Genomic DNA, 144179 nt, shown 5'->3' with positions numbered 1-144179 from the left:
ATTATTTACACTCCCTTGCAAATGCTCTCAGCTTCCTCTGTTAGAGTCACCTGGGAAAACTCCAATGCTGAGAGAACCATACCATTAACCTTTTCTGTACACGAATACCTCATTTCTCCCACTTCATAGATAATGCATTTTTTATAATGTGAAGTTTTGTGGCAACGCTGCATTGAGCCAATTTATTGGCACTGTTGTTCCAACATCATTGATCACTTCATGTCTCTGCATCACATTTTAGTAACAGTATTTCAAACTATTCAAATTATATTTGTTATGATGATAAGTGATGTTACTACTATAATTATTTTGGGGCACCGTGAACTATGCCCATAGAAGTTAGTGAACTTGATTGATATATGGTGTATGTGTTGTGACTGCTCCACTGTCTGGCCACTTCCCCATTTCTCCCCTTCTCCTTGAGTCCCCCAAGTCCCTATTCCCTATTCCCTGAGGCAAAAATAAATAAATAAATCATGAAATTAAACCAATTAAAAACCCTACAGTGGCCTCTAAGATTTCCGGAAAAGAGTCACAATTCTCTCATTTTAAATTAGAAGCTAGAAAATATTAGGCTTTGTGAGGAAGCCATGTTGAAAGCAGAGACAGGCCAACAGCAACACCTCTTGCACCAAAGAGCCAAGTGGTGAAGGCACAGGAAAGTTCTTGAAAGAAATTAAAAGTGCTACTCTGGAGAATATATGAAAGATTAAAAAAAGCAAAACAGCCTTACTGCTGTCACAGAGGAAGGTTTAGTGGTCTAGATGAAAGATCAAACCAGCTACAACATTCCCTTATGGCAAAGCCTAATTCAGGGCAAGGCCCTGATTCTCTTCCAATCTATGAAGGCTAAGAGAGGTGGCGAAGCTACAGAAGAAAAGTTGGAAGCCAGCAGAGGTTGGTTCATGAGGTTTAAGGAAAGAAGCCGTAGAAGTACAAGGGCGAGCTGCGAGCACTGGTGTAGAAGCCGTAGCAAGTGGTCCAGAAGATCTAGCTCAGACCATTCATGAAGGTGGCTACACTAATTAACAGATTTTCACTCTAGATGATACGGCCTTCTGTTGGAAGATGCCATTTAGGATTTTCATAGCTAGAGAGGAAAAGTCAAGGCCTGGCTTCAAAGCTTCAAAGGACAGGATGACCCTCTCATTAGAGGCTAATGTGGCTGGTGACTTGAAGTTCAAGCCAGTGTTCATTTATCATTTTGAAAATCCTACAGCCCTTAAGAAGTATGCTAGGGGAGGGGCACCTGGGTGGCTCAGTGGGTTAAAGCCTCTGCCTTCGGCTCAGGTCATCATCCCAGGGTCCTGGGATCAAGCCCCACATCGGGCACTCTGCTCATCGGGGAACCTGCTTCCTCTATCTCTCTGCCTGCCTCTCTGCCTACTTGTGACCTCTGTCTGTCAAATAAATAAATAAAATCTTTGGAGGGGGAAAAAAAAGAATTATGCCAGGGGAGCCTAGGTAGCTCAACAGATTAAGTGTCCAACTCTTGATTTCAGCTCAGGTCATAACCTCAGAGTCCTGAGATCGATCCCTGCATTTCACCCACAGTGGGTGTGGAACCTACTTAAGATTCTCTCTCTTCCTCTCCCTTGAACCCTCCCTAAAATAAATACATTAATTAAATTCAAAAAGAGAAATATGCTAAATCCACCCTGCTTAAGCTCTGTAAGTGAGCCAAGAAAGCTTGGATGACAGCACATCTGATCACAAGATGGTTTGCTGACAGCTACTCCTCAGAAAGAAAAAAAAAAAAGATTCATTCCAAAATATCACTCCTCATTGACAATATATCTGGTGACGTAAGAGCCCTAGTGGAGATGGACAACTTAATATTGTTTTTGTGCCTACTAACACAACAACCATTCTGTAGCCCATGGATCAAAGAGTCATTTTGACTTTCAAGTCTTTATTATTAAAGAAATACATTTCATAAGACCATAGCTGCCAGGAATAGTGATTCCTCTGATGGATCTGGGCAAAGTTTGGAAACTCTGAAAACCTTTGGAAAGAGAGATGTGGGCAAAGTTTTGAAACACTGAAACCTATGGAAAAGATTCACTGTTCTAGACCCATAAAGAACAGTCATAATTCATGGGAAGAGGTCAAAACAGGGACATTAACAGGAGTGTAGGAGAAGGTGATTCCGACTCTCATGGATGACTTTGGGGGTTCAAAACTTCAGGGGACGAAGTGTAGATGTGGTGGAAATAGCAAGAGAACTAGAATTATAAGTGGAGCCTGAAGATAGGATTGAATTTCTGCAATCTCATGATAAAACTTTTATTCTTTTGGATAAACAAAGAAAGTGGTTCTTTGAGATGGAATCTACTCTTGGTGCAAAGCTGTGAAGGTTATTGACATGACAATAAAGATTTGGAATATGACATAAACTTAACTGATAAAACAATAGCCGCATTTTAAAGGATTGAGTCTGATTTTGTTTGTTTGTTTATTTGTTCTTTTAAAGATTTTATTTATTTGACAGAGATCACAAGTAGGCAGAGAGGCAGGCGGAGTCGGTGTTGGGGCAGGGTGGTGGGGAGAAGGATCCCTGCTGAGCAGAGAGCCTGATGCGGGGCTTGATCCCAGGACCCTGAGATCATGACCTGAGCCACTCAGGAGCCCCAAGTCTGATTTTGAAAACACCTCTACTGCAGGTAAAATGCTATCAAACAGCATCAGATGGTTCAAAGAAATCATTCATGAAAGGAAGAGTCAATTGTTGTGGCAATCTTCATTTTTCACTCTGATTTCAGAATCTGATTCTTAGAAATTCCTATAGCCGGGGGTGACTGGGTGGTACGGTCAATTAAGCATCCAACTTGGTTTCAGCTCAGGTTTTGATCCCAGGATCATGAGATCAAGCCTGCATTGGGCTCCATGCTCAGCATTGAGCTACCTGAGATTCTCTCTCTCTCCTTCTGTCCCTCCCACTTGTGCCCATGTATACTCTCTCTAAATTAAGTACATCTTACAGAAAAAAAGAAGAAAGGAATTGCCACAGCTATTCCAACCTTCAGCAACCACCACCCTGATCAGTCAGCAGCCATCAACATTGACGTGAGACCATCCCCCAGTCAGATTATGACTCACTAAAAGCCCAGATGATGGTTAGCCTTTTCTAGCAACAAAGTTTTTTTTAATTAAGATACGTATGTTGTTTTAATTATGCTATTGCACATTTAACAGAGCACAACATAGTACAAATAAATATAACTTATATACACTGGGAAATCAAAGAAGTCACTTAACTCATTTTATTGCGATATTCACTTTATTGGAGTGGTCTGAAACCAAACCTTCAATGTCTTTGAGGTATGCTATACTTGTACCTAAACAACTAAATATTCCTGCAAAAGACGCACCACAAAGCCAACTTGTTTATTTCAGGTGCATCATCATGAACTTTAAATAGGAACTCAATATTGTCTGGCAATCCCACCATAGGGTACTAGAAAATTCACTCTTTTATTTCCCCAAGAAAACTTTCATATATTCTAATCTTGCCTCAACACCCCTATGTCCCCTTCTTCATTTTCAATGAATGGAAGATTTTCCCTTGGACTTCATTAAAAAACACAAGTCATTAGACTTGACTTTCTTCCTTTTCAGGTGACTTTCTCTGTTTATAAACCCACCTGCTTCTAAACCTGCTTCTTCCCCTGTTACACAAACAATGACCTTCAATCCAGCAAGCCCAGGTCCTAGTTTCTGTAGGTCCTATTCATTCTCATTCTCCTATTCATTCTTCTTTAGCTGTTCCCTCTACTACTAACAGATTTCCCAGCTTCGGTCACAGAAGAACTTCTTAAAAGGTCCCTGTACACCCTTCCTCCAGTTTCTTCCTTCATCTCTCAATATACTCCAAACAAAGCAGGTTATAAATCAAAGCACATATTATGATATCTTATTTTAAAGTGTACTTATGTATACCTAGATTGGAAAGCTAGACATCATAAAAGCTGTAGTTCTCTCCAACTGATAGGGTTATATCTTTCTTCTTCTTCTTCTTCTTCATCTTCTTCTTTTTTGGCTTAAGACATTCCCTGTATTTGTGTACACATACTCATTTGCAAATTCCTAATCATAGAAATATTGTTTTAACTGGAATTCTGCTTTGCAAAGCAATTTCCTGCTGATTTCAAGAATGCATGTCAAGCTACTGATAATCAAGTTTCCAGGTGTGTCTACTGGTTAAATGACCTTGGGACAGAGGCAACCACCAAAGGTTCCATACATCAGTGCTGCTCACTCCAACAACCCTAGCAGGACTTATTCTCATATTTTACCTAGTTATCCCATATTCTATTTCAGCAATCCACAACCCCATATGCTTGCTGCCATCATTGCCATACTTCTTAGGCAGGCATCTCTCAGAAAGCCCCTGCCCTGAGGCTAGATTTGTCATGCCCTGATAGGCAGCTTTAAAGAATGTGTAGATGAGCAATACTCTTTGAGGGTAGTTAAAAGCAAACAAGAAAGAAACCAAGTACACCATTAAAATATTAAAGAGAGTAGACTTTTGTGATGATAGGAATAAATTATGAGTAAGTAAGAGAGAATAGATGAGGAAGTAGCTAGATGAACAAAAGAAATACGCAGGCTCTTTGTTTTGTTTTGTCTTTTTTTTTGTTTTTTTGAATTTCTTGGGTCATTGGTGGGGAGTGGGAAGAAGAGGGACACTCCCTTGCACTAAATTTACGGAAGCTGTGTGTAGCTCACAGATGATAATTCCTTCCAATGTTCCTTTGGCTATTTCTCATCCTATAATACTTTTATTTCTCCACACAGGGATGGCAAGCTGCTGTCATTCTTTAATCGGGTGTCTCTTTGGGATGCCTCAGCTTCCTTCCCCACTCTGATTTTAATGCTTCCATGATTGGCCATTTCAGGCAGACAGCGTGTTGCAAGATTTTTCACATCATAGCTCTATTAAATCAATCCTATTTGAACTCTTCCTTCTCACCACTTCACTGAAAATAACCTCCTGAGGATTGGAGGGTTTGAAAAGGGCAAAAAGCTTTAGTTATTGCTTTGAAGAAAACTTTGTGTACAGAGGGAATATCAGACAGAGCTACTTCTATTCACATAGCATGTTTACATGTCCATTTAGGGCTATTTTTGGAGGTCATCTGGTATAATGACTGAACAGTGAACTGACTACACTGGAGGATAAATGGAAACGCACTTTATACAGAGAAGAAGAAGAAGAAAATAAATGGTTAAATGACAGCAGCAGTAAATATATAGAAATACATGCAAAAACCACTAAACTGTTAGGATCTGAAAAAGCAGAAATAGTGCTCGCTTGGGCAGGGGAAAAAAAAAAATATATATATATATATGCAGATAAAAAAATCCTTACAAATATTAATACAGGATATCTACTCTTCCACTACAGGAATCATTTCTTCCTATTTCTCCACCCCTTACCTTAATATTAGATTTAAAATAATGGACTTTAAAGGAACACCAAGATAAATAAAAAACAGGAAGAGGAGCTTCCCAGAATCAGCTGTCAGAGGTAGCCTTCCATTTTATCTACAAGACACCACTTCTCAAAGAATGCAAACCATGCTCTACAAAAGAAACTTCCATACACATCATTTGACAATACTAATGACAACCTATTGTAATGCATGTTTACAAATTTTTATTTTATTTATTTATTTATTTAAGAGTGAGCCAGATTGAGAGAGAAAGCAAGAGTTGGGGGTGGGGGCAGAGGAAGAGGGAGAAGCAGACTCCCTGCAGAGCAAGGAGCCCCATATAGACTTGATCCCAGGACTCTGGGATCATGACCTGAGCAAAAAGCAGAAGCTTAACCACTTGCCAACTGAGTCACCCAGGCACTCCTGTTTACAAAGCACTATCCATGCATACATAATCTTTTTAAAATAATGCAGATAGTAAAATTAATGTCATTGTCCAATCTCTCAAAAATCGCCTAACATAATATGTAAAAACGTTCTGTACATTTTTCACAGCCACACACAGTGAGCTGAAACTCCAAGTTTTTCAGGAAAAAATAAGACCCCTCCCATCAATACTGAGCCTACAGCCTAACTCAGCCTAAGCCCCCGGAGTTCTCCATCACATATTGTGCTCTCCCTCCATCCTACCTCTTTTTTCTTCCCTTTCCTTTCAGTACCATATTAGAATAGAGTCTTTAATGCAATTCTGTGTTATTTTGTATTTCATAGTTTACTTTACAATGTGCATGAATATACTAACCCATATTATCCTCACAACTCCATGGGTTGGATAGCCCCAGAATGATTCTAGTCTTCCAGACTAGGAATATAAAGCTCATTAAGGAGAAGAGTCCAGGGACGTAGATGCAACAGTTTGCTCATCAGTGTTTAGAGCCCTGACATTTCCCTCTGGCTGTGTGCACTTCTGACTGCGTCATCAGGATGACATACACCGGACCCATTCCGGTCACTAAATCAGCTGTAGGAGGATCTCTGAATGTGGACCAACAATCTGGTCATTAGAAGAGACAAGACATCAAATGTAATCTAGGAGGACATAAAATACGAAACTAGAAGGGCAATATATATGTTGGAGGTTTATGAGCTTGAACACTGAAAAGCAAACCTAGACATTAAACACATAGCACTTTATAAGTGCTTAAAGCTGTGTCAATATGAACTAAGGTATTAATTTTTCTTCATATTGTTATTATGTCAAAATGCATAAAATCAAATAAATAGTATTTAGCTTTGAGGTTGGAATGCTATATTAAATAAATTTAATTAAAAAAAACATGGAACACACATATTAATCTCCTTTTCCAGAACACTTGGCATATAAGACTAAGAAGTTAGTTTCCTCTTAAAAACTTTCCATGAGACTTCATAAATACCAGTGGTCATAGTTACTACAATTGTAGGAACATCTATATCTAGGGCATTTCCCCCTCCTTTAGTGACAAACACCCTGGGTGAAGCATGAGGGGGTGGGTGAACAGAGAGCACATCACAAACTCAGCCGATGTCCATAGCTGTACTGGTGTCAGAGCAAACATCTACCAACTTCCAATTTTCCAAAGGTCTGGCCTTTCATTTTTGATCAGATTCTTTTGGAAATTAGGAGATCATGTAAGAGTACATAACATTCAGGCTATTTTCAGGTCATTTGTAGTGGAAAGTATGATTTAGCAGAAAGATAATTAGATTTGATATCAGAAGACCCTTTGTTCTAGCCCTGGCTGACTCTGAACTATTCTTCATCTGTGAAATGAGGGGACCATTACGTCCTTCCTAAGTCCTGTAGTTTCTGGGATGAAAATGATACACTTGTTAGTTCTCTTTTCAGATGTCCTCTAAAGCCAGCAGGTTTGGGGGTTATGGGTGGCAATAGTGTAGGATGCACCCATGGGAAGACATGTATTAATTAAGGAGTCAAGGAGCGAGAGAAGCAGAACACCACTGAACTGCTCAAATACCAAGTCCAAGAGCTTTTCTACTCTCAAGTGTTGTTTATTGCTTAGAGTTTTAAACTTCACAATCAGTCCACTATAGATTGGTAGATAAAAATCTTTCTAATTACAACTCTGGTTTTACTGACTTATTTTTCATGATGGTAACTGCTTAAACCAGTAATTCCTTAAAATACAGACTATATCCAATGTAATGGTAGAGAAATTAGAAATGTTATTGTACTTCTCAAGCGAAATGACATTTTAAATCAATTAAATATATACTTATTTACATAACAACTAACAATGTTTGTTTTTAATTATTTGAAAGAGATCCACAAGGCTAATAAAGGAAAGCAAGAATAAAAATATCACCATTTCACATAGAACTATCAAGAGCTATAGGAAATGGGACTGGAATATCTTTGCCAAAGCTTAGGGAACTTAAGTACTTTAAGACAGAATGTCTACTTCTCAAACCCTGAAAAACATCCTCAAATTACAACCATCAAGAACACCATCTTGTATTCCTGAAATATTTTTTTTTCATTTGTTATATAAGGAGTGAAGGCAGTGCTAAATGTTTATTTTAAAATTATAACTCCAAATATGATAGTTTTCATTTTTAAAAAGGTAAATGAATTGACCAGCCACAAGAATGAAGATGTTGTCACAGCACTTCCCAAGATAATGGCAAGCTGGGTGAATATTTTGGTCCATAAGGTACAAGAAAGCAGATTTATTGCTAGGTCTAGTAAAAGAATTATAATTTTATTAATACACTTCATTTAGCACATGCAAAATGTTATTTTTTCAACATGTAGTCAATATAAAACATATTGATAAAATATATTGCCTTTTTAAGTCTTTGAAATGGCATATATATTTTACACCCAGAGCGCATCTCAATTTATATACTAAACTTTCACTGGAATATTTGATGTATATTTATATTTCATAAAATTTATAGTTGAAAAGTAAATTCACGTACCTAAATTGTTCTAAGTGTTCTGAAAAGCTTTCCAATAACTGAATCAACTGCAAGTTTTAAAAATTTAAGTTATTTAAAATTGAATAAAATTAAAAATTCAATTCCTTAGTCCCAGTTGCTACATCTCAGTTATTCAACAGCCACATGAGGTGAGTGGCTCCAGGACTGAACAATGTAAAACAATCCTAAAAAATTCTGATAATGAAGTAAGTCAAGGAAGCATAATATTTACGAAATATTACATCCTGTGTTATTTTCCGTCACCTACACAGTAATTTACTGAGAATGTTGCAACAAATTACCACACAGCCAATGGTTCAACGCAACAGACAGTTGCACTCTCACCTTCTGGATGTGACAGATCCAAATCCAGCACGGCCACCCTCTCTGGGACTCAGGGAAGCCTCCCTACCTCGCTTGCCTCTTCCAACTTCCTGCACCTGCCGTGGTTCTCTTGGGCTTGTGGTAGCCCCACTTCGATCCCTCCTTCTGACTCAACGTTGCCTTCTCCTCTAGTTTCTGTTACACATAGCTCTTTGCCTCTCTCTTATAAGGGCACTTGGGAGTAGCTACTGAAGCTTGTGATGGAATTTAGGGTCCACCTGAATAATCCAGAGCAATCCCCTCATTTCAAAATCCTGAATTCCCCCTGCGAAGTCTTCTTTTCCAAATAAGATTTCCAAATTCCAGGGAGTAGGACTCAATATCTTTGGGTGGTCACTGTTCAACATATTAAAATTTATAAAACCCTAGAAGGGTCTCATTCTACCTAAACAACAAATGCATCCAAATGCAAATATACCCAGACCCAGCAGCTGTCTGTTCCTACTGTAAAGGGCAGTGACACGGTTGGCAGAAGATCTTGAGCCAGTGACGAGCTGAGAAGCTAGAAGAGACCTTACGGTAACAATCAGAGAAATATAGGTTGATATCCTGATGAACACATAAACATCTCTATACACGCTCCTTCTCTCACACGCATGCATTCTTACTCTATAGCACATGGAACCCTAATACCTCCCTTCCAAGGTAGCTGTTGGCAGAACAGAGAATTTTTCAATATAATCCTGAGGAGATGCAGCTGCCACTGCCCAGTGGAGAATGGTCTAGGGTACAGAATACTCCAAAATGAAAATTATAAACTACAGAAATGAGCTGTCATGCAGAAACACAGATGCTCTTAAAAGGAAGAGATGAGCAAATGTTTTATGCACATAAATTGCACAATTTCCAGTACTCCAGAAATATAGATATGATGGTCTGCATGTATGTTCATATTGTAATTTAAAAGATACTGACCATAAGTCAAGAGAAATATTTAGAAATTGTTTTAAAAGATGAAGTTTGAATGTAAACAGGGGTCTGGCAGAAGAAAAAAAATGGAAAGATGGTCCCATATGGTTCCTTATTCAGTGTAGAAACAGTCAGAAGAATCCTGAGTGATGTAAAGTAGTCATCTCCTGTCTCTATGAATGATAGCTCCTGATTTATTATCAGACAGCTAGAAGTAAGTAAGATCATAGACTCCAAATAACAGCATATTAATAGCTCTACTCAAAAAAAGAAGAAAAGGCAAAGCATCACTTATTACTTTATTATGGAAATTAAGCATTTAGTAGATATCTATATAATCCTTTTTCGAATTGACAAGGGAAAACTTGCTCACAGAGAAAATAAGTTTTGGTTTCTTTGCTTTCCCTGAGGGATGGAACTTTTAACAATAGCAGGAAACAGTTTAATAAGGACTGCCTCACTTTCTAGTTTATTCTGAATTGGGTCATCATTCCTCTAAATACGAAGCAAGGGAAGCCTACTCAAAGTGTTAAAATAGGTGACAGACAAGCGCATTGGTTTTTAGTTTTTGTTTAGAGTTTCCTAGAAGTCTTGGGATTATCTAACTCATGAGGCAAAAACACAGGACCTGAAAGACAAAAAGCACAACAAAACCCCACCAACTTCCCTTCAAGTCAATATAGCAAACGTATAATGAACACAGACTTGATGAGAGAGTCCGTGGTCTATGGAAGGGTCATCTCCCCACAATGGTAAAGGTTACTAAAACCCATCAGAACCTCCGGTGGTCACCTAATCTATTAGAGTCTTGAGTCACTGATGAAAACAATTTTATTCTCAGAACTGTTTTCTCTATTCCCCCTCTCTGTACCCCTCCCAACATACACACACACACACACACACACATCAGCTCCAACCCTACTGCAGCCTACCCTTCCCAGACTTCAGAGCAAGTTCACAAAAAGACAGCAAACAAGTGTTGGTAATTGGACTATTACAGGCTTCCATGGATAATCTGGGTAATTCTCAGCACTGTCACCGAAAGTCTCTGCAGTCTGTAAGGAAGCTGAAAGTAAGGCACGCTCTTAGACGGATTTTGAGATGGTTTCTATTTTAAAAGGCAGCCAACCACCACCACAATTGGCCCTAATTGCTTCTCTTGTTGGCAGTCTCAGGAGAGAGGACAAGGGCTGAATGAGCAAGGGAGACTTACACTCCTTCTCATTAATAGCTCAGCCTCACTAGGTCAGGCTGAAGCCCCTGGGGGAATAAGTGCCTACAACAGGGACCCTTACAGCTCTACCCGTCTCACGGATAAATGAGATGGCAGCCTAGCATTTTCCGTTTGGCATCCTCGCTGGAATAACCCGAATTGAGTAGAGGAGAAGAAAAACAGAGGACGGGAATGACGGGACGGTGAAAATGAGGGGAAGCTGTCTTTGTTTCGGAGAGCTGAGAGAAGTAACTAGCTACTGTTAACTCAGGGGCTCAGAAAGTGTTCCTCTGACTTGAATTGTGACATCTGAAGTCTCATCACCTCTGAGCTATTGTGAGGTTGCACTGGATATTCCCTTGCTTTCCCACTTTCTTTCCATTTCGAAAATGATATTCACCAGTGAGGAGGAGAGCATCGAAACTGGGTTTCAGAAGGGTCCACCCGGGGCCAGTCTCCTAGATCCTTTCATGTTGGCAGCTCTCTTGCTCATGTGGATTCCAAAAGTCTCCAACTTCCGTGATTTCTAAATTTGCTTGTATGATTTGATGAAATGAAACAAAGTAAAAAGGAAACTACATAGCATATTTTGGATCATTGAAGGACCAGTTTGTACCTCAAATTTGCTAACTCAATTCCACATGCATATTTATATCTTTCTAAAATCCTAAAGGTCAAATAACATTGAAGGGCATTGATGCAAACGGATTTTCAAGTCGTATAGGAAGAGAAAGGAATACATTCTTGGAATGCCCCAAAGTGGCATTCTTAGGGGTATGTAAAAATATTTTCCCATCATTTAAAAGGACTTTGCACATGCTACGTGAGCAACTCCCTTCAAAGAAAGAAGGAATGCTTGACTTGTTGGGAGGGTGAATTGAAAGACACAAGTGTTCAGTTACAGAGACAAAAATCACAACTACTTCTAGCTTTTTTCTCTCTCAAATTAGGCTCATACACATTTATATTCTTTATGTACCTAAAATAGTTACCTAGGATTTTTGCCTAGTAAGATATATAACTCTTGAGACCAGAGAGTTTCCAAAAACAAGAGTCCCTGTCTCCTTGACAGCCTCCTGCCAATCCTCCCTCCCCTCCCCCCACTCTCTGTATGCACGTATGTGCATGCAAGTTTACATGTATGCACCCGTTATATCCCTGCTGTACAAGCTATAGATACTATTCGCAAAAGTCCTACATGTGTTAGAAAGAATACCGAGTGATCTCCATATACTAACCCATTTCACCTTTTCACCAACCTTAGAAGGTATTATCCCATCATTTTACAGATAAAGAAATGGACTCTGGAAGAAGTTAAATGGCTTGCCAAACAACACACAGAATTATTAGGAAAGCAGGAAGTCAGAACTCGGTTCTTCCAGACACCAGTGTCCCAGGCCTTCCTATATCTAGCTCAATATAGTGTGAAAAATGTCCTCTATTAAGTTCACCAAAAAGAATATTTTAGAGTATTACGGCTCATCTAACACTGCAACTCCTTTTGCACTGCCTTTCCACGGAGTACATTAACAGATCTAGACAACAATATCTGTACAAGAATAGAAAACACCATGATGCCTCCCAAAGAGGGATCCAAGTACCACCCACATCAAAATTACTGGAGGTGATGCTCAAAATGGTGATTTTGATGCCTATCCTGCAACACCTGTCCTGCAAGTATTTTAACACACCATTTTTAAATTTGCCAGTGGTGCCCTCACAGCTTACCTTTTCAGTTCTCAATAAACCAGCGCCCTTTCCATTTTAATTTGGATCAAAGTTGGTGTAGACAACTTCATTAACATGGAAAATGAATTCTAATTTGTCTTTTTGTCAGGAGCTTCATAAATAAAGGCAGAAATAATATAAAAAGCAAATGTTCTTGGGTGTCAGAGATGGCAGAATGTTATTTAAAAATTCATTAAAGTTGTGTTAAAAAAAACAACTACTGGAAACTACAAAAGAACGCACATGTGGGAGAGAGTTGGAAGATGAGTCTGTCTTGAAGGTGAAGGAGGATGGAGGAGAAGGGGAGCATTAAAACACACCGAAGACAGCAAAAAGGCAGAAGGGTCTTCTGAACAAAATCATGATGGGCAGAAAAGACTCCAAGCACTAGAAAACCTGGTGAAAAAATCCCTTCCTCTCTCAAGAAATTGTAGGACTAGACCTCCAGGAACATTAAATAAGTATAGTAAGTGTCATCTTTAAGTATAACCTTGTTCCGGACTTTTTCCCTAGGAATCCCAATGACTAAGTCAGCTTTATGGGATCACATCAGTCAGAAAAGAGACAGACAAATCAATAAAACCCCATGGAATTGCCCCCTCTTTTCCCTGATTCCAAACCTTCACAGATAAAGGGCAGAACGGTCTCCTCTCACAAATAGTAAAAGTAGAAAAAGCAAACATAAATAAAAGGGAGGTCTTGACAGATTGAAATCTTTCTGCCGTGAAACAATCAAAAATAATGAAAAAGAGTTTTCTCCTTTCCATAAGGACTAAGATCTAATTCCAGGAGCCTTTGTCTTAACTATGTAGTGTTGCTAGCTCTTTGGAGATCAAGGTGTAAACCTTAGTTTTGAAAAGATTAACTCCGGGGAGCTGGGGTGACTCAGTCATTAAGCTTCTGCCTTTGGCTCAGGTTATGATTCCAGGGTCCTGGGATCAAGCCCTGCATCGGGCTCCCTGCTCTGCGGGAAACCTGCTTCTCCCTCCCCAACTCTCCCTGCTTGAGTTCCCTGTCTCACTGTGTCTCTGTCAAATAAATAAATAAAATCTTAAAAAGAAAAAAAAAAAAAGAAGAAGGAAAGAAAAGTTTAACTCTGACAAGGATAAGCAAGAGTAGGAGGGCCCCCAGGGGCCTGCCTAGATTGGGGAAGGGACAGTGACAGGACAGTTGGATTACTTTATTCAAAGAAGGATAGGTCAGCATTCCAGTAAAGTTAGAAAGTTAGAAGCTCCCAAGTGGGAAGGCTGGGAAGTGATGGCAGGAGTCAGGAGTACCCTCTGAGAGATAGCCAGGCTTCCAGTGTCCAGTTTTAAGAAAGGGCCAGAGCTGGTAAGAAACACAGGATTGCAGAAGGGGCTCCACGAACCCTAGCAGTGACCAGGAAACTCAAAAGATGTTTATGTACTTAAGACCAAAAAAACTGACGGAATTGAGTGAAAGGGAACGCCCCCTCCCCATCCCATTAAAACAAAAATTATTTGTCATTGCAACTTGCCATGATAAAACCCGTCTGCCTGCTCTTTACACCTACGCCCGGCCTTACAGATTCCAAAGTCTAGAAGACTTGGTCCCTTCTTGCTTGATCCTGGTTCTGTGGACTGTGTTCCATTCCAACCCAAACTTGGAGGCTTCTAAATTTCAATTTCAACAAACGTACCCTACAGGCTATTCCTCAGTCTCCTTTGACCCTCAGCTCTATGCACACTCAGAGTCTGATTCTTTGGAAATAAAATAGAACCCTGCAGTTATTCCAACGTCTCTGGCCAATGATTGTTCTGCTTTCTCCATTCAAGTGAAGTGTCCTTCATCCTATGTCAAGATCATGCTCTGGGCCCTGCGTCTCCCCCCCCACTCGCCTTTCTTGCTAAATATTGTTCTTGCCTGGAAATTCTTACACTGTCTCATTAATCTGATATTTCCAGTAGTGGAGAGAACAGAGGCATTTGGGTGGAAAGGATTATTGAAAACAGAACATCTGTAGCCCAAAGCAGCCAAGAGGTTTTTGGATATTGAACAGAAAGCCAGGATGCTGGAAATCCAACTTCCCAGCCTTCATCACTTTGCCCAGGGTCGTTTCTGTGAGCTGGCAGCTGTGCTAAGCCCCAAGAATACTTGGGATACTTCTTCATGTGCACCTGACAAAGACACGTTTCCGTTTTGTTTCATTCAGAGAGACACTGGAAAGCGTTCATAAAAATTTGTCTTACCATTTTTATTAATCAAGATATCACCATTGTGAAGTCGAAACATTTTAAAGCAGCAAATAACTCATTTTCCATAAAGCTCAGAGAAGACGGGCTTTATCAGAAGAAAGAGAATTTCATGAACAATTTTAAGTATTAAAATGTTCTACGCACACTGATGGAAGACTCATAGTGAAATCTGGAAAGCCTTGCCTGTGAAAGGTGGGGCAAGAAGCCCCACTAGGGGACAAAAATATTAAACCTGTGACCTGCCTCTGTGTGGGGGTAATGCGGTGCTTTTAATTTATTTTTTTGGAGCATGATAGCATCTCTTCAGATGGGAGATATGATGAAATCACAGGAGAGGCTGTTCCATGTGACTTCAAGGTTAATAAGAGGGAAGCTTGGCAATGACAGAGCCAGCAGACACAGAGAAAAACCTCCCTTTAAAGATACAGATCGAAGGGTTAGAGTGATATCTGTGTGACATTTCACGACTGATGTTCCTGATTAATTATCCACAATTCAAAAGAATATCAGTGTAAAGAATGGGGAGCTCTTGACAGTTAAAAGGACATAACCTCATTAAATCTTTGGGATACAGCTTCTCTCAAGTCATTTCAGAGATAGGAAAAATGATCTCAAGTGTGTAAATCAGAAAGAAGCTACATCAAATTCTTAGCATCAATGTGATTTCAAAAGCATTTATTATGATAGTAGCATTTGCCATATTAGTTGTAACACATGTTCCAAAAACACGTGTTATAAATTGATTAAATATTTATTGCAAAATTGTTTGTAATAATGCAAAATTAGAAAAGAGCCAACATGTCAATCACTAGGGGAACCACTAAATAAAAGATGGTATAGTCATATGTTAGAATTCGCTATTACAGAATGGAACTGATCTATTTGTAATACTTATCTAGTATCTGTAATATGTCAGGCACTATTCTATGTGGTTTACATATATTAACTCATTTAATTATCACAACAAATCTGAGAGGTACATTCTATGATATCCCAATTTTGCAGTTGAAGAACGGGGAACAGAAACATTAGTAACTCATGTAGGGGCACACAGCCAAGCAGTTTGGCTCCCCAATCTAGGCTCTTACCAATATGCTTTACTTAGTCTGGTCTATCTCAGCAGCACAATTTTTTTTTTTCCCCCCAGGGGTGTGGGCAGAAGGAAAGAAAGAATCTCCTAAGCAGGTTCCATGCCCAGCACAGAGTCCAATGGGGAGCTCAGTCTCACAACCCTGAAAAACATGACTGGAGCCGAAATCAAGAGTTAAATGCTTAATCAACTGAGCCACCCAGGTGCCCCCAGTAGATGATTTTTTTTTTTTAAAAAAACAATTCATTTGCTATAAAAAAGACAAACTTAATAATACTATAATGCCACATTAGAAAAAACACAGTATCATATCATATCACACTCTTTATGGATATCTATTAGATGTTTTATATACATACATATATGCAGATTTATATGTGCACATGCATATTTATATATACATACAAATATTATGCAGGTATATGCATACACACACACACATGCATGTATATATAGTCTAGAGTTCTGGTAAAAATGACTTGTCTTTAACATTCTAATTTCTAAATTAAGAATTTATCTATATATCTTTTATAAAATTAGGAATTAAAATAAAGCAGGTCTATAGGGTCTTTTTCCCCACAATGGAGGATGGATAACAATGTATCCTCTTCTCTTCCACATTAAGTATGAACTACTTAAGGGCCCCTCCTCTTTCCTTTAGACCTCTTCTCTCACCCCAATTCCTACTATTCATATGGGAAACTGTTTTTCAAACATGTGCAGGATTTCCTAACTCTTGGCCTTTCCACAGTCTCCGAGAGGGCCCCTCAGTAAGCTCTTTGGGGAGGCGTCCAGTAGTTACAACTGCTGGTGGTGGCTCCTGGAGCCTGGAATGCAGAGATTTAGCTTTCAACCTCAGCCTTGAGTGCCGACTCTGATTATAACGCAACAAGAAAGTTCTTGTTTTTCCATTCTGTTAGGCATGGATCTTCCTCAAGAATTAAAGAATGAACCTGATCTATGTCCCTGGACAACCAGGGGCCTGGGACAGAAACAGAAACACAGAGACTGATGAACGGAGTCTCTGAAAGGTCCAAAAGCAATAATGAGAAGAGAGGACTGGGAAAATGGACACACCCACCTCTGGAATGGTCATTTGCGAAGACTCCGTGCCAGAGGATCACAGCCTCCACTCTTCTTCCTGCTGACCCCATGAGGCAGATCTCAGGGATCTCCCTGCAAGGCTGTGCTTCCATTCAAGGTAATAGGTTTGAAAACTCCTGGATGTCCCCACACACAGCAGCGCGGCCAGGTGACCAGTCTGGCACCAGAGTGGAACAGTAGTACAACTCCCCACAGCACCTTAGGTGACCTCAGTTTCCTGTCCTGTTAGCTCTGCAGGAGCCTGGAAGTCCGCTTTCCCTTGCTTTTCAGGACGCCTGCATTTACCTTATATGCAACCTGCTTTTTAAAGAAACCCCCAATTTAACTTGTTCTCTCTGAGTCCCTGGTTTTCTTCTCTCTGCTCATTTCCCTAGATCTTTCCTGAGACTTGGTGGAGAATCTTCACCAGCTGCTTTAGGGCACCACTGCCCAAGAGCTCCACTGATCTTTTTTTTCCCCCTTCAGTTTCAACTTCGTGGAAGTTATCAATAAACTAATTGGCTTCCCAATTTAGGCTGTTCCTGTTCCTCAGCAGGAACCCCAAACCCAAAATATTGACAGATGATCTGAAAACACCATGAAGCCAGTAAATGGCTGGATAGTTCAGAAACATACCTTTCTTCTTTCCTTATTTGACCTCTTACTGGCAACACAGAAGGGCAAGAGCAGAGAGGAAAAGATGGTATGTCCAACTTTCACATTTTTCCAAAAATCCATCTTTTCTCCCTCTCAAACACCTGGAGGTATGAAAACTATTAATGGGCTTTAAAAAATTTGTGTTCTCACAGTTGCTGGACAACCCACAGGACCTGGCTGGAGAGAGGGGTGAGGAGGCACGGGCTAACATTTCCTCAGCACCAGAGCTTTGATAGAGATAGATATAAAAGATCTTCCATAAGAGAGATCCAGGCTCAGGGTTGGGGGGTGGGTAACGTGTGTGCGCCACACCCTCAAAAGCAGCAGTCCAAATTTAAATCCAGGTTGGGGGATCCTGTAAGCCCTGCCATCTCCTCACGGCGCAGCACTGCCATTCCAGGTCAGCAGGGTCAGCCCTCACACCAGTATTCCTAGATCCTATCATCATCAGAGTCCGTTGAGAATCTTTTTAAAACATAAATGTTGGGGTCTTATTTCCCAAAAAGTTTATTTTTTGAGGTCTCCAGGAGGACCATGGAATCTACGTGGAGTTTAAAAGGTCCCCTTGGTGAGTGTGATGATCAATCCGGTTTGGAGACCACTATTTTAAGGTATCCACAGCAAAAACCCAAGAGGCCCTTATAAACATCACATGGCTTATTTTGAGAACTCATTCTAGGTTTTTCAATAACAACCTTTTGAAAACCTACTTACCCTTCCTCAGTTTATCCTACCACGGAGCGGCAGGGATTTGCACAACTGTATCCCTGTTACATACAGAGCTAGTCTTTTACTGGCCTCTCCACTCTCGCCCAGCTCCCAGAGCTTTCCCAGGGCTGTGGCACTGTAGGAGCTGGCCATCTAGTCTGTGTTTACCTTATCTGTGTCCTTCATAGTTTTGTAGAGGGCAGCATAAAGAAAAGGAATCATTTTAATCTGCTCTCATCCAGCACCCTTTTGTATCCCTCTGATCATTTTATCTGCCCTTCTCCAGACCTTTTCTAGCTCCATTTCCTCTCTTTTAAAGTTCATCAACCAGAACCACATATAGTGCAGATGATCTAAGGTTTTGCACAAGGGCACTGCCCTCAGTGTTCCTGGGGGATGCAATATAGTTATCCTAAAAAAGGCAAATCCCAGGCTTTACAACCTGAAATAGGACGGAAAATACAAAGGAAGAGGAGATAGGCACATGAATAAAACCTTCCTCTTTCCAGTCTCAGCCCCTTTATCCTTTCCTTCCTTCTCCTATCTTAAAAGTTAAAAGAGTGGGGGTCTCATAAGGGGACATCAGAGGAGCTGCAATGGTTCCAAGAAGTGGAGATGTTCATTATTTCGTTGGTCCATATAGAGTTGAGAGAGTTCTAAGCAAAATTCTTTGTCACCATCTTTCTAAGTCGACTACTTTTCAGTTTCTGTCTCTCCCTTTGTCTTCCCCTCCATTTCTTTAAGTAGTCTACTGGCTGCCCAAGGTATATCCCCAAATCACCGTCTGCTCCCAACCCCTTGTCCTCCCTACTCTCCTCCCGCTCTCAAGTAGAAGTGCAAATTTGCAGGAGAAATTTTGCTGAGCCTGCAGCCCTAAGGAGCTGGTGAACTGATTATCTGATTAAAGCAATTTACTCTGAGTGTGAATGAATCTTAACCCTTCCAGAGATCATATGGATTTTGAAAGGAAGTTGTCAAACCTAAATAATCTACGATTGACCACATTTTTTGGAGCACTGGAATATGTATAAGTGCACAAGTTGGGGGGGTTTCTGTTTTGAAAAGATATCTGCTTCCTTCTCTGTTTGTATATTGCTAGACAGAGTGCATGTGTGGCTGTGCGAGTGTGTGTGTGTGTGTGTGTGTGTGCGCGCGCGCACGTATGTTAAATGAAGGAGAAAAAAAGCAGCACAAAATGCATGCTTTATTAAGTAGAGACAGAGAATATTTGGGGGAGAGATACACATTAACTGATGGAATCTCTCTCTCTCTCTTTTTGTTTTTTAACTCAAAGCTCACAACTGTAATTGTTTCCCCCTTTAATACTTTTGCCTGCCCAAAGCATTGCTTTCTTATATTCTCTTGCAAACTGGTAATGTCTTCCTGGAGTTCATCAACAATTCCTTTTGTATTTCCTTTGATATTTCTTTCCCTGCAAATCTTAGTGCCAACTGCAAATTGAATCACAGCCTTCTAGAATCTTGGCATTGGAAAGAACCTAAGAAATCATCCAGTTACACTTGTCATCCTAGTTTTAATAGGCATCTGTCATTTTTGCAGCCCATTGTCTAGTCATCTATTTTCCTGATAAAAGATAAGCCTGAATTATTTTGCAGAAACCACTCCTCCGTATCCTCAGCCCAGGGAGTTTGCCTGGGTTTGACCCCACTCTCCACTTGGGGACGGGAGGCCCTGACTGGCTTCTGTAAGAAAACAGCTATTTTGTATACCCCCACTTTAGCCACAGTAATTGGTTCAAAGGTGACAACAGAAGCCAACTATTGCTAAAGAAAATCAAGTCTGGGATTTCACAATACTGTCAACGATAGATTTCTAGCCCCTAAGTGTAAAACCAGAGAATGGGAGTTCTCTAGGGCTACAGCCATCCTGCCTCCATGAAACCAACTCCTTTCAGAAAGAAACCAAGAAAGGAGAGGAAGGGGGTCCTGTGGGCATCGCCAGCATGCTGCATCTAGCCTCTGCTTGCCTGAGGCTAGACAAACCCAGCCACTTCTCAGCCAATAAATTTTCCATTTGATTAATATAATTTTGAGCAGGGTTTTCAATCAGTTGCATCAAGGAGGATCCAAAGTGAAGGACCCATGATGGGAAATGCATTTATTTCTACAGTAGCCTGCTATAGTTCTCTAAAAGTTAGGAAGTTCTTCTGCATAATCCTCTTCTCTGAGCCTTCTGCCCATTTGCTCAAGTCTTTTTTAAATTTTGCAGAAATAATCAACATGTCTTTCATTCCATCATCCTTCACAACTGTAACTTGTTTAACCATTATTAGCCCTCAGATCCCCAAGTTATCCATTCTGTGGGCTAACCATTTTGAGTTACAAAGTTTTATGTACGGCAGATTCCCATCTACTTATTTAAACATGGTTCTACTCTTATTTAAACATGGTTCCTGTAGAGGAATACCACATAACTACATAGGCTTATAGCTCTTTGACACCCTCTCCCACTAACCTCCACTAAAACTTCATTGTTCTTTATGCAACTTAATTATACTCTTTTTTCTTAGCTGTCCTATCACACTGGTGGTAACTTCCGTCCTCCAAATAACCCAGAAAAATTTCACTTGAAATGGCTGTCAACTCCATCTTATCTTTTTAGGATAATGTTTTTATCACACAATCAATACATATACCTTACAAAAAATTGGAAGACATAGATAAGCTTAGGAAGAAAATCTCATACCTAAAATTATCAACCACAAAAACCACTGACATATTCCTGGTTATCCCTCCATACATTTTGTTTTGTTTTTAACATATTTTCATATCTATATACACAAACTTTATTTTATAAAAACCAAGTATATAATAGTTTCCTGTAGTCTTTTTATCTGCTTTATCATTAATATGGTCGCATGTCGATAAGTAAATGTTTACCATATAATTTTTAGCGATGGCTTAGTATTTCACTACGGTAGTGCTATAATGTTTGACCAATCGACTAATCCTGTTTTTGTTGGTTTTGTTTCTCTGTCATTAAATATTTTCCTGATTATTCCCTTAGACTGAGTCTCACAGGTAGAATATTTAGTTTAAAGGTCATGAATACTTTATAGTTTTGATTATATATGTCCGCCTTTCCCTCCAGAAAGATCAGACTAATTTATAACTCCATCAGCAACATCCTGAGCATCACTAGGTATTATTAAAACACAAACACAAAAACAAAAACAAAAAACTATTAGTGAGGACACACACCTTTATCATGTTGATTTTGGCCCAGGAGTTTAGGCTCTCAGGATTGTTTTATGTCTTAATTCTTTCATTAATGCATTATTTATATTCACCTCTGGTCACATTATCATCTAAACCTGATATGTGACTTCTATGACACAGTCAATAGCATTGATAAAAGTCTTGACTGGGACCAGGCCTTGTTAAGTTTTGGCTCTTTGAGAGGTCTTTCAAGGCTGAGTGTTATTTTTAAGTAAATATACGTTGGATTTAACAAGCAATTGTTGTGCCTCCCTAACTGTCACCCGAACCATACCATCATCTTATCCACTAGTTGGTGTCTTAGCAAAAATAAATAAATAATTAATCATCATCATCATCATCATCATCATCAAGATATGCCAGTGTGTGTGCTTACCATGTATGTCTATGAGGTTCCAAGAGCAACAAATGGAAAGACGGGTGTGTGTGTGTGTGTGTGTGTGTGTGTGTATCGTGAGGCACCAAAAAATTAGGTACTTATTAATGTATTTAATTAGGTATTAACGTGTTTAATAAAAATAAATATATACAGGGTGCCTGGGTGGCTCAGTGGATTAAGCCGCTGCCTTCAGCTCAGGTCATGATCTCAGGGTCCTGGGATCGAGTCCCGCATCGGGCTCTCTGCTCAGCAGGGGGCCTGCTTCCCTTCCCCTCTCTCTGCCTGCCTCTCTGCCTACTTGTGATCTCTCTCTGTCAAATAAATAAATAAAATCTTAAAAAAATAAAAATAAATAAAAATAAATAAATAAAATAAATAAATATATACATAAATAAAAAGTTCTCATTTAATCCTCAGTAAAGTTACGGTAATTAACTCAATTTTAACAGATGTGGCAATGGACCTCTAACAGTCTGCCATCCCCCAGAGTAAATGCCAAAACTGAACCCTTAGCCCTAGCCCTCAAGATTCCAAAACCAATGGCAATTTGACTTTACAGGTCGTGAAATATGGGTTGAAAGCAAATTACTATGTATCACAGAATACCAAAGTCTGTGAGCTAAAAATAAAAATAAATGGAATTTAAAATGGTTCAAAATTTAACCTTTGGTTGTATCATCCCTACTCACTGGAAGTCCATGCTCCTTCTTGAGTGATATAAAAAGTGGGTGGAGACGCTGCTAGTACATAATCATTTTATTTAACATCCAGACTTTCTGAAGGGCCCAAAAGGACAAATGGATACTGACATCACTTTAATAATTGTGTTGATGATGAATTACTGCTGCACATGACTTCACTATAAATGTTGTGGCATTTTGCCAAAATCCGGGTATGCCCATGGGAATACGCGGAGCCCATGAATGTCATCTGTCATATGTGTCACAAAAGAAACAGTGACTGAGAATACTAGGCAACACCAGACTACAACCTTGAATGAGGTATACAATGATTCATGTACTTCTCCTTAAAAGATCTCCTGATTGAGCTGTCTCGTGTGTGGAATTCCTTACTCCTCCAAGGACAGGAAATTCCATTATTTTTACATTTAAGCCCATACACCTAGATTTTGTTTCCATAAACAGGATCCTGTTATAATCCCTCAGCTCCCTATATTCCCTTTTCATTAAGCTTCTTAAAGAAACAAAGTGGATCCTTGAGAATAAGTACAGACACCTGGAATGACAGAGACTTTAGAGTTCTACTGAGTAGGAGCAAATATGCCTGGGGAAATAAGATACAAGGAGGCCTGGGGATAAAGAAGCAGATGTTAATCCCAGGTTTTTGTTGACCTGCTGAGTTGAAAATACTTCAATAACCAAAATATCACAACTAGTCTTGTGGGATCCCCCTTTAAACGGCAACTGTTAAACCCAGCAAAAGAGTTCCTTGGGTGTATTTCTGAATGGGTAACTCTGGTTATTAATGTGAATTTTCAAAAACTGGTCTGGTTTAATCTACCTAGTAAAGGTTACTCTTGCCAAGCTCCTATATAACTTCCTAACTGCAGGAAGCTCACTTACTTCACATCATCAGAAGAGGCAGTGTTGCACATAAATGGAATTTTCTGCAGACTTAAGGCTTAACCCTTGTAAGAGTCAGGTCTTTGGCAGTATGTAAATGCGGCTAGTCTTCCTCTAAATGGGTCCCAAATGCCATGATGAAATGTAAGCTCCTGTTCCTGCTCTGACAGGAAGCAATCTGACAGCAAGGAAAAACCATGGACTGAAAAACCTGCTAAGTCTAAAGAAATCATCTCATGTAAGAGTAATAGGCTTTGAAGGGCAGTTCAAGGAGAAAATTCCCTGAACTTTGATACAAGTGTAGCATATACAACTTTGTGGGGGAAAAAATCCTTGTAGGTACAGATAAGGAGGCTACCCCATGTTGTTCCTTAGATACCACATAGTCCCTCTGCTCTTGAGAAATCTTGACTCTTCAGGGAATAGGCAGATTGGATCAGTCCCATACCATGGGCCAAGCATGGGGGAAGAGTGTCATAGGTAGATCAAAAACAAGCATTGCTTAACAACGTACTCTGGGCAGCAGTTGCAAAACACAGAATATCAGAGAATACTCTAAAATAGCTAGAGACTATCTGCTCGATAAAAATAGATATCATCCTGATCTCTCAGTAGTGGATGGTACAATGTAACCTTTTTCTACCTATAACTGATAAGGACAATTTTAAAGAAGATCTGAACTCTTAATAATTGCTGAGGCCAAGGTTTAGGTGTCTCTGCAATTAATAACAAGGATCTGCACTGAAGCCTCCCATTCATCCTGGGCCCACTCTGGGAGACGGGAAAAATTAACAAAACCAGCATGATGAAAAGACAAGGAAAACTAGGATACAGTGCATTGTAGTCACGTCAGAGTGGGTGAAAAGAAGTAACAGTATCAGAAACCCATTTCCTATTACATATCGCTGCTGTATCCTATTATGCCTCAATTAGTGCTAGAATGCACCACACTGAAACTTCAATCCATAGGTACATTGAGTCTTCATGAGTTCTAAATCCAAGTTACCCACCAAGTACTATTCTAATACTAATGTCAATGATGGAACCCTGAATGACAACAGCAGTTAAACTTTTTGGCACGAAGTTGAGTACGGGAATGTGATCACCAAAATATAGGCAAATTAACACAGATGCTCATACTAGTCTACCAACTTGCAAAATTCATTGTTTTTCTTAGGGAGATTTTACTTTTGCTTCTTTTAGAAACAAGGGATGTTTTTAGATAAGAGCAGTACTACTTACTCTACATTTTAAAATAGAAGAAACAAAACAAAACAAAATGAAAATAAATCTCTGCTCTCTAAGTACAAGGACTTGTTTCTGAAGTTTAATTTGCAGTTCGGAGTGGGCTGATCTGATACACAATAAATAATAATATGCAGGGGCACCTGGGGGCTCAGTGGGTTGAGCCTCTGCCTTTGCCTCAGGTCTTGATCCCAGATTCCTGGGATCTAGCCCTGCACGGGGCTCTCTGCTCAGCAGGAAGCCTACTTCCCCTCTCTCTCTGCCTTCCTCTCTGCCTGCTTGTGATATCTCTCTGTCAAATTAAAAAAAAAAAAAAAGAGAAAATTTAAAAATAAAAATAATAAAAATATGCATAGTAGTGAGGGTGCAAAGTATCTAACTTATTATTTTCTCACTGACTTCGTTTCATTTCTTCCCTCATTTACATGTATCAATAATTAAGCGGACTCTTATTTTTAGAATGCCAATCAAATTTCAGAGGAAGTATGGGAATGGTGCTTACTGATTTAATTTTTAAAGTTTAAATACTCATCTTTTCATTTAGATAGTCATCTTACCAATTCTCTGGATAAAGATTCTGGTTTTCACAGTACTACTACTGTGAATTTAGCTCTTTTCAAGGCTCACTGTACACTGAAACATTCAGAGCGATGAAACTCAACTTGTTACCCTCTTAATAATCCTTCATTATAGTGTATAACCATTTATATCTCCCTTTCTCACAGCACATCACATTTATTCATTACCACCTTATCAGCAAAAGAAATCCCTCACCTTATCTTTCCTACACCTTTGTACAGGAAACTCCTCTGCCCTAGGGAACACTCAGAATGGTAACATTCTGTATCAAATTAAGCTTTTCTTTAAAAATCACTAGGGGTAGGAGAAGGGAGGGCATGACTGATTAGGACAAGCTATTGATGAGCAGTTCTAGGATAGACAGAAATTGACAAAATGAGCAATGAAAAGTTGTAATTTTCTTTTCTTTTTTTCAGAGAAAGAGCACTCGAGGGAGACACAGTGGGAGGAAGAGGAGAGGAAAAGAGAGACTCTTCAAACAGGCTCCTTGCCCAGCACAGAACACAACATGGGGTAGTTCTCATGAACCTGAGATCATGACCTGAGCCAAGATAGAGTTGGATGCTCAACCAACTGAGCCACCCATGTGCCCCCCAAAGTGACATTTTTCAATGAAGGCCAAGCATCATGTGAAATTAATACCAGTGTAGTTATTTACCCATAGATTAACAGAGCATGCTTCCTGGGATGGATCTTTCTTTCTCTCTCACTCTTAGTTGTCAACTGGGTCATACAGTTTTTTGTTTTTTGTTTTTTGTTTTATAATTTGATGATGAAGAAACTGAAAAACTGCAGTACAACCTAAAATAAATTCAGAATACTACACACACTCCAACACACACACACATACTCAAAACACATGCATGGATTTTATGCACAATTACTTGATGTTAAAGCATAAGAAAAATTTAGAATAAATTTTAAAATATCAATTAACACACATCTCATATGACAAAGTATTATCGGTCAACAGCAAGGATGACATGTTTATGAAAATCATGTCTTTGGGGATCAATTTAATCACTCTCTAGGAATGACAACTTAATAACACAGATTGCAGGGGAGTGACAGAGATGGTATTGCTTGATAAAAATCAAGATCTTGGTCTGCATGAAATTCTATAAAGGAACTAAAATTTTAAAATTGTCTCTATGCATTCAACAAAGTCTACACGTTTTAAAGTTTTAGAACTAAAAGTTGAGCCTCTTTCTGAAGAAGTTTGTAGCAGGCTGCAAATTGTAAAAACTGCAAGCTTCATCAGAAAGAACGTGTATCAATGTTAATTAAGCATTCATTAGAAAAGAAGGCTAAGTGAGCCATGGGAGAAGAAAGGAAGTAATATCTAGCTGTTAGTAATTTAGAAAGTCAGAATAACCTGTCTTGATTAGAAGTTAAGGGTCACAATTTCGGGATGAATACAGAAAAAAAACAGCAGAGAGATTTTTTTCTCTTGCTTTCCATTTCTTTCATTTTAAGACTTCAAGAGCAGTTGTGTAGTAAGACAGAATGAATATTTTTTAAAGGTAAGAATATAGTGAGAAAAGAACCACAATGTGAGTTTAAGACCTCCTCACAAGGACTGATTAAGAAGGCTATTGTAAAAAAGCTAATTAAGGCAATTAACCCAGCATCAGGCAGAGCAGCTGGTGGGGATTTTCCAAGCAAAACCTGAACTAACTTAGATGTCCCACTGTCAATGACTTAGTCCAGGGGCTCCCAGTTTTTACAAAAAGATAAGAGTAAATTGTAATTTAGGCCTGGGAAGGAATCCAAGGGTTTGATTAAGTTAAGAGATAATTGATAATTGCTGAGGAGAACTTAAAATTGTCTGAGTATGCTTAAAAGTAATAATGTATACGACAGAGCCTCACAAACTAGAAGGGACAGACACATTTCGACTTGTTAATTCCTGTCACTTTGACATAAATCTAATGTCTGTTACTTTAAGGTAAACCTATCTTTGTTTTGCAAAATATAAGTGGTTGGACCATTAGCATCACTTTTATTAATCCCATTGTCTAACCACAGGTCATTGCTTGTCCTACACAGCATGATCAGAAACCTGAAGGAGAAAATTAAAGTGGGTGTTCAAGTCTATGGCACTTACCTTTCAAATCTGAGTTATTTGTTCATAAACAAGCTAAAAAGAAACAGGTAACAATGCTTGGCTGAACTTGAAAGTAAAAAGAAGCAGAAATTACTTAAGGAAAAATCATGTTCTAGGGACCTAGAGTTCATTATTAGGAATTCTACATTTATGGGAAAACAAAAGCCTTGACAAAGACATGGAGCAAATGGCCATCCCCCCAAAAAAGCCTAATGAAAATTATGAGTTGAGATCATTTGGGCTGAGAAAACAGAAGTCTGTCAACTGAGCCTGTAATAAAGGAAGAAAAGAATCACCCAGACTTAAGAGACTAAGAGAAATGGGGGTGCCAACGGATATCCAATTTTGTGAATGGAGTGGGAACCTATACTAACAATTTGATTGCAGTCAACACACATTCACTGTCATCTTTTTTGAACTATTCATAAAACAGGAGTTTACATTCCTACTTAAAGTAATGAAAGCTTCAGAGTCAACATACATATTTTTTCAGTTATATTAGCCTATATTTAATGAGTACTTCTAAGTGCTTTAATTGATAAGTACTAGTAAAATCTAGTAAAATCTCACAAAAGCTTTTTAAACAACCTTTTGAGGGATGTACCATTTCACCTCTATTTTATGTATGAGGAAACAGAGGCATAAGAAGCCAAGTCACTTTGCCAGAGTTTTGTAGTTAGTAACACCACTGCTATAAGTCTACTTGCATGATTCTTTTTTTCCCACAAAGAAAAAAAGTGGTTAAACATTCAGCAGAGTAATCAACACTTTTTTGTTGTTATTGTTTGTTTTTAAGAACCTGATCATTAGATTTTAGAATCAATTTGTCAGAGTCCAAGAACTATTCACTTGGAGTTTTAATTAAAATTGCATTGAATTTAAAATTTAACTCAGAGAGCTTTTTTACAGCTTAAGACATTTGGATTCCTAACTATACTTATTTATTGCACCCTCTAAATGGTCTATGCCCTCCCTTAATGTTTAAGTTTTCTTTTTTTTTTCTCATAAATGTTGTGATTTTTAATTTTTTTTCTAGTAGCTTTGCAGTTTTTGTTTCTATTCTGAATGGATCATTTTACTTGATTATATTTTGAACTGATCATTATTGATATAGAGGACCACAACTGACTTTTTTAAGTAGACTTTGCTGGACTAGAACCATCTGGTAATCCATGTCCACACTTTCTTGGACAAGTTCCAGAGTCAACATTTATTCATTACCAAATATTCCTTGAAAGAAATCTATTAAACATAATGATAATATGCAGAATAGTCAATAACAAGTAGTGAAGAAAGATCCAGTCTTTACCCATCCCTAGTAACTAATACATGCACAGTGATTCAGGAGAGAACTGCAAGGCATCGAAGGCTCATAAATAGTACAACAGTATCAAAACACACAATGCACACACAGGCATCTCTAACACCACAGCCTTCCTCCTGGAATAGCTACCCACTCCTTTTTCATTTAAGTTTCTATGAAGAAAAGTATATATATCAGAAGGGTACAGCTTGAATTTTCAGAAGGTGTCAGATTCCATGTCACCAACATCCAGTGTCATAAACGGAACATTCAGGAGTCTCTGTGTATTCATTCATTACAGGCTCTGCAGTGTTCGGAGTTGGAGCACCTGAATCTCTCCAGAGCTCTGCCCTCCCCAGCTCTGCATCCAGTTAACACGAACTCAGGCTGGGGCTTGGTGGCTCCTCTGGATCCCTCCCACCATAGCCTCATTCCAAGCTTTATTGTCATGGCCTTCTTGCATGTTCTTCTCTCCCTCCAGAGGAAACTTTGACAGTCTTCTACCTGGCCTTCCTGGCCCTCGCAAACCCACCAGGCGCACTATTACTTCTGTGTCGTCATCTCCAAGAAACCTTCCTTGAACGCTCAGGTTGAACTCCATGGGCTCCAAAACACCATATCCTTAACCCCAGTGTTCAATTTGTGTACTGTTTGGGAATGTTTTGTTCCTAAGTCTGTTTCCCCCAAATAAACTTTACTTGTACTTATATCTGCAAAGTTTAGTAGAATAACTGACACCTATAAGCTGATCATCACACGTCTACACATGATATTAAATTAAATTAAATTAAAGTCAAAGGGTTATAAGGGCCCATCCTCTTTGTAATAGGCAATCCTCAAACCACTGCAGGTTTCTTGTTTGTTTGTTTTTCAGATCAATTAAATACTATGCTTTGGGATTATTTTCCCCTTATAAGTCACTTTTTGATCATTATTTCAATTTGATTTTATCTGGGAAACACTGCTGGGTGATAGGGGAGCCCTAAGAGTTTATGTTCTAATTTATGGCCCCAAACAACGTATAAGGATTGATCTTCAATTGGATGAAAACAGATGTTCTATTGCTGGTATAGGAGAACAAGCATACTTCTCAGTTAGATGAGAAGATACACACAGATATCCCTGTAATGAAAATTTTAAGAATGCAGGCAAAAGAATCTAGGTTTGCAGAGATAATTTGAGTAGTACTTTATAGAGAGTCACTATAATCCTTATTAAATTAAGAACCATAGAAGAGGTCCCGTCTGATACAGGAGACTTTTCTGTAGTTCACGACAAATCTAATACATGGAGTTTGGTACTTCTGTTTATTACTGTGGCACAGTTTTGCATCATTCTGTGGGTTTTGTTTCTCTTCTAATATCTGTGATGAGGGAAGGAAAGAAACACTTCAGAAATGAAAGATTAGTTTCCTAAATCATAAAGATGGGCTTTGTAATTATTTTCCTTTAAGCGAGGAATTAAAGGATAATAAAAGCCCTAATTAAGGACCTCATTAGTTTAACTAGATTTTCATATGCAAAACACTGTTAGGAAGAGCTGTGGTAGAATAGAAACACCTTCTGTCCACCACAAACCCAAAGGGAAGCATTTCTGCTGGGACTACTTTCTTCTGCCTCTACCTTTCTGTCTTCTTGGGGTCGTCCTCTTTTTTGCATGGCCACTAATTGCCTTCACCTTCTCCATGACTCCTCCTCCTCCTTCTGTTACTGGCCCAATATTTCAGCCTTCTTTCTTACTTTAAAATTTCCAGTGATTCATTCATTCTTTTTTTTTTTTTTTTTTTTTTTTTTTTTTTTTTTTTATTTGTTAGAGAGAGAGCGCGCCCAGGCAGACAGAGTGGAAGGCAGAGGCAGAGGGAGAAGCAGGCTTTCTGCTGAGCAGGGAGCCCCTTGTGGGACTCAATCCCAGTAAGCTGGGATCACGACCTGAGCCCAAGGCAGCCGCTTAACCAACTGAGCCACCCAGGCGTCCCAATTCATTCGTTCTTTATTAATTCAACTGGCCGTTGCTGAGCCTGCAGTATCAGTGAGGCACACAGCTAGGAATTTGGGAGGCACAGCTTAACTGAGCATGTTCTTTTCTGTCTTGTCCTCTGGACCATTCACTCATCATTAGCCTCCTGTGTATGACCTTTTTTTGTCCCTCTGGTCTGAGGGTAAAATGCCTCTTCTGGAGTGTTTTTAGATTTTCATATGCAAAACACCTTCCACATTCTTTCAGCTCTCTTCTCTTATGTAATTACCCTGATATTACATTAGCTACTTTGGACTCACCCAAGTCCAGAGTTGATATTACCATGTTATATCACTGAGATATTCTATGCCCTTCATTACCAGTGTTAAATTAAGTCAGTAGAGGCAATAGGCATATATTTTTACAATGCTCTTTTTAAACTGGGCAGAGCTGAGGTAACTGCATGCAGAAGGATTCCCTCTGCCCATCTGGAAAAATGGTAATAACATATATTCCCCCTTTAATAGCATGGTGCTCTCGGAGTTAATATTTAATCTAACACACTATAGGAATTACTAAGTGAGGGGCTAAGCATTCTCAAATTACTTCCATAAAATCCTTTGGTTTTAACTTCAAACTCAAAATCTAAAAAGGGGAATTGGGTTTCTCAAACTAAAGTCCTGAGATTGTACTCCAGGCTTATTGAATAAGAGTCTCCTGCAGGTGGAGTCTGGGAGTTAAAATACTTAAAATACACCTTAGGAAACTCAAAGACTAAACCAGAGAACCACAGGGACAAGCTTTGAAGCCCAATCTCAGTTAAAATCCCAGATCTACAGTAATTCCTGCCACGAGCTTTGGTTTCCTCATTTGTAAAATAGTATGAATACTATCTAGTTTATGGAGTTATCAGAATTCAGTGAAATGGATACTTTTTAAAAAGTACCTAGTCCATAAACAGCACAACAATTGAAAATATTTTCTATATGTATTAATAATGAAATCTCTCCTATTGTCCTATCTTTGAATCAAATAATAATTGGTTGGTTCTCACTTACACCTTGTCAGCTTTGTGAATTCAAACAATACCGTGCTTTGTGAATTCAAACAATACCGTACGGCCCTGGGGAACTAAAAGCCAAATAAAAAGTTTCTTTGAAAATAAAGCGAAACTGACTAGTAAAATTATTTGATTAAATAAAGTGGAAAAACTGAACTATACAAAGGGTAAAGAGACGAATTTTTGTTTTGGCACTTTCACTTTTCTTGCTATTAAGAACAGTCAGGTGCCCACAACGCATTAGGCTCTGTAAAAAGAGCAGAAGTCGAGCGTACCTGGGCCCTCAGGAGGTATATTATTGATCCCAGAAAGGCCTCACTGAGGATGTGAGCCTAACAGAGAAAGACAGAGCGGTCAGTGGGAATGAGTTCTAGAAGTCTTGGTCAGCAGGCAAGAGGAGACAGTGCTGGCAGTGAGAAAAGGGAAGAAAACAGAAGTCAAAAAGCAGGCAGATCTCATTCTTACCAACAGGCTGAGCTCTAAGGATGGGAGAGGCACAGCAGCTAGGGAGCCAGATAGTGACAGATTCTAAAAGGGTCCAAACTAGAGGCAGTGGTGGTGTACAATCTAGTCTAGTAATATTCCAGGAAGAAATAAGAAATCAAACACACCTGAGCCAACTGCATGGGTCGGTAACTGAGTATGTGTTTACTGCATGGACAGTAATAAGAAAAAAGGCGATTAAGTAACAAAAATTCATTAATCCAAAATGCCATTCCATAAATACTCTGCACCCGCTGTGTACAATATTCAGTATTATATTGAGTGTGTGTGTTCCTTGTTCAGTGAGGCTTTGCTACCAGATAAGAGTTCAGTCTCTAGCCTCAAGTGTGTAGAATATCAAGAATAATAACAGTTCAGATGCACCGTATTTGAAAACCCAGTATTATTAAATATAAAACAAGCCATGGCAATTCCATATTCATCACCTTATTAAACTAAAGAACAACACGACAGATAGGCTTTCCAAAGCATCCATTTTGGATTATCATGTCTTGAATAACCCCAATCAATATTAGATTTTATTCCACTTTAATCTATCTGGATATTTACTAATATAAGATACCAAGTGTAAGATTATTATCTTAAAAAAAAAAGTCATTTTTTGGTTTGAATGTAAGGTCAACATATCTTCCACATATAGCCTGAAATAGCAGCTGCTCTTTCTGCTCTTTGGCTAGCCTCCTGGTGAGAAATAGTTTTCCTAAGGTTTTCTGGATTTTATTGTATGCTAACTGAATGTGCTGAGTTATGATCTTCTTTCCAGTATTTAGGGATTATTTTTAAACAAAACATGGCCAATGGAAACTCAGTCATAAAATTCATGTTATCTAAAACTGAATACATAATTTTTCATTAGAGAATATACATAAATATTCTTAAAATGATAGATAAAAATTTTTGCCAACTTGCGCTGTGACAGAAACTGTGCTAAGCACTTTCCAGGTATTAATTGCATTTATTTCTACCAACAAACCTTTGAGGTAGATACTGCTGTCTCCATTTTACAGATGAGGAAACTGAGGGACAGAGAGGTTAAATACATGAGGAGATCGCACAACTCTATTGCTTCATTTTATGCAATTTCAAACCTTAAAAAATAGGTTCTTGGCTGAAATTTCATATTCTAGAGAAATTAAGGCAACAATAACCTTCATCGCCTGGACAGTCTTTCCAAAACTGACAATGAGATGAAAACAGAGGAATAGAATAAAAAAGCAGAATGTTATTCTTGTTAAAACTCTGAGACAAACGAATAATACATACATTGTGTTAGTTTAGAAAGTCAGAAATAGATTTCGTTTTTAATCCCAATCATCCAGAGAAGTCAGTGTCTTATCTCTTTGAAGATACTCCTCTTCTAGCAACAGTGGAGAGAATACCTTGAGTTGGGCATTTGCTTTTTTGCAGAGCCAGTATGACAAAGAGGTACAGGACAACCAGCAGAGAGCTACCCAACAAAAGTGGTGGCGGTGACAGCAGCAGATGGAAAGTAAACCATTGGTGGATTGGAAATAATCAGACATCATCCTACAGCTGGGATATCAGCAAGAAATGAAGATCGGGCTTTCTCCTCATTAAATCTGTAATTAAGGTCTCATTCTGCTTCACTGAAATCCTGCTGTGTTGGTGGGTAATACCCTCTCCATACTAGGGTGAGGGAACCCCTACAAATGTCAGAGTGATAAGTTAATCGAAAGGTTGCATGGAGATAAAGCACGGTCGCTAAGAGAGTTAGGAAGAACCATAAATAATAATGAAATAATTCTGATCAATTTCTACCTGCCCATTTGAATTGGATGGGCGACTTGAAGGATATGGAACGTACTGGGGACTCTGTCAGTATGAGTTTCGATGGTAGGAATAAAGGTCAGTAACTGTTCTGCAAGCTTAATAAATATAATCTGCTGGCATATATAAAAATAATAAAACATTCCATTTGGATTACAACCTTTGCTGAGACCATAAGAAATACCATAAAGTCAAATCTTTGGTATATTTAGCCAAGTAATTAAATTCGAAAGAGAAAATTCAGAATGATTTGTAGAAAAGAATTCTCGCCCTGTCACATCAGCATTTGAATGGGAGGCACATATCCAAACATTGCCAGATTTATGTAACCTTGACTTGTCATCTGGAAGTTTATATAAAAAATGTTTACTTGTTACTATCATACCAGTCTATACAAACTCTTAAGTTAACAACTTCTGTAACTTTATTAATTTTGGTGTAGGTAATTCTGGTTATAGACCTATACATTTGCTCTTGAAGACTTAAGAAATCTGCCCAGCTCTCATTCTCCTGAAATTGCATGCAGCAACACTGACCTTTCACAACTTGGTAAACTATAGTTATAGCCTTCTAAGTTTTTCTCATTTGGAAACTACTTGAAAGACCTGTTGAATAAAATACAATTGGCTTTTGAAATTACTTTCAACATTGTTTTTAAAAACTGGCCATATATCATTCTGGTCTTCAGAAGAGTGAGACAAGTAGCATGAAATTAATTATTTGTAAATGAGATATGAAATCCAAATGTCGATAGCAGCCCTAACATAGAAGACGTTTTACTTTGGGAGACATAAGAAGGGTCTGTAGCCTTGTTTTCTTTTTCTGGCTTGGACACAGGCTTAAAATTCTCTCATCCAATGAGTTCCTAAATTCTGTCACCATGAAATTCTCACAGAAATGTGGTCTCTTCCTTTCACCATTGTGTAAAAACACCCAAAAAGCAGGAAGTCTGGATTTGGACCATAAATATGTCACTCTCTAGTTGTGGGACTGTTCAGTAACTATGCTCAGGTGATCAACCTCTAAAACCATTTTCTCAAACCTCAAAGGGGGATGACAGAGCCATGGAACGTAACATATAGGAAAGGGGTTTGTAATGGTCAAGGACTATACAAAAGCTAATTGGTTCATAGTGCAGTTTGCAGGGCCTAAAAATGCTTAATTCTTTCCCTAACAGATTTCCATTTTATTTGGAGGGCCAACACACTTGTTTCCTTAGATGTCAGACCTCAATCACCACCCCCTTCCCCTTGCAAGATTTCCCCAGAAACAAATAATAGCTCCATCATATTTTAGGGAAAGTTTTTTTTTTGGTTTTTTTTTTTTTTTTTTTAAGGAGTCAAATAATCAGCTTAGAATTCTTATTATGTTATTTGGTAAAATCTGTCAGATGTAGCATATCCAGATTCCAACACATGTTCCAGAGCAAGGCTTCTCAAAATTTAACATGCTTACAAGTCACCTGAGAGGCATACTCTTAAATACAGAATTTGACACAGAAAGTCTAGGTGAGGCCCAAGATTCTGCATTACTAACAGGATCTCAGGTGATGTTAATGCTATTGGTCGTCAGGTCTTTGAGTGGCAAGGCTCTCCCTCTTGACCTTCTAGAGGTACATTCTTAAATATGATAGCCAAGAATGACATGTAACTATTTACAATTAATTAAAATTATATGAATTTATTTCTTCTGTAGCAGTAGCCACATTTTAAGTGTTCAGTAGCACATGTGGCTAGTGGCTTGCACATTGGACAGAACCAATATAGAACATTTCCATCATTGCTCAAAGTTCTATAGGACACCTCTGCTCAAGATCACAACAGTAATATGTCGGGGGGGGGGCGGGTCAGGGAGAGGGTTGCCATGATCTAATCAGCTTCTCCACTGCCTCTAAAGTAGTATCTTCATTCGTATATCTGGCATCAAAAGTTCAGTCTACTGTATCCTTCACATATATAAGGATATAAGATATAAATGACCCCATCATAGGTGCACACTTGGAACTATAGTGACAGAAGAAAGATGGGCTTCTATGAGTCTGAGCTTTTAGATAAAGATGAGAGAGACTGAATGGTAATTCCCTGCCAGCAGGAAGAAGAGGGCCCAATGATACCCAATGAGAGAATGACGAAGAGCCAGCCTTGCTCCTCTCAAGGGAAGAGTGAAGTGATATTAATCAGCACACTATTGTATACAAAGAGGGTTCTCTCAGGAGAAGAGCAGCACATCTGTCCCACTCACACATCAAAGAGGCCCAGCAGCTGAAAATGCTTGTGTCAAATCTCCACTCAGACTCTTTTTCTCCTTGCTTTCCTTTCCTGGTTCATTTGCCATTCTGTGGGCTGTTTAGCAATAAGCCCTTCATCTGATTAACATTTCAAATCCATTGTTGGTCTGTGCTGACTTAAATGAACTAATCATCATTAGTACTTCAAAACCTGTCTGGCTATGCCTACAAGGGGAAAAAAAGAAGAAAAGAAAAGGAAAAGGAAACAAGCCTGACTCATTAAATAAGTCACCCATAAGTAGTTGGTCAAGACTGAAACAAAAGCAGAATCCTGAGTCTCTTAATCATTCATCAAGTCATGGACATAGATGACTAGAGATGCAGAAGAGGGGCCTTGAAAATGTATATCCATAGGGATAGGGGTAGGGGTAGGGGTAGGGGTTGGGGTAGATATGGTCTAGGCACAGATACAAGCATAGGTATAGATACATCTCCTCAGGGCAATGATGGAATAAGAGAGCTTCTTCAGAAAGATGAAGCAAGGAAACTTGAAATCCTATTTATTCCCTTTCCTCTGATTTCCTTTCCTTGTGGGAAATATTAGTTTATGACTCTGCTTTCAAAGCAAAACTTGTTACAGAACTAGTTTTCTATTCTTTTTGCTTTATCTATTTCAATTGAATTGTATTTCCCAAAGTAATTGAGGTGGGTCATCTTTTTATTTTACAGTTGTATTGGTACTGTGTTACTTTTTCTGTTTTGCATCAATATAAAGAATGCACTTGACCTACTGCCTTATTGGGCCACATCAGCCATTAACCTGGCTTACTGGAGTTTACCAGAGATTTTTTTCTAGATCAGACTTTCCAAGGAAATATATGCATTGTTGATTCTACTTGATAGTAAAGATTTCATCATAATACCTACAATTCTGAGGCAAAAAAAATAAATAAATAAAAAATAAAATCCAAACTGTTTCCTGTGCTTGCCTATAAGGCACAGAGAAGTCTTAAAACAGGTTCTCCATTTTAATGGTGAATTTCAGTTTTAAGAAAGAACATTTTTCTTTCTGTGAAGTTAACATTTCCCACAGATTACCTAACTCCTGTGATATGGTTGCTAGAGTGTGAGACCAGAGAGGGTACAAATTCACAGCCTTCCATGTCACTGAGTCATATAGCATGTACCATATTCTGTTTTCAATTCTCTTTCAATTATTTGATCAAGTGAAGGAGAAAGTCTCATTTGGTGTTTAACACCATTTCCACTTGCCAATCTCCTTTTTTAACAAATAAATCAGCCCTTAAACTCAAAGTGTCCTGAGGCGAATTGTATCTATCTAAACACCAATAATTTTTTTTCATCGAATTTATTATTTTTAACATCTTTCTTTTATGCTGTTTTTTTTCTATCCATGGTAGTAATAACATGTTTACTAAAAATACACTAAGAATGTAGTTCCTAAGGAAAATATTAACCTTCTAACAAAGCAAGTACAGGTAGCAGGAATCATGAAATGTTCGTACTAATTCGAAGCACTCTTTTGGGAAGACGAAAGAGGAAATGTCTCATTCTTTTACAGAATGACTAGTTAGGGCTGAGAAAGGTCCCAGGGACCACACAGTGAGTTGAGTGGCAGGAAACAATAAGCAAAAAAGCAGCAGCAGCAGAGGGTGTGCTAAGGGAGCAGAAAGAAGAAAATAAGAAAACATGCTTGATCCATTCTCATTCCGTTGGTTTCAATAGCGCAAATTGCTTAGGGTTTGTCATTAGCTTTTCCCGAGTGTGAGTTTTTAAGTGTCTTCTTGGTATCTCTGAAAGTGGGGAGAAACACAAGGCTTATTAACTATGTTTCATCTCCAGGTCACTGTGCCAGTTCCTGACGAATGGGACCAAACTCTTCTAAAAGGAAAATTTGTAGAGCTCTTTATCATTAATCACCCTAGTAAAAACACATAATACCAGTTCTCACCTATGGATAATTTGTTAAGATAAAACCCCTCATTTGTGTTTAATCAATAGCCATTTATTAAGGGCCTGTTATTCATGATACAGAGTGGTGTCGATACAGTGTGGTCCATGGTATCAAGCTGGTACTATTTTAGCAGTCCTGGTATCATCTGGAAGCTCTACAGAAATGTCTATTCTAGGGCTCTACCCCAAACCTACTGAATGGGAGCCAACACTTTTAAACCGATTCCTGCACACATTCAAGTTTGGGAAGCTCTGTTTTAAGATATAGAAACTGTCTTCAAATAGCTTAAAATCCCAGTCTGGAAGTAATGCTGGCACTAAAATCATGAAGTAACAAGGGATAGCAGTTAGTATAAATGGCATGATGTGATTTTAGACAAAATAGTGATCTCCAAAAATGGTGGAGGGAGACAGGAACGGTTTCTGAAATTCTATTTGGAATTGCAGGACAGAAGCCTAATCCCCCCTTTTACAGTATGGTGATGAATGTTAGGCAATGTTTGTTTAGGCAAAGAGAGGACAGAACTACATGCAGGTCATCTTAAATGTACAGATTAATCTGTATCACCAGAGTGAAAGATACATATTGGGAACGTGGAAAAGCAGACCCAGTGGAAAGTACAGGGCAGTTCTGATAGGCAAGCAAAAGATTTTACTTTTTATGCAAGAGGGAATATATGCCATCTCTGAAAATATGCAGACTAGGAAGTCACAAAAGTAGAACCAGTCTCTCGCACATAATAAAGGCTCAGAATTTGCGAAATTGAGTTGGTTAAACTGTATGTTCAGGAGTGATTACTCCAGTCCCATGGCGGGTAGGATGAAAAGCGGGGGTGGGGGGGCCAGGACGGCGGTGTCTATAAATATCCTTGGTGTGGGATCAGATGCCTTGAATAATGTCTGTTTAGCGAAAGAGAGGCAAAGGCCCTAAAAACAATAATTACATGTAAGAGACTAATATAGTCAAACTACTGTATCACAATGACTACGCTGATTTGAATTTGCCTCAATTAAGGAGCTCTTTCATTGAAATAAAGTTTCTAAAAATGCTACTTAATGGCACTACTGCACTTCTGTTCAATTCATTCAACTGAAACCCATGTGCTTGTTATGTCTCCTTTTATTCCCATGTTCTATTGTAACTGGAATGACAGAAGTGCGCATAAACTATGGCAGTTGAATCCAGGAAGCACCTTTTCTTCAAGTGAGGCCATACGCTGTACCAGCCAGACCTTGAGCTGCAGAGCCCCTCCTGGGTTTGAAACCTGGCTACAGCATTTTCTGGCCAGACGCTGGTGCTGTTGGACCTTGGCCCGTGCTTCACTTCCTTGGTTCTCAGTTTCTCTATCTATAGATGGAATACGGTCTTATCCATTTCACCGGACTGCTGGCACATAACTGATCCTGAGAGTAGGTGCTGCTATGAACGTGCCGATCATTACCGTACTCCTCTGTTCACTTCCCCTCTCCCTCCTCCTCACCATTGTCATTGGCTGGATGAGAGGACCAAACCCAAGGCTGTTTAACATATCCTTTTCAGTTTAAGAATAGGGCTCTGCTTTTACACCAAATCAAGTTTCTATATTCTGCAGTTAAGCCATGAAAACTTTCAAATAAAGGAAAAGAGGGAAAAAAAGAGAGAGAAGGGAGCATTTCATTCCAGCTGCTCAGTTGTGTTCTGTGAATGTTCAAGTGCCCTCAGTAACCAGTGACATGCTGATGCGGGACCTCTGAAGTCAGATGTGGTGGGCAAGGCTATGGGCACCTGAAATTCCTTTTCTCAACTCTTGTTCATCTCCGGTTCGATCCTACCCTGTGCGTTCCACCCAGCTTTACCCATCCTGTTTTCTGGTTGTTCTCTACTTTCCCTCCCCTCTGTGCCTTCCTCTCTAAACTGAAGTTTAGAGAGTATTCTTTACGCTACAAGCAAACAAACTCTCCCCATCACTCCTGCTGCTTCCTCCTCCAACACCAACTCACACTGCCCACAAAAATACTCTTTTTCCTCAAGAGAGGAGAAAATGCAGGAACCAAAGTACCTGAGTCACATTTGCATAAAATTTCCATAAATCCCAGGAAGTCTGGAGGCTTCTAATGACTACCAACTCTCTAGAGCTTCCTTAGAGGAACTAAAAGAAGCTTCTGACTCACAGTAATGATTGCCTCTGGATCAAGTCTCCATCTGATCTTTCTCTAGCACTCCAGGTGACTAAAAACACACACAATTGTCCTTTCTTGTAAACAAAGAAGTAGTTCCTAACTCATTCATAGATGAAATGGTTTTTCTTTGGAAGCCACCTGGTGGGGTGAGCAGTATAGTTGGCGGGAAGGACTTAAGTTGGCATTATAGGCATATACAGGATTTAATCTATGGCACAGATTCTGGTAATCACTTTTAAACTTTCAGATATGGTCTGGGAGTGAACACTGGTTTTAAAGAACCATTCAGAGCCCAGAGGAATCTCTTCACTGCTCATGAACCACCTGCAAACCATAGAGAATCACAGAGTTCTACATGACAATAGCTTGGACATCTAGACCAAAGTGCTTATTTTCCAGTGGGGAAGGAGACCCTTGACATGACTTAACCAAGATAAGTCAGGCCCCAACCCACATTTCACTATACCAGAGGTTCGCAAACTACGTTGCATGAGAAAAACACGGAGGGCTTGCTTTTCTCACAATTAATAAACTGAAGTAAAGGGGGTAGGTGAAATAAATGAAAGGGATTTAAAGGACTTATTAAAACACAGATCTCTAGGGATGCCTGGGTGGCTCAGTTGGTTAGGCCGCTGCCTTCGGCTGGGGTCATGATTCCAGGGTCCTGGGATTGAGTCCTACATCGGGCTCCTTGCTTGGCGGGGAGCCTGATTCTCTCGCTGCCTCTGTCTGCCTCTCTGCCTGCTTGTGCGTACTCTCTCTCTCTATCTCTGGCAAATAAATAAAATCTTTAAAAACACACACAAAAGAACAAAAAAAAAAAAAAAAAAAACCCACAGATCTCTAAGCCCTACATCCAGAATTTTTTTTTTTTTAAGATTTTATGTATTTATTTGTGTGTGAGAGAGAAAGATAGTAAGAGGGAGAGAGAGAGAGAGAGAGCACACAAGTGGAAGGAGAGGGCCTGGGAGAGGGAGAAGCAGATTCCCCATTGAGCAGGGAGCCAGATGCTAGACTAGATCCCAAGACTCAGGATCATGGCCTGAGCCAAAAGGCAGATGCTTAGCTGACTGAGTCACCCAGGTGTCCCAGAATTTCTAATTCAGATGATTTAGAGTAAGGTCAGAGAATTTGTTAAGTCCCCAGCTGACTCCCATGCTGCTAGCCTATGGACCACATTTTGAAAATGACTTCTCTACACCATACCGTCTCTCAGTCATACAGAAACATTACAAAATGCTCACTAGAGAATTTTTTAAATAATCATATTAAATACTGCCATTTCTACTTCTTAGAACAGAAAAATTTTTAGAAAACTGAATTATCAACTACATTTTACCATCACTTCCCCATTCTCCAGCCCACTCACTTGTCACGATCTTCATAAAATCCCATCTTGTGCGGACTTCCCAGCATGTTTTAGCTCCACGTTGGTTTGTCAAAATCACACTCAGTGGTATCTAAAATTAAACTAAAAGTTATCATTGCTTTCTTTAAAAGAGGAAGCTTTTTAAGATAAAAGAGCAATACTATTTGCTTGAAAATATCATACTGTGAACTTTCCTACATTTTCCTTAGGGTGAACAAAGGGAAAATGTTGATTAAACAAAATGGCTTTTAAGAAGTAAAAAGGCTGTAATGGGAGATTAAGAAAAAAAAATAAAAAAATTAAAAAAAAATAAAACAAAGAAAAAGGAAGGAAGAAACTGAGTATTTTTGAGTAGCTATCTTGTGTCCAACACCAGAGAGGTGCCTCCAAATAGTTTCACATGAACATACAATCTGCAATGTTCCTTGTACAGCAGCTTGCGTTTTTCTTGGAGTGCTAAGAAACAGTTTATACTCTGTGTCCCGTTATCCCCATAATGATCACCATCTCATCTTATCAACCACATCTATGCAACATATATGACCTGCACAGCATGCCAATAGTCTTTACAATAACCCTTTATTTCAGATGTACAGATAGCATTTCCACTACTAAGCAGTCAAAGAGAGACGATTTACCCTAGGTCACATTGCCATTGCATTCCAAAATAGGAACTATAACCTAGCTTGTCTGATTCAAAGTCTACTGCTCTTTTCAAAGGATCAAGGGTCCCCAGGATGCTGGGATGTTTTCCTTCCGCACTGGACACTACACATGAGGCTCAACATATAAGCAAAGTGATCCATGACCTAAGTACACAGAGAAATCCATCAGCAGGTGCACCACAGTCTGTGGTACACCCTGCACATTTTCCTTGCTGGAACAGGCACAGAAGAGGGGCAGAGGAGAGGAAGGGAGGCTTTTTAGGTGTCCACGCTTCTTGCCCTGCACACACCCCAGGATGGCTTAGGGTCACTGCCACAGTCTCTGGAGAGCTTTCTGGTGTCTCAGATGCATTTCCCTGAATATCACGAAAACTCATTTCCTCCTCTGAGCCCGTCAGCACAAAGAAAAGCAAGAAAAACTAGCTGCTAGGAATCGGCTGGCTGCCAGAAATCCGAGAAAGCACATGACAACACAGTATCTCAAGTCTAAAGCGAGGGTTCCAAGCCAAGATTTCTGCCTCTCACTTGACTATGCAGCCAATCAGCGTCAGGGTTTCCACTCTCAGACACGTGACCCTTTCCCTGGGCTGCTCAGCAGTCTTCCTGCAGATGTTCCAGGTGCGGGCTGAAAGCGGTTGCCTGCATTTCCCTTCCGGGGCTCAAGGCCAGTTTTTACTCTCTATTTCCTACCTCACATGTATGCATAGAGACCAGTACCTGCATAACATGCAATATTAATAAGGGTATCCTCTGAGGAACTCTGGGTATTTGTTTCTCCTTGTTTCTGAAAGGAAAACTAACGTGGGCAAGAAATGAATCGATAGCAGAAATAGCATGTAGGCAAACACAAGACGGTATCTGCTCAGCTGTCTGATATTAGTGCTCTGTGGCGAAGCAGCGTGCGACACTGGAGTGGCATTTCCTCCTGTTCCTTATGGAGTTCAGTGCAACTAAGCTGTTGGCTACCCAATTGAATTCCGAATTGAATTAATTTACTTTTGACACAGCCAGTATGGCACAGTGTGAGATGAAGCAGATGCTGATTTAAATGTAACATTATGAGTCTCCGGGTCTAATATCTTCATAATAAGGAATGTTGCTGTGGACATAAAGGAAATGGTATTTGCCTGTGCTCAAAACTCATGCAGGTCAGAACGAGAGCTTCAGAGTTTATTAAGTTAAATGACAGATTGAAGAGAAACAGAGTTGGGGTTGTATAAATATTAACCAGAGTTTTTACCACATCTATAAGTTCAAAGTATTAGATCTGAATAGAGTAGAAGGAGGGGTGCTGAGTGATTTCAGTCCATGCTTACAACTAGCAAAAGTGACCATAAACCACAGGAAGCAGAGATGACAGCTGAGAGCCAATAGGCTTGGCACTGAAGACTGACAGATTGGCCAGATGGCGAACGTCATTCAAGTACATGCCATATTTTGATTAGGATTATCTCTTAATACCCTTGATAACTCTTTAAATTCTATAACAGAGACAGATCTTTATATTATACTTACATTTGCCATTTTTTCCCATTAATAACAGAATAAATCACTTAGCGGTGAAAGAAGCATTTTATTTATTGTCAGTAGACATTTTACCGTTTATGGTCAAAGTACCGCAGTAATACTTAAAATTGTCTTCCAGATGGTAATTCTAGCATATTCACTTACAAAATCTTGCTATTCGTAACCTGAAGACAGTCATCTTTCTACAAATTGTTACCACTCTTCTCTTTAGATTACAGAGGTCATGGTTTTATCTTTCTTTCTTCTTTGTTCTCATAGTCCTTTACAAACTAAATTTTCACTACAGTTTACTGTGCTAACCTAATTCAGTCTACAAATTCACAAGAAATTACTGAACAGCTAACTTATTTAGGAATGAGAACATAGAGAAGAAAAAGATACAGTCTTGGCCTTTAAGCAACATGAACTCTTCCTTTCAAGATCAGAATTAGTCTATCTCTAGTCCCATGCTAGCAATTACATTTTATTTATCATTATTTTGCAGACGCACTCTCCCTCAAGTTGGCTTGGTCTTCTCACTCCACTCCAAAAATACTATGCTAATTGCTTAATTCTCATTTCTCCCCTTTGTCTTGAAAGGCCGCTTCTTCTTGTATCATTTAGGATAGACTAGTTTATATTCAGGTAACAAATGACCCCCAAATCTTGCAACAAGAAAGGTAGATTTCTTCTCCTGCTATGAGTCCATTATGGGAATAGCTGTGGTCCTAGTCCAATGCAGAGCCTCTACCTGGAACACTGCCAGTTGCGTAGCAATAGGAAAAGACATGGTAACAAAGTCTGCACTGATCCCCCAAGTTTCCTCTAGAAAATTGCACACAGTTCATTGGCCAGAGCAAGTCACATGGCCAAGCCCCACACAGCCAGCACAGAGCCAAGTACAATCCTCTTCCAAGGACTGGACGGGCAGAGAATATTTACAAACCACAATCCAGTCGACTCCTTTGTACCAACCTTACTTACTTGGCAACTCTCAGCTCAAAGCCTGCTATTAAGTGTTCCCATTCCAGTTCTCACTAACCTTTCTAATATTCTTCAGTAGGGTCTGTATGTAATACACACACAAACATTTATCTATATTATCTTACAACATTTTAAAATAATTCTATTCTCATTGCACTTGTCTATTTCATTCAATTGTAAATTCTTTGAAGGCAGGAACCTTGCTTGAAATTTCTCCCTTGTACATACACATAGTTCACAGAACTCACAGAATAGAATACTGCAGATACTGCACTAGCCTTGAGTATTTCGTGTTGATTGGTTTCAAAAATAACTCATCTGATGCATGTACTGGGTTTTAATCAAGGCAGCTAAAAACACGACTCTGCCCTCTGCAAGTACTTTAAAACAGGGTAGTTATAACACAGCCTACTTTTTAAAAATTTTTTTAATTTAATTTAATTTAATTTTCAGTGCTCTAAGATTCATTGTTTATGCACCACACCCAGTGCTCCATGCAACACAGCCCGCTTTTATAACAGGAAAACTGTGTTATATGTAACATTACCATAGAATGCATGTCAGATGTCAAAAATACATTCAACATGATACAGAAAAGTAAAGACCGCCATTATTTTAAGAAATACAGAACCTTCAGGTGACTTTTCAAGACAACACTGGGATGGGAAAAACACAAAGTTAAAAAACCATGATCTAGAGAACAATGAGGCTGAAGATTACAGTGAATGGAGAAACTATAAGTAGGACACTTTAGCCTATATTTAATATAATTGTAGAAAAACTGTTCCCCACACATGTGTCTCACATTAGATCCAATAGCATATTTGTCAAAGCACTTCACATATTGGCTGTGATTTTTCTGCTTGTAATTATATCAACTTGTATATCATTTACTTTTTAAAAAGTGTTTGGAGGATTGATAAAATAATTTGTTTGGTGGCTGTGGTATTCAAGGGGGAACACAATGGAGCCTGATACAAATGTGTTGACTGCGCATGCTTCAAAGATGATGTGTAATTAGGAAATGGAAACAGAAGCAAGCAGATATGTAACAACATCCGAATTTTAAAGATCCACTTAATAACAATCACCTGAATACATCAGATGTATTTAGCGCCTTGAAATCATTTCATTAATCTGAAAATTAAGCATATGCTGGCTCCTGAGTAGAGGAACAAGGGAGACTGGTTTGCTCAGGAGATTGGTAAAATAGCAAAGCTATTTATCTCGAGATTATAGGTCTGGCTTCAACCAAGAAGCTAAAGACAGTTATTGCTACTTTATGGCCCATATGAAATGAACTATCATTATCAGTTTAGATGCTCATTTGAGCAGACTGTCACCATAATATGGGTTTGGATAACCCTAATGGATATGTGGACAAATGTCTGCTTGGAGAGGTAATATAGTGGACTGAAAAGAGCTCTTGGCTGAGACTCAGTTGTTCTAACTCTGCCTATAATACCGAACATGGGTGTCTCCCCAGTGTGGGTTGAGAGAAAGGGAAGGATTCACATGACCCCCCCCCCCCACTCCAATCCCCTTAGCCTTAAGGTTCATAGTATCCCATGTAGTAAAGTTCCTTTTGGTTCTTCCCAACAGGAACTTTGTCCTTACCTTGCCCACACTATCATCCAAACCATCCCTGGCCTTGCTTTGGGATCTTAAATCTGATTCTTACTGCTTTCCCCTTCGGATAAAAGGGGAAGGATGTCATCTCCCTTTTCACCGCAAATGTCTTTTCTACAAATTGGCCTTTTATCTAGGACAGATTCTTAGGCCTAGTGATATGGCCTATCTCCCTTATCAAGCTCTTTTCTTTAATCTATGATAGATATACCACCAACTATTACGAAAAGGTACAAGGAAACTGACCAGAAGTAAATTGGTTTCAAATAAATTTTTCAATAAGTAATGCTATATCTTTTCATGTAATACCTCATCACTTGGTTTAGAGGGAATAGGGTGTGATGAATTCTGAGTCCCTTTAATGTGGAGTTGTCCTTAGCTCTTTGAAAGGCTCACAACTCTCTCTCTCTTTTTTTTTTTTTTAAGATTTTATTTATTTATTTGAGAGAGAGACAGTGAGAGAGAGCATGAACAAGGAGAAGGTCAGAGGGAGAAGCAGACTCCCTGTGGAGCTGGGAGCCTGATGCAGGACTCGATCCCGGGACTCCAGGATCATGACCTGAGCCGAAGGCAGTCGTCCAACCAACTGAGCCACCCAGGCGTCCCAGGCTCACAACTCTTAAAAAAAGAGCAGCAACCAGGATGGAATGCGCATTGGTACCTAATTACACCCTAACTACAATCCTCCCCTTCACTGGCTATTTCTTGCTGCTTTCAGTGGAAACTTCATGTTTATTGCTTTTATGTATGTGAGAAAGAAATATGTGAATTGTAGATTATTAAAAAAAAAAAGATAACAGAGTTTACTTTTTTTTTTTTGGTATAATTTTCAAATTTGAAACTTGATGACTCAGGGATTTAAGACAAGGGAAGCTGATGTGAAAGCTTCAGCTCTAACCTGGTATCCTGAAACCAAGTTGGAGGTGTTGGGCAACAACTGCATTCACAGGTGACAGGGAGGAGGGGATGGGAACTAACACTACTCAGAGCTGCCCCAGGCATGGCTCGCTGCTGCCTTTCTGCACACTGGCTCTTCTCGTCCTCACAGTCTGGCAGATGGAGAAACAGATCCAGGAAGTTATGTCACTAGGCCAAGGTTAGTAGGGTGAACCCTGATTGTGCTCTGAGAGTTTAACTCTGGAGTTCTTAACCATTCAGCTTTCCTGCCTTGTAATGCTCTGTGAAGGAGATGGAGGAAGGAACAGGCTTCATTTTTTTATTTGTCTGGCTTTAAAACTCATGCCTTTATGCAGGAAGCCAAGCTTCCTTCCAATAATGAAGAAATGGAGTGATTTGGGGCAGAATAGCAATAAATGTAAGCTGAATTCCTCCTCCCAGCCTACCCTACTCTACCCCTGAACAACCTGCCTCTGACGTCCAAAGTGCCATATTCTGAAAGAGAAATAGATCAGCTTAGGGAAATGCCCAATAGCCAGCTTTTTAAAAGAAAATTTGTATGGGGGGAATGTTGGTGGGAGGTGGGGCGAGATGTCTCATCCCAGCTCTTACACTCACCCATTGATGAAGCCACACAACAGCGAAGGGTTTCAGATTCTATAGTTGTCATGTGAGGACACCAGCCATGATGTAAATTGTTGGTTTTCATCCCCCCTTTCCCCACCAAAAGCCACAGAAACCACTGTTTAAATGGTATTATAGACCCAGACCCAACATAGGATAGGGACATGAGTGACTCTCTCTGGGTGACAGAGAAGTCACTGACATCTCTCATCCTACACTGTGCCTCAAAGGGGCCTCCTCAGTGCACAGATGCGAACACCTGGTTCAGACCCCTTAGATCATCTCTAAGCCACTTCCCAACTTTGATAGCCTATGGAAGTCTAGGATTGCTTTAAGCACTCTCAGGGACTCTACTATTTGTTTATAAAGCTATCTGTCTTCTCCGAAGAATTCTGATCATAAACATCACAATTAGTCTCTGTCGAATTACAGATCTGATTTAGTTGTTTGTTTGTTTTTAAGATTTTATGTATTTATTTGACAGAGATCACAAGTAGGCAGAGAGGCAGGCAGAGAGAGAGGAGGAAGCAGGCTCCCTGTTGAGAAGAGAGCCCAATGCAGGGCTCCATCTCAGGACCCTGAGATCATGACCTGAGCCAAAGGCAGAAGCTTAACCCACTGAGCCACCCAAGCACCCTCTGATTTATTTAGTTTTAAAAACACTACAACACCCAGCACTTTAGACAGATTTACTTGTCAGTTCAGAGGAATGAAGAACTGGACTTTGATCCAGTATCACTGTGCCAGGGAAGGATTTGGGGGAAGGATATGTGATTATAGGATAGAATGTGAATGGGGATGGCTTGGGTTGACCTCAGCCCTGATTCTCCATTTGTGTGTGGTGCTGCATGAGTGACACGGGGCGTGAGGAGTGCTTCATAAGATGTAAAAAGAACTGATTGATTTATCGATCTAAGGAAGACAGTCTCCTTGACGGAGACATGCTGTCAAACAGTGGCAGGATGTGCTGCTAAAAGCCCTCCAGATTGATTACCCTACCTGGCACCTGATGCCTCGTCACTGTGGCAGGTGACGAGTGCTGGAAATGTACTCACAGCTGCATTAATAAGATAGGAGGAGTACAAACACGGAAGCCTAGGTCAGGCAAGGCTCTGGCTGAGAAGAGGGTTTCCCACTGCTCTGAATTTCCTCAACACAGAGAGTCTCTCAAATGGTGTGAAACACACAGGCTGAAAATGAGACAAAATAGCTAATCCAGCTGCAAACGTGTATGGCAGCAGTGACACCTCCGGCTTCTGAAGTTCTATGATTTGGTTTTCCCATCTGTTACTACTTCTAAAATTTGACAATTCCCGTTTGAATTCTCATATAATTAGAAAATACTTTGGAAATGCCATAGTAAGAGACACACCTGGCATAATATGCAAAACACTTCTCCTTTTAACCATGCTACAGAATCTCCACACATAAACACTGCCACATCCTACCACGTGGATCAATAAAAAAATTCAAAAGGAGGGGAAAAAATAAAACAAAACCACACACAACAATGGCAGCAATGAAGATTTAAAAGACACACACACATGCACACATTCCCGGACATTTTCTTTAACAAAGGCTCTTCTTTCTTCTTATAGACAAGTCATAGCCAAAGATCAAGCACCAGCTGGTAATCAGGGAAGGCAACAACTCACACTATGTGAACAAAAGTAGTGGGGGAAATAAGTCAATTATAATGGTGTTGAAAGAAGGTACTGATGCTATTATTTCTCAGAATATCAGCATAATCTGTGACAGGTAGAGTCACACCCTTGTGAAAGGAGACAATCCAAAGTCTTGAAGTGTTAAAAGAGAAATTAGCCAGCTCCAAATCTTGAAAGAAAACTGGAGTTTTTGACAAAATGTTTATGTGCTCAGAAGGATGAAACGTGTAGCTACAGATGTGAAGCATCAAAAATGTTACAGCGGCAGTTCTAGTACTAAAATATAAACTGTAGAATTATACAAAGTTTGATCCAAAGAGACCAGAAAATTCTCAATCACCTTATTTTACATGTAAGAAAATAGAGGACATGGGGCGCCTGGGTGGCTCAGTGGGTTAAAGCCTCTGCCTTCAGCTCAGGTCATGATCTCAGAGTCCTGGGATCGAGCCCCGCATTGGGCTCTCTCAAGCGGGGAGCCTGCTTCCTCCTCTCTCCTTCTGCCTGCCTCTCTGCCTACTTGTGATCTCTGTCTGTCAAATAAATAAATAAAAATATTAAAAAAAAAAAAAAAAGAAAATAGAGGACATGGAGGTTACGAATTTCCCCAAAGTCACACTTCATACGAGTGGCGAAGGAGCTGAACCCAATTTCCTGACCTCTGACTGCAGTGATCTCCTCGCTATATTATGAATGTATATTCAACTTCTTCCTTTACCCAGACCTTTGAACATCTTTTAAATATTCCTAAATTGTCTCTCATTAATAACAACAAAAACAACAACACTAATAAATAAAAAGTACTCTCCTGTATCACCAACTCTTCTTTTACAGATAGAATCTACTAACATAATGATCTTGCCAGCAAGACCCAATTACAACCAGCCTCTGTCCTTGAAGGGGAGATGCCAATATCACACATGGGGCACCCATCATCATTCTGAAAAATGTGCCCTTTCATTGTAGTGGAAGAGACTGAAGGGATGAGGTTGTGTCAGATGATGGTCTTGGGAAGCCAGGAAGTCATTAAGGCAAAGCTAATTTCTAGCTCCATGGAAATAAAATCTGGCAAAGGCAGCAGCACACTTTACCAACCAAAATTTTAGAGAGGGACAGGGACAGCTGAATTAGATCTCTAAAGATAACACTTTAGATTACGGTGAAATTAACACTTCTGAAGCAACAGTTTCAGGCAATTTCACAGCCTCCTGAATACTCCTTCTGCGCAAGGGTTTTGTAACGGGGATCTGTGAACTTGGATGGAAAAAGAATCTACATCATTGTTTTCACTAGGCCATAACTGAATGTAGCATTTCCTTCATTTATGAGTGTATCTAACTAATTATGGTATTATTAAAAGTACCTGTGATGTTGTCTGCAACACAGTAACAGATATTTTCAAATTACCTTACTTCAAATAATGTATATTTTCAAACATACTTCATGTCTTTATTTTGAAGTTACATTATAATTGAACCCATTTTTTTTTTCTTTTTTGGTCTATGTACAATTGTTGCACGCTCCATCTGTTGAAAAGCCCAACCTTCCCTAAATGCTGTTACATTTTTGTAAAACTCAGTTGAGCATACTTGGGTGCATATATTTCTGGGTTATCTATTCTGTTGCGTTGTTCTATGAGTCTACACTTCTGCCAATAGGCTGAATTACTGTAGCTTTACGATACGTATAGAAACAGGTAGATGGATTTCTCTCAATGTCTCTCTTTCAAAATTGTTTTAGGTATTCTTGTTCCTCTGCCTCTCAATATGCACTTTAGAATAATCTTGTCTGTATCTACTAAAAATATTTCTGGTATTTATTTTTTAAGATTTTATTTATTTATTTGACAGACAGAGATCACAAGTAGGCAGAGAGGCAGGCAGAGGGAGCAGGGGAAGCAGGCTCCCTGCTGAGCAGAGAGCCCAACATGGGGCTTGATCCCAGGACCCTGAGATCATGACTTGAGCTGAAGGTAAAGGATTTAACCCACTGAGCCACCCAGGTGCCCCATCTTTCTGGTACTTTGATAGGAATTGCATTGAAACTGTTTATGGTTTGGGGGAAGTTGCCATATTTACTATACTAAGCCTTAACATCCATGAATATGGCATGTTTCTCTATTCATTTAGCTATTCCTTAATTTCTTCCTTCAGAATTTTATAATTTTCAGCATACACATTCTGAATAGATTTGATTAAATTTGCATTTAAGGATTTAATTTTTGAACAACTGTAAATACTACTATACTTTTAATTTTGTTGCCTACATGCACATTGCTAGTAGATAGAAATATTGATTTTTTTAAATATTTATCTTCTATCCCGTGCCCATTATGAACTCACTTATTAGTTTTAGGAATTTTCTAATAGGAGTCTGATGTTTTTCTACCTATACAATCATGCTGTGTCTAAAAGGTACAGTATTATTTCTTTCAGAGCTCTATAGTTTTTATTTCCTTTCTTGCTACTGTACCAAGTAGAGCTCCCAGTACTGCACTGAATAAAATTAAAGAACAGATATCCATGCCTTATATTAGGGGAAAAGTATTGTCTTTCACCATTAACTATAATATTAGTTACAGCGTTTTTATAGATGTTCTTTTTCAGGTTGAGAAAGTTTGTTTCTATCCTAGGTATCTGAGCTTTTATCATGAGTAGGTGTTGAATCTGGCCAAATGCTTTTTCTGTTATCAATTAATAAGATCAAGGAAATTCTCTTCTTTAGCTTGTTAATATTGACAGATTACAAGGACAAATTTTCAAATATTGAACCAATATTCTACCCAGGGGATAAACCCCACCTAATCACAGTGCATAATTCTTTTTATAGATTTCTGAATTCTATTGGTAATGTTTTGTTAAGGAATTTTGCATCCATACTCATAAAGGGTATTTTTCTGTATTTTCCACTCTTAAAGAATGAAAAAATTTTCTTCACTTTTGTTGTTGTTGTTGTTGTTGTTTTTTGTTTGGTTGTATGTGGAAAATGCTGGCATAGTCAAATCAATCAGGATGTCTTCTCTTCTGTCTTCTGAAAGAGATTTTATAAAATTGGTATTAATTCTTCCCTAAATGTTTAGAATTATTTCATGTAACCATCATATCCTAGAGATTTATGTTGGAGCATTTTAAAACTACAAATTAAAATTTAATAGTTATAGGACTATCAAATTTTCTATTTCATATTGAGCAAACTATAGTAGTTTGTGCTTTTAGAGAAATTGGTCCATTTCATCTAAGCTGTCAAATTTATATTTGTAGAGTTGTTCATAGTATTCCCTTATCATCCTTTATGTCTGCAGCATCTAAAGTGATAGCCTCTGTTTCATTCCTGATATTGGTAATTCATCTCTCCTCTCTTTTTACTTTGTGGGGAAGGCGATGAGGGAGTGATAAGTTTTGCAAATCTTTGCCAAGGAACAAGCTTTTTGTCTCATGACTTTACTGTTTTTCTGTTTTCAATTTCTGTTTTTATTATTTCCGTCTTCCTACTTCTTTTAGGCTTTTCTTTCTCTGCTTTTTCTAGGTTCTTCAGGTAGGAGCTTAGATTATTGATTTGAGAATTTTACCTTTTCTAATGTAAGCATTCAGTGCTATAAATTTCCTTCTTGGCACTATTTTAGCTGTGTTCTACAATTTTTGTAAGTTGTCCATGCATTTTCATTCAGTTCAATATTTTTTTTTTCTTGCTCTTGGGACCTCATCTTCGACCCATACATTGTTTATAAGTGTGTTGTTTAGACTCTGATAGTGGAGTTTTTCATGCAATCTTTCTGTTACCGACTCCTAAGTTGATTTCACTGATTCCAATTCCTTTCTATGATTCCAGTTCCTTTAAATTTGTTGAAATTTGTTTTATGACTCAGGGAACTTACCACCATGCTGGTCTTTTCACTCAAGGTGCCTGAGTGGTCTGCTCTCTTCTGTCTACCCTTCAGAATCTTAGGTTTCTTTTATATATAATATCTAAAAGGGTTTAGCTGTACTTAGTGAGGTTAGAGGGAAAGGCACATCTACTTGATATTCCTAGAAGTCAAAGTCTGAATTCCTATATTTTTGGTTTATGTTTTAAAGCATTATTTTGGGAATAGGTCCATTGCCTATACTAAACTGCCAAAGGAAGCTATGGCCCAAAAGAAATACAAGAACACTTCTCTAGACTTTTCTCACAGAGTGAGTAGTCCACAGCCGCTTTTTCATTGTCCCTGTAGCTGACCAACTGACCAGTTTTTATTGATATTAAACCCATCCATTATATCCTACCTATGAGGTGATATCAAATGCCTACCACAGTTCCCGATTCACATATTCTCCAACCCTTAAGCTAGCTTCTGTCCCAATCTATATCCTTCCTGACTATGGATAATACATTTGCTTCTCACCTGCATGGACATGTGCATTGCCTGACCTCAAAAACTATCTATGACCTAAGCCATAAGCTGGACTCAAGGTCAGCTTTCCAATTCAAGAGCTTGTTGAAATCACCATGACATTTTTTAAGGGGGAGAGGCAAGAAACTAAATTACTATACTTGAGAAAATATAATTTAAAAAAAAATCATGAGTCAGTGAAGTCACCATCTTGAAGATACTGGGGGAGAAATAAGATTCAACCATTCTTTTTGAGACATTTATTCACAAATGAAAATAAATATCCACGCAACTTAAGCTTCAAAATCAGTAGTGGGTCAGTGGAGTTACTCTCAAACTAGGGACATGAATTTCAGTAGAAAGAAGGGTCAGCCCCTACCGTGTGGCTGGCTAGGTAATTCCATAGGATTTTCCTCAGGGTTAGAAATCTGTCAGGACCTGCAAAAGGGCCTTTAATGGATAAGACCTCTTACGGGCAATTAGCCCAGTTTCAGTAGCAGAGATGAGGAGGAGAAAGAGAAAAAGGATAAAAGGATAGATGGATTAAAGTAGAGGGTGAAATCTGTGCCAGCCAGGGTGAAGCCTGCCATGCTGACTCATGCTCTTAAGCCCCCAGGACACTGGTGGCAGCTGTAGAATTACCAGGATCTAAAAATGACTGTATTATTCAAGGGAAATATTTATTGATCTCAAAATGTGGAGGGTGTGAGATTTATGATTGAGAAATTATATTAAGTAATTCATTTATTTACTTACACAAGTGCTGATCTTGGATTCCTTGTAAATTAAATTAACAACAAGGACAGAGTCATGGAAAGGACAACCATGCATCTCTGTAAGGTTAGTACCTAAGTCAGGAAGTGTTTGGGGCCTAAAACTTGGACCACCTGACCTGGTTGGATGCCCACTCATCAGCTCTGTGTAATGTTTAATAATTGGTTCATCTGAGGTTGAAATGGTTTGTCCAAGTAAAAAGAAGAATACTGTAAGTGAAACAGTACTAGACAGATGTATAATTATTCTCTATCCCTCCACCTTGGGCACTGGAATTGTTTACACTGAGCAATTTAAGATACATTTAGGATGCAAGCTGTCACTTTCCCTCAATAAGGGGGAAATATGGCCCCGATGTTTGGCTACAGCTGCAATCCATGGACTTAGATAACAATGGAGCCTAAAATATAAGGGCAGGGTGAACCAAAGGAAAACATGGCAAATTCCCATTTACTATTTTTCACCCCAGAGGAGAGCTTTTCCATCTTCTTACAGCAATTCTGGATACCAGTTGATGACAGGAGCACCCGGGCCCCAAACTACACAGTCAGCATAACATCCTCAGCCTCCAGTGGCTGCAGAGTAAAGATGGCTGGGCACAGGTAGACAGAGAGAGGAATGGCTATGCAGATGAGAATATAGTAAGAACAAGGGCCTATCCCCCTGTTGCCAGTGACCACCACTGCCTGGCCAGACAGCCAGACCAGAGACAGTGACCCAAAGTCCATCCTGTCGCAATCCTCTACTTTCTAGTTCATATTCCAACTCCAAGCATCTAGGAAATAATAAAATGAGGACAGGAATGACGGCTGGAAAACATTACTTGAGAAAATGGTTTTGTGCAATAGACAGGTTCAAAAGAGCAGTGGTACCTTGTGTTACACGATCACAAAGGAAAAGGAAAGCCATGGAGATTTCCCCTTGTTCTTTATTGGACTGACAGAGGTTATTGAACTGGCTGGATGATGAAACAAGTGCCTAAGACCCAATATCACTACCTCAAGCTTGTTTTCGGTTATGTCCAAAACTAGATCCATCTATGATAGGCAATCACTCGGACATACTCCTTCAGCGAAAGAGAGGTGAAAAAAACACAGAGATTGACATAGGATTGTTTCTTGATCAGAGCACCGTTCACCTCTCTCTCTCTCTCTCTCTCTCTCTCTCTCTCTCTTTTATAGATTGTTCCAGACAACTGAGAGCAAGCCCAAGAGGGCACAGGGCTCTTCTCAGTGTGGCTATATCTTCCACAGCCCTTTCTTCTATCAAAATGTCTGGAAATATCTCTGCAAAGCAACCTTCCCCTGCACGGGCTTACTGATGCAACTTCATTCGACAAGCGGCTGAGGGGAGATATGGCAGAGCGGAGAAGAGCACGGAAGGATTACAAAGATGGGAAGGACGGAAATAAAAACCGTTCCTGCAGTCTGTCCTCCCACTATTGCTGCCCTTGGAATCATGGAAGACTGCCTTTCCTGAGCTCTCTTTACTCTAAAATATTGGGAGGATATTAGAGCTGGAAAACCAGAGATTCTGAAACTCTACAAAACATGATCTCATCAATAATAGAAAACTTCCCCACAGCTTGGTGAAAATAAAATATTAATATGTCCAATTTTAAAGAGGGAAACAAGACTGTGTGGCAGAATGTTTTTTATCTTAGACTGATACTCTTGTTCATACATATGTCCTCCAGGAAGTCCCACGGTTTCCATCCTGTCTGCCACCCTGACTCGGGGACCTGTAGCTTGGTCAGGAGAGAGAAGCCACGGGCTCCTGGACCAGTATACAACCTGACTGTGGTTTGGGAAGACACACAGGATGTCATTATTTTCAGTGTGGATATCCTCCAAGTGCTTTCTTTAACCTTCCTCAGGGCTCTTTCCCCCTCATCTTTTCATACTGGATTGTACAGTCAACCTATTGCTCATTCACACCCCTCAAACAGGCTCCTCACTTGCCCTAAAATATAAGACTAGTTGCTGAGAAGAGATTGTAAAAAGCGAAAAGATTTAGGTAGGTCTCTTATCATCTCAGCCCAAGGGAAATGTTAATGTGACTTGATGGGACGTCATTAAGTCTTTATGACAGTATAAAAGCAGTAGTAGAACAGGTAAGTAAGACATAATATCCTTCAGATCAAATTTGGAAAGCTAGTCTTCAAGAACTCTAGTACTTATGCTGGAACATGGATCATTTATCATATTTGTATGTTTTACTATCCCCTCACCCCCCCACAAAAAAAATCCTTAAAAAACACTGACAAATTTCATTTTAGCAGCTAACATTTAAAAGTGTCAGGAGTTTGTGACAATTTAATGTTTCTTGTTTAGTCGTCAGGAAAAATGCCGCTAATATATATTTAAAGAAACTTATTGATACTGAAGCACAACACAAAATAAATCTTAGATGCATGCAAATGACTTCCAGATTTACAGAATCCTGGCCTAAAGGAACACCAGGGAATGTCTGATAAAGTGGTTTCAAACTCATTTTTGAAGAGCTCTGGAGCACACTGAAGGGCCTCCGGCCCCTGGGGTGGGCAGGAGAGAGAGAGAGAGAGACACCTAATAAACAGGGCTCCAAGGCTTAGTTTGCTTCCACTGGGGACGAACTCCTTTTATTGGTTTTATACTACATCACAGTCCAACATCAATAAAGAAAGTCAGAGACATACCAGATGAAATTTTCTCCTCTTGCAGCACCTGGGTGGCTCGGTTGGTTAAGTGTCTGCCTTTGGCTCAGGTCATGATCCCAGGTTCATGGGATCAAGCCCTAAGTTGGGCTCCCTGCTGAGCAGGGAGTCTGCTTCTCTCTCTCCTTCTGTGGCAACTCCTGCTTTCTCTACAAATTAATAAATATTTTTTAAAAAATGAAATTATCCTTTCTCTGTTTTTGGAAACTAACTTCCTTAAGTTTGTGGGAAGGATTAAATGAAATATCACAATGTGGAAAATAATAAAGTATACATGCTAAAATAATAAAAGTAATATAAATAATATTTTTTGCATAACTGAAAAGCTTTTTTTTTTTTTTTTTTTTTTTTTTGCTAAGTTAAATTGTGTATAGGTATCACTGAGCACTACGGACTCCCAACCTTGCCAAACTTTCATGTCAGGATTTTACTAAACTTAAAATTGCATTATCATATCTACAAAATTAACATTCTAAATTGCTTAAAATAAATATGTATGGATGTGCACCTGTGTATTGGCCATGCAAATTAGCACAGGCAAATATGCCTATAGATTAAAATGAACCAGGGTGCAGAATTAAATGAAATCAGTTGGTCAATTTAAATCTCAATAAATCCTACCACGTGTGCACATGTAGGTTACGTATTCATTGTGGTTTCTCAGAACCCTCCATCCTAGGAGGTTTCAGATACCCCAAGCTGTGGGGAACCGCCGGTGAGGAGCACTGATAAATGGCTGCTCATAGGGTTGTCACGGCTGCTGAAGATGATCTTGTAAAAAAGACAAGAAGAAAATAAACACGCGCATGGAAATCATGGAAAAAGCACTGATAGAAGGCATTATGATGTATGTGGCACAGAACAAATTTACAATGTCCTTGCAACCCAGAAGTTTACAAACTGAATAGGCCATCTATCAGAGGACACATGTTAATAGGATTATAAGTAGCTGCATAGCAGGAAGACCGCATCAGTATCAAAGGACAACAGTTGTTACAGCCGGAAGTGGTATTGGTAATCCCATGAGGTATTAGCAACCCAAATGCCAGGGAAGGGCAGCTGATAACCTGACTTAGTGAAGTGGGCTGGTGGAGACAACTGAACTGGATGAATCTGGCAAAGGATTAACATTCTAACAGGCACAGCTTTTCATCAGGTCCAGCCTGGTAACCAACCACTAAAAATTACATGACCCGGGGCACCTGGGTGGCTCAGTAGGTTAAGCCTCTGCCTTTGACTCAGGTCATGACCTCAGGGTCCTGGGATCAAGTCCCACATTGGGCTCTCTGCTCAGAGGGGAGCCTGCTTCCCCCTCTCTTGCTGCCTGCCTCTCTGTCTACTTGTGATCTCTGTCAAATAAATAAATAAAATCTTTAAAAAAAGAAATTACTTGACCCATGATTATCATCAAGGAAAGCTAAATACAAATCTGATTTTTTTTTTTTTAAACTTTGCACATGATTCAATAACTAAAACACTAAGGACCAAAGGAAACAGGACTTTGACTTGTAATCGCTGACCCCTAGGAATGCAGAGCTTGTAGCTAAGAGAATGGAGTTTCAGAGAAGTAAATGGTGCCCACTGGCTCCTAAGTGGCCACTTGCAGTTTAGGTTTTTAGCTCTTTTAACCCATAAACAAATAATCTGCATCTTGGAGATTACAAAGGTGAGGAAATACTTCCCTCTGTTCTACTTCCATTTTCCCTGGATTGCTGGAGGCCTGGAAGGTTGTCTACTGTGTTCCTGGCTCCTTGCTTTTTAGCTTAACACTGTGTGGGGCAGCTCCCTAGGGGCCTTCATGCAAATGAGCCAGTGCTTTCTTTCCTCACCCTGCTCATTCTCCTTCTCTTCACGGGTCTGATGTCAGCACTCTGCTTTGGCCATGAGGAATCCATCAAGGCCCTGAGGGCCAAGAGGTTACCTCTCCCTATGCACCCCTTCTCCTATACCAAATTCCAGAAAAATCATGTCCTCCCTCCCACTGAAAGAGCTAGAAGTTATTTTAAAGGTTGTAGGTCAGAACGTATTTGAACAGCCTTCATTTTTCATCTCTCATCCATGTGCCCAGTTTTGAAATGGTTCCACTTCAAAAATATTTTTATTTTGCTATTTTCATTTCTACTTTTTTGGCTGGAATTCATTTCTGTCAAAGGAAGGAAACAGAAAAGCCGTGTTGTACGTGTCAGATGGAGGGAATCTGCTAAGTGTCATTGAATTAAAGACAACGGCCTATATTCTGCAGCTGTTATGCATAAGCACGCCATCCTGAAGAGCAGGGTTAGGGTTAGAGTAAATTATTTCTGAGGAATAGCTTGTGCAAACATAGCAACCTCTAAATAGTGTCTAATAAAATTAAGCAAGGTTCTTTTTCTAGCTCATCTCTACGTAAATGGGTGTCTTGCCACTTAGCGTTACCTCTAAAAGTCACCTAGTCATATCCTGCAGACTGAAGAGTATCACAGTTTGGCAAGGTGGATCCTGGGCTCTGTGGCAGGTTCCCCTTGCAAACACAAAGCACACAGGCTGACAAACAAAATGTGGCATGCTAGGTATTGTTTAGTTTCTTAGAGACTTAGGCCAAAACTTGGGAGGTGAGTCCAGAGAATCATGTGCTCTAAAAATATAAAGTTATTCCCCTAACTCCTCCTTTAATGTGAGGTTAACATAAGGGGTTCAACTGGATTTTAGCTATTGAAAGAAGTTACACTTTTCCCTCCTTTGGAGTCCTCCAAGAAGACTGTAAGCACTGACATGTCTAGGATCATGCTAGGTATCAAGAAACTATAGGAGAGAATCTGCCTGGGTGGCTCAGTGGGTTAAGCCTCTGCCTTCAGCTCAGGTCATGATCTCAGGGTCCTGGGATCGAGACCCGCATCAGGCTCTCTGCTAGGTAGGGAGAGCCTGTTTCCCCCTCCCTCCCTCCCTCTCTCTCTCTCTCTGCTTGCCTCTCTGTCTACTTGTGATCTCTCTCTGTCAAATAAATAAAATCTAGAAAAAAAAAAAAAGAAACTATAGGGGATGTAATATAGTCTTCCACTTTTAAACGTAAAGATCAAGCATGACATATAAGAGAGTATTTTGACAAGATGGTAAAGATTCCCAAATATTTGCATACTTGACATCGAGTATGATTTCCTTTGATTGGTTGTGCCTGAAGAGATTCCCTAACTAGGATGAAGACACGGGAACAAAGGGTAGAATCTGGTGCAGAGGAAAGGCCATGGTCAGAGGAGAGTAGAAGAGAGGGAGGCGCCAGATGTCTAGAACACGGAGAATGCTGGCTTAGGTCAGCCCTGACCACAAGCCTTCATGTAAGGCTCGGGGGAGGAGTGTGGTAGGGTAGGATAAGCCTTCTCCAAAGAGGAATGGTAGACTCTGCATGGAGTCTTATTTTTGCTACAAAGTGTTCATTCCTCATCTAGGAAGCTCATCTAACCTGTTTTGTATTAGAAGGTTAACAATTGTACATAAAAAAGTGATATATAAAAAGTAATCATTTGAGAGACAATAGTATTAAGAGTATCAGTCTTTTTCCACAAAGCCCCTACCCCAGTCTTCCTGGTGGCCATCTGCTCTACTTTTGTTTACCTCTCTCCCCTGATTCCTCCATTGGTGGCCAATGCAAGCATTAGGGACTAGGCTCACTGAGGCCTTAGTAAGGGAATAGCTTCTGTAATGCATTTCAATAAAAGAAGGCCACATATCCTGCCAAAGAGTGAGCAATTCCATTGAAACAATGCAAGAGGCAGTCATGACTGCTTGGGTTCTCTCTTGCTTAGATGCCCAAAGACAAGTCACTCTGGTTGACCTGGGCATGGTGTCCTGAGTGTGCAGGACTAGTCTCCTACTGGACACAGAGGTTACTTGCAAGACGGGGTTGTGTTTAAGCACACAGCTAAAGATGCAAAACTTCAAGCAAGAGCAAAGAACTTTACTGATATCTCTGAAATTGCCATTAAGCCAAAAATAACTCCTGGTAAACTTGACTGATAGACACCAAGTTGCGAGATTAGAATATAAGCTCTGTGAGAGCAGAAGACTTGTCCACCTTAACCATAGTTTTATACCTCTGATGGAGCATAGAACCAACACATTGTGTTCATTTCATATGTATCGAATTAATACAATAAATATTAAGGATATTTATTTATCTCCAGTTCTCATTCTGGCATACTGAATTTTAGTTTGAATAAATTTTTCTCCACGAGCAGCCAGGCTTCTCTTTCCCTCCATCCTATATATACACAAAACACACAGTGTTGTAATATAAGCACTTGCTGTAATCAAACCCTAGAGTCCTATAGAAATTAAAATTTCATGAACATCTTTGCCCTCTGAGCTGTCTGGAGAAGTGGCCATTATCTTTCAAGAGACACAACCCATAAACCACGGAGTGGAGAGCATCTCCATGCTTGGTTACAGTTCACCCGGGATGGGAAACCTCTCGGACACATTTGCCACAAGGGATTTGTTGGTGCTGCAAATACTAATAAGTATTCTAAAAATGTCTGGAGCTCCTTCCATGATGTGAGGGAAAGGCTAGAAGAACATCTTCCATAAACATATTTCAGAATTGGTAATAAATAGAAAGTTTGTACTCAGTCACATATAATCTCAGTATACTTTCAATATACTTAGATACACAGCTTTAGGCCGATTTCTCTAAATGTTTAGAAATTCTAATAAGTTTTATAGATATTAATTTTAAAATATGGATAGTTACTAAGTTTAAATTTCTGTTTAGACTACCAAATCAAATTTGTTCTGTTATCACTAACTTGGAAAGTCACAAAAAGGATTATTCTATCTTTTTCCACAGTAAGTATGATTGATTTGACATTGTACATCAACTATAATGTGAACTAAATATTGTTTGCAAATGTATCAAGTAGCAATATCATAAGAGACCAGCAAAAGGGATAAAGTATCAAACTGAATGATATAAATTGAAAATAAATCCACAGATACATTAGTTAATTTAAGAATCTGAGAGCCATCAAGAAGCCAAGCATTATGCTAGGTGCTGCACATAAGACAGACAGGAAACAGATGTGGCTCCTGCTGCGTGTATCCTATAATCCAATGGGGGAGATGGGTTATTAATACAATAATTGCAAAAAGGTGAAATATCAAAATGTGACAAATGCTCTGAATTAAAAGTCCGTTTGCTAGTTGGCTGGTGCAAGCTGAGCAGAGAGACGGAGGTAGAAAATGGTTTATGGTATAGCTCAGAGGTTAGCAGGTCATACAGGGATCTGAGGCTGTGACAGAGACTTTAGTCTTTATTCTCAGAACAAGGGGAAGACATACAAGGTCGGTAAGCATAGGTGATCTACAGTGTAAAAAGACTTTTTTACTGGCAACATGCAGAGCGGATAAGAAAGCGGCATAAATAGAATCTGGGTGATCAGGGTAGAGGTTTTCCCCCTGGCCCAGATGAGCTAGGACAGTAGTTTGGAGGGGGGTGGTCATGGGAAGGGCACAGAAGAAGAGAAGCACATGAGTCGGAGCAATGAATGCGTGGTACGTCAAAGCAGTGTGCCTCGGTTGCCTACTGGATGTGAGGGATGAAGCCGGGAGAGGCCAAAGGTACCTTCAAGATGAGAAAGGCACTCAGGCACTGTGACAGGGTGAACAACGTCCTCCCAGAAAAGGTGTGTGGGGGTCCTAAATAATAATACCTCAGAATGTGAATGTATTTGGAAGTAAGGTCTCCACAGAAGTCATCAAGTTCAAATGAGGTCATGAGCCCCTAATCCTATAGGACTGACTGGATACAGACACAGGCCCAGAGACAAGGCGATGTGAAGCCATGGAGAGAAGCCTACAAGACTCTTCCCCTCCCCCACCACCCCCCTCTCTACCCTGGTGCTGGGAAGAGGCCAAATGTGCCCACACCTCAATCCTGGAATTCTGGCCTTATCAGAAGACAATACATTCCTGCTGTTTAAGCCACTCAGTTTATAGTGCTTTGTTACCATAAGGCCCGAAAACCAATAGAGGCCCATAAAGCCCAAGTGACTTTGTCTTTCTACAATGGACACAAGCTTGGGAAGTCCTAAACAAGATTTCTGTATACTGCCACCCAATTTCTTACAATGTTAACATCTTACATTATCAAGGTGGTACATTACTATTGACTAAAATGCAGACTTTACTCAGATTTTACCAATTTTGAATTTAGTCACATGTCTCCTTAGTCTCTATTTGTGATTGCTTTTCAGATTTTCCTTGTTTTTGCATGCCCCTAACAGTTTAGAAGAATACTAGTCAGCTATTTTGTAGAAGATCCTCAAATTGGGTTTCCCTGATGTCTTTGTGTCCTCAAGATTCTGCTGGGGTTTTAGGTTTGGGGGAAGAATATCAGATCGGCAGAAGTCCCTCCTCAACATATCATACCAGAGCTACATGATATAAACATAAGATACCACTAATCTGATTAAAGTAATATTTGCTTCATGGTCAAGTTACTATTTTCCCTCTCCACATTCTTTTTTTTTTTTTTTTTTTAAGATTTTTTATTTATTTGACAGAGAGAGAGGTCACAAGTAGGCAGAGAGGCAGGCAGAGAGAGGGGGAAGCAGGCTCCCTGCTGAGCAGAGAGACCTACATGGGTCTTGATCCCAGGACCCTGAGATCATGACCTGAGCTGAAGGCAGAAGCTTTAACCCACTGAGCCATCCAGGCACTCCCCTCTCCACATTCTATTCTTAGGAAGTGAGTCACTACATCATGCATGCATTCAAGGAAAGGAGGAAATACAGATTTTGTTTTTAAGGATAAAAGAAAAAAAAGGACTCATCCTACCACCTCTGTTTGTCTTTATTCATTTTTACTACTGGCCTGACCCATCCATCACCACTGCACTAAATCAGCTAGCTAACAGAGAATGATCTAGCTGGCTGTCCGAGCAGAGCCTCCTAGGGCTAAGTATTGCTTTTAGATTGCAAGAAAATTACTGGTGACTGAAAGGCAATGTAGAAATTGCAAGGCAGAGTAGAACAACAACTGCGGACACTGGAGAAATTAAGTACCTAAAAATTATTTACAAATATTGCCTATGAGTTAGCAGCTAAAGGTCAGCAGATGCTCTTGGATGACAGCACCTTCAAAATAAGGGCAGGGAATCTGCTAAGTTGTGACAGTCTTGGTGAGGCACAGCATAATTACGGAGGGTAATTGAGAGTGATGGTGAACAAGAGACATGGGACCCACTAATTTAGGTGGTGAGAAAGTGTCCGTTGAGGTTCGCATCTCACCAAGTTGCACAGTATTCTGTAATCTGTCGAGAGTGATTTGCAGCAGTCTCTTTAACTGCGAAAGCCACCTTGCAGCCCAGCACAGGATGGGTCCACAGTCATCACTTGCTGCAAACACCTCATGGTCTAAATAGGGAACCATATTGCACAAAACTTAACTGGCGTTGTGAAGTTTACAGAAAAATGTATTGGATTGGGAGATACCTGAGTAAATACTCCCGAGAGTTCTCAAATATTTTTCTAACTCTTCCTTGACTTCTTATTTCAGACTCTAGTATGAAGCCAGAGACAAGATTAAGAGGGGAGTACAGCAGCTGGCCCAGAAAAGCCAGCCCAGGGCATATAACCTTAAGTAATGATGAGGATACATGGATAGACTCCACTCTACCTTCAACGTGAATTGAACTCCTTGTGTTCGTACAAATGGCAGAACTCTCCCATAATATGGCTCACGATGACAGAATTCAGGTTAATTTTAGGCCAAAACTTGTTCTCAGAATTTAGCTTTATCTTACGTCAAAACCTGTCCGTACAAACTTAACAATTCGAAAAATAAGGAGCACCAGAAGCTGGCCAACATGTAATCTATCCAGAATATATTTTATTCTTGTTTCTCAGTACCAATAAGTGTACCCATATAAACACAGTGATATCAACTGTACTTCTCTTGCATATTTTTGTATTATTTTATTTTTTAAATTTTCTAAATTTTTGTATTTTATTCAAAAATAAATTTTATTTATTTATTTATTGCCCATTTATTTATTTATATTTATTATTTAATCATTTTTATTTTTATTTTTTATTTTTATTAATTTTATTTAAAAAATAATTTTATTTATTTTTTTGACAGACAGAGATCACAGGTAGGTGGAGAGGCAGGCAGAGAGAGAGGGAGGAGGAAGCAGGCTCCCCGCTGAGCAGAGAGTCTGATGCGGGGCTCAATCCCAGGACCCCAGGGTCATGACCTGAGCCAAAGGCAGAGGCTTTAACCCACTGAGCCACCCAGGCACCCCTATTTTTATATTGTTTTTTGATAAGGAATTAATGATGGCATTCTTTTCAACATGAGAACTCTTAAACTAAAGTTCAGACAGTTGTATTTCTTTTTTTAAGAAATGAGAATTGGAGCAAACAGAATAACTAGCTCATAGTAGATACTAAAAGAATCTATTTAGTTGGTACATTATCAAGAGTGGTAACATAAATAATTGCCAGATATTCCTGAAGTCTGGGTGCGCATTTTTTTCAAACTACATCAGTTCATATTGTTGCTCTCTCATTCTGCGAAACAGAACCACATTCAGAGCTCAAGACTTCCTGAATGCCAGACATGAGCATAGGCCTGGATACCTAGTGGTGCACTGAGAATGAGTCAGACTTCTGGAACTCTGTGCTTGCATTTATTCATGTAACTTGAACAAAGGAATTTATACAGTAATGGTAACAATTTCCCTCTTCTTGCCAGTTAAATCAGCTTGAACTAGGACATACTCTCCTTCCCTCCTCCCCTTCCTCATCCTCTCTGGCATTATCTCTATCACCACCACCTTCACTGTGACTCCTCCCTTCAACATAACTTCCTTTATCATCATCTGCTCCTCTACTCTGCCTATCAGACCTCTCCCTCCTCTTCCTTCTGCACAACCTGTAGAAGATCCATTCCAAGGAACCCAGAACCAGAGTGGCATGAGAAAGGGAATGAATGTTGCCGGCAATGGCTTGTGAATGGTCTGGAGTCTGAAGGCCTCCGCCAGGGGCTCTGGAGCTGTTTTTACAATATTCTCTGAATGAGAAATGAGAAATCCTGACCCATCAGGCTCTCATTCAGTGTGCTTTGAGGTTATATTCAGTGACTTTTTTTTTTTAAGTTCATTCATTTAGAAGACCCTTTTGAAATGAACTTTTATGATAATTGTGAAAATTCTGAAAATCTTATAGTACTTTGGCTAAGATGACAAAAAATGAGGCAGATGAAGGAAACAGAGTCCACTGATTATTCTCAAATTCTCAGGTTGTACAAATGATGGGCAACAATACAGCAGCGACTAAGACATGGAAGAGGCTCTGCCCAAGTCTCAGGCTACTCAAATATTTCCCCAGACACAGTAATATTTAACCATCTTTTGAAGATCATTTCTCAGTACTCTGACTTAAATCAATGTTTTCTTCTTCCACTTACTTGCCTACAACTTGTGATATGATCTCTATAAGCTTTATCTAAGATACTGCCCACTTTTATTGGTTTTCCCTCATAGCAACACTGTGGTTGAGCCACTCAATCCTGGATATATTTACCACAGGGAAAAACATCAAATTCATATATATTCAGAACATACCACAAGGTTGGTATGGATATCCAGAAGCCACAGGTAATCAAACAAACAAACAAACATGGATCTGACATTCACCTTATCTCAGTATGCTACCCACAGGGAAGAGGAACAAAGTACGCCTGAACTTCAAAGTTGTATTTTTTCACCCACCATAAAATGACTGAATACATTAAATGATATCCCGTATTATTTTGTAATATTATACTAGACAACAAATATGAATGTATACCTGAGTTCCTAACATACTTCAGAAGTGAGAATCACACTTCATGATGTTATGGAATGTGATAATTAGGAACATTTTGATTTGAATGGTAAACTGTGGTACACTTAACGAACTGGGTCCCAAATTGAGTAATGAATTTATAAGAGATAAAAAGAATAATAAAATGTATTGTTGTAATGACAGTCACCAATTTACTGACTATATCATTACCAAATAACCTCACGGTGCCCCCATGAAGAATACAAGCTTATGCCTCTCCAGTTTCAAAGGCTATACAAAATCACAGCTTTGCGAATTTTAAGGGATCAACACCAAAGTAGTATATAAGAGTGCTCATGCATATTTGCAATATATTTGTCTCCAGATAACTGACAAAAGAAAAAATATATATGTCCAATAAAATCAAGTGATTCAAATTCTAATAAATGACTAAAATTTTGGAAGGATATATGAGGAGAATCGCAAAACTTCAACTGACACAAAACCTATGACTTAAAAATATGTTTGGTCAAGGGCCTGGGCATCCGGTGTCCCAAAGAGGAGGAGGAGTTGTGCTAAGTGTATACACCCCAGAAATGTTCCAGGTGGCCCTGAGGGAACATTCGGCCAATGTACACTAACCTCAAAGGGGATTTCCTAGGTCAGGGACCTTTTTTCATTAACACAGTGACCTCTGAAGCAAATACACACAATCCTAAAATCCTCCCCCAAAGCAAAGGCGCCATCAGAGTTTCTCCAGCAGACTGCACAACTGTAAGACTAGTTTCCATGAACACCATAGCATAAGCACTATAAAATTTGGGCACAGGATGGAAGTGATGAAAGGCATTGAATTAGTGATAGGAAAGTCTGAGTGGAATTAAATACTTACTTCTGTGTTCCCTACCTGGAGAAAAAATAATAACTCTGAAAGGAATTTAGAACAGAAAAACCTATCCACATATGGGTGAAACCATATGGTAATTGTCTCACTATATGTGGAACAAAAGGAATAGCATGGAGGAGAAGGAAGGGAACAATAAAGTCAGAGGAGAATCGGAGGCGGAGACAAACCATGGGAGACTATGGACTTTGGGAAACAGACTAAAAGTTTCAGAGGGGAGGGAGTAGGGGAATGGTTGAGCCTGGTATTTGGTATTAAGGAGGGCATGTACAGCATGGAGCACTGGGTGTTATATGTAAACAATGAATCTGGGAACACTACATCAAAAAAAAACAATGAAACTCAATTTTAAAAGGTATTCACAGCAGCACCATTCTCAATATCCAAAATGTAACAATAACTCATGTCCATTGAAAAAAACAAAAAAAAAATCTATCCACACCTCAGACATAGGAAGTGAGAGGTAAGTCAAAAGAGCAATGAACTCAGAGTTATGTGGACTGCCAGGTTTTCGGTCTTGATTTGGCAACTAGCAGATTTGCTAAAAAAGTAAAAAACAGGTGCAACTCCTATCACCTTCCTGTGGCTCAGTTGAGTCATCTGGGAAATGAAGAGGTCTGAACTCTCTGCTGTCTCAAGCTGCCTTTGGGTCAACCACCCTTTGATTCGAAAACAACAATACCAGGAAAACTCTCCCAAGGCAGCCACTCTCTTGGTTCCCTCCAGCTCCCATTAGGGCCCAGCGCACTGTGCTCCCAGGCCTGCTCAGTAAATGAACAGAGGAGCATGACACAAACAACCTACAAAGCCACATGACTTGACTTCGTAATGTTTGGAGATCTGACTTTTTTCTTTCTCCTTCCAACTTTAAAGTACATTTTCTCGGGGCACATGGGTGGCTCAGTTGGTTAAGCAAATGCCTTTAGCTCAGGTCATGATCCCAGGGTCTTGGATCAAGCCCCACATCAGGCTCCCTGCTCACTGGGGAGCCTGTTTCTCCCTCTCCCTCTACTTCTCTGCCTGCTTATGTCTCTCACTCTCTGTGTCAAAAAAATAAAAATCTTTAAAAAAAATAAAAAGTACATTTTCTCTGATACTGTCATCTCTGTATATTTTCTATCTCCCATCTTCTCCCATATGGAAACATGAGTTCCCTCACGGGAAGATTTTAAAATAATTGTCTTTCCATTTAAAAAGGGGTGGGGCAGTGCCTAAGTGCTCTGTAGGAACTCCTTAAATAGTCCTCCTCAGTCATTGTTTACGATAATCTCTGGGCACTCCCAAGTGGTCCATCTAGCTCCTAACTTTGCAGGTGAAATGTTAGGAACCTAGAGGGTCAGATGCATAGAACTTGAGCTAACTTGTAAGTAGAAGAAACCTATGAGGCCAGAGTTAGTTGACTTTAGTCACTGCCAGCGGCTCTTAACTGTCAGGTATTGCTAACCTAAGATTTTTTTAATCAGATATGAAACCTTTACAAATATACCATGATCTGGCTTTTGCCAGGCATGACAAGAAACAAAAACCTAAAATTCCTTGTATGTATACATCTATCAATTAATCCTTTAAACATTCAGCCACTCCTACAGGTTAGAGGTGTTTTCCTTCCTGAATGAATGCCTCATCGACTCACCTCAGAAGACATTCTTTTTTTTCTTTTTTTTAAGATTTTATTTATTTATTTGACAGAGAGAGATCACAAGTAGATGGAGAGGCAGGCAGAGAGAGAGAGAGAGAGAGAGAGAGAGAGGGAAGCAGGTCCCCTGCTGAGCAGAGAGCCCAATTCGGGACTCGATCCCAGGACCCTGAGATCATGACCTGAGTGAAGGCAGCGGCTTAACCCACTGAGCCACCCAGGTGCCCCAGAAGACATTCTTTATTGCAAAAAGAACTCCTTATAGCGCTTCCCTGATTAGAACTCGGGACTAATTCTCAGCTTTGTCTGACCCTGTCTACCAGACACCGTCCTACCGGAACCTTCAACCAGGGCGTCTTTCTGAGGAAGGTGGTTATACACACTCCGGTTATACACTGTAACCAGTGGGAATTCTTGAGTCTGGTGTCTCCTAAAGATGCCAAACCCCACTGAGTCTCCTGTCCCATTCATCCCGCCCCTGGAAGTAAAGGAACTTCAAGCAGTAATCATAGAGAAACAAGCCGAACATTCAAAGCAGAAGTTGCTTTACCTCCTGTAATTTCTGACTTTCCTTTCTTTACCGTTAATGCCAGCAATTAATGGAAGTGTATGTGTTTGAGTGAGATTTCCATCCGTCCCTCTCCACGTCTCTGTGGTCCACTCTGGCTTTGAGATCTGACAGTGAGGGGCAATAACTATACCACGAGGGGCCATGGCTTAAAAAGGAATGAAAGGAGGAAGAAAGACAGGGAAAAAAGGCAAAGCAAGAATGAAAACTCTAACCTCTAGACTAAAATAAACTTGTTTTAACCAAGGATTACTTAATCAATAGTACCACTGTTTCTTGATTTATCTGAATTTATTGTTTCAGTTCCAATAACTGTATAGAAATTACTTGTCTCTGAAAACATGATTTATCTCCTCCAAATTCAAATCCACCTCACTACAAAAGGGCATCCAAGGGCAGGCTATGTGAATTTCAGGGGAAAATATTGTAAAGAGTAGCTCACCATCAAATATCATTACAAACCTTAAAGAAATAATTTTGTTGTTGTGGAGTGGTCCCTATACAGTCTCTATAACATCATTTTATTTGATTTCCACAGCAACACTATAGAAGGTACTATTATTCCTAATATTTTACAGGTGATGAGACAGACTCTAGCCTCTATGAAGCCCAAACAGCCGACCTAGTTGGTGTGCCTCTAGAGTCAGTGCTCTTAAAACACTTTACATAGAGACAGAAAGACCTGTGGGATTTTTCATGGGAGAGGTTATATGCAAGACGAGAGGACTGGGGGAGAAGTCAGAAAGTGAAAATGTGAGCCTGGCTCCAACACACATTCATGAGACAACTTTCCCTAGGTCATTGTTTCCCTTACCTGCAACAGACATCATTGTTTGGCTGACTCAGCTTCCAGGTTGTCCTGAATGCCAAATGAGATAAATACACACTAGCGCTTAAGAAACTAGAAAAGCTATTAAAATACAAAGAATTGCTCTTACAATATTATAAAGAAATATATTAATATCCCTGTTTCTTAAGGGATGGATGAGGAGGCAAGTACAAGAACAGTTTTGCAGACACAGGGAGAAGTAAAGGAGATTTAATGCACAGTGAGAGAAAGAAGACCCATTGGAGGAAAAATAGGAGGAAGCTTGGTGGGCTTCATATGGCAGCTAGAGCTGAGGGAAACCAAACACAGCTCAGAGGCAGGGTCCAGCTCAGAAAATCCAGAAGAGTCAGGCCCTGAAGCAAATCTGCTGGGGCAGAAAATTATTTGAAGCCTTCTGGAGTCACTCAGTCTATTTCCTAGGATACAGAATAATACAAATTGGATTATCTGTCAAATCTTAGACAATACTAAGTATTGTATGAAAATTAAAACTGAAGTAAACATGGGATAGGATCTGAAATAAGAGGGCAGCCCAAGCCTCATTCCCAAATAGGAGGGTTTTACATGCATCACTGTGGATGTAATTAGTTTTCTGCTCTTGAAATAAGCCTATAGTTGTAGCCTTCATTTTTGCACCCACTTTCTCTTAACCTCTTGTTATTCAGAGTCTATCCTTAGCAGAATGAGATTCTTATTTTCCTTCCATTTCGTAGACAGTTCCATCTCTGAAAACTTCATTTTTTTTTCCTCCTGACCTCTGAAGGAGGGTGTAACATAGGCTCATTTCTTGGTCCTCTGCTCTTTACCCTACACACATCTGATTTTTGATATCCCAACCCATAACTTCTACCTGTATGTAAATTACTCTGGCCTTCCACCTTTTTCTGAGCACTGGTCCTATAGTTCCTAGAGCTTCTAGTTCATATTCTGCTATTATGCACAGCTTATTATCCACCATCTCTCTTGTACTATAATATATCACCACTCAGCTTTTTTTCATACTGTTACTTACATCACCATTTTCCTGATCAGCCAAGGTCAGGACCTCTGAGTTGATCATACAGCCAGATTAATATTCCTAAATATTTTTAAATCAAATCACTGCCTTCATAAAGAGTAGTTTCTTTAGCTCACCAGTCTAGGAGAACAAAACTCACCCAATCATGTCGTTCTTTTCATTAGACTCCTACCCAAACCCTTAGGTTCTCTCAAAACAATTTTCTTCATTGCCTTTACACACATCTTCATTTTCCAGCCTTTGTGAAATCCATCTCATGGTATATCCTACCATTCCCTTTCGTGTCTATAATCTTTTATTAACTTTGAAACATTATACATTTTATACACTCTAAGTCCTATTTTCATTACCTTCCATTTGCTCTTCTAAAACTGCCACAAATATTCTATATGTATCTACAGTGTATGTGATGAAAGAGAGTGAATGTGTATTATTAAACAAGAATGATTTTCTCAAAGAGCCCCAGAATGATGTAAATCCAGGTCCTCTGAGCCTCACCTTGTAGTTTACTCTCAACTTGAGAAAACATAGGTATTTCTTGACCTGAAGGTCAACCCACTCAGGCTCATGGAAAACAGTTCTATGTAAACAAACTCCACTGTCCCATCTTATCTTCTTACCCATCGATCAAGCGAAGAATCCTTAAGCTGTCACAGATGCTCCCTATAGCCACCTCCCGTGTCTAGTGTTCCTAACCTTGGCAGGGATAACTCCCTTCCTTTCACCAGATGAGAGAAATGCTGGTGGTAGATCATAACCTCAAAGCAGCAGGAAGACAGTGTTGGACTTCAACCTGCTTCCTCAGAGACACAGCTACAGAGCTGTTCACTGAGCAAGGCACCTGCTGTTGGACAGGTGCCCAGTGCCAGTGAGTTTCCATCAGCACATGAGGCAGGGCTCTGCCAGAAATCAGTGAGGCTCCATGTTTTCATCGGTAAGTTAAGTTGCAAATATAGCAGAAACAGTAACAGATATAAGACTACCCCTGCATGTGGTTGGGAATGATGATAAAATGAGAAGACAGACAGGGAAGGGCACAGAAGACTATGAGGAGGGCATCCCCAGACAGTAGAGTAGGAATCCAAAAATATGGGCTTGAGTTCAGTTACTTAGGAAGCAAGTTTTTATCTATTAAAAAACAATGGCTTTGAATAGTCTTCTGGATTATTTTTAGCTCTTTATATTTCTATAGTTCTAGGAAAGAAAGAATCAGAGAAAAGAGAGGAGAGATAGTAAGTGTACACTTGACTGCAAGCTATCGATTCACTCCTACAATCTTCTATCTTTGATATTTTAATAAGTTAATCAGGAACAATTACACAAATAGGCCACTCCTTTCTCATCTTTCTTTATCCCTTCTTTTCTTCTTTCTTTTTTCTTTTGTTCTGTTTCTTTTTAATACCAGCCTCAACAACCATAAAAAGCTTACTGGGGCTCTATGGAAACAAATCCCATAAGGCACATCTTGTTGCCAAAGCAGAAGAGAGGTTACACTGAAGGAGGAGCCAGGAGCTTGGCATTGGCCAGAGTAGGACCCAGAAGAGAGGAAAACACTGAACTGGGGTGGGGGGTGGGGCTTATGGCTCAATGGGAATCTAGCTCTTAACACATTCCTCATGAGCCCTCTGTAAAGCTGTCACCACCTGGGGCTGAGCTTAGCCAGTGGTAAACTGTGGCCATGATGCCTTCAAATTAGGAGAAAAACAATGTAGCTGTCTGCCAGACCTGGGCTGCCTGTCAACTGTCTCCTGATCATTTCTCTTGCATTAGAAGTGTCCAAGTAGAGACAGGTGACCTCGTGAAACCTCTTTCACTCAAAGAGCTTCTGATCTCTTGCTAGATCAGAGATGCTTAAGCCTTAAACGTGACATGTGAAAGAAAAGAAAATCCTAATTTCAGTTCATTAGTACAGCATTGCTTTTCCTTTCCGTTTCTTCTCACATTCAACCTAGTGTCAGTATCTACTTGTCTAGAGCATACACCTTATGAACAGGACTTTCAGGGTGCTGCAAACCTAGATTTATAGAAGATTTTGATAGAAACTGATAGAATTTCTTGATAGAAATTGATAGAAGATTTATATTTTAAGTAGCTTTGTACATAGAGGTTGGGTATAACATAGGGTTACTATTTAAGAAATGAGGAAACCCCCAGAGTTAATGAAGGTTGCTAATCATCATGACTCAGTTTCTGCCATGAATCCTTGCACACCCTCCCTCAACCAGCATGCAGGTCCTGGGATCGAGTCCCGCATCGGGCTGTCTGCTCAGCAGGGGCCTGCTTCCCTCTCTCTCTCTCTGCCTGCCTCTCAGTCTATTTGTGATCTCTCTCTGTCAAATAAATAAATAAAATCTTTTAAAAAAATTAAAAAAGGGTGCCTGGGTGGCTCAGTGATTAAGCCGCTGCCTTCGGCTCAGGTCATGATCTCAGGGTCCTGGGATCGAGTCCCGCATCGGGCTGTCTGCTCAGCAGGGAGCCTGCTTCCTCCTCTCTCTCTGCCTGCCTCTCTGCCTACTTGTGATTTCTCTCTGTCAACTAAATAAATAAAATCTTAAAAAAAATAAAATAAAATAAAAAAAATAAAAAAGAAAAGAAAAACGTGATGATGATACAGCAGAAGCTAAAATTTTTCAAGTATTTACCACATTCCAGGCACTGTTCGAAAACCTTTGCATATGTTCTGCTCCAACAACCACATACAGATACACAGACACAGAAAAATGATATGCAAAACTATATTCTTTTGAATCCAGTGAACCCATTCTTTATATCTCACTTATTTCTGATATAGCCAGTATAAAACTGAGTCAATAAATATTCAAGATGAACCTGAGCACCTTACAGAACCAGAAAAAAAAGGAAATGTCTACAAAGCAACCAAAACCCCATCATGATGGGGTTACATCAAAGAGGCACAGAAGACAATGGAATGACCTTGCAATAGCCACAGTTCTACAGTTTAAGCAACAAAATTAAGTAGTATGGATTATACTCTAAATGCTAAAATGAACACCCAGAAGTTCTTCTTGTTATAAATAAATGATTGACTTATTAATAAACGGAGGAATAGACAAATTTTGTGTTCAAGAAAATCGCAAATAATTTATACAGATGCCTCATGTTCCAGGAGATGGAGCATAACTTCTCACTGCTTAAATATGGGTTTTATATAATGATTTTCTTCCAAAGAACACAACACACGAAGGGGGGAAACCATTACTATTGTAGTGAAGAAACCTGAGAGACACTTCCTCAGCCAGGTATCAAGGTCAACATCAATGATAAGTCATACTGATCGCATATACCCTTGATATGATATGTGAAAAGGGTACTTCATCTCTGTGGTCTTCTTCCCAAAAATCCATAACCCTAATCTATGAAAAAAATATCAAACAAATTTCAATTGAGGGACACTCTGTGCATTTCAAGGTCCTTCACTACCTATTTTCTCTTTATTTCCAGAATCCCTAACAGGGAACTTCAGTTAGAAGAAGGGTCTTTTGGGCCCTCAAGCCTGGGAAGCCTATGGTGACAAAGTGGGGTTAGGAGAAGTTTCTGAAGAACTGAAACAGAATAAATGTGTTTTTTAAGGACCCTGGGCTTTGGACATGGGCTGCTGTAGCTGACCACAGAGAAGTCATTTTTCAAAAAGAAATGATGGTGTCCCACTACATCTTTGGTAAGGTGTCCAAGACATGTGTGGACAACTTCTCACAAATACACAGTATAATTGCGTATGGTGGGCAAGTTTCAAAGGGAGAGAACAGAGGAGCTGGAGGGAGCAAAAGAGAAGCAATTGAATGGAAGAATGGGAAGATAGCTCCGGTTCTCTGCTTTACCAGCAACAAAACTCCCACCTTAGAGACGGCTCTGTGCTGGGGTCCCCAGAAGAGCCTTGTGAATTTCCTATTCCCTCATTTCTTAGGTCCCTGTATCAGCAAATGACAGATGGTTGATGACTGCAAGGCCATCAGAAAAACTGCCAAGTCAAGGGAACTTGGTGGAGTGAAATGATGTGGTAATTCCAGTTAGCTGAAGGATGAGGCTCAACTGCACAGAGCTGGGGATGAGTGTGCCCTATACCGGATAGCTCTTTTTGACTGAAAGGTATGTTTACAAGCCTGCAACTAGCACCTTTCAATGCAGGGCCTCATCCTACTCCCCCTTCAGGAGCTATGAGTAGGAGAAGGCCATATATTACATCTCAGGCTTACAAGCTGACTGTGAAAAAGGCAGGGCTGATATATTTTTGTCATATGGAACACAAGCTCTATCAAACATCTATCTTTCATTGTAGAAGATGAGCATTTAGATGTTAAAGCTGCATCTCATAGAAGTTATGCTAACTTCTCAGAGATTATTTTATTTTTTATAAGATTTTATTTATTTATTTGACACAGAGAGAGATCACAAGTAGGCAGAGAGGCAGGCAGCGAGAGGGGGGAAGCAGGTTCCCTGCTGAGCAGAGAGCCCAATACCAGGCTCGATCCCAGGACCCTAAGACCATGACCTAGGCTGAAGGCAGAGGCTTAACCCACTGAGCCACCCAGGTGCCCCAAAAGGCACATTTTTTAAAAAGATTTTATTTATCGAGATGATTTTATTTTTAACGGATGTAGACTAGAAATGGTATGCTCTACAGCTATTAAGACCATCTTCTGCATCAACCAAGCACTAATAATTTCCTTCCACTTTCAATGTCACCTGACTCTATGGAGATGACTAAGCACCTAATGGGAAGGATTGAGTCCTAGGTCAAGAGAGCAAACTTGGGAGTGATAGTAGTTAAAGGGCAGGGGGAGCGGTGGTCACTGGAATTCACAGTCCATGTGGCATAGGATGTCAGAGTTGTACTGTGATGTTAGAAGGTGCCCTGAGGGCTAAAAGTCACATGGAGCACTGAAAACAGCACCAGGCACAAAGCAAGCACTCATCAAGGGGTGGCTGTTCTTAATGGTTTGTGTTGGTACTGTCTTTCTCACTCTCATATCCAGCAACAAATCTGGGTTGGGCACATACGCATTCTAGAACTTTCTCCCATCATAGATTCATTCCTCACCCCTTCCTCACACCATGATTTTGCACTGCTGTTTCTGCTGAGAAATGTTTCACCATAACCATCCTATCCTACCTTTTTCTACTCTCTTTGTTTGGAAAAAGCAGTTTCTTTTGAAAGGCAACTTGGTTGGATTTTTCCTGTCATCATCCAGGGCAAAGAAATATTGCCACAAGAAAGGTGCTCTCTGGTGTGGGGTAGGTTGATTCATTCAGGCTTCACCAATGCCTGGCTGGGGTGAAGATCCTTCAACCCAACCACCTGTTGATTTATGTTCCTAAGCCACCTGATATCTGGAGAGAGTTAGCCTATAAGTAACCACGTGTATATTGGATGCTAGAAAAGATTATCAATGCTGCCAATTAAAATGTTGGCATTCCCGGCTGGCTCAGTCAGAAGAGCATGTGACTCTTGATCTCAGGGTCATGAGTTCAAGCCCCATGCTGGGTGTAGAGATTATATAAATAAACAAACTAACAAACTTACTTTAAAATACCGGCATTCTTAGTTACCAAAAAAAACCACAAACAAACAAAAAACAAAAACAAACAAACAAACAAAACCCAGACACAAGCTTAAGCTGTCTATAGTCCTCTCCAACATACCTATTACTTTGCCTACCCCTCCCTCTGGATATATAAATTGCAGTTATTTCTCAGGAACCTTTTGGGGGGTCCACTGTCAGACAAGGCCCAGAGTGCCCTCCAACTAGCCATCCTTTCAGTATCCATCACCTGGCAATGTAGAGTTCCCTGTTTACATTACTACCAAAGAAGGCATAGCTCTGTCTCCCTGCCTGAGCAAGACTAAGCTCTGAAACTCTAAACACCAGTCCTTCTCCTTCTGCTATAGCCATGTCCAAGGCCTTATGCTATCATTCCCACTCTACTGCTCCAGTCTTTCTCATTTGTCCCTGCCCTCTTTTTTTCCTCTTCCCCTTCTCATTCCTGCCCTTAGTCCTCTATCAGACAGGTTTGGAGACATCCAGACCCGAGACCCACCCTCCAGGAGCACTGCACAGCAAGGCCATCTGGAGAGGCTCACTCTCTCCCTCCTCATTGGCTCTCCCTCACCCCTCCCTCTGCCCATGCTTTACCCACAGTGGATTGTGTTGTAGGCCTGAAACAATCCTGGCAAGGTCACACTGTTTGATTCCGCTGTCAGTTTAAATTATGTCTCGGCTTTTATATCTAAATCACAATACAAGAGGAGAAAAAAAAAGAGAGAGAGAAAGAGAAAGAGAGACAGCAAAGAGACATGACAACATCCTACAGCGAGTAGAGAAATGACATTTCAATTGGCCAATTGATCCATTCCCTTGACAGCTGGCCCCTTCCCTCACCCCTAGTCATTATTTAACATATAAGAACACGGAGCCCACTGCAAGCCCTCTGTGGATGGGAGGCACACCTTCTTCTGAAGGGCAGAGGAATAAAACATTTCCTATTATGGCAAAAATAGGAGAACTATTTTAAGGTGACTATTTTTATTAATAAAATGCTTGATCCTTTATATTAAAAACAAGCTATTTATTCTCAGTAGTGAATTACAATTTCTAAAATTCCTGTAGAGTACATGGGGACTGTAGTGTCTAGATTCCATTTAGGTTAGCAATTACCAAGGCGTGATTTTAAAACTATATTCCGGGGGCACCTGGGTGGCTCAGTGGGTTAAAGTCTCTGGCTTCAGCTCAGGTCATGATCTCAGGGTTCTGGGATCGAGCCCCATCAGGCTCTCTGTTCAGTGGGGAGCCTGCTTCCCTCTCTCTCTCTCTCTGCCTGCCTCTCTGCCTACTTGTGATCTCTCTCTGTCAAATAAATAAATAAAATCTTAAACAAACAAACAAAACTTATATTCCACCAGTAGGCTGTGTTTAAATAATGCTTGCATGAAGTCAAGGGTAGGAAATGGCCAATCTGATGCCTATGGATTGGTCCTGCAGTGTACATACCCCTATTCAATAAAAGAGTAATTCTTTTTTGTTTTACAAGTTGAGTTAAAGACTTTATCTGAAGGATGTCCACAGAGGGTTCTTTGAGACATTTGTCTGTTACTCTTTTACAACTTCAAAATACAGTGTCACGAATTTTTTTTAAGGATTTTATTTACTTATTTGTCAGAGAGAGAGAATGAGAGAGAGAGCAAGCAGCGTAGCAGCAGGCAGAGGGAAAGGGAGAAGCAGGCTCCCCCCTCAAACAAAGAACCCAATGTGGGACTTGATCCAAGGACCCTAGGATCATGACCTGAGCCAAAGGCAGCTGCTTAACCAACGGAGCCACGCAGGCTCCATGATTCTAAGAAAGGCTGACAGAATCAGCAACAAAGACTATAGCTGGTGCCAGAGTAATATGTAGTCATGAGAACCACATTTAAACATGGTGCAAATTGATTGTTGATGATAGCACCATCTCACTGAAAAGGTTACAACTATTCTTATTAGTTCTGAGATTGCCCCCATGTGAATAAATAGTCCACTGAGTTTATCTTTCCTGACTCTGTCTTAGACTAAAGAAAGTTGTTTTAGTCCTTATGAAAGTGCTATGTTTTTCACCGTTCATCCTGAAACAGTGTTCAGTTGATTCTGATCCAGCCAGGACACATGCCATCATTTCCAAAAGGGGGTTTACTCTGTGATCAGAGAACAAACAGTAAAGGACACTGATTCCATATATAATGGAATATTATGCAGCCATCAGAAAAGATGAATACCCAACTTCTGTATCAACATGGACAGGACAGGAGAAGATTATGCTGAGTGAAATAAGTCAAGCAGAGAGAGTCAATTATCATATGGATTTCCTTACTTATGGAGCATAAGGAAAAACACGGAGGATATTGGAAGAAGGAAAGGAAAAGTGAATTGGGGGAAATTGGAGGGGGAGATGAAATATGAGAGACTATGGACTTCAGGAAACAAACTGAGGGTTTCGGAGGGTAGGGGTGTTGGGGGTTAGGTGAGCCTGGTTCTGGGTATTGTGGAGGGTGTGTGTTGCATAGAGCAATGGGTGTGGTGCATAAACAATGAATCTTAGAACACTGAAAAAAAAATAAAATTAAGATGTTAAAAAATAAATAAAAGACACTGACTGCTTTGAAATAATTTCTGATTAGTTAAAAGTCAGAAGTCTTAATTCCATTTTCACTCTACTACTGTGCCATCATTAATTGACAAGTTCCTAAATTTCTCTGAGTTTCAGTTTTTTGTGGATTTTTTTAAAATCTACAAAATGGAGTTACCACTACTATGCACAGTGACTTCTCAGTGTTCATGAAGGCTAAAAGTGGTATTGCTTTTTTAATGTGGTATTGCTTTTTTAATTATAAAGCATTATATGATTGTAAGTTATTATTAGGCTGTAATAATGGCTTTGACTTGGTTAACACCATGTGCTAAACCTCTAAGCTAATAAGCACCTTTGGTCTCAAATTCTGTAAAGGCAACTTTCTTTACTAGGTGGGGAAAAATAACTGCATATGTAACTTAATTTGATAAACTCTTGAATCATGCCCAGTGTAACGGCCAGTGGTTAAAAAGAGCCTGGTGGTACTATAGAATAGAATGGTTGGTTGTTATTCTCAAAACCCTCTTCGGGGTGATAAGGTTGTAAGTGGTTAGTTCTTACAATGCCCCACCAGAGCAGTAACAGTGGACGAGTGTAGTTAATCTTGCTTCCCCTTTGTGCCATAGTAGGAGAAATGCTGACTTCACACCCCACACATGCACTACCCCCATCTTACGCTATAACAGTGAAATGGGTCATTTGCCAGATTGTGTACCAAATCTCTCAGGAGCACTGTACTTTAACTTTGTCTCACTGAGACCAAACTGTTTACTACTTCTAATCAGTAGGTGGTGAAACACGGATCTCTCTTCGATATCTTAAGTACCAGATTACCACAATACTCTTTCTTCATGCAAACTTCATCTCATCTTTCTTTGGTTTATTGCAGCTGAATGTTTTTATATTGCAAATATACTTGGAGGAAAAGACTGGGCCACAAGTTGCTCATGTTGCCTGACTTCCAATGCTGAAATAATAGAAAGAAGGAAAGGATCTCCTAGAACAAGCCTTTTTTATGAGGAAACGTGGTGATTTTCTTATTTACCTAAAACAACTACATCGCCACATAAAAGACCAGGTGTTTTAAGCAATTCAACCTTCCAAGAGTGACCAAGAGAAATTGGTTGGGCCTTATCTCCGTTTCCTAAAGCCTGGGCTAACAGCCACCAAAGCCAAGGCAGAGCCTGGGACAGGGGGCTCGGTCACTGTGAGGAGGCCTCTGTGTGGGGGCTTTCTCTTTTGTTTTGGTGAACCTTCATTAAAATTTCCTCCATTGTGGCCTTGAGTCACAGAACACTACTAGAGATGTGTAGTTTGGTAGTTGGCCTTTCGGACTAGTAGAAATGCTTACTCATCTCAGATCCACTCCAACAGGCTGAAAATTCCAGTGGTGCAGGCAGAAATGGCTCAATAGGGAGTCATTTTATAGATACCATCCACCTCCTCAGTAGAGATCTGCTCGATCTTAGTTAGCCTAGAGATACAGAGGAAAACACTGTTTTCTCCCATCACTCAAATGAGGCCATCAGCTGTGGCTTCAGGTAGGCACTGTGGATCTTATCTCATATCAGAAGGCTCTTTGCAGTGTCAGCATCCAGCTTCTTTCGCAAACCAGTGGATATGAGAGCCATGGTTCCCTCAAGGTTCTTCTTCTTCTTCTTTTTTTTTTTTTAAGATTTTATTTATTTATTTGACAGACAGAGATCACAAGTAGGCAGAGAGCCAGGCAAAGAAAGAGTGGAAGGGAAGCAGGCTCCCTGCTGAGCAGAGAGCCCGACGTGGGGCTCGAACCCAGGACCCTAGAATCATGACCTGAGCTGAAGGCAGAGGTTTTAACCCACCGAGCCACCCAGGCACCCTCCTCAAGGTTCTTCTTAAAGCCCATGTTAGAGCTTTTGCTGTTCAAATAAATGCCAGTGCCTTCCAGCTCATCTTTAACAATATTTTGGGCTCCAAGTGTTTCAGCCCATTTGGATTAATGAGAATCAAGTTTCAGGTTAGGGCCTGATGATGTTTTCCTTTTCCACTCTTGGAACCCTCCATTTTACTCAGGAAGCCCAGTGCTGGGATTGCTACCTTGGTATCTAATGATACTAACACAGTAGTCAAAGCGATGAACTCATAGTTTGTCACCTGTAGGTGAATCCCAGCTAGGTTACTGGGAAATACTGACATATCCATAGATAGAAAAGCCACCAACTCAATACGAGCCTCAACAGTTCTACTGTATCTAAACCCCTTGGCCTACCGACATCGGCACACATGGAGTTGCTGAAAGCTCACTAAGGGTTAGTAATGTGCATACATACCCTGAAGCATCATGACCTTTCTTTATTGAGGTGAAGTTAAATCAGCCCAGATCTATTTAGGCTCAGCTAAGCAGTTGCTCACTGTGAGAAGCCTTCCAGTGGCCTCCATGGCAGAGACCTTCCCTCATGAGACATACACAGGTGGAGATCCTGCTCTGATGGGGTCTGAAGTTAATACAGTTCCTTATATATTGCAGAGGCCCTAATTAAAAATATAAATATAAAAATTAGGTATTAAAAAAAAAAAAAGAAAAGCCTTAGCTTGTTACAGTTTAGTTATTTTGCTCCTGCAACTTGATGGAATCATAAGCATCCATAAACACCCATTGCTGGGGTCCCTCCCAGGCTTTGGCATGGGCACAATGCAGAAGAGAAAGAGAAAACATGAAGTTTCATTAGTCTTAAAGCAAACTGGCTTCTAAATGCATCTTTTAAATATTTAAACAAAAACACAAAGTCAGACTTACCCAAATATGAAAATGTGTTCAATAATGGATCAAGGAACTATATAAATCATGTATTGAACTAAGACTTTCAGTTTTTGATCTGACAATTCAACTTTTATTATATACCAGCCATGACAGGCTAGCTGGGCTCTGCCCTGAGAAAGGTTCACAGATGAGTAAGCATTGTACCTTACCTATTAGGAATTCACAGTCTAGGGCGGAGTGAAACATATTTCCAGTTAACCCAGCAGATGACCAAGTAATAAAGCTCTGTTAAATTAGTTCATTCATCATAGGTGATCTATGAATACTTCTTTTTAAAAAAGATTTATTTATTTATTTATTTATTTGAGGGAGAGAGAGAGAGACAGATCGCAAGCGTGCGCACACACCAGAAATATCAGAGAGCACAGAGAGGCCACAGGTGATGACCTCATTGAGTGATTCCAGGACTCTGAAATCATGACCTGATCCAAAGGCAGATACTTAACTGACTGAGCCTCCCAGGCACCCCATGAATACTTCTCTTAAGAGGTAAATTCTGAACTGGGCCTTACATGTGGGCAGAAGAGCAGCTGGATAGAGTCTTGGTAAAACAAAGCCTTACAGCAAGAGATGCAGAGTAAGTTTGAGGAATAAACTGCCCTGCTCAAAATTAAGATCCAACGATACAAAGTAAAGAGGAAGGAAGAGAAATATTTGCAGTGGAAAATAAGAAGTAAAAACTCACTAGAACTGAATTTTGGACAACTTTGGTTTATAAACACAGAAATGTGGTTGGTTATCCTTTCCTGTGTACTATATGAAATCTGCAAAGTTTGTTTCAACAGGGAGCTGGCGTGAACACAAGTGGATTTGGGCCAGCATTGTTTGGTGAGGGTCTCTTCACAAATGGCACTATGGGAATCAAAAGCAGAGAATGTATGTAGAATGCAGAAAACAGAGCTGAACACATTAGGTAGGTGAGGGAAATGGGGAAAGAGAAGACAGAAATGGAAAAGAAAACTCAAGTTTAAAGATAAAGAATATGGTGACACTCTTGATTGAGATGGACATTACTGAAAGAGGAAGATGGAAGGGAGTGTAAGAGAAGAAAAGTAAGCGGGATTCATATTAGACACTCACAGAACATCCTTCCCAGAAGGCATTTGGAGAGACCATGAACTCTATACTCAGCTGCAAAGAACACTTCGTTCTTCTCAGACCTGAAGTGGATTCATCCCTCAGCTGAGCTCTTAGATCTTTCTCCTACTTAGACAATCTTCAATTAACGGGATGGCTTCTGCATTCCCTTGAATAATCCTGCTTAAGGAACACCTTCCTCATGAAATCTTCCATGATTATCCCCAAAGTTTTACAATCACACACTTTGTATTGTATCAAATTGCTTGATGTGCAAGTCAACCTTGTTACTGCTCCCCCAACCTTCTTCCCTGCAGGTACTCTAACACTCTTAGAATGGGCTATAAGCTCTTTTAAAAGCAGGAAGCCAGATTTGATTTTCTAGCATAATTCCACCATGACTAGTTCACAACTCTTGGCAAACAGCAGGTGCTTACAAATAACCACAATCCTCATTATCATAAAGGCTAATATTTATTGAGCATCTAGATTGTGCCAAGCACTGTTACATATACAAATCCTATCCTATGGCAATCCTACAAAATAAGTTTGTGCTCCCATGTATATGAGGAAAATAAAGCTAAAAGAGGTTAGAAATGCTCCCATAACAATTCTGGTAGAGTGGGGTTCTAACACAAATCCATTCTGCTCCAAAACATACCAACTTTTTTACAATGATATAAGGATTCTACATGGAATAATTTCCACTTAACCATATATGGAACACAATTGAATTTTTTCTTAAAAGTAAGAAAAGTCTTAAATATCTTACTGTGTCTCAGTTGGGCCAGATACAATAATTATCTTGTTCTGTGGTCATAGTGAAATATTCATTTTTGATATTAGAGATTAAAAGAATTCTGCTCAATAATTTATTTTATGTACAAGCATGTAAAAAAGAGTAAACAATATAGCAGGGTTATACCTAAATAATCAATTAACTTTTTCTGACTCACATTATACAATTCAATTTGTAAATCAGTTGTTTAAAACACAGAATATATATCTTTCCACTAAAATATATGGCAGGGGTACCTGGATGGCTCAGTTGGTTAAACAGCTGATTCTTGATTCAGCTCAGGTCATGCATTATCAGGGTCCTGAGACTGAGCCCCACCCATGTCAGTCTCTGTGCTCTGCATGGAGTCTGCTTCTCCCTCCTGCTCTGACCCTACCCTCACTTGTCTTCTCTCTTTTTTCTCTCTCTCAAAGAAATAAATGAATAAAAATCTTTAAAAAAATAAAATTTTATTATAAATAACTTGTGTCTTCTCCTATATTGCTTTATTTTACTTATGAATTTATCACATATCATTTATGTCAGATATTATAGTTACTTATGTATGCTCCCCTTTTTTCCTTCCCTAACATAGACTATAAACTTTCTGAAGGTAGAACATGTGCCTTGCCTTCATCTTAATATATAAGCTCAATATCTGATATAGCCTCTTACTCATAGTATACAACCATTCTTATACTTGTCCTTTGATACATTCTGTAATTTGTAACATTTCTACTATGTGCCAGTCACTGAGACAGATGCTAAGGATACGAGATGGGTAAAAGGGACTCTGTCCTTCTATGGAATTTATAATCTGATAAGAAGAGTAAATATTTACAAAACTATGTAATTAAAAATTGTTCTATAAAAATTATAAGGAATGTGGAAAACATACATAAAGGAGACTTAACCAAGTCAGAGGAGATAGATGTAAAATAATTTTTCCCTATGAAAAATGAGATAAATTATGTGCCTATTACAAATGACTTTTTTTAAACTATAATCAGTTATAATGGAATTTAGAATAATCAATAAATGAATATTCATTAATAACATTTCAGTGGGAAAATATATCCTAATATGCTTCTTCAAAGGCTTAAAATACAACATGGACCCTTTCTGACCCTCCATCCTTGGCAGCAAAAACAAACACCTGCTCATTCCTACGGAGACTTAAGCACAAAGAAAGATCGATTTCCTTCTGTCACTGAAGATGATATTGCAGTTGTGGGGTCTATGCGGAAGGGAATGATGGCTTCCAAAACAAAGTATGAAATTTGATCATACATTAGAACTGTTACGGGGTGGGCGCCTGGGTGGCTCAGTGGTTAAGCCACTGCCTTCGGCTCAGGTCATGATCTCAGGGTCCTGGGATCGAGTCCTGCATCGGGCTCTCTGCTCAGCAGGGAGCCTGCTTCCTCCTCTCTCTCTCTCTCTGCCTGCCTCTCTGCCTACTTGTGATTTCTCTCTGTCAAATAAATAAATAAAATCTTAAAAAAAAAATAAAAGAACTGTTATGGGGTGCCCTTAATTGAGGATCCTAGGAAAGTGGTAAAACAAAGTCATATTACCATACCATTGTGAAAATGGGTGATTTCTTTCTGAGCAGTTTTCTACCTATACGGGTGCTTTGGCAACTAGTTCCATAGCTTTCACATAAAAACTGCTCAAAGGACATTGCCAAGCCTCTAGTGTGACAACAGCCTTTTTATGAGTCAGTGTGAGAGCTGTCAAGGATCTAAGGCCCCTTAGTATTACCTTTGCATAGACACAACCATATGATTAGATGAACCTTATATCCTCAGGCACACGATGTTTGATACTCATGGATTTTAGATACACTCTAAATAGCATGGTAGATAAGCCCAGTAAAATTACTAGGGGGATTGAGTTTGATCACTGACCTTTTTTGTAAGCCTCAAGTCCAAGTGAATAGCAATATCATACTTAATTAGTAAATAAAAATCAAAATTGATAAAAATTGCATAAGCTGCAAATGTTTCCAATTTGAATAAGCCAAAATTAAAACTATTATCTTTCATCTGTAATCTTCATCCAATGTTGTTGATTTTATTCAAAAAGCATTTTTCTCTTATAAAATAGCTGATAACGTGTTTTCTTCCCCTGTTAAATTATGTTCCTTTATCTACTCTCCCCATGGGTTATTCTACTTTCAGTCTTTTGAGAGATGACTGCTATTTTGATATTGATTTTGAAATCATGCATGCCCAAACTTTTCTTATCCAAGCAACCTGTATCTTCAATTTTTGTTCTTAATAGAGCATGTCCATCCAACACACACGCATACAGGCTTTCTACATTAATGGTAATGACTAGCACCATTTTCTATTCAAGAGATTCTTGAATAAATGGCATCATGAAGATGAACGAGGTGTTAACGAGTGATAAAGTTCTGGACGCAGAGAAAAAATCCAGTGCAGCTTCTGTCTGAAAGGGGCTGGACATCAGGACCCCTTCTTGCAACTAAAGAAGGACGATTCCTTAGTGGCCTCATATTGCCTTGGTTCAGGCTTCCACTAGCGCTCACTTTAAAGTGATGCCCTATCTTGTCTCCTGATCTCTTCACTCACCTTTAAGATCTCTGAGGACGAGAATCGTTTCTAGTCTATTTTTATTCCTAGTAAAGAGCAGATTGGCTGGCTTATAATAGGTACTTAATGAGTATTTGTGAAGGAAAAAAAAAAGTGGGAGGAAGTGGAAAGGGAGAGGGGAAAGGGGGAAAAGCAACTTCAATAGTTAGAAAGGGTTTGGGGACCTGAATCAATAATTAGGCAGTTTGGACAAACTTTATAGATCACTTGTACCTACTCTGAAATGGTTGGATTTGATTATCTCTAAATTTCTTCTGGTACTTTGTATTTTATGACTGTGAATGGCAGGGGAGGTAAGCGTATGCATTTTCTATGGTGTACGTGTATAGTATTGCTGTGTAAAAAGCAATCAATCCACGAAAACAGAGAACTGCTTCAACAGAAAGTTTCTGACACCATTTTTGCAGTTAATCAACATTTCAGATTTTTCCTTTGAAAAATAACTTGTATAAATTCAAAAGACATTTACTTGTCAGAATTTGGATCTAAGAGGGGCTTATTCATCATCACCAGCCATCAGGGAGATTCAAATCAAAACCACATTGAGATACCACCTTACACCAGTTAGAATGGTGAAAATTAACAAGACAGGAAACAACGTGTGTTGGAGAGGATGTGGAGAAAGGGGAACCCTCTTACACTGTTGGTGAGAATGCAAGTTGGTGTCACTATGGAAAACAGTGTGGAGATTCCTTAAGAAATTAAATATAGAGCTACCCTATGACCCTGCAATTGCACTACTGGGTATTTACCTCAAAGATACAGATGTAGTGAAAAAAAGGACCATCTGTACCCCAATGTTCATAGCAGCAGTGGCCACAGTGCCAAAGTGTAGAGAGAACCAAGATGCCCCTCAATGGACGAATGGATAAAGAAGATATGGTACATATATACAATGGAGTATTATGCCTCCATCAGAAAGGATGAATACCCAACTTTTGTATCAACATGGACAAGACTTGAAGAGATTATGCTGAGTGAAATAAGTCAAGCAGAGAGAGTCAATTATCATATGGTTTCGCTTATTTGTGGAGCATAAGGAATAACACAGAGGACATGGGGAGATGGAGAGGAGAAGTGAGTTGGGGGAAACTGGAGGGGGAGACGAATGATGAGAGCCCATGGACTCTGAGAAACAAACTGAGGGTTTTTGAGGGGAGCTGGGTGGAAGGTTGTATGAGCCTGGTGGTGGGTATTATGGAGGGCATGTATTACATAGAGCATTGGGTGTGGTGCATAAACAATGAATTCTGGAACACTGAAAAGAAATTTAAAAAAATAAATAAAAATTTAAAAAAATAATTTCAAAAAAATAAAAATAAAAGGGGCTTATTAAAGTCCCAAGCAATAAGGAAAAAGACACAAATATTTATTGCAGACAGACACTATGCAGACACGGAGCAAAGAACCTTGCCTGAGTTATCTAATTTAATTCTCATTATGACCTTGTGCAGTTATTATTGCTCTAAGTAATCTTCACCCCCAACATGGGTCTCAAATTCATGACCCCAAGATCAAGAGCCGCATGCTCTACGACTGAGCCAGCCAAGTGCCCCATCATTCTCTTCCAAATGAGGAAACAGAGCGTCCAAGATAGGAAGCAATGTGCCCAGGCTACCAAGCCAACAACAGACCTATCAGACCCTTGTGCTTCTGTTTGACTCTAAAAAAGATAAAGCTCTTTTACTATGCAAAACCCTACCTATGATAAAGCACAAGCTTTAAGTTTTATTTATATTGCAATGCACATCAGTAAATAAATACTCAGGAACAGTGCTTCTCAGACTTTTTCCTTCAAAGCATCCTAGAGGCAAAGAAGGGTAAATGCATACCTTAGGGGCTAGAGGTAGTCATCTAATTCATCTGTCGTAGGGAGAGTAATTTATTTGAATCCACGTGTTTCCTCAACACTAATACATGATTTTATTCTCTTATACAAGAGATCGATGTTTGTTGTAATGTAGAAGAAAACAACCCTCTTCCTTGAAACCTGTGAGTAAAGCTGACACTCCAGGAATACTTTCCAATTGCTCAAACAGCCAGTTCACACTGTGGGACACCACTAAGAATACTCACACTGCTGATAAACAGGGAAAGCCCAAAACTTTTTTTTTTTTTTTTTAAGATTTTATTTGTTTGACAAAGAGAATGATCACAAGTAGGTGGAGACACAGGCAGAAGGGTAGAGGGGGAAGCAGGCTCCATGCTGAACAGAGAGCTCCATACAGGGCTCAATCCTAAGACCCTGAGACCATGACCCGAGCCTAAGGCAGAGGCTTAACCCACTGAGCCACCCAGGCATCCCTAGCCCAACTCTTTCATGAGACATAGGTAGTTACAATGTTTTCCCACAAACAAGCTGAGGGATATCTACTTTCTTGCCAAAAAATTAAATTTATTCAACTGTCTAAGAGCAATGTTTAGTTTCTTGAAACTTAATAAATACAGACCCTTGACCTTTTATTTTTCTCTCTCTGATTTTTTTAAAGAAAAGTCTTAAAAAAATAGTAAAAAAAGAATAGACTCTAGCATTGTGGAAGTCCTGGAAAATGTTTCAAAATATCAGAAATGAAGTTATGCTTCTTATACCTGTTCATCTACATATGAAAGCTCTGAAAATGCTCTCATTGTCTTTCTACCACAGATAAACTACACTCTTTCCTTAATTTTTTAGATCTTAGGCTCTTGGAGCTAGACATAACCTTATAAGTCACTTATTCCAAACTTTTTCCATATGTAGAGGAATTAAAACACTCTGAATGAAAATTATTCCATTACCATAGAACTAATGAAAGTAGATCAGGCCCAGAATCCAGACCCCATACTTCCTGGCCCAGTGCGTCCCAGTCCAGTGCTCTTAAGATAGCAGATGCTTCCAATATTAATCATAACTTGGCTTTCTAAGAGAATATCTGACCTTAGGTTTGAATTATATTTGGGCAGATAAAAACTGTGAGTTACAAGCAAGACTTGAGATTGCCAGTTGTACAAGATTCAGCAAGACACCCAATTGTCATCTAGAAGCTGAGAGAGATGACATAGGCCAAGATGGGTCAAAAATGTTACTCTCGGCATTATCAATACATTGGCTACTCTAGCCATCATCAATAGCTTGGGTAACAAGTGGCAATATCTGTTCCCCAGCAGATTCAAACTTTGCAGTTTCACTGCCTAATAAAATTGCTTTCTAATTCAGTTTAATAAAATCCAAAGTGAGCTATATAATATCTATTTTAAAAGAGCCTGCCATGGAATTAGATATTGCCAATCTAATCGAATTTGTTGTCTGCCCTCAGTGAGCAGCTCATAGTTTTATGATTGGATTAAAACAAAAATTAGTATTAGGTAGTGGGCCCAGTAAGCATGTTTTTGTCTATTAAGAAAATTAAATGAGTTAAGACATGGAAACTTTTAGAATCATCCCTGGCACACGTTAAGATCTCAGTAACTGCTTGGAGAGGAAGTATTCCAGGACCAAGTGCTTGAGTGCATAAAGGGCAACATGAAGACCAGGTTAGAAACAAGTCAGGACAATTTCAAGGGGCCTCCAAAACATTCTGCTCTTTCTAGGGCTGCTCCTCAGTTTAGATCGGTTCCTCAAGTTCCAAGCAGAACCACATTTACAGAAAACATCCAAATAGCCCAAAGGTTTCTTCTAAGAAACCAAGAATTTCCAAACATTTCCTACCTGAACTGCAGTTCTGCTCATTTAGCAAGGTATAGTTGCAGAAAATTATCTGAGACTTTTGTACGTCTAATACCCACTTCAGCAAAACCCTGAGGTTATACTGTAGCTTTTAAATGAAGAGCTCAGAAACTCTCCTAAAATGATCCTTGCTGGTCTCCTCTTAATTGAATTAGTTAATAGAACCAACCACCATTTTCCACATTGATTACAGAACCTGGAATTCATAATCATTTTTCCTTTATGCAGGACCTTTGGGTTGCCACCCATTAAAACTGGTATCATCAAACCAAATTCTCTCTTTTTATTTTCCTTCTGAAAATGAAAGTTGAAGAAAAATACATAACCACCAACATTTAGAAATGGGAGATTCTGCTGATACTAATTTATCATCACCTTCTTTCTTGGTTTCTTATGGCCTTGATGAAATTAACTGAGAAGTTCATGTCTGCTAAGTATTAAACAGATATATTAAGAATGGTTTTATAATCTGACTTGTTATGATTAATGAATAAATTTAATGAATAAATTTATCTAATAATTTATTCTGTTTTGATTTTCAACTATATATTTTAAAAATTAGGTTTATTATCATAAAGGTTATACATGCACATTGTGAAAAGTCATATGGTACAGAAAAGTGGATGTTACATTTCATGTTTTTTTTTTCCAAGAACTGTGATTCATTATTAGGATTATATTACCTAAAATATAAGATTCACTGTTTTCAACTGCACCAAAAGATCAGGTATAAAAATAATGTAACATTTAATATTGGGTCACTTTTACCTGAGTCTCTATATTCTGATTTCTTAAGGAGTTGGGTATTCTTGAACCAACATCTGGACTCACTACCTTCTGTCAGCTCCTAACATGCTGTATCCTTTCTCCTTACAAAAAGAGACAATTGCTGTGAGGAACAGCTGCAGAGGTAAGAAATGTTCTTACATTATTGAGGTGTTAGTGTTGGGGTTTAGGTAACTAACTGAATCCTAAGAAAAGTTAAGATAAGAATCTATTTATGAAAGAGCATTCTTGATCAGAAAGACGATAGGACAAGGTCATGTGTAGGCAGAGAGATTGTCCACGACAGCCCATTCTAAGGATGCAAAGCCCTCAAGGAGCTCTTTCTCTAGTGGGTATGGGCAGAGAAGCCAAATGTATATCTACCTATTGCATGACCTAATTTAGGAAAAACAAGGCAAATAAGCAAGTAAATTTTGCTTATGTAGGGAGACGTAAGTAGTCAAGTAGATTCTAAGTTGAAGGTCAACGGAAGATAAAATAGGTAACAAGTAGGTTAGCATAAAAAGAGCAGGAGAACAAAGTTGTAATCTCTGATCAAGGGAAGGACCCAAAGCCAGGAAAGGTGTATTCATGTTATATTTCCTATTGTGTGTATGTGTGGTGACGGAGAGAGCAGAGAATGAAGGAGGGAGGTGCAGGGGAAGGAAAGAAGGCAAGTTGCACCATGTGTTTTCAGTTCAGAAGAAATAGAGCTCTGAGATTTGCTAGACAACATTATGGCTGTAGCTCAATCAGAGGCTAAGCCTTTGAGAACAGGAGTGTTACAGAAAGTGCTGGAAAGGAGTGTGGTACCATCTGTTTGCAAGGAGCCATTCGCCTTTTAAGAAAGAAGCTTAAAATGCCACTGCCTTACTGATGACAAGGTGCTGGGTGGTATCTTCTGCTGGGAAGAATATGGAACCATGACCCAAAAAAGAATGGATACCTCATGAGATCTGCTAATGACTTTCCATGAAGTCTTTTTTTTTTTTTTTTCCTGGTAAATAATATACATAGAAAACATGCACCTCCTTTCTAGTTCAAAAAAATACTATCAGCATCTACTTTTTAAAAGAGTGCTTAGGGGGCATCTGGGTGGCTCAGTGGGTTAAGCCTCTGCCTTCAGCTAAGGTCATGATCTCAGGGTCCTGGGATCAAGACCTGCATGGGGTTCTCTGCTCAGCAGGGAGACTGCTTCCCCCTCTCTCTCTGCCTGCCTCTCTGCCTATTTGTGATCTCTCTGTCAAATAAATAAAAAAAAATCTTTAAAAAAGGAAAAAAAAGAGTGCTTAGAACTCCTGGTAAATACTCTATTAATACAATTTGCAATTATTTATTTCCATGGGCTAGTACATCAGACAATGACTTTTAGATGCATTTTAAGCTGAATTTAATTACCTTTTCTGAAACTTGGAAATAGTCTGTTTCTATTTGGACAGATGCCAGGTTATCATATCTAGCTGATATAGGCAGATTTATTCCAACCAGCTCTCCCAACTTAGTATCAGTTGGCTTATAAATACCAACTAATAAGCTTTTGCAGGTTTCCCAGAAACTACAATATATTTAAATTAATTTCTAAGTTGATAAAAGAATTCTCAAAGAACCCGCAAGTTTTAAAACTTAGAGTGTTGCTGCTGGTGAACATCAGAGAGCCGTAACTCCAGAGAAGTTTTGTCTTGGTGGCTGTCCTCACAACTTAAACTATAACTGTGAATGATATTCCTACAGTTTCAGGCTATCTTTAGTAAATGAATAAATAAAACTTAATTAAATTTAATTAAAATTAACCACATTTAATTAAAATTTATTAAATAACATTAATTAAATAAATCTCTTCAGTCAATAAATATTTAGGGATATTGGTGCCAGATGCTGTGCTCGGTACTGAAGAAGGAAGAGTAAACAGGCAGAAATGGCCTCTGACATGTTTAGTTGAAGAAAGAATTGTACAATCACGTACACTTCGCCTACCTTCTAACAAGACATAGCTGTGAAATTTATAAAAGGAGGAGGGTGTGGGTTTAAGCTATTGTCTAAGGTGGCAAAGACATATGGCTGCTCTCTGGTTGGAAATCCCTCCGCAGGTTTCTGGCTTGGTGGGCTTGTAATAACAAGAGATTATATAAAGAAAGTATCAGTCCAGCAAGTCACATGCTCAATCCAAACTGTGCTTAGATGAAGCACGTTTAAATAGACCATTTACTCAGAGCAGTTTATTCTTTAAGTTTGTATAGGGAAAAAAACGGCAATGAGACAAAACAAAACCCGATGAGTACATTTTCCATGATCAATCTAGGAAAGAAAAACAAATGGTATGCTGGAGTGGTTTTCTAAGAGCAAACGCAATACAGTTTGATTTTTCCATCACAGGCCAAGCACGTTCTCTATTCCATTGACTAGAGAATGTGATAACTTTGATGGCACCACCCTTGGACAGTCAAATAAGAACTGAATTACACCAAATTGAACTGCCTGTGAGAACAATGGGCGGATTCTCCTGAAACACGGTTTTCTTTAGACACCTACTTAGTAACTTGAAACAACAGAGGGTTAAATGTAGAGAATGGAGATACTGAGAGGAGAGTATTGAAAATACTACACATTTTATAAGACGAACCATATCAAATAAGAAACATGTACAAATTAGAATTATTATAAAACCTCACTATTTAGGGATGCCTGGAAAATGATCGAAATAAGTAAAAATTCTAAAATATATATGTAAAGAAATGTTGTTTTAAGGCTTTCCAATAAATACAGTGACTAACTGCTGACAAAGTTTATCCAAGCTTGCTGGACTAGTTTTAATGAATAGATGAGACTGATTGTAATTAGCAGCACTCATCTGTATAAAATGAGTATCTGATAATTTATTTAAATTGGCTCCCCTTTCCTTAAAATGGTCTGTAGAAGTGCTTCCCTTTAAAGTGAATTAAACTTAATTTTGTTTAGAGGCTTTTTTGGGGATATATTGAGATGTGTTCAAAACTAAATGGAGGCATTTGGGGTTGTTGTAAAGAAAAGGTTGAAAATCATTTATTTATAACCCTATTTATTGACCTAACAAATTTTGAGACTTTACAATAATGAAAGTAATTATAAACTAGATCATGAAATCTTATGAGATATGCTGAGTATATTTGAATTATAGATTAAACAAAATGCCAAATATACTAAGAGTGAGCAACTGGTAAATACAGAAAAATATGAGCATGAGCTTCTCCTGATTAATTCTTTAGGAAACATAATTGCAGAAGAGAAATGCACGGACAATCATCTTATTTTACTCAGGATGAAAAGTACAAGTTACTAAAACTCCAAAAAAAGGCAAATCAAAATTAAAATTAGTAAAATGCTTGTTATCTTTTGAAAATAACTTACTCATGTTGTAACAATAATAACTTTCATGGAAAAAGTCACAGAATGTTAAAAATGTAGAAATGTACAATGATGCCTCAAATGCCAACACACAGAAATTGTCATCACTGATGCTATTTCATAATTACTTTTAGATATTTATGCATATATACATATACTAACATAAACACATAAGGGTACTAGTGAAATGCCCTATATACTGTTCTGTGATCTCTTTCTTGCCACTTAACGATATGTTCTGGACATCTTTTCAAATAAATTAACTCTACATCATTATTTCAGTGGAACTATAAAATCCAATTACAGTATGTTCCATCATTCAATTAAATAATACTTGATGAATATTTAGGTTGTTTTCTTTATTATAATTTCTATTATAAAGCATTCTGGTGTGAATATTTTTATAGCTATAATAGTAGCTACAGTGACTTTGTCGAATTGAGATAGCTAGGTCAAATCATGCATAATTAGCCCTGGAATATATTGTATATTACTGCACAAGAGTGCTCATTCCCCAAGTCTGTGTCTGGTTTGGTAAGTGAGCAATGGTATTTTCCTGCCCTCTCTCCTCACCACCCCTCCCCAACACTCCCTTCCCCTGCTCCCTCTTCACTCCCTCTCTGTGTGTCTCTTTGTACCCCTTCCTTCCCTTCCTCCCTATCCATCTATCCATATTCACTGCCTTCTCACATTTCATCCTTTGTCTATTGCTTATTTAGATCCTTTGCCAATTTTTCCATTGAGATGACCATTTTCTTTGCTCTTATCGATTGGTAAGAGCTTTTATATATTAAGGATATTAATGTTTTATCCATGATGCTATTGCAAATATTTTCCATTAATTTTCAACTTTCTTGAAAATTTCCCTACATTGGTTTTCTGTTGTCATTAGCAAGTTTCATATGTTTATATAACATTTATAAATCTCTTCGGTTATTACAGGTTTCTAATCTTTATGAGGTTACTAAAATGGACTTTCTTACTCAAAGATTGTTATATTTTCTCCTAAAATTTTTGACTCTTTAATTTTTACATTTCAATCTTTCACTTATTTTTACTGTTAGCCTACTATAAATTCTTTAGGCTAATATAAGAAAGAAAGGAATCTAGCTTTCCTTTCCTCCTACCAGCTAGCCAGCTGTCTCGTACAACGAATTAAATGGTCTATCTTTTTCAGAATGATTCGGAAAGCTCTTTACCAGACGTGACATTCTCTTATATTCAAGTCTATCTTAGACTCTGTTCTAATAATCCATTTTATCAGCTAAACTACATTGTCTTATGTATTGAAGTTCTATAATGGGGATAAAAATATATTTTGAATTTTTTTTTAATTTTTGAAATCTGTCTTAAGGTTTATGTTTCATTTAATTACGGTTTAAAAAATACCCGCAACAGTGCTATGTTACATGTGAAACATATTCTTTCAGGTAATCCCTCTCAATTAAGAAGCTGATGTAATGGTTTAATATCTTATTTTTCTGCATGTGTGATGTCTTGACATAGGCAGGGTATCCTACGCACTCCTCTTTACCAGGACCGTACACTAGATGCATAAAGATACAGGCAGTCGAAATCAGATATACATGCATTCTCTCACTCTTCTTAGTAGTGGAAACCCAACTTCAAAAAATGACAATTAAGTTATTCTTATCTATTGCCTTGCTGTCGAATTTGAATGCAAGACTTTGACACAAGTTATTTCAGACCCCTGTCCCTCTAGTGACCTGTGCTTTTGCAACTGATCGTTTCTGTCTTCCTTTCTCAGGCTCCCTGAGTGAAATAGCAAGAGGGATCTTCCTGTCTGAGCATCTTTCTCTGAAGTGACAAGGAAGCAGCATCCTTCACAGCTGGCAGTGCATGCCTGCATAATACCTGGATGCCAGAAGTGCTCTTGAAGAACAAACAGGCAACCTGTTTCTTCCTCAAGCAGCAGCAGAAGCTGTCAAAACCACAGGTGCACCAGGAACCACCCCTCCATCAAGCTGTTTACATTCCCCTTTCAGTCTAGCATTTGGCAGCAGAGGTTGATTCTGGCCTTGGCAGCAGAGACAATATATCTCTTAGGATTTAAGGCATACAGATGGTGTTAGAATTTAGCAGTTTAATGTGTGCTTCCCACAATGCTATGGAGTCAAGACCCTGGGCCAGGTAGTGCAGCATTTTTATTTAGGAAAAAGGATGGGTAGGGTCACACAAGCTAATGATCCAATTTCCACTCCTATTGGAGGTCTCTGAATTCTTGTTTTGAACTACACAGTCTTTGCATAGCTAATGGTTGGTAGCTATGGAGCTCAAAAGTAAATGAGAGGCACTTACCATTATTTCAAAAGTATATTTAGAATTATTAAGCTTACATGTTCCTTTCAAAGATGACTTGCAGGAACACGAATATCTAACTTAGCCTTTATTTATACCTGCAAAAATTCCTGATCTCAACTTTCTAATGAATAGTTGCATGAAATAATTAAGTTGCCTATATTGCCTACGTGTATTTTTTATAGGTGTAATATTATATCCGTATTCCAAATTTTGTGATATTACAACATGAGAGACTTTTCATTGAAAAAAAATGACCATAATTTGATTCAAGATATTCAAATAAAATATAAATATGTAAAGTTACATCTCCATATGATTTAATACTCTATCAAATGTTAACTAACTTTTATAAGATTTGTTATGGGATAGAAAACAATGTATATGTCTGATAGTCAAATCATCTTGTGGTTTTAGTAAGAGCTTATATGGAAGCCAAGAAATGAATACATTGCTATTCAAGGACACTTCTTCTTTATGAAATGAGACAAAACTCAACTTAGTAAGAATTACGTACTCTATTTACTTTGGTTAATCAAAACGTAAACTCCATTCTTTAAGTGGTATCCCAGCTTACATTAGGCCTAGTTATTTTACTAAAGATTTTTTTTTCTCTTTTAAATGAGGTTTATGCTAATAAACTAAAAAAGGAATCCTAATTTTCACTAACCTTAATGAAAACATATTTTTTTCAGCCCTGCTAGGGCATTTGAATATGTTTTCTATGCAAACTAACTTAAAAAAGATAATACTTCCATTCCTATACCATTTGAACAAATATAATATGCTTCTTCATCATGCTTTATCAATATACAGCCAACTGGTTTCTGAGTTCATTAAACTATTTTTTGAAAAGGTGGAGTCCTTTTATTATAATCTGGCTCTCCATTATACTGACAATATTCAACTATAATATGCTGTACGCACTGAAGATTCAGGGCTTTGCGCAACCCATAACCCAAATACAATATTTGATATTATATTCATAAAATACAATGTACGGTATTAAGGTCTTAGAAGTCTATCAACAATCTTTCTTTTAAACACATTTCTTCACTTATAAGGTTTTCCACCATCAGGGGACTTCAAGTCTGTGGGTTGTGTTCTGCTTGTGAAACCATGCTTTCAACCTAACTAGATGAGCCAAAATCCAACAGAAAGACATCACTCTGGTGAGAAAATAGACATTGTTCCTTTAGAGGCAGAGTCCCGGCCCTCTACCAAATCATGGTCCATAGGCAGCTGCCCATAAGCAACCAGGCCTACAAACTGTTTCTACTCAGCCAAAATGAGGCAAAATTCTGATGAAGTTTCCAAGACTCTAAAGAGAACAGAATGCTATCACCTCTTGGTATTTTCTCTTTGGACAGATCTGTATATTATCTTGGACCTAAAATATATACAAACTGCTCATCTGGGGTTGCTTGACCTTCCCTAGACTTGACCAGTCAGAAGGCTATGGGAATGCTGATCATAAGACAGTCTTCACTGAGTAGTTGCGGTCTCTTGTTCTCACAACTGATTCATAAAATTTGTTCTGAGATCCCAAGTGAGCTTAGAGGACTCTCTTACTCCCATTTAGTATAACCACCTATTTCTATACTATTTCTAGGGTACTATCATCAATAAAAGGCCAATGTGGACTTACCCAGGGAACCTCAAATCCATTTTAAAGCACACTGTTTAAAAAAAAAAAAAAAAGTGATCGGCAGTGGAAGTGGGACTTGGATGAGGGCATTCTGTCAGCCCTCAAAAGGTAGAGAGCTTCAGCAGATGTGCACAAACCCCCATTCCTGAGGCTTGGCTGGGATGAAAGATCTAGAAAGTGGACTATACACAAATATAGATCAATCCCAACAGGTCTCTCCAGCTAGCTTGAGTTTTAGCCAAAACATGACAGTTCCTGAAGCCATGAGCTTCTTTCTAGATTCCTGCCTACCCCAAACAGTTGATAGGCACAACAAATTCAGCTCTATATTGCTGGTACACAGCAACTAGTGCTATGATAAAATAGGTGAGTAAGTCCTAAAATGCAGTTTCTTCAAAAAACAAAGCAAAACAAACAAACAATAAGCATTCCTTATTTGGGGGAAAGAATTACTGAGGGGAAAAAACGGGTATTCCCAGTATGTATGTATGTATGTATGTATGCATTTTAGAAAGATTTTATTTACTTATTTGAGAGAGAGATCACAAGTAGGCAGAGAGAGAGGGGAAGCACACTCCCTGCTGAACAGAGATTCCGATGTGAGGCCCGATCCCAGGACCCTAAGATCATGACCTGAGCTGAAGGCAGAGGCTTAATCCACTGAGCCACCCAGGCGCCCCGGGTATTCCTAGTTTTTAAAGTTCTGAATGAAAGAAGCAACTAACTGCCTTTTTGCTGCTTATCATTCTGCTGCATAGCAATATCACCCTCATATTTCTTAGACAATTAGAATCAAATCCCCTTTGGAGTGGTGAAGTCCAAACTTTGCCCAGCACTTGCATGGGATTTTACTGATTGAGACCCATTCCCAGAAGATAAAGTATTTTCTCACATCAGATACACTACTCACACATGTTAACTGGTTCTGTCCATTTCACCCAGGGACTAAATAAAACTCTCCTATCCTCAAGAAGGCTACTTTTGTAAAATATTCAAGGAAAGATAATTGCATATATAGCCCTGGTATAAGGGCACTGGGAAGAAAGCTAATGCTTATAAAGAGTTCTTGGGGTACCTAGGTGGTGCCATTCAGGTGAGTGTCTGGCTCTGGTTTCAGCTCAGGTCAGGATCATGGTCACAGATCATTGAGCCCCACATCAGGCTCTGCACTCAGTGTGGAGTCTGCTCCAGATTCTCCCTCCTTCTCCCTCCCGCTTACTCATTCACTCACTGTCATGCTTAAATGAATAAATAAAATCTTTAAAAAAAAAAAAAAAGTGTCTTGTATGGACTAGAGAGCTAGCCACACCTCTTCAAACCACTCTGGCTCTGGTAAGTCAAAGTTGCTCTCTCCACTAAGTATATTTGTGACTAAAATCTCAGGGTTGACAGACATTCCTACCATCAACAATTTCCAGTTTTCCCTATGATAGAAATGAAGACATTTCCCACTTCAATTAACTTTCAATAGCAGTAATGTTCTGGCCTTTGCTAAGGACATCACTGCCCAAAAGACTTTCCCTAAATACTGAAGAAACGGACTCCATTTTATCTCACTTCTGTTCCAGGCCTTTTTCCCAGGTCAATCTCTTCTCTCCTCTCTCTCTCTCTCTCTCTTTTTTTTCCCCCTTCTTCCTTCTGGATCAATGTTTATTTTCCTTGCTCTTATTTATATAGAGTGGGAAGTCTGTTCCATTTCAAAAACAAACTATTGCAAGGATGTGGAGAAAGGGGAACACTCTTGCACTGTTGGTGGGAATGCAAGCTGGTGCAGCCGCTCTGGAGAACAGTGTGGAGGTTCCTCCAGACATTAAAAATAGAGCTACCCTATGACCCAGCAATTGCATTACTAGGTATCTACCCAAAAATACAAAAATACTAATTCAAAGGGGATACATATACCCCTAATGTTTACAGCAGCATTAATAATAATAGCCAAATTACGCAGGGTGATGTTTTAAAAGCAAGGGTGTGTCCAACAGGGTCTACTTTAGAACCTATTGGTTCTCCTCTGTATCTTCGATGTCCCTCTTAAAGTAACAAATTTTATTTTCATAAAAAGGAATAAATAGAATACTATGTTTTGTTTGGTTTTACTTGGTAATATAATTTCCATGTTTAGAGTGAGAGGAAAGTCTCTCCGTGGGCAGGAACTATCCTGCTCTATGCAGTGCTGTCAATAGGCTATAGCCCATTGATTTTCCTGGCTGAGCTAAGAAGAACAGTAGGTCAGAAAGCTTTCTGTGCATTGCTTGCCCTGGGCAAAATATAAAAATCACAAAGTTTTGTTTGGTGCTCATGTCTCCTCTTACTCGATTTTTTCCCCCTAGTTCTCCCTTTTTCTTTAGAGGACTAATCTTCATGGTCTCTCTCCTAGATCAAAAACTCTTTGGAAGAAAGGACCAGTAAGTTTCCTCTCCACTCAATATTCCTCTTTACCTACAACAACCTTCACTCTCTTTACTCACATATGAAAAATAACAGCCCATTTTCTTTTCGGACCGAATTAATACCATAAGAACCTTAAATCTCAGTCCTTTCGTTTCTGGAGGACTCTCTCTCCATCAAAGCTTCTCGCCCACTTCCTCTCCCTGCCTCCCCTGTTCTTTCCCTTCTTCTCTCTACTCCTTCCTCCCCTCTTCTCCACTTGCTTTGTCTACTTTTTATAGACACAATTGTTCTTTCTCCCAACAAACCAAGAAGCAACCCAAATAGAGAAATCAACCCAACAACACACGCAGACAACACACACAGAACCCTTGTTCCCACAACCCTGTTAAATGAACACTCTGTCCGTTCAATTTCCCTACGTGCACTCCGAAAGCCATATTGCACAAACCCTTCCTTCAGCTTTTCCCACTGTTCACTCCTTACTACGTTACTGTCTGAAGTCTCTACTTCTTCCAGTTCGGTGTTCTGTAAAGACTCCAAGAAGCCTCTGACAATCCAAACCAATTGTTTTGGGAGGCTCTCATTCTAAACTCTAACACTTGTTACCCGCTTTGCCTTTGATGCTCTGATTTTTCCCTCTAAGACTTTCTTCCCCAGTCACAGTTACACCCACTTGCATCTTTCTTCCATTTCTTCTAAATGGATGTGCCCCCTAACATACCCTATGTGTCCTCTCTGTTCATTACATGCAGTCTTTTCCTTAGTGATTTCATCAACCACCTAAGTATTATCTCTTGGAATACGTGCATAAAATCTTCATCTGTAACTCAACTCATCTGGATACCTCCATCTGTGGTCAGTGCCTTCTGCACCAAAGGAAATCACCTGTGTACCTTGGTATGCAATCCATTCATCCAATACCCCAAGTTAAACTCTCACTCCTTTCTCTCCTCCACTCAGAAGCTCCTGCTGTTAGTTTCACGGTCACTGTTCCAGGCTTCAGTTCTAACCTACACAGCTCCTCATCTCAGATGCCTCCTTCACGGGGCCACCATAGCCTTTGAAGTTTGTCTGCACAACAGATTTCTTTCCACGCTGTGAATGCTGTAATTGCCCTGTACCTGAAATACTTGGTCTTCCTACTACATGCTGCTGACAGATTAATCTTCTTAGAATACGGCTATCATCTTATTATCCTATGCTTAAAAACCATCATTAGCTACTCACTACTTTCAATTATATCCTAATTACTTTACCTGACACTTAAGAACCTACATGACACAGAACTGAAGCAGCATGGCCAAAATTCTAGCTTAATAAAACTAAAGACTTCTCCCCAAAAATGATCTAGAATTTTCTTAATCTTGATGGCTTTGCTGTTATTATTGATATCTGTGAAACATTGCTTCCAAGCCCACTTCAAGGATGGATTTTCATCCTTCTGGTCCAAGCTTAAATGCCAAGGTCTGCATAACGTCTCTATTTCCAAACTGGATGTGATTGCTCCTTCTGAAACCATGAAATATTCGTGTGGTCTCTTAGGACACTTATTTTGAAATGATGGAAGTGAAAGGGTTTCAAAAACTGTCACAATACCAATGTAAGGAATTATCATAGTTTTATGTTTTTTTAATTCCCTAGCTCAACCTAGTACATTTGGTAGCATATAACACAGATCCCTGTAAAAAATGGGTTCTCAAAAAATATAGTAGGCAGTCAATAAATATTTTATTAAATTGTATTTAATTAAATTAGCCCACATATAAATTTGAATGATTAAGTTGAACCAAAATATCTTTCAGGGATATTTATAATGAAGCCTTCTTTCTAATTGTGCAAAGGACCAGTAAGCCTTTATTAAATAAATGCATTGTATTGGTTACTCTGTTACTGCTGTGTTGTGTTGTGTGTGTGTGCATGTGCTCAAAAGGGCTCCCCGAATGCTTCTAAAATCACCCTACCTTTTTTCTCCTTGCCTCCTTCTCCCTACCTCTTTCAGGCAAGCTCTGCTTCCTAATATAAAGCTGTGTAATAGGTTTTGGAAAAACTCTCCCAGGATGTTCATCTTCACCATGTCCAGCATGCAGCAGCTCTCGCAAGTGTGTCACATGCGATACCAGCAGGATGCCAATAGGTAGATTGTAACCTGTCGGCTCTGAATGAAATATGTGACTGACTCAAGCTGAGCACAAATTCATTGTCAATAAGACAGCAGTTTACTCCAGGAGAAATGAATAGAGATGAGGGGATCAGCTTCCTTCCATTTTCTTTAATCCACTTCTAGTCCACTTTCTCTGCACTGACTAAAACCAGTGTGTGTGTGTGTGTGTGTGTGTGTGTATGTATGTGTGTGTGTATGCGCGCCTGGATGCGTGCGCGCGCTTGCGCAAACATACACACAGGCGGAAAACAGGTCGGCTGGATAATATTTGAAATGAGATTAGGAAGTACAGTAATTATTTTGCTCATGTAGAAAAATGCAGAGAGCATCTGACCCCTTGTAAACAATGCAGGATGGGGAACTTAACACGGGGCTCAGTTCCTCTTTGCTCATTAGTGCCTCATTAAGCTATCCTAATACCAAAACTCTGGTTAACTTAAAGACTGCTAAGAAATCAACAGAGAAATGCCACTAAGAACAGTCTCTTCCGAATCCTCGCCTCTGGTTACACTCTCCTCTCATTACTTCGGGTTTCAAAACACAACCGGCACTATAACCGGAAAGGGCATACTTTCCTTTCCATATTGTCCTGTACAAAGTCACTGCATATTTAAAACTGAAAAGTCTCACACACGGCAGGCTGATTTAATGCAGAAGAGCCAAGAGATGCCATCCCAAATCTAAGTCCCTCTTGATATGCTGAGAGCATGAGAAGCAGAGAATGAGAAACAGAAAATCATCTCTGGTGAGACAAGCCCAGCCACTCCTGGTGGAAACAAGAGGCAAAGCAGCGTGGGTGGGTTTCAGTTCTGCCTCACCACGTGAGAAAAGCAGTGGGTTTTAGGCTAAGCCACACTACATCACAATAGATTAACATCAGCAACTGCCACTCTCTGCGGAAAGCCAGAGATAAACAGGGCAGATGACTTTATTTTTACTTTTTTAAGCAAATGGGCTGTGACATTTTTTACCAACTCAAGCCAGGTCTCCTGGATAAGTGCTTTACATTCATCTGACTAAAAGCCCAGTGACAGAGATGGAGTGACCGCACTTCGGGGAAGTGAGTGCATGGGGGCAGGGGGGAGGTTAGATGCTGCAACCAAGAAGGAGGACAAGAAATGCAGGACGGGACGGAGCAGTGGCTCTTGAGTTGAGCTGGGTGTTGAGTTTAATTGGTGAGGCATCTGATAAAAAGGCATGGAAGGTCTGTTAGCATCTTCGGTTTAATCCATGGTGAGAGGTGCTAAATGTGCTGGGGGGAGGGGGTTGGAGAGAGCTTTGAGGCAGAAAGCTCAATTGCTCCCCATTATGGAATGCTTATGTTTCCCAGCTAATATGAAGGGACTGCTTCGGCAGAAGGGAGGGGACAAAAAGGAAATTGCCATTTGTCCTGTATCTACTATGTGAGCCTGCACATTCTTGTGCCAAACACTGCACGCACCATTTTATGTTGATTTAATTTTCACCATAACTCTAAAAGGTCAGCATTAAAAGAAGAATGCTAAGACTTCTAATCGTAAGCAGTCACATTTTTACCAAATCCAAGGACGCGGTCTGAGGTGCCCAAATGCCTGCCAAGGAAAGAAAACTATACGTGGGGAGGCTGGTCTTTAAGAGAGGAAATCAGAACCAAATTGTTTGTGTTTTTCCCTGTTTCCCTAGGTTGAAGGAAGCTGGAGAAAGAAGTATCACATGAAATTAAGTTAAAAAGTCTAATTTAAGCACCAGGTAGATAGATCTCTTTCTCCTAAAATATAAAAGGAGTAGTGGGCTATTTTGGCCTTTTTCTGTCATACATGTGGCCCAGGGCAATAACACAAATAGACTTCCACACATTCTCCATCAAAGCAATACCAGCGTATTCTCCAAGAAGACCAGGTCTCACTTTAGAATCCTCAAATCCCTAATGGTGTGCATCTGAGGAAAGGTAGAGCTGTTTCAGCTCTCCCTGACTGCTAGTCCTTGCCTACGGACTTCCCCCCTTCTGGTCCTCTGCTATCTTCAGTTCTATAGTAAATCCTTTTGAGAGGGCTCCTTACTCATGATCATGCCTTTTGGCAATCTGAAAACTTTCCTTGGCCAGCCCTTTTGAGGATAAGCAGAAAGAGGCCAAGGCAGACCTAGGCAATGGGTCTGGGATTCTCTGGGTTGGGAGTTCTGGAATGGTGGGTGCACAGGCTGCTAGAGGGCGTCAGGTGAGCATGCCTTCCGTTTGTTGACTCTTCACCCTATGACGGGGCATGTGGCTATAAAAGGACCAGACAAGTCGCCCAAGTATGGGACCCATTATAGAGCTCCTCTTCCCTGGATCTAGGGGAGAACTCACAAGATTGTTAACCTACTTCAGTTAAACAGGTAGGGCCCACCATCAAAAACCTGCTCAGCTAAGACATCGTAACACTTCTATAAACAGTATGGAAGGGCAGAATTTTACATTAAATTTCCTGGGTTGAGAAGACAGCATCACATATCATACATCAAATCATTCTTACCCACAGATAGTAACCTAATCAAGAGATAAGACATTTAATCATGGTTAGAAAAAAAAAGTTTCCCCAAATAAATCTAGGAAATAATATATCTTTTGAAATCAAGTCATCTGAAATCAAATCTGCTATTCACCTTTTTCTTGTGTGATTAGGTAAATGATTTAATTTATAGAAGTTCCAGTTCTCATAGCTACAAAATAGACCACATATTTCTAGGGGTGTTGAAAGAATTAGATTAGCTATTCTACATGACCAGTTTCCCCATATGTGAATATACATGGTAGATGCTAATAAATATTAATTTCCCTCTCCCTCCCCTCTTTCCCCTATTTTCTTATAGTTCTTAGAAAGCTCTTCTAATAAAGGGTAATTTTTTTTTTCATTCTAAGATTCTTGAGGGTTGATAACACACATTCTGTAACTATACAATTAATTTTCCAGTAAGGAGAAACCATTTATCTGTATTTATCACCATACACTTATTCTTGTATCATTTCATTTACTAGAAGACACATATATAAATCTAAATGTAAGATAAAAGTTTCAACTGGTCCAAATTTGTGCAAATTAAATATTAAAAGTACACAGGTGAGATGAGAACCCCTAGAACTCAGTTTTTTATACATTTCTCACTGTCCTATTTCTGCCTCTCATCTCTGACCATGCTTTCATCATTTCTAACTACAGAAAGAGAACAAATTCATTTAATGCTGGGAAAGAGGAAATGGGAAATTATCTGACCACGGCCAGAGGCCACACACAAGAGGTAGACGGGGGAGCGTGAGGCAAATTGGAGTCATATGGGTGGCTCTACCTTTACCCCATGTGACCACCCCCTTGGAGATTCGGTGCCTTGCTCTTCCCTTAGAATATGCATTTAGAATGTCCAATCTCCTTGCTCAATATGAAAGGACAAAATGCTATGGCTTCTATTTGATCCTTTAGAATGTAAATCAACGGTTCTTTAGGGCCCTGCATAAAAAAAAAATATTAAAAATACAAAATCTTGGCTTCCCGAGATCCTTTGACTTCTCTCCCATACAAATCAATGCTTCATATTCATTTGGGAACCTGAGCCATTTTTTTATGGGATACGCATTGTGCAGTTTCAGGCTGTTAAGCTTTAGTTCGGCTTGAGTGATACTGCTCATGCATAAAGATATGAAACAATGCAGTGGAAAGACACAGATACATCTTCTAAACAAAAAGGCATATACCATTCAGCAGCCGCTACTCCTTAGACCTCTCCCAAAGGAAATGGGAACTGACATATACATACCACGCAAGAGGTAAGGGAAGCGAAAAAGAAACCATGTTCACAAGTTCACCTGGGGATAAACAAGAGATGATCACATATGGGCAACAATTTAGGGGGTGAGCAAGCAACTCAAAAAGCAATGTGGACCAAAAGCAGGCGTTACACAGGCTTTGAAATGTAGGAGGACAAGGCTGAGGGAGAAAGCTCAGGTGTAAGAGCATAACAGGGTCACAGACACGGGAGCCTTTCCGAAGGGGTGATGGCCTGTGAACACCCCAAGGATGAGGTGATTAAAAATACAGAAAAGAAAGAAAGGAAGAGACGAAGAACTTGGCACCAAGAGGTGACTGGTGAGGAAGGAGGACTTGTTTGCTGGAATCGGAGTTCTCCAGGGATGTCACTCCAATCCCCATGGACACAAAGTGGGAAATGAGAAATCGGTAGAAAGCTCAGATCACAAACACAGAGAGAAGGCAGCTGCTGATGAAGGCAATATTCTCCCCTTTTCTCTCGCATGCGGATACACACATATACACATATATACACACACACATTACAGTGATATTCATGGACTAGCCGGCGAAAGTTACAATCAGCAAGGGTATTTCTGCCTGAATGACTCGCAGGGTGTGATTACTGAATTAAATCTAATGAGACAGAGAAAAGAGGCAGATCACAGGACAGAGAGTGAATTACAGTGTGGGTCTCTGAAAATTATAGGAGGTATGCACCTTGGCAGTATTAGAAAATAGAAATATGTGGTCCTTTCTTCTTCCATTTGTAGTGATACATGGATATTTCTTGTGGACCTTTCTCTCTAAACCAGACAGAATTCCAGGAAGAAGATCTCTGAAGTGACTTCTCAGAATCCACATTTGGAGTATGCTTATTGCCCTTTATATTAGCTGAAGCACAGAGCTGGGAAGAGTTTGGACTGGTTGAACAGAAATCAGATTATGGCCAAAGAGTATTTAAAAACCTAGGAAATGCATTTCTCAGCATTGATCTCGAGTTTCTTCATGCCGTGAGCTTGGCATCATCTTCGTGTGCAATGTGGTGGGGTGCTGACAAGCTTTTGCAAGCTGGAGTATTTTCTCATCTATCTGCAAAAGTAGATTAGGCAGTTTCTGGGAATGGGAAAAAATGAGTAGATTATGGGTTAGGTTTTACTTTCTCTTTTCTTTCTGTCTTTCCTTTTTCATCTGTTCATTCTCACTGGCACTTAAAATACACTTAATCCTAATTCATTTCTATCCTTGTAAAGCAAGCTGATGTCATTTAGTTTGATTTACCCTATTTAGGCCAATGAGATAATTGGCCTACAGAACATCTGTATGCATCAGGTGACAGGAAGACTCACAGGCATGTAATCACGCCACAACACGTGCCCACCCCCAGACTTGCACACATGCTTGTTCCACAAGACCATGTGGGGTTGCGTGAAGCCAGGTCAGCTCATCCCCCAAGCAACGGGTAAGGTGAGGTTTTCTGCTCCTCCCCTGCACTGCAGCACTGCCCTTCATATTCAAAGTTCTGCTTGGCAGAGTTCATGGGCCACAGCAGTTTGGGAATTAATTTCCATAATTATCTTTTTAACTTCCTCATTATAAAAGGCATCATCCCTGGATGGCAAGAAGCCAACCTGCTGACCCCAACAGGACAGTGCTCCACGCAGACACCCAGATGGGCACGTGGTTCTTGTGTCTCCTTTCATACCAGGGGAGCAAAGGCAGGGATGCCAGATTTACCCTAAAATAGGGTCATCAGGGAAATAAGAATGTGAAATAATGACCCTCACTCACAGTCATCCTGGTACCAGGACTAGGGTGTGGACCTCGTTTTGAGATAACCTTAAATCTGAATCCTAGCTCCCAGCCCAGGAACCCTGTCCCCAGGGGACAGTGGGTGGAGTTATTAAGGCCTCAGTTTACTCCTCTGTTCATGGAGGACTATATGTGAGCAGCTAGGATCGTTGTAAGTGTTAGAGATCACGAAGTTTCTCCATAAATGGTATATTTGTGAGCATGCTAAGGGATATGTGGGATATTTTGAAAGAAAGCCTTTAGACACAGGGAAACTACAGAGGTAAGTGATGCAGTGATGATGTGAGGGGCGGTTTTGTTTTGCTTTTTGCTTCTGAATCTTGAGAGAAAAGGCAGTTGTAAGCATTTATTACAACATCATGTATATAACACCTTATTGTATATATTTACACCTTGCAATGGAAAACATTTTCCAAAATATTTTACTAAATTACATTTTACATAAAGAATTTCACTTAATCATCTTGTGAATAAGAAATATATTTCGTTTTTGTCTCAAGTGGTTCCTGGCACAGAGTGTCTAAAACCCTTGAATTTCCTGGGTGATAGGAGCGTCTTTAGTTTCTAGTAACAGGCCCATTTCATCAGATCTGAGTTTAAGCAAATGATAGGACTTGGGTGGGATCCTGATATAGCCTCAGGGTAGGGCTGGCTGGTCAGTAAGACCAAATGCTTAATGGGCTGGAATTTTCAGAGGCATCCAATAACCTCTGGCAAGGGGAGGAGACCAGAGATAAAACTTTTTAAAACCAGGAGATCTGAGGAGCTTCTGAACTCTTTGAACACATTCATGTTCCTGAGCTCTACCTCCGACAAACTTAAACGTGGGACCTTTCTGGACTTCACCCCTATACCTCTTCATTTGACTATTCATTTGTATCCTTTACAATAAACAGGTAAGTACATTGCCTTCCTGAGTTCTGTGACTTGTTTTAGCGAATTTTTGAACTGTAGCAAGGGGTCATAGGAATCCCTGATGATAGCCAGTTGGTCAGAAGTATGGGAGGCCCAGGGCTTGTGACTGTTGCTGAAATGGGGGTCAGCCTTGCTGGCCTGGACTCTTTAACCTGTGGAACTGGTGCTAACTACAGGCAGATACTGTCAGAAGTGAACTGAATTGTTGGACCCGTGAGTTGGCTTTTACAGAATCAGAATACTGGCTGTTGGTGTTGGAAAACCCCTGATATCAAGACAAGTTTGTGAAGTAGCTAATAGTTTTGATCTCCATTTCCCAAACAATAAACCAAGCCTTGTACCAAAAAATACATTGACTGGGGCCCCGTATTAGCTCTAAGACTGCAGTCCTGGTCTTCAGGCACCTCATGCTAGATATGTAAAATGGCATCACACCATCTCCTTGGTGGATGGTTTCATTTTAGTAAGTATCATAAAAATAACAGATCCTCATCAGTCTGTTGTGGTCCTTACTTACATGAACAAAGGAAGGATGAAGAGTAGAACCGGAGATGATTAGGGGTAGACTTTATAGAAAAGGCAAATGATGAGTAAGTGTGCAATAGGCTGTCCCAAGAGAAGGGGATACCTCGAGCTTTTAATATAAGGAGAAGAAAATGTTATGTGAAGAGAGGAGTAAAGACACTTGGCAAACCAGGGAAAAACAGTTGGGTATTAGAGATGACATTAGTGGAAGGAAGGTAGGGCACTGGGCCTGGAGGACCAAGCTGAGAGATCTGGACTTGCTAAAGTGGGCAGCTGAAAATCCCTGCACCATTTAGTTTTCTTTCTTCCATTTATTTATCCATCCAGTCATTCTTTCCCACATTCAGTTGTACATTCATTCATAAATTGCACGGTTATTCCAGACACAGAGCTGGATGTGACGCATGCAAAGAAAAATAACAGACAGTTTGGCTCACAAGGAATTTAAAATGCAGCCAAGTGACAAACATGTACATGATCCCGTTCGACGAGTCCCAAAAGATGCGGGAGTGACCAACTGTGGAATGATCTGGAAAGGCTTCAGAGAGGAGTTCGTATTTGATCTGGGTCACGGAAGATGACTGGAAGTGCTCTGGGGGCCAGTGTGTGATGTGGGTAACTGGATTGGAATGGACAGAACCTGGGGGAACAAAAGCCATTTAGACCATTACTGCAATTCAGAAGCAAAGCGATTAGGGCCTCCGGTAGAGTTATGGCTGTGGAGATGAATTTTAAAGGGGAAGATCAGTAACATTTAGTCACTGATTAGATTTGGAGGTCAAAGAAAAGGGAGCAATTGCATAAATTTACGACAATAAGACGGGGGCATTGAGAGGATCACAGTGAAATTATTAATAATTAGGAGACGAGGAAGGATGGATGGTGCAGGTCCACAATGCTCCCCACACAGCCCTTCTCCCCACCCAGAAAGGAGCTCTTAGACCTTAAAAGCCAGAGCACAATTGTGGTCTTAACCTGTCCCGGCTGAATACAATAAATGGCCAAGGGGACAAAAGGAGACTGAGGGAGAACATGAGCTGGCCCCTACTGGACACTCAATCTATGTTTGTTCACTTGAATTTGGTCTGAGACGTGTGAAAGGCAAGGACATCACTGATGACAAGCCAGAGGGAGTTCTGAGACAGCACTGAAGTGTGGCCAACACTTCACTTCGCACTCTGGCCACAGCAGAGACTGTGGACCTCTGAGACCATCTGGAATGGAATCTCAGCTTCCCCAGCAAGTAGGAAATTTAGGACAAGTGACTTTACCTTATTCTGTCTCCACGTTCTAGTCTGTAAATGGGAAAGGATAGTGTATTCTTTACTTCGTGGGATATCGTGAAATTTCAGTGAGTTACTCAAATACCTCAGTGACTTGACTATACATTTAAAGTGATTAAGCAGCGTTTGGCTCATGTCAGGTGTTCACAAAGTTCTTCTATTATTGTCACTTACTGAGGACCATACTGTTAAAGGCAAGGAAGAAATAAAAAAAAAGGGAAAAAAAATCTGAAAGCTAAAAACAAGTACTGGAAATGATGTTGGAGAAAACCATTTACTTCAGAGAAGGGGTAAAAATGGAAGGCTGGCTTCTAGAGTCAAGAAGGAGGGACACAGTGAACTAAATGAAACATCTAGGCACTCACAAATCAAGCCCTGAAGTATAGGACAGGGGTCACCAGAAGGGGGTGGGTGGGTGGTGGTTGGGAATGTTTATACTGGTTCAAAGTGTTTAAAGAAAGGCAGCGAAAGTCCTGTGGGGGGTGCCTAATGCTTCAGCTGCTACTCCTCCTCCTACTTCTCCTCCTTCTACTACTAAATTTAAGCAACCACAGCACCTCTCAAGGGAAAATAAATGCAAGGGAGATAGGAATGACAGAGGCCAGGCAAAGGATCCATTTTTTTTTTCTTTTTTCTTTTTTTTTCCCCCTCCCAATACCGCATAGATGAGTCTGAAGGAGACATCCCAGACAGGACAGCTATGGGCATACAAGCTCACTGCTGAATTGTTCCTTTTACACAAAGAAACCAGTAGTTACAGAGAACTGAGTTACCAACTTAAAAATGTGAATAAGGGGCGCCTGGGTGGCTCAGTGGGTTAAAGCCTCTGCCTTCTGCTCAGGTCATGATCCCAGGGACCTGGGATCGAACCCCGCATCGGGCTCTCTGCTCAAGCAGGGAGCCTGCTTCCTTCTCTCTCTCTCTGCCTGCTTGTGATCTCTGTCTGTCAAATAAATAAATAAATAAATAAATAAATCTTGTAAAAAAAAATGTGAATAAGATCACATCTTAGAATCTACAGAAAACAGATCCTAGCATTCACAGGAGAAATACATAATGCCACAGTTCTGAAGGCAGACGCACTCTCTGCCCTGAGGTAATGGGAAAAGCCACATGCGTGAGGAGCATTCAGGTTGCTGAGTCCCAGAGTGGTCACAGCTGACCTAATCACGGGTCTGTAGCCCTTTTCCAGGTACTCTCCAAAACACTCACTATTATTTTCCCTCCTGACAAAACCCAAACGATCTAAAAGCATCTCCAATGCTTACAAGAGGAACAAACACAACTGTTAGCAAATGTGCATTTGAGCTCCACACTCCCAGGGTTTTCGAAGTAATAAAAACCAATTAGATAACACTCAACAGCTATAGTGAGAGAGAGTGGGGCAATCTTACCACTACTAATAGAGTTTTTAATAATAGATAGGTTTCTCTCTGCAGAGCTGGAGTTGGAAGTAGGAGAAGTATCAATTGCACAGCATTCTGCTGACCAATACTCAATGCTAAAATGTTACATTGATGCAGTTGGTCAGTCATTTAAACTGGTCAGTCAGAGCCAGGGCAGGACTTACAGGATCAACACAGGGAACCTTGCATAGGTAAGAACTCCCAGGGAAGGAAAACAAAAACAAACAAAAACAAAAAACAATCAAGCCTTCTCTTTAGATATTATGGGCAAGGTTAAAACCAGCCTCTGGAGAAAACTAGGTGGTGAGGGAGCAGATGGCAAGCTGAGGACAAATCACAAGCTGCCGCCCACCTCCCCCACTCCCAGGTGGTATGTCCATCCCCAGGCACTCCGGCTGTCCTAAAACTAAGGGGAAGAGAAAACCAAATGGTTAACTGATAGAGATCACAGTCCAAGGGACAGAAGTCTCCATCTGTTTACAAATGTCTCGGGGATTTACTAGGAAAAAGCATTCTCACCAATAGCCTAACTTTCAGACACCCCAGAGACTCAATTCCCTGGAGCCCTAACATCACCCTCCCCTCCACAGCCTTGTGGGAAACAAAGAAACAAGGGAAAAGATGTCCTTACAACCTGCAGCGCCTTGACAAACAACTTGAGGCGGGCGAGTAGACCATTCCTCTAGGACACTCCTAACTGTCTTAAGGTTAATGCTTTGCTAAAGGGAAAAACCACCTTAGCTTGGCAACAGTGAGGCCTCAAGTATCCTTATCTTCTTTAGGAGATGAAAGTCCTTTTAGACACCTCTCTTTTCTTTACCTCCCCTAGCTCCCAAGTATGTAATCAGGCACCCCTCACAGTCCCAGAGCAGCAGCTCTTTCTACCTACTGGTCCTGTCCCCAGGCTTTAATAAAATCACCTTTTTTGCACTAGGGTCTTGGCTCTGGACCTCACCAACATTCAAAAACTGCATCATAGGGAGATCCAATTCTGAAGAAGAGAAAGGTATGAGCTAAGGCTACCATCTTTGGGTCAAGTAATACTAGAAACTTTTATGCCACGAAAATGTTGACCCTGATTCCAAGTAGAACAACGTTTTTTCTGCAGGTGTAACAGTACTGTCAAAGCTTTTATACCTGACATTAGTAACCATATAACTATAGGGTTTTGTTTTTACCACATTCGCTTTGCAGAAAAATTATTTGCCTAATGTTTCTTTGCTTAAAACACAAGTATCTGGAAAGTTATTTGTCTCGTCGTCATAGAAACCATCATTAAAATAATTCACCAACTCTACTTAATTCATCATTCCCTCCTTCAAAGCTGTCAAAAGAGGGCTCTTTAAAGAGAAGCGGAGAGTGTCTTACAGGAGAGATGGCGAGTGGGGGAGGGGGCTCAGAACTGGTTCCTCTGTGGGTCGCCCCATGCAGACCTACAGCTCCACTCCCTTCCAGCTCAGCGACTTCCCTTTCTTTTCTTCCACACCACTCTTTTCAATACAATCATTTAGGTTTATGAAAGGAATTTCCTCAGGGTGTGTGGTTATAGTGCAAATTTTGTAGGATCAGATCAAGCTTGTGAATAATACATCTGTCTGTGAATCAACTCCCCAGGGCATGTCCTCCTAGCTAAACCTCTGTAATGAAGCATTTGGCTGTAACTCCATGAAGAATGTGGGGGATGTAAATATGTGTGGGTGGAGAGAGTGCAGAAGAGTTCACTCCGCAGCAAAACCATTTCCTCCGGGGTCAGTGTTGCATTCAAATGATGCTCGGAGAAAGCAGCTGCTGGTTTGCAGGAGGTCAAATCCTAATAGTGTTTCTGAGCAGAGCAGGGAGCTGACTGACCCTAGCCAAAAATGCTGGCGTGAGCAAGATAATCACAAGGAAAAGCAGAGCACTACCACCAAGAGGGCTCACTTCTACTTCTGCCCCTGCCAGCTTCATGACCCAAGGCAGCCCCTCTCTCCTCCAGGAGGTCCCCATCTGCGGTGTGAACCATCAAGACTAGTTACTCTCAAAGTTCTCTCAAAACAGAAGAAGCTCTGTGTGTGCACGCGTACGTGTGTGTGCACGTGTGTGCAAAATTTCAAGCAGTAAAGGAGACAGAGCTGTTATTTTTTTTGAAATTTTACAAAAATATCAGCAATGCATTCCTTATGAACACGTTAGAGTCCTTTTTCCTTATAATGACAGTAATTTATAATTTTAATAATTTCTTCTAAGTATGGTCATCATGCAGTAAATGCATACGTATTTCTCATTGAATATAAGCTCCTTAAAGCTAGGATTCATGAATGCATTCACAACATCTAGCACAACATCTGGAACATACTAGGTTTTGAGGGAAATATTTGAGTAAATAAATAAATGAATGTACAAATGAAGATATGATCAAATAGAAAGTGACGCTTTTGAGCAATTTATAGATCTATCTGCTCATGAGGTAGGAAAACCTGACTGTAATGCCAAGTCAAGTTTATATGAAGGTGACACTGGACAAGAAGCCACTGTCTTGGATAGGCTTCAGAATTTCTAAGGCTTAAAAAGTGTTCTCTCTTTTCCAAACATAGGCTCCTACAAAGACCACTGTTTGATGTCCCTGAACCTTACACCACTCAGGGACTAAAGTATATTTTCTGTTCTGTCAATTTCATGGTCATAGTAGCTGGGGGAAAACTGTTTCTATGGTTAATCTTGCAGCCACTTACTCAGCCTCTATTATGTGTAAAGCCCTTTGCTGAGAGAAGTGGAGAATGCCGGGATGCATAAGAGATAATTCTAGCTATTACAAAGCTTGGTTCTCTTTGGAAAGATAGAACATTACCTATAAAAACTCTAACCAGGCAAAAATATATGTATCAAAATAGTAGTCTTAACAAGTTCCATGATGCACAAATGGGAAATAATATGTCGAAGTTACTGACCTACTACCATGTTTCTAGCACTGCGTCAATCACATTTACCTCTATGACCTCATGAAGTCCTCACCATAACCATGTTACTTTATATTCATTCCAATATTCAGACATGGTAAGACCCAGAGATGTTTAAAGCAACTGACCACTTAGACGAAAGGAAGTGATAAAACAAAACTCTTCCAGGCTAGGATGGACACGGAAAGCTTCCTGGATAAGGGTGCCTTTAATGATGGAGCAAACTTACAAGGACAGAGATGAAGGGAGAGGGGCATTTGTAAACTGAGAAGATAAAGCTAGAGACACAAATGTGAGTTAGATGTTGGTTTACTTAGAACGAGCTAAGTGTATCCAGGTATGAGGATCCATCCATTGGTGAGGACCCTAAACTAAATAAAGAGTTGGCCCTTTATGCCCTATGTAACGAGCAACCACTGAAAGTCTGAGCTAGGGCATACCATTATGAAAGAGTTTAGGAAATACAATCTCTTGTTTCTGTGCTACACAGGGGATGCAAGTATTTAGACAGAGATGAAAAAATATATTTAATTGGCTAGATATAAATGAATTAGCAGCTGAGAGCACATTATCCAGGCCCAAAGTTAGAATCCTCTCTTCCAAGCCCTTCATTCAGTAAATGAAGATTGCTTTTTCGGTTGGGAACACAGTCTTGGGAAGCAGAAGCACTGAGTTGTGGAGGTGGAGAGGAAAGTTGGCATGATACATGGCAGGCAAATGCAGAGAAGTCTCTTCATGCAAGTGTATTAATCTGCATTAATACCTGCATTGTAAAAGGTGTAGGCTGCAGACTTCAGTTATGATTAATTGATTATTCTTAAACACACACACACACACGGAATCTGAGTGATAAAAAAGGACTATCAGAAAATAATTTCTTTCCTTGGGTGAACCAAGGTCAGAACCAGTAGCATTTGTATTTTGATACTCAGAAAAGAACACGTAACTGTCGTGATTACGAAGTTATATATATATTTTTAAATATATGCTCTTGGTTTTACTGAATGTAATTAAAAGGCTGTACCTAAGGGAAGAGAAGCTTGAGGGAGAGGAAACCAAACATGTTCCACTGCACGTTTCCAAGAACAGAGGGTTTATAAAAATAATAGCCAAGTCTTCGTGATCACCACATGCCGAATGTAAAAACTTTACATTGATTAACTCATTTAATCCTACAACAATATCATGGGGTCGTATTATAATACTATTATTATGTGGAAACTGAGAAACAGAAAGTTTAAGAAAACACGCCCCAGGCCACAGAGCAGCTAGTAGGTGGTAGGACTGGGGTGTTAGACCTAGGGAGTTGGTCTCCCAAGTCTTCATCACTCTTCTTCTTAATTCTATGCCCCTCCTTCTCAGGCACCCTCCTATACAAGTTGATGTGCCCAGTGGGGCTTACAGGCTAGTAATGAACCACCGGGATCATTGCCAATGTGAATTTGCGACTCTCGATCCAAGAGAACTTGATGAGTTGCCGGCTGGGAGCAGGTGTCAAGATGGCTGGAGTAATAGAATGAAAGTCAGCGTGGTAGAGCAGAAAATGTTTGAAGCTGGAGTCTGAGGATCTGTGCTTGCTTTGAGGCTCCCTTACAAGGCCTCTGTCAAGTTACTTAGTCTCTAAGGAGCTTGAGTTCCTCAACTGCTAAAGAGAGATAAAAACTACTATCTGTATCATAAAGATGTTGTGAAGACTAAACAAGGATATGTGAAGACAGTTAAAAATCTTTAAAATCTCGGATTGACAATGAAGTGCTACATGAATACTGTTGTTAAAATATTTATTTAAATGGTTTTATCTTACCACCACTTTCTCAGAAAACAACAACCAAAAAAACCGACTCACCACAGGATCACTCTTCATCTATCCCATGAGTTCAGGTGTCCCCAAGAGCTTTCCTAAACATGCTTGCCTATTTCTCCCGATAGGCTCTACAGATGCAGAAGCCAGCAGTAGGTAGCTGCAGAGTACACTGCTGTTGGCCTTTGAACCATGCTTCCTATGAAATTACAGATGCTCTTTTGGAAAACCTGCTATTTACGATCTTTTTTTTCTTAAGTCAGCCATTTAGAAAACTGTTCAAGCTTTGTTTTTCCATATTCACTCAAGCATCCTGAGTTAATGATCACTTCTATCATGTGTCAATCCTTGGGGAAAAAAAATAAAATTAATCTCTCTATAATTTGGGCTCTGGGTGTAAAGAATTAAAAATATATGGCTTCCTGTCTTAACCATCAGTTGCCTTAGTTTTAGAAGCTGATTGATAAAAATAAACTCCTAGACTTTTTCCAAGTCAATTAGGTGGTTACAAAATTCTCTTTTGTAGCTAATTTTCTCTTTTTGGGAAAAGGGAGCATGGCGATTGCAGTTCAATGTGCATTGTATAACTTCTAAGTGGCAAAAATCAACCATAATTAAGTTGATGAATGAATTAATTAATTTAGAGAGACTGTTTCTCAGGAAGGTCTATTCTTAATATTTGTCCTGCTGAGTAGCCTCTTATATTGCCGAAGATAAAAATGACTTGTTGCCACCTGAATTTATTTAAGTGCCGAGTTGTGCCCAACCAGTGTAACAAAACCATACCATCAGATTTAAATTTGAATATTTTATGAATTATTATTTCTTCCCCCTTCCCCAGTTTTTTTTCAATCTAGAGGAACCAGTGACACAAGTCCAAGTAATTGGATAAGTAGTGAACTGGAAGCACTGGCATTACCCCAAATCATACAACCATTTGTATCTGGACTTACAATTCTTTGAAGTGACTCCCTGATTTAAGTTCATTTTCCACTAGAAATTATTCACGCTAATAATCCCCCAAATTCCTGATTTTGAAGTCCTTCTAAGGACCATAGTCACAAAGAAACAATGTACCCGACATGTCCATGCCTTCTTGCCACATGGACCTGGGAAGGGTAAACATTGCTCTCGTTCTCCTTAACAAATATACATGGGAATTATGTGTAGTTGGTTAAGCATTAAGAACGCTTGTTCAAATTATAAGTTTTTGTTTAAGATTTTCTTTATTTGAGAGAGAGAGCGAGAGAGCGAGAGCACAAGTGGGGATACAGGCAGGGGGAGAGAGAGAAGAAGACTTTTCTGCTGAGCAGGGAGCCCAATGCTGGGCTGGATCCCATGAACTGAGCCAAAGGCAGGTGCTTAACCAACTGAGCCATCCAGGCACACACATCCCTTTTTTATAAACAAGTATTTCTAAGGGTCATCTAATGTGCCATGAGAGTAACTAGGCTTTTCTCTCATCCTTTCTTTATAGAAACCTGCTGTGTGGGCTGATGTACACTGAAAGTTCTCATCACTGGTAGACTGAAGGTAGCAATATAAAGTTATAAATAATCTGAACTTAATTTTTAATATAGTTTCAGATGGGATTTGGGAGGAAAGGATATACATACAGACACCTGTGGTGTAAAGAATATAATAGAGAGCGCACGTAAATATATTTTCTGCCGTGTTACCGGAATACTACTTGGAAGTTTCTGGAAGTAAAACAATCATCCCAGATCTTTATATTAACAATTATATAAAATATTAAAAATAATTCCCAGTTAAAATATCAGCTCTGAAGTGTCTTTGAAGATAAATAATCATTGGTGCATTGTTACAATTTGGGAAATACTAGTGAAGGAGTAAGCTACATTACTCTTTGCAAATGCTCCCTCTACCCTTGTCTCCAACATTATGAAAAATGATGAGAAACAAAAATCACTGAGGGATAAACATTTCTTTATTTTAATGTCTGACTAAACACTTTCCCACTGAGTCTTAGAAATAATACTATAAGAACTGAGGCAAGTTTGGCTTTTTTTTTTTTTTTCCTTTTATCAAGTATGACACTGGTATGGTTTCTCTGCTGCACAACAAGTTCCCTGGCCGTGCTGTCTTCTAAATGCACCTGTGTAGTGCCCCAGCACATGTTCTTTCCAAGCCCTAGAACTTCACCCATAGTCAGAAGATTAAGATGGGCTCTCTCGGGTCTGTAGATCTTTGGACAAGGAGTGATTACATTTCACCCAGTGAGTAGCTAAGACATTTGATGGAATGCGCTCCTTATTTATTTTTTATTTTAAATTTTATTTTATTTTTAAGTAAACTCTACACACATTGTGGGGCTTGAATTCACAACCCTGAGATTAAGATTTGCATAGTTTCCTGACTGTGCCGGCCGAATGCCCCGACATGTGCTCTTTCAGTATCAGTTGAGTCATCCCTTCTTCTTTACTAGGCTCCTTGGCCTTTATGGGACAGCCATAGAGATTCTTCGAGGGGGATCAAGGGAGAAAATGGATTTTGGTCTCATGCATAACCTGACATAAAACCTTTGCTTGCTAAATAAAGGACAGAATGAACTCAAGTTACTCAAGTAACTCAAATTCTATGCTTCTCAAGATTCCTGTTTTAATTACACAAATAATATTAGAAAAATGTCTACCCTTGGGCCTGACATTTGGTAGACTCTCAAGAAAAAAATGATGGCCGCCGCTAGTATGACTACTTTGTACTCTTTTCACAATTTTATTGCAGTATTTGTCATCATCGTCTTCTCTACCATTTCCCTTCATAATATTTTTGCTATATCATCACATAGGTAGGCGTCTGGTAATCGTTTATAACCCAGCGGGAGACTACACCACACACATGCATAATTACAGGGCCACTAGTCCCTGAATGTCTAAAGCAACTGCTTAACAATGGTAGAGAACAATTTCCCACTCAAAGACTCTTCATCTGTTAGGATGAAAGTAAGTTGAAAAGCAGTCTTTTCAAATACAGTATTGTATAACAGTTTGTGTGTGTGTGTGCGTGTGTGTGTGTGTGTGTGTAGTCGCGTGCGTGCGTGCATGCGCTCACACGTGTTTTCCCCAGGTATTTACCAAAAAGGCTTAGGAGTAAATTCTTTAACCGAACAAAACTGTGAGCATGGAGCTGTATGAAAAGCTCAGTGTCTCTCACCTCCCTGAGGCTTGAGGGGAGAGGGGAGCTGTCACGGCTTGGAATGAGATAGGACATAATAAAACTCATGCTTTGGGGTCAGTCCCCTGTACCCAGCACCTCATTAAGTCTGTATTAGAGGGGGAAAAGTTCAAAGACACTTCCAGAATACTAACCTTTTCATCTTTCCTTGTTACAAAATTGGCCTCATGTAGGGAAGGAAAAAACAAAATGAACTTAAACTTAAGATCCTTGCATGAAAATGGGTCAGTTTGCTTTTCAGGCTATTTATTCGACATGTTCATGGCTCATCACACTTACCTTTTCTATACATTTCTCACTTTCACTTCTTTCAAGAGTCAATCTAACTGTAGGTCCCTCTGTTGGTTCCTTCCTCATTTCTGCCTCTTTTCCAAGTCCCCGACCCCTTTTCTCTTCGAGCTTGGCCTATAGGCCTCCCTTGTCTCTCTTACAACCTGTGCTGATGGCTGTAAAGAGGAAGTCAGCAGCAGACACGCTACGTAGAAGTCCTTACTTTTACAAAATGCTGGCCACGGTACTACAGCTGTGGCACCAAAAATGAATGAATGTTCACTGTGGACAGCTAATGTGAATAAAGACCTGATCGAAGGCAGTGAGAAAATGAATGAATGAATGAGCACTGTAGACTATATTATGACCCTGGCTACAACAGCAGGGAAGGAAGACCCTAAATATCTAGGACTAAAGAAGCATGAAGTTCAAACTTAAGTAACCAGAATGACTATCACCTGTGATTTTTTTGAGTGTATTATAGGAAATGCCCAGGGAGACTGAGATAACATGAGGTTACAAGGACAACTTTGAAATACAAGAATAGACAATGCTGTCTACTTTTTACCATAGAAGAGAAGAGATCTTCTCTGCCTTTCAGAAGGGGCCGAGCAATTCCAGAGAAAGGTTTAGAGAAATCTGGGCAAAACAGTAGCCTATATATCACCAGTCTGGCCTGTTAGATCCAAAGCCTTTTCCTGTTCCCTCAGGAGCTGAGCTAGGTTAATGGAAAGAGACAGGAAGTGTATGTGTTAAGAGCAGCTACTGTGGGGCCAAACTGTTAAGTTCCAATCCAGGTCCCACCACAAACAAACAGATAACTTGTCAGTAAAGAAGAGTTAAAAATGGCACCTACCTTCCTAGGTTTGTTCTAATACGTAAGTGGGCTAATAAAGTTCTTCCATCACTACCGATGGTATGGTAAATGCTTCCAGGGCACAGGTGTATAGTGCAAGCTATCGTGATAGACGAATGCAATTTATTTGCATTTTATAAGATGAACCAAATAATGTCCCTTATATTCTGTAATTATTCATTTGCCCAGGGGAAAATCAGTAAGTTCTTGGTTTCTTTTTGCCAAAAAGCTTTCCTAAAGCGTAAATGCCCATTTCAGGGCCTCCAAGCACCTCCTTCTTCCTGACCTCTGAAGTCAAAGCTTATTAGTTGTCCACATTGAGGAATTTCTTGCCAATTCTTAAGTACATGGAGTTGCAACAGTTAAGGAGGAGTAGAAGAACTATCAGCAGTGGAGCTATGGGACAACCTAGGCAATCACAGAAAAGGGATGATTTCATTGTAACAGCGAGCCTAAGCACTCGTAGGCTGGCATTTTTCTCCCAACCAGCAACAAAATCTGACATAGGACCCTAAGAAAAGGAAAACAACAACAAAAACTGTACCCACACATGCTGCCTTAAAATTTAAAACTCCTTCATTTAGGAACCCTTCTTTTTAACTCTCTGCGATGTCCACCTAGTCCTCCAATACAAGCAGAGATAGCACAAGCAAAAATCATGTCTTTACCTAAAATGTCCTATTTATGTTCTCTACCTCTAGACCTGAAAATGCCCATCTAATGTAACCAATGATGACTATGGCCACCACTCCCTAAGCCACATGATAGACACTAAGTCAAGAGTTTCGTGTTTAAGAGCCTTACAACAATTCTAAGGTAAGTTAGTACTTACCCTCTACAACCGAATAACGGAAGCTGACTGCAGGTAAATGTGCCCAAAGCCACACAGAGTAAGTGAAGCCATAAGGATGATACCCAGTCTGTTTCTTCTAATTCCCATGTAACAAATTTACAGTTTTAATTATATTCTGCGATTGCCAAACCTTGTTTCAGCATCTGAGAAACAGATTCCCAAAATTAAGGTCCGTGTCTTCGGCAGGTAGATATTCTGAAGGGTGTATAATTTTTTTTTTTTTTTCTGTTAGACTGAAAATCATCATTAACTCAGAATGTACTAAACATTGATCTCATTTCCAAAAGATGATGGATGTCCATGGGGGAATGAAAGAATCAGTCTTCTATGTACCATTTTAAAGGGGGTGAGGGAAAATTTTGGAAAGATAAGGCCTCAGGCTAATGGAAGATAATTGACATTTTCTTTTAGGAGTTGTTAATTAAAACAACATTAAATATTCCCCTACGATCTTTTGTCAGTCAATAGGATAGGCCACTAGAACTGCCACTGAGGGGCCCATCAAAGCCTATAACATTCTCCCAGAGTAGCTAATTACAGCCTTTTTAAAAGGTTTCCAATGCACTCACCAACATCTTTTTAAGAATTTGCTTCTATAAAACATTCAAATGTTAACAACCTGCCATAGAGAAGAAGCCATGTAGAAGCATTCAATCAACATCCTAAAGCATGTCCAGTCATCATTGCTTTATATAGGTCAAATCCTGTTTTCAAAAAGCCTATAAACAGATCCAATTACATATAAGAATATAATATATGACAAAGCAAGCATCATGAAATAATGGGTAGAGAAAATGTAATTAAATAAATTATGCTAGGGAAAAGGTTTAGCATCTCACTTGAAAAAGGAGATACTCAGTTTATACCACATAACCAAATAAAAGTTATTTAGGTAAAGAAAGACATGCAATGAAACCTACATTTATCAGGTCTGTGGAAGAACTGTGGGATTTCTAAGACATTAAGCAAACTCAAAAAGGAAGAAGTCAGTCTATTTCTCTACATAAAATTAAACTTCTGAGGATGAAAAATTGCAGTGAAAATGGAAGACAGGAAAATTAACACAAAGTATTAAGTTATTAAAGTTTATATTATATAAAAGTCCCATTCACATAAATAAAATAAAAGCAAAGTATCAATAGCTAAATGGACAAATACTAATAAAAAACTAATTTGTACAAAAGGAGTTACAACTGAGTTATTGGAAATGATGAATCTGACATCTCAAAGTCCATACTAAACTGAGTTATTGGCTCATGCTAATGAAAGGATGAACACTAAAGGACAATAAAAACTATAGTAAGGCAATCATAAGTCTGGGGTACTCATTATTTGCTTCTGACCCTTTGGGAAAAGATTTGACTTCATAATATAGGTGTTATAAAATTCATCAAAGCCTTTGACCAAGCCTTTGACCATCCCACATCCAGAAATTCATTCTACAAGAAGCATACTAAGATAATAAAGAAATAAACTTATGGAAGATATTTTATAATATTACTTATCAAAAAGGGAAAGAAACAGTTTGTATGTCTATCAGGAGGGACTGATTAAGCAAATTACAGGCATATAACCAACTAACAGATTATGTAAGAAGAATAAGTAGCTGCATGGACCAATGCTTGTGATTTCACAGTAATCAAAAGACAGCATGGTACTGGCACAAAAACAGACACATAAACCAGTGGAGCTGAGTAGAGAGCCCAAATATGGACCCTCAACTCTATGGTCAAATAATCTTCGACAAATCAGGAAAAAATATGCAGTGGAAAAAGCCAGTCTCTTCAATAAATGGTGCTGGGAGAAGTGGACAGCTATGCATAGAAGAATGAAACTCAACCATTCTCTTACACCATACACAAAGATAAATTCGAAATGGTTGAAAAACCTCAATATGAGACAAGAATCCATCAAAATCATAGAGGAGAACATAGGCGGTAAACTCTGACATCTGTCACAGCAACTTCTTTCAAGACACATCCCAAAGGCAAAGGAAACAAAAAAGAAAATGAACTTTTGGGACTTTATCAAGATCAAAAGCTTCTGCACAGCAAAGGAAACAGTCAACAAAACAAAGAGGCAACCCATGGAATGAGAGAAGATATTTACAAATGACACTACAGACAAAGGGTTGATATCCAAGATCTATAAAGAACTCCTCAAACACAACACACACAAAACAGATAGTCACATCAAAAAATGGACAGAAGACATGAACACACACTTCTCCAAAGACATACAAATGGCTAACAGACACATGAAAAAATATTCATCATCATTAACCACCAGGGAGATTCAAATCAAAACCACACCAGTTAGAATGGCCAAAATTTACAAGACAGTAAATAACAAGTGTTGGAAAGGATGTGGAGAATGGGGAACCCTCTTAACACTGTTGGTGGGAATTCAAATTGGTGCAGCCACTTTGGAAAACAGTGTGGAGTTCCCTTATGTAATTAAAAATAGAGCTACCCTGTGACCCTGCAATTGCACTACTGTGTATTTACCCCAAAGATACAGGTGCAGTGAAAAGAAAGGCCATCTGTACCCCAATATTCATAACAGCAATGGCCACAGTCACCAAACTGTGGAAAGAGCCAAGATGCCCTTCAACAGATGAATGGATAAAGAAGATATGGTCCATATATACAATGGAGTATTATGCCTCCATTAGAAAGGATGAATACCCAACTTCTGTGTCAACATGGATGGGACTAGAGGAGATTATGCTGAGTGAAACAAGTCAAGCAGAGAAAGTCAATTAGCATAGGGTTTCTCTTATTTGTGGATCATAAGGAATAACACGGAGTACATTGGGAAATGGAGAGGAGAAGTGATATGGGGGAAATTGGAGGGGGAGACAAACCATGAGAGCCTATGGACTCTGAGAAACAAACTGAGGGTTTTGGTGGGGAGGGGGATGGTGGGTTGGGTGAGTATGGTGGTGGGTATTAAGTGCTCCACATATTGCGTGGAGTACTGGGTGTGATACAGAAACAATAAATTTTGGAACACTGAAAAAATAAAATAAAATTAAAAAAGCATTCAGAGTGGGAAAAAATATATAATCACTTCTGGAGGAAAATACAGAAAAACAAGAGTCTGTTTCTTGGAATGATAGGATTCTGATGATCTTCCCCCATTTAAAAATTTATGTTCTTGTGATATTTTGTATGTGATATTTTGTATGATATTTTGTATTTTGTATATAGATATGGTGTTTTCATAGAGGAGATTTTTACCGTAATTAAAACCTTGCCAAAATCATTGTCACCCCCTTCCTTGTGTGACAGATTAACTTATCATATAGGAGGGCTGAATGCAAGCCTCTTTAGAGCCAAAAGTGGTAGGGTAGTGGTTGAGATATTGATCTGGGGTACTGTTTATGAAATAATACATTTTTCTTTGCCAGTCCAATATTCCGTACTGTTTATAGTAAATGGAATATCTGAGGATTTTTCTGCAAAAAGCACACAATTGGATACTTAACAGCCCAGTAAAGGAAAGGCAGTTGTATTGTTCTAACTAAATTATCCATCATTGGAACTTTATTATAACTCTAGGTTTCTACATAGTCATGGACAGAGACATAGAAATGGACACAGTATACTTAAAAATACACCATTTGTAGTTTGAAATGGATTTTTATCCATTAAGTTGAAGAACATGTGTCATGTCTTCTTATTTCTGGAACAAAATGAATGAATTACAAGAGTAGCTAATATTTATTGAGAATTTAGTATTTGTCAGCCTATGTGGAAACATTAGCGTTACTATATTGTCACAATTATCTCCATTTTACAGATAAGGAGACTGAGGCACAGAGAAATTAAGTATGCCTTATATGCTGTACAGCTATAAAAAGCAGAACTGGGAACCAATTGAGTCTTATATCTCATAGCTACTATTCTGTAAAGTGCTCTTCTTCCTTTGCAATAAAGTTTTTATTTAAAAACTTATGGTAGCTTACCTATAATCTACAAAGTACAGAATTTTACTAATACTTATAAAATGGTTAATATTGCCTTTGTGGACATTTCCAGGAAACATGAGTGAATTCTATCCACCCTCACCTACTGACTACAGAATATCAACAACCCAAGCCTCAGTAATTCAGGACTTTCTGTTTTACCAACTTCCAAGTGCCTCGTGGTCTAATGGCATTATTAAGATGGAAGAAAGTATCCTGAGGCTCAGTACTCTCTCTTGTACTTACTGGATTTGTACTCACAGACAAGGGAGGCTTTTTAAATCTCAATTTCCTTATTTGTCAGATAAGGAGAATAAAAATCACAAAATTATAAATTTGTCGTGGGGGATTGAATGAAATTGCATATGCAAAGTGCCTAGCCTAGTGTCTGATATACAGTAGGCACTCAATATTTAAAGAAAAATATCTAAACTTTCTCAATTGTTTAACACACACCTACTGAGCTCCTAATTTGTTATGTGAGTCAGTCTTGCTGCGAGATGGAGATGTAGCTGTGAGTAGGACAGAGGGACATCCCTCCCTGATGGAGTCTGGGTTCTTCTGAGCATAGGAGAAAATGGTAGAACATAGAAACTATTCTTAGGAACAAAGGAAACATACTTAATTCACAACTTCACTTGCTTCAATAAACAATTGCTCTGATGCATGGATAGCACTAATGGCTCAATAACAACCACTGGATAATGAGGCAAACCATTTATTGAGAATGGAAGTGTAAACACAGGCATAATCTACTAATATGTTAATTGTTGACGGACATTTGCTGGTTCATAGAAATTCACCTTGTCACCGATACAAATGTCATTTGTTATAGCTTGCAAATTTCCATACCGGCAGGGATTACTTCTAAACCAGACTGCACAACTCCTTGTAGAGTAATTAATAAATATTCATGATGCTGATATTGCTGCCAATGATGACAGATCTTATACATTAGAAAGAGAGCATTCTAAAGATGAGGATGTTAATCTTATAAGACAAAGACATTTTCATACCAGTTCCAATATCCCAGGAGGCTTTCAATGCTATAGCATGTAACTCTTTTTTTTTTTTTTTTCCTTTGGGTTACTTGTACCTCTGGGAAATATGAAGTCATGCCCCAGGAAATATTTGTATCAGCTTATACTTTAAAGACTTACCTACAGACCATATATGCTTTCAGTACATAATACAGTTTCTATGTAAGCATTTGGAATTGTTGTTCTCCTTCAGATCAAGGCTAAATTAAATCTAGATTTGATTTTCATTTTGGATTCCACGAAAAAAGACATTTTTTAGTTTGAATATTTTCATATTTATGCTCGCTGTGCCCTTGCCCACCACACACACTCATCTACACCATTATCGACCTAGTACCTCTTACTGTGTGTCAGGTACCATTCTGGGCCATGGGCACACGGTGCTTTGGGGAACAAATATCATTTCAGCTTTCATGGATTTTCATATCTCCTGGGAAATATAATAAATAGATAAACAAATTCATAAGTAATTGTCAATTATGAGAAATAATCAGTGTGTTATGATAAAATTGGGTCAAGAAAAGTTAGTTTAAGGAATTAAAATAATTAAGAGCTAAAAAAAAGAGAATAGACCCATCATGTGAAGAAATGTGGGAAAAGATTTAAGATGGAAGGAAGAGAAAACCCTAGGGAGCATCAGAGGTTGAGATATGCCTAAAGGTTAGTGAGCAAGAGAGTGAATGAACACAGAAATGAAGAAGGAATTCGACAATGCTTTCTCAGTTAGTGCTCCCTGACTCATTCATTCTTTGTAAGTGGGAAAGTCACTAGTCTGAGCTCTTATTGTCTCCAGGATGAGAGAGTGTTGGAGACTCAAGCATGGAATCCAAGCTGCAGACTCTCTTCCACTCTTCGTCTGTAGGACCTGCTGAATCCTTTTTCTTCCTGGACATGGATGCTCTCCTTCTCGAACAACCTGTGATTGACTCACAGACTCAGATTTGGGCTCCTAACACTCATGGAAACGTCTTCCATTAGAATCCCACCTTAGTTCTATGGTGTGATTTCATTCCTCTCAGCACATATGCCCTTTACATAGAATATCTGAATTTAGATTCATATCATTTGTACATGAGGTTTCCACATCAGAGGTTTATAACCTTTAATCTATTATACAGGTTTGAAGGCAGACTTTTTTTACCTTCTTTGCCCAGTTCAATGTCAATAGTGAAGAAGTTGTTTCTTGGGGTAACTCAATTCACAGTATCCTTAGGATTTACTACTTAGATGAACAAGTTAATGGATAAATGCAAAAATAAAGAGTTATAATCTGTAGTATGCAAAAATATACACATACAGGTGCACTCATATAGTGTGTATGTATATGTATGTGTGTACATGCAGTGTATATTCATATCCCACACAACTGTTGGAGATTTCCTATTTATCCACCTACCCAGCCATCCATCTATACATTTTTTCTATCCACCAATCTAGATGGATGTAGGGAAGCAGGGACACCTCAACAATCAACAGTTAGCGAGAAAACAACAACAACAACAACAGTTTGGGAAAATGCTTTATCACAAATATTAAAGAAGCAGAGGTAAAGATGTGCTTTGGATATGCTCTTTTTTTATCATGATTGTTTACAGCTGTCCATGCTTACTGGTAATGGGAGTAAAAAGGAAGAGCAGCTCTCAGGAAGAATGTCAGAGTAATGGGACATCAGTGAGTGCACTGGGAGAAAAAAAATCAAAACTTAGAAAGGGGTGCTCTGCTAAGGTGATTTGCTTTGGCACTTGCTGGGGAATATAGATAAGATGGGAGACAATAAGAGCTCAGTTGGCAGTGGTAGACGACGGGTATAAATGCTACTGGACTCTGTGCTCCCCAACCTGAAATCGGGTATATATAGGGGAAGAGGGAGGCAGTTACTGTGCCTGACTCATCTTAGTACAGCTGAGTAAAGGACGTTTCCTGAAAGACAACTGCAATCGGCTATTTCCTTAACAAGGCACTGAAAAATTTAGAAAGAGGCAGACAGAAGAGGCTATATTTATGCTGTTTCTGTTCATTTCATGCAATTCCTTGAACTTGCTTAAAAGACAGGAACTACGTTAACAACTTGAATTTGTGAACTCTAATTAGAAACAAATAAATCAGTACTTTTTCTACATCCTGTTTTCTGATGTATAAGATATACTTACCAATTTAGTGCTACGTAAACACTGAAACAAGTCACGGATGCTCATAAGCAAACAAAAAACAACAACAACAACAAAAGCCACAGTGTATCATTTCAAAAGAGAGACTTTTAAAATTGGTTTGATAAATTTTAAAAGTATATGCGTTCCATTCTGTTAACAACAATAAAACAAATTATATATCTGCAACTTTTGTGTGTGTGTAGACATTTTGGTGGGTAAAAGCTTTTTGAGACCCCTGCTGACAGCAGAGGAGAACTACACCCAGGTTGCCCGTAACCAGAAACTGAATATATAATTTTCCTCATTAGTCTACCACCTTAAATATATGCCACTTGTGAAATACGTGAGATACATCACGATAAGATGAATGTGGAAAGGTGAATTCCTTGAAAGAAGGCGATATTTTACACATAGGGGTTTTCTTTTTGCTTAAGGTTTACAGGTCTCCTAAATAATTACATCTAACATAATAGAAAATTGCTATTTTTTAAACATGAAAAATTGCATAACTCTTTAGCAGTATACACCTTCTGTGAGAATAAGGATATCTAGAACTTTCAAAGGTAACGTGATATTCTAATAAAGAATGAATAACAATGCTAATTTTATCTGAAAAATACATTCATTTCTCCACAATTTTATTGAGGGTATATATTCTGTGTTAAATAATGTTCAAATGTTAGAAACATAGTTGTTTATACCAGTCAAGTACATGGCTTTCAAAAAATAACATTCTTTGTGGGGGGAGGCAGATAAACAATTACATAAGATGATTTCAGATTGCAAGGATGGTACTAAAATATTACAACATGGGGGGCGCCTGGGTGGCTCAGTGGGTTGAAGCCTCTGCCTTCGGCTCGGGTCATGATCCTAGGGTCCTGGGATCCAGCCCCGCATTGGGCTCTCTGCTCAGCAGGGAGCCTGCTTCCTCCTCCCCCTCTCTCTGCCTGCCTCTCTGCCTACTTGTGATTTCTGTCTGTCAAATAAAATAAATAAAATCTTTAAAAATAAATAAATAGGGACACCTGGGTGGCTCAGTTGGTTAAGCAGCTGCCTTCGGCTCAGGTCATGATCCCAGCGTCCTGGGATCGAGTCCCATATCGGGCTCATGGCTCCACAGGGAGCCTGCTTCTCCCTCTGACTCTGCCTTCCACTCTGTCTGCCTGTGCTCGCTCTCACTCTCTCTCTCTCACAAATAAATAAATAAAATCTTTTAAAAATAAATAAATAAATAAATAAATAAAATATTACAGCATGGAAAGGGGATAGTGTAATAAGAAGGTAACTGTAAGGAGAGTGGTCAGGAATTGTTTCACTGAAGAAGTAATATGTGAGCTGAAAGTTATAGGGTGTCAAAAATACATAGCTATGCAAAGATTTTAAGTAGACAGAGCATCCACTGAAAGATCTGGAAGGTAAAGGCAAAGGATAATTATGCAAATACAAAGATTATACGTAATGGGGACAAAGCTTGGCTCAGCATTCGCTAGGGCTCTAATTAGAATCCCTGCATTCTCTTGAAGGTGTGTAGGTAGAGTAAAAAGATCAGGGTCTTTGGAATGAGATGAGCAAAACCCGGGAAAAGTCCTAAGGATGCCTTAGAGAAATCTTGGACAAGTTTCTGAGCCTCTCTTAGATAGCTGCCTCATCTCTAAATTGTTGAAATCCATACCCACTCAAAAGATTTTCTTGATGATAAAAACTGAGGGTATGTAAGAAGCCTAAGCAGGTGCTTGGCAATTTCTTATTACCCTTTCCTCTGATTCAAGGGTTTCCCCGAGTCTCACCTTACTAATAAGTCTCAGCTTGGCTATGAGAGACAACAAGATGCAGTTAGTAAAAATATCCAAAGGGCAGGCAGTTAGGTGTGAAGGTGAATTAGTGAATATCCAAGGGCAAAGATGCCATTGCAGTCTTCTCTGTAAACCTTAGGCCTAACACAGGCACTGACAGAGAGTAGGGATAAACACTCATTAAATAAAAACAAGACTCAGAAATCACAACCATTAGGTAATCCACATGAGACAGTATATGGCCCAAAAGTCATGTGAAAAGAAGCCTAGGACTTAATGATCTCAGTAGCTCACAAGCACTCTAATGATCTATGAGACTATGACCTCACTGCTTTGAGCCATGAAAACAATGATGTGACTAAGTCACGCACAACCACAAATCCTTAAGAAGTAGCTTTTGCTAAGAGGAATGTTAGAATCTTAAGTTAAAGAAGGCCACGTGTATCTCAGCGTACCTACAGGAATATGAGTTCAGCTCTTCCCTAATTCTGGGCCATGGTGATAATGAAAAACACTCTGAATATTTTCATAAAGGTAAGCTTTTTCAATGTAAAGGGTTTTCCCTTCATTTTGAGATTATGTCTTTCCTGTGTTTTCAGAATGAAAATGTTCTTACATTCATGAAATTCTAGTGATAATAAATGGAAATGTTTTCTTGAACATTTATGGAAAAATAATAAATTGTAGCTCATAGAGAGTAGTACATCAATTTTATTTTACATGCAATCTATCCCCAAACACATGTGGGAACTTCTGGCATAGATAAGCTAATGAAGCATCTACCCAAGGAAGGAGAGGTCTCATGGGAGTTTCATGAGGGGCACAGGTTCAAAGATACGGGGCAGAAGGGACATAAGAGAGAGCAGAAGAACATCTGAGGCAGAAGTTACATTATGAATAACAGGTCCTATGCAAAACAGACCAGCTAAAGACTAGATATAATCAAGTCCCCCTCCTTTCATTCAGGAGAAGCTGGGAGACAATGAACACGTGGTAACCAGGAACTCCTGTCCGACAAAAGGGGGACTTGATTATAAAAAAAAAAAAAAAGTGGGTTGAGTGAGAAGGACAGAAGCAAAGACTGGTTATTTAAAATTTCTACATTGTTGCCGAGTTCTGACCACATTTCTCAAGATGTAAGTGGGAAAAGATAAGACCCCCAAAACGCCAGAGCAGAGAGAGATGGAAGGGGAAAAAGGTGATTATTCCAGGTGAGTGCCCTGAGCATGTCTTAGCACAGAATTGGTCAGGATTCCTGGCTCTCCATGGGTTCAAGTTCAAGGGCAACTTCGTACTTCTTCACTCCCTCAGTTCTCTAACATCGTCTTAAGGCTTGATGAGATAAATGATAGCTCTTTAAGCCTTCTCTTCCTTAATTTCTTTTTAATTGCTTGCTGCACACATCTTCCATGCAAACTAAGAGCATGCTTATCTTCCCTCATCAGATATACCAGGCAGCGTTCTGTCTGCACTTGTGTAATCAGATTGCACTACAATCACTTGTACTCCCTGGCATACTACTAAGTATTCTTCATCTATTTTTGAGTATTATATATCCTGAGTACTTAGGCATGTGCCCTTTTCATCCACTAGACCACATCTTGAAGGGCCTGGCTGCAATTCCTCTCTCCAGGAAAGCATTGAGGTTGGATTCAAATTCTAGCTCTACTGCTAAGTGGACCTCTGAGTGTAAGAAGTCATTGAATATATTTGTGCCTATTTCTTCATCTGTAGGGGATAATAGATTGATGTTCTTTAAAGGGCTTTGTGAGATTAAACAGTTCTTTAGAAGAGGAGCTGATATTTAGTAAGTCATCAATAAATGTTAGCCACTGTTGTTAGAGGGGGTGTTGTTAAAAGTATAAGCTCTAGAATGATTTTTCCTGAGAGCAACTCCCAGCTCCATCATTTCTCAGATGAATGACTTTAAGCAGATTGCTTGACCTCTCTGTATCTCAATTACCTTAATTAGAGAAGTGGGATGATTAAATCGACATCAGGGACACCTGGGTGGCCTGTTGGTTAAGCTTCTGCATTTGGCTCAGGTCATGATCCCAGGATCTTGGAACTGAGCCCTGCATCCAGGGAGTCTGCCTGTCCCTCCCTTCTGCCCTCTCCTCTACTCATGCTCTCTCTCTCTCTCTCTTTAATAAATAAATAAGATCTAAAAGTTTTTAAAAATTAAAAAAAGCCTGCTTCAAAGTGTTTTAGGGAGGACTAGGCAAGTTAACACACTCATGCTATATAATTATAATGTATATGACATAATACACATATATAAATAACATAACCTTTAGAACAGTATTCACCATGTATAAAATTCTTAGGTTGCTATTATAAATCTGGGAAGTTCTTTGTGCAAACCTTTTTACTCTCTGAATTACAGATTTGGATCAGTTCCATATCATAAATATGGCTCACGTCTTTTTCCCCATCCCACTCCTCCTTTCCACCTTCTCTTTCTCTTTCCTTCCACTCCCTTATTTACTTGACTCCCTCTTTTCTTTCCTTCAGTTTTTGTTTTTATAATTGGAAATCAAGATCCAAACCAGAGGCTCTTCAGGAAAAAGTTTTCTCCAGAGAATAAAAGGTTCCTACCTTACGCCAAGAAATAAAACTAATTTCAAAAGAAATGCAGTCCTGTGATACTTTTCTGTAAAAGGCAACATCTGTATCTATTTGCCCTGGGATAACTTTGCCCTATCAAAATTGGATCAGAATGCTGCTAGGGGACTTGAAGCAGCATGTCTACCTCTGTCCCTGTGAAAATGCTAAGACTGCATTCTTTTGCAGGTGTAGGGGCATGGGCTATCTGGTTCTTTGGGGTTCTCAAACAAAACACATTAATTACATGATATATTGAAGATCAGTAGAATTCACTAAATAATTTGGCAAACAAGAAACACATCAAACTTGGAAAGGGAGAAATACATTCAATATTTTGGAACAGGATTCTAAAGCTAGGCTTGATGGTCTCATGGAGGAAGTGAAGGACTGAAGATGGATATTACCAGAAGGGAGAACATTTATCTAAAGAAGAAAGGATTTTCTAACTGACTCATCCAAAGAAAGAATGTGGACAATTTTGGAAGTGAGACAGGTATCCCAACATAGGCTGTACACAAGATGCCACACCAGGTTCAATAGCACTTAAGTCTGGGTTCAGATGACCTGAGATCTTTTATTGCTTTTTTTTAAAAAAGAGTTTATTTATTTATTCATTTAAGAGAGAGCGTGAGTTGTGGGAGGAGTGCAGAGGGAGAAGCAGGCCCTCCATTGAGGAGCTCAATACTGTGCTCCATCCCAGGACCCTGGGATCATGACCTGAGCCGAAGGCAAATGCTGAACTGACTGAGCCACCCAGGCACCATGACCTGAAAGCTTTTAAGTCTAAGATTCTTACTTGCATGATATATATCTTTGCAAAGACAAATAATTCATAATAAACCTTAAACCTAAAGGAGCCAAATAATTGAAGAAATTTTGAATTGTGCATTTTTTTCCCTTCAGCAATCTAAGTTATTCCATTTATTTTTTACTTCCTTGTACATATATGGCCCAGTGAGGATATACAAAAGTAGTTTATAATTCTAGCCTTCCTAATTTGAAATTCTACAAGTCCAAGACAGTAACCAGATTATGAAAACACTTGATTAATTGTGCAAACCAGCAGTTAAATATTATAGTTTAAAAACGCAAGTCAAAAATATTTCTTTTCCTTCAGGAAGAAATATGAATGTTAAAAATGTGGTGCCTCGCAGAAGCAAAGCTCCATAATTAATCTATAGAGTCATCTCCACTGTCAGAAGCAGAAAGGCCCCAGAGGAACTACTTTTCCTATAGAATGATGATGGCATTAGTGCTAACAGTGATGATAAGAAAGACCCTGAAAAGTATGTGAGAATTTCTTTTAGAATCCTGCTTGGGGCCTAATTATAAGAACTAATATTTCTTGAGCACTTACTATTGGCCAGAGAATACCCTGAGTGATTTCTATGAATTAATTTCTTAATCCCCACAATAAAGAGGTAATTTGCCCAGAGCCACCTAATTGGTAAGTGGACAATCAGGTTATGAATGGAGGCCATCTAACTGCAATGTACATCTATGTATCAACCTAGACCACGGTCTTCTGTAACCTAACTTGAGGTATAGTTAAAAAATTTCTTCATCTGAAGAAAAAACACAAAACCTGCTACTGAATCCTGAGGCAGTCATCTACCCACTACACAAATTTTGAGTTGCCCTGGCCAGATAGTAGTGTTCAAAGTATTTGGTTCAGTTCTGGATCTCAACCTGACAGATATCTACTAAATGAAGTGTATCTGACCTATTTTATCAGTGAAGAGTATGTAAAACATATGACCCCTCAGCAAAGTCTCAGGTATTAATCACTTCAATATTAGGGGAAAATCATGTGTTTCTGTGTTTATTTATAAAAAAATCTTTCAAGAAATCAATTGAGTATGTTCAGATCAATAAAAGAGTTTCACAGAATATATTTCCATGTATAACCACTTTATCATTATTCTACTTCATAAGGACACAGGACAACTGGAAATTCTTCTCTTCCGATCCTTAAGAGTATCACACATCAAACTACTCCAGATTTAGGTTGAGTATTTCCACATGATTGTTAGGTGTGGTTTCTATGGACTTCCTTCAGTCTCTAGTATGAGAGGAAATGACAAAACCCATCAAAATAACCAATATGTATTTACCACAGTGCAGTTTTACATTATGGTATTAGTTGGAGGCTTTTGTTTTTCAGTCTTACAACTATGAAAACACATACACCCCTCTACTTTATTATGTGTTCTGTCATATCTCCATCCCTACCTTGACCTCTAAAAAGTCAGCAGAACAGAGAAAAATAAACCCAGTTTGACAAAGAGAATATAATGTGTGCTAAGATGCATTCCTAGCTCATCACACATTTTCCTGAAAACAATCAATACCAGTAGCCCGGGGCAGACAATTTCATCATACATGTACTTTCTGAAAGCAGACCATTATTACCAGAAACCTTCTCCTTACTCAAAAAGACAAAAAGTATGACAGAAACCATATACAGAGTTGGCTCCAGGGTAAACTGTGTAGTAGGCAAAATACTTTCTACCTCATTATATAGTCCCCTTCTCTCCTTTTCTTTCCAGTACAACAACCCCTGACTCCCAAACTCCCCCAGGCACCCAGGGCCTTTTTATGATCTCACCCTGCACCCCCATGACCTGACAAAAACCTACTTCAAGAAGTGATTTTATACACTCATTCCAACAAATGTGTAAGGGACCAGCATAGGTTTTAGAGTCTCAGAGTTGTGTACTCACAGATACAGTTCAGAGTTATACAGACACTAACTGGAAAACAGTATTTTGTGAAAGTAGATCTTATGAATCCTAATTTAGATTCCTTGAAGGTTTCCACATGGATTTTTTTTTTTTTTTAAGAAGATGATGAGGGTTTATAAGGGTGGTAGTGAATATGGGAATATTTTTTCAGTCTTCTGTGCTACTATCCCATTTGGGACTGCCGTGAAGAAGAGATGATTGAAGTCAAACAAGGTGATGCTGAAGATGCTCCCAAATTACAGATATGTCTTAGCACAGACCTGCATGACATGAACATATAGAATGAAATGGATATCTCTATACAGTCACCCAACGGAAGCTTATTCAGCATAATCAAATCGTCATCAGTTGCACAAAACCTAGCACCTCTTGTCATTACTTCCCTGGACTGCATGGACCTAAGCTCTGTCACAGAGCTATTCTCTAAAGGGATACCACTTCAGGCTAGGAGACCGCACAAAAAACACATCTCTGAAACACACAAGTTCCCGCACCACCATCATACGCCACCTGACTAGTCACTGCATACACTACATGTAACAATTATAGAGTCATTTCTGTGAGTGTTGGTTTCTTCAACCACAAAATGAAAAAAAAAAAAAAAAGGTACAGTCTTTGGTTATTGTGGAAGTTAAATAAGATAATGTATCTATGTCACCTGGAATATAAAGCTTAGAAGGAGGTTAAAAGTGACAGTGACCATGATGATACTGATAATAAAAATTTTATCACCAAAGTAGGTGAGTCAAAAGGTAAGGAAATTCCAAATCATGCAGTCCTTTGGTAAGTCTACATAGTGGCTTATAGCAAAGATGGAGAAATCAAATATTTTGGTTGGAGTACTCAAATTCTTTACGTTTAAGGTTCCTGACTAAAAAATGAGATCCATAATCGTACCTAGCTCATGCATTTGTTGTGAAGATTAAATGAATTAACATAAGGGAAACAGAATGGTGTCTGACAAAGAGAAGGCACAAGATAAATGTTAGCTATTATTGTGACTACCCTTGCCAACAGTGGAGGTAGGAACATGGCGAAAATATAGAGATGAATCTTAGTAAGAAAGTCATAGCTCTGTAAAAAAATGGTAAGAAGTGAATGCCTCAAGAACCTCATCACTTCCATTCTGGGCACATCCTTTTTCCATTCATTGGTTTACTTGCCCAGATGGCAAGGAGAGAAGCCCAGCTGAGATTCCAGGGGTCATAACCCAGGTGTTACCTCCTTGGAATATAGCTGGTTTGGCCATTACTCAATCACAATTGAATCTCTTCTACTGAGAATTTACAACTAATATCTACTAATACAATCATTTGCTACTTTGGATGTTTTTATAAGAAGTATCAGGAGTTTGGAAATGAAAATTATATGTTAGGCTGTTATCCACATTTACCTGTAAATGGTAAAGACACAGCAAAACCAGTGGCTCAAAGAAGCTATGACACTGAGATGTCCAGGCCTAAAATATCGTTACTGTTACCATCATTATCATCATCTTAATATCATTTATTATCTGTGAAATCAAAATTCACCAACACTTCACCATTATACCCATTTAAATCTATTTTTCCTTTTTTTTTCCTTAAGACAGAGGTACTTTGGACCTTTCCACTTCAGAAATTAAAAGCTACACAATGTAAAGCAATACTCGCATCCTACATTTTCCATCTATAGCAAGACCCATTTTGACATACAATCCTAGACCATTGAATGAGGTACTCAACTAACAATGAAACAAAATGAAATGTTTAGTTTATAATAATGTATCACAGAAGGCCAATTCCAACAGTGACCTTCAAGTAAAGCTGTTCAGTCTTTTGCTGCAAAACCATTCCATTGTGCTTTGTAATTAATTTCACACATGGATATTGATGACAAGATTCAAACAGAGAATCAGCAGCACCTTAGAAAATCTGTCCCCATCAAGAGAGCCGAGGGGCTGGCTTGATGAGCTCCATCAGCTAGGATAATTATTATGAATAAAGAGGTGTGTCATCTCCCTGTAGAGTGTAGAGGTACCTGTACCAAATTATACACAAGCCATACAGAAGTCAGTCCATTGGAACAACTAAGATCCCCTCAGTAAATGCAAATAGCCAAATACAGCATAGTCAGTGCAGTCTGAGCAGAAAACGAAGAGTAAATTTGGAAAGCAAGATAAGGAATGAAAGAATTGCTAAGCGCAAAAAGCCAAAAGAAGGTCCAAGCCCAGGCCAGAGGCCAGGAAGAGTTGCTGCCAATTTTCGAGAAGCAGTCACTGTTCAAATATTTAATAACTCCCATGTATTCTTTTCCCTCTTTTTACTATTTATCTCCCATCTTGCCAAGTAGATCCTACTGTACACTGCACTGCTAAGAGCCCCTTTTCTTCAAGTCTAAAACTCCATCCTCCAAGTAGACTTGGATAATGGACTTCAATATTTTAGACTTTAGAGCACACCAAAAATCTACCTAGTTCCATATTGCCAAGACTACCTTTCATGGAAAAAAGGAACAAGACAGAAGTATCCATAAAGAAAGAGAGATGTATCTCAAATAATAAAAGACACTTACCTGAAGATTCCCTCAAAAAGTTACTTAGTGCAAATCAAGTGAAGACAAATACATTAGGGGAGTATGCCTTGAGAAAAATTCCCTGTGGATATTGTTGTGAACAGAATAATATTCCCCTCAGTGCTGCTTTGTGTAAAATCACGCCTTGAATAGGGTTCACTTACCTTAAATAAAGGTGTAACTAAACATTTTATGGAGATATAAATATAACCATTTAAATATGTCTTAATTCTGGATTGTTATCGGTACTTCTAGGTAAAAACTCACAAATCACGTAGAAGTGATGGAAAGTATGGAGATGTCACTTGTGGTATAGTCAGTGGAGAAAATCATGTGCTGATTCAGACTGGCAATCACAGTTCTGTTGTAAAAATCAGTTTCACTTACCTAAAAAAAAGAAAAAAGACAAAAAAAAAAGAAAAATTTAATAGAATTCTTTGGAATCTAAAAGTTGTGTCTGTTTCTTGCTTCCCTTTTCCTCCCTCTTCACAGTCTCTTCACCCTTCAGGAAAGAGCATCAGCCTCTCGCACGGCACCCAAGTTCACAGGGACACGATGGAGACATGATGCTTCTCTTTGTCAATGGAGAATAACAAGGCCCACCCCCCTTCATATCTTGGTCTGTCAGTGTCTCAGGTGGGAGAAGTGAGAAAATATCTTGATATTTTTTTCAGAATTCAAAGCCAGGTGTCAGTGCTATTTGGGTTAGAGGCATGCATACCTGTTCCTTGAGAGTTTCTTTCCAGTCTTGATCCCCCCTGACTCTAACTTTCTGTGCATGATCCCGTTTCTTTCAACTCCTCTCCCACCCCACTCTGCCATTAAGTCCTGCTATCCTGGCTGTCCAATCTGCAGCATTCTGCTTAAAAATAACCTCCTTTAATAAGCATTTATATATGTTTCAAGGCCAAACTAAATCTTTTCTTCTTTGTGCCTAGCATTCTGCATTTACTGCTAAAACAGGAGTTACAGCACTACTCTATCGTTAACTTTTCACTTAAATGCCATCTGCTAGAATATGAGTTCTCTTGAGAGGAGAATCTGCATCATTTCATCATTTTCTACATTTTTTTTTCAGAGTTTTCAGAGCATGATCTGAGATATGGAAAATTTCATAAATACTGGTGAATGAAGACACAAAATAAATAATAAGCAAAGGGAGCTCAAGTCAGAACATAAGACAAGTACAGGGAGCTGACTGCCTTGGGTGACTTCAGAATCAATGGTTTTAGGGAGAGAACCTAAAGGTACTGTCCTATTTCTTTCTCGCTCAGCTTTTCAGGTTAGAAAACAAATCACAAATACAGAAGCTCTGCGCCAGAACATTCAATTTTTGAACAGTCAATTCAATTGAACATTCAGTTGATCACCAAGGGACCAAACATGGTACTTGGTGCTAAGTCCACCTGAAGATCCAGAAGAAGTCAAAAACCTCGGAGTGGCTCTCCTCAACAGTGTCCATGTCACATTGTGAATAACAATCTCCTACAAATGACCTTACTCTATAATCTTTGCTTTTCTTGGATATAAATGGAAGTTACCATATCTGGCCTTTCTAAATCACCCTTTTTTAACTTTTTATTTTAAAAAATACCAGAAGCACCTAGGCAAGCACAAATTTGTATATAGTGCCTTGTGGATCCTTCTCCCAACTTCCTCCATTGAACAAACCATGAACAACTGCAGTATGTATCAAAATCAGGAAATACTGCCCTTTGTTGAACTAAATGAGTTGATGGAAATATCTCATGCATGGTATTTTTTTAGGTTAATTATTTTTTATTCACCAATTGCTTATTAAAGGCTTACCAAAAGCTAGGTATTGTACTGAACCTCGAGATAACATCTGTGATCAAAAGAAGCCTATCCTATTCCTTTATGGAGTTTATGTATAATGGAAGAATACAGAAAGATGGGAGAATTAAAATGTTATGCATTAAGTTTAATTCGTATAAGAATTTAAAGCTGGGAATCTCTAATTCAGGATAGAACAGAGGATGATGTGGTCAGCTAAATTTTTCCAAGGTGAATTTTTAATCCAGACTCAAATCTGAATGATGAGGTGAAAATGTCCATGTAAAGAAAAGGAGGAAATATATACAGGTGAAAGAAGTATGTATGAAGGCAAAGAAAGAAATTAAAAATCTGGCCCATTTTAGTTTGGAACAACTGCCATATTTGTTTTTTTTTTTTTTAAATGGTTCAGCTGTGGCATTTTTAAATGATTTGAAATAATAATACTGCATAGCTGTGAAAGTGTTGTAGTGAAGAGATAAACCTAGAAAAAAGGAAGGTTTGAATAAAATAGGATACAACAGACAGAGATCAGGATTTTGGATTTATTTTATGAGCAACTGGTATCTAGGAAAATGTTTTAAACAGAGGAGCATCATAATCAAGTTTGCATATCCTGGATGCTTACAGAGAAATGGATAATCATGGGGCAAATGTAGAGTAGAGGTAGGCACACAGTCTGAGGTTGAAGCATTAGGCCACGCAAGAAATTAGAGCAAGGTTAGCCAAAGACGGTGGACAAGAAGATGGAGAAGAGTGTGAAGATTGTGTTTATAACAGAATTGACTTAATCTGGAGATAAGCTGTATATATGTGTAAAAGGGAGGTACTAATAAAACAGATAACAATGTTTCTAGCTTGATCAATACAAGGTAGTACAATTCAAGTGTGCTACGAGTGAAAGCACTTTGTAAACTGTAAAGTGCTACTAAAATGTAAGTTATTTCCATATATACAGAATATACACAATACATGCATATGCAATTCTCAGAAAGGATTAGAGAAAGAAGGGGCGTACTTTTATAAAGGTGTCAGTGTGTGTCTCCTAGTAGTGTATCCTTATTGCTTTGCAGTGCCATTTAGTAATGCCGATACAGTTCAGTAAGGGAATCAAAAACAAGAGGGTGTTTCTATTAGAAGGTTCTCTAATAAACTCACAAACACATGCGTACATGTTCACATACAACAGCCAACCCAGGGAAGAATCCAACTTGCCAACACACCCAATTTCATTCAAGCAAACTGTAGTAGAGAGGTATATTTTTCATTCAAGAATGGAAATTAATCCAAAGTGAAAAAGAAAAATTGCTCAGGAGATTGGTAATTAAAGAGACCATCATGCTTATTACTTCTCAGCATATCATTTAAATAAATATCAATCAACCAATCCTATACTCTGCCACTGTTTGGTGACTTAAATGAAATTAGTGATGTCATCAGTCTCTAGGTGCCAGAGATCAATTAGACTATTGTTTTTCATTAAAATGATTTGTTATTTGTGTACTGCTCTTTCCATCTACTTGATCATGTGTTGCTTGAGACTTGGGGACAAACCTTGCCCATCTTCGAATTCCCATGGGCATAGCACAATGTCTTGCTTAAAATAGGCACTCAAGAATATTGTTGAATTTTAGGAACTTGATTGGAAATGAAATGCACTCAGTTATTTAAATGATTTATTTTCAACCTAAAAGTATTGGTAGTGATTACTTCAACAGA

Source organism: Mustela nigripes, chromosome 2 (genome assembly GCF_022355385.1).
Source record: "Mustela nigripes isolate SB6536 chromosome 2, MUSNIG.SB6536, whole genome shotgun sequence".
Taxonomy (NCBI): Eukaryota; Metazoa; Chordata; class Mammalia; order Carnivora; family Mustelidae; genus Mustela; species Mustela nigripes.
Note: the sequence above shows the minus strand (reverse complement) of the source record.